This window comes from Pempheris klunzingeri, chromosome 8, assembly GCF_042242105.1.
Source record: "Pempheris klunzingeri isolate RE-2024b chromosome 8, fPemKlu1.hap1, whole genome shotgun sequence".
NCBI classification, from domain to species: domain Eukaryota; kingdom Metazoa; phylum Chordata; class Actinopteri; order Acropomatiformes; family Pempheridae; genus Pempheris; species Pempheris klunzingeri.
Window position 1 is genome coordinate 16998883 of NC_092019.1, and position 133567 is coordinate 17132449.

General features: G+C 42.3%; 11 protein-coding genes across 13 annotated transcripts; 8 read left to right on the forward strand and 3 right to left on the reverse strand.

The window, feature by feature from the left end:
• The first annotated feature begins 450 nt into the window (after positions 1 to 450).
• Positions 451 to 28880, forward strand: myh14 (myosin, heavy chain 14, non-muscle). Of its 2 annotated transcripts, XM_070835261.1 has the most exons (45): positions 451 to 569; positions 4113 to 4290; positions 5650 to 5856; positions 7022 to 7178; positions 8326 to 8353; positions 9432 to 9546; positions 11115 to 11126; positions 12331 to 12423; positions 12535 to 12598; positions 12946 to 13044; positions 13212 to 13355; positions 13459 to 13673; positions 13769 to 13921; positions 14266 to 14439; positions 14686 to 14859; positions 14964 to 15078; positions 15462 to 15530; positions 16539 to 16744; positions 16909 to 17030; positions 17258 to 17327; positions 17431 to 17591; positions 18246 to 18354; positions 18701 to 18832; positions 19347 to 19553; positions 19743 to 19880; positions 20019 to 20142; positions 21808 to 21979; positions 22063 to 22275; positions 22439 to 22583; positions 22663 to 22869; positions 23052 to 23156; positions 23401 to 23553; positions 23839 to 24087; positions 24195 to 24308; positions 24395 to 24493; positions 24581 to 24793; positions 24889 to 25050; positions 25142 to 25270; positions 25375 to 25463; positions 25558 to 25681; positions 25778 to 25986; positions 26347 to 26455; positions 26991 to 27163; positions 27375 to 27398; positions 28549 to 28880. In XM_070835261.1, the coding sequence occupies exons 2-45, from the start codon at positions 4126 to 4128 to the stop codon at positions 28736 to 28738; spliced, it is 6132 nt and encodes a 2043-aa protein (XP_070691362.1). In that variant the 5' UTR covers positions 451 to 569; positions 4113 to 4125; the 3' UTR covers positions 28739 to 28880. The 2 variants fall into 2 exon arrangements, with proteins under 2 accessions (XP_070691362.1, XP_070691363.1); XM_070835262.1 differs by lacking the exon at positions 15462 to 15530.
• A 9525-nt stretch (positions 28881 to 38405) lies between these two features.
• On the forward strand, positions 38406 to 40054 carry LOC139205765 (mpv17-like protein). 2 transcript variants are annotated; one of them, XM_070836074.1, is made up of 6 exons: positions 38406 to 38508; positions 38786 to 39129; positions 39278 to 39348; positions 39448 to 39477; positions 39698 to 39842; positions 39980 to 40054. In XM_070836074.1, exons 2-5 carry the CDS (start codon positions 38796 to 38798, stop codon positions 39815 to 39817), a joined length of 555 nt encoding a protein of 184 aa, XP_070692175.1. In that variant the 5' UTR covers positions 38406 to 38508; positions 38786 to 38795; the 3' UTR covers positions 39818 to 39842; positions 39980 to 40054. The 2 variants fall into 2 exon arrangements, with proteins under 2 accessions (XP_070692175.1, XP_070692173.1); XM_070836072.1 differs by lacking the exon at positions 39980 to 40054 and having other exon boundaries at positions 39698 to 39912.
• A 687-nt stretch (positions 40055 to 40741) lies between these two features.
• rpl18 (ribosomal protein L18) lies at positions 40742 to 45668 on the forward strand. Its single transcript, XM_070835980.1, has 7 exons — positions 40742 to 40788; positions 41435 to 41521; positions 42038 to 42145; positions 42779 to 42877; positions 42995 to 43118; positions 44456 to 44525; positions 45537 to 45668. The coding sequence occupies exons 1-7, from the start codon at positions 40786 to 40788 to the stop codon at positions 45610 to 45612; spliced, it is 567 nt and encodes a 188-aa protein (XP_070692081.1). The 5' UTR covers positions 40742 to 40785; the 3' UTR covers positions 45613 to 45668.
• A 403-nt stretch (positions 45669 to 46071) lies between these two features.
• sphk2 (sphingosine kinase 2) lies at positions 46072 to 57436 on the forward strand. The gene is made up of 8 exons (XM_070835418.1): positions 46072 to 46158; positions 48008 to 49581; positions 51862 to 52011; positions 52097 to 52191; positions 52358 to 52473; positions 53329 to 53532; positions 53669 to 55280; positions 55933 to 57436. Exons 2-8 carry the CDS (start codon positions 49119 to 49121, stop codon positions 55993 to 55995), a joined length of 2703 nt encoding a protein of 900 aa, XP_070691519.1. The 5' UTR covers positions 46072 to 46158; positions 48008 to 49118; the 3' UTR covers positions 55996 to 57436.
• Positions 57437 to 59465: 2029 nt separating this feature from the next.
• Positions 59466 to 68522, forward strand: cyth2 (cytohesin 2). Its single transcript, XM_070835067.1, has 12 exons — positions 59466 to 59620; positions 61714 to 61864; positions 62275 to 62341; positions 62421 to 62539; positions 62633 to 62713; positions 62913 to 63025; positions 63510 to 63658; positions 63771 to 63882; positions 64600 to 64676; positions 65248 to 65319; positions 65441 to 65595; positions 65748 to 68522. Exons 1-12 carry the CDS (start codon positions 59554 to 59556, stop codon positions 65833 to 65835), a joined length of 1251 nt encoding a protein of 416 aa, XP_070691168.1. The 5' UTR covers positions 59466 to 59553; the 3' UTR covers positions 65836 to 68522.
• A 2433-nt stretch (positions 68523 to 70955) lies between these two features.
• On the reverse strand, positions 70956 to 81791 carry LOC139204853 (neuronal pentraxin-1). The gene is made up of 7 exons (XM_070834872.1): positions 81687 to 81791; positions 81453 to 81561; positions 74580 to 75313; positions 73136 to 73631; positions 72280 to 72533; positions 71433 to 71612; positions 70956 to 71165 (listed from the first exon to the last, which is right to left on the reverse strand). Exons 1-7 carry the CDS (start codon positions 81789 to 81791, stop codon positions 70956 to 70958), a joined length of 2088 nt encoding a protein of 695 aa, XP_070690973.1.
• A 2569-nt stretch (positions 81792 to 84360) lies between these two features.
• Positions 84361 to 90750, forward strand: LOC139205364 (BAR/IMD domain-containing adapter protein 2). Its single transcript, XM_070835553.1, has 14 exons — positions 84361 to 84423; positions 84531 to 84606; positions 84726 to 84812; positions 85387 to 85448; positions 85667 to 85738; positions 86071 to 86208; positions 86724 to 86876; positions 87159 to 87335; positions 87872 to 88502; positions 88759 to 88960; positions 89344 to 89406; positions 89708 to 89876; positions 89997 to 90037; positions 90678 to 90750. The coding sequence occupies exons 1-14, from the start codon at positions 84376 to 84378 to the stop codon at positions 90748 to 90750; spliced, it is 1992 nt and encodes a 663-aa protein (XP_070691654.1). The 5' UTR covers positions 84361 to 84375.
• Positions 90751 to 93816: 3066 nt separating this feature from the next.
• Positions 93817 to 95123, reverse strand: ndufa3 (NADH:ubiquinone oxidoreductase subunit A3). Its single transcript, XM_070835189.1, has 4 exons — positions 95077 to 95123; positions 94740 to 94814; positions 94113 to 94190; positions 93817 to 93992 (listed from the first exon to the last, which is right to left on the reverse strand). The coding sequence occupies exons 1-4, from the start codon at positions 95081 to 95083 to the stop codon at positions 93901 to 93903; spliced, it is 252 nt and encodes an 83-aa protein (XP_070691290.1). The 5' UTR covers positions 95084 to 95123; the 3' UTR covers positions 93817 to 93900.
• Positions 95124 to 95197: 74 nt separating this feature from the next.
• tfpt (TCF3 (E2A) fusion partner) lies at positions 95198 to 98228 on the forward strand. The gene is made up of 7 exons (XM_070835188.1): positions 95198 to 95422; positions 95653 to 95754; positions 96344 to 96466; positions 96732 to 96802; positions 96903 to 96972; positions 97147 to 97305; positions 97480 to 98228. The coding sequence occupies exons 2-7, from the start codon at positions 95653 to 95655 to the stop codon at positions 97552 to 97554; spliced, it is 600 nt and encodes a 199-aa protein (XP_070691289.1). The 5' UTR covers positions 95198 to 95422; the 3' UTR covers positions 97555 to 98228.
• Positions 98229 to 98588: 360 nt separating this feature from the next.
• Positions 98589 to 106809, forward strand: cnot3a (CCR4-NOT transcription complex, subunit 3a). The gene is made up of 18 exons (XM_070835441.1): positions 98589 to 98704; positions 99344 to 99414; positions 99595 to 99662; positions 99753 to 99827; positions 99951 to 100040; positions 100161 to 100289; positions 100537 to 100632; positions 100749 to 100968; positions 101104 to 101237; positions 101449 to 101505; positions 101768 to 102701; positions 102819 to 102924; positions 103019 to 103160; positions 104079 to 104187; positions 104759 to 104957; positions 105478 to 105610; positions 105721 to 105846; positions 105952 to 106809. Exons 2-18 carry the CDS (start codon positions 99390 to 99392, stop codon positions 106048 to 106050), a joined length of 2742 nt encoding a protein of 913 aa, XP_070691542.1. The 5' UTR covers positions 98589 to 98704; positions 99344 to 99389; the 3' UTR covers positions 106051 to 106809.
• A 1145-nt stretch (positions 106810 to 107954) lies between these two features.
• On the reverse strand, positions 107955 to 112265 carry prpf31 (PRP31 pre-mRNA processing factor 31 homolog (yeast)). Its single transcript, XM_070835353.1, has 14 exons — positions 112137 to 112265; positions 111288 to 111503; positions 111140 to 111200; positions 110952 to 111035; positions 110766 to 110863; positions 110271 to 110377; positions 110000 to 110169; positions 109748 to 109905; positions 109553 to 109642; positions 109246 to 109373; positions 109069 to 109141; positions 108493 to 108621; positions 108297 to 108395; positions 107955 to 108209 (listed from the first exon to the last, which is right to left on the reverse strand). The coding sequence occupies exons 2-14, from the start codon at positions 111501 to 111503 to the stop codon at positions 108096 to 108098; spliced, it is 1527 nt and encodes a 508-aa protein (XP_070691454.1). The 5' UTR covers positions 112137 to 112265; the 3' UTR covers positions 107955 to 108095.
• Between the last annotated feature and the right edge of the window lie 21302 nt (positions 112266 to 133567).

Genomic DNA, 133567 nt, shown 5'->3' on the forward strand with positions numbered 1-133567 from the left:
CGCCGCCGCCGCCGAGTGGTAAACAAAGGGCGCGCAAATCTCCCTACTTTAGCGCGAGACTGCCGCACGGACACCTGCTGCAGCGCTCCCATTGGCCGTTGGAGCCGTCACTCACTGCCTGCCCCGCCCCTCCTCTGTTACCATTGGCTACCGGCGGACGTTCCTCTTCCGCCGTTGACGCCATTCGTCGCCGCAGCCGCTTGCTGCCAGCTCTGGGGCGGAAAGCTCCCGTCGTGTTCATGAGGCGGGCCGACCGCTCGGTTGTAGGTTGTGATTGGAGTCGCCTCTCTCCGAGGCTTGGCCGAAAACTGTCTCCTCGGACCTGGTTGGTCTCCCGGCCGGAAGCGTGTCTGCCGGGCTGAAGCCGCCGCCTTGCCCTCACTGCTCCCTGGCTGTTTTATTCTCGCCGAGGACTGTGAGTGCGGCTCCACTGAGAGAGCGCTGCAATGATAAAAGCCGCATATGCGGTAGGCTACACACCTATCAGGCAGGAAAATACACGAGAAACAGCCTCACCCCGGTCCTCCTCGCACCACAGCCTTACCCACGACTCGGAGCGGAACCTGAAGGTGAGAGATTTAATTGCCTTTACTCTAATCCAACTCGTAAATAGCCAGTGTTATTCCCTGAACGTCTCATATTTCAGTGGAGCTGGCTAACCTCGCTAGGTTGGTCTAAATGCGGTGGCATAACGCCTTAAAACGAATCGTTGTGGGCAGTAGAGGCGTTCATATTGGTTTGGTCTTTTTTACGCCTTCGAAGAGAGGCTTACATCGAGATGACCTGAGGTTTAGCCAAGGAAAACTGTGTCCCTCTAATGGCCATATAATAAGGGATTTCGGCCCATATAATCATGAGGTGTGGGCCTACTGTGATACTATAATAATTATAATAGTGATAATAATAATAATCTCTAGCTATTATTCTCAGTGAAAGTGGCTTGGTTTTGTGGCTGCCACATGCATGCGGCTCAGAGTCAATTAAAGGCTGGGGCCCATGTGATTGTTCATGTCTTTATGTTCAAGGTGTGGTTGCCTTCGACAGTTTCTGTGCTGGAGCCTCGGTCCTGAAATGCAGGTAATTTGTAAGGGTCGCGCCGCAGATGCGCTGTCCTGCAGCCGCACTGTAATTATCATAGCCAGTGGCTTAATAATGTCACCTCTCCTCACTGTCCGCTAAAGTGCGCAGATGCCACAGTATCATCACCGATGCAATGCCACCTCGCATGAAAGCTGGAGAAAAAGGCGTCTCCAGCTCCCCCCTCCCGCTTAAAGCACGCACAATCACGCGCAGGCACCCACACATTCATCACACACACACACAGAAAGAGCACACTACCCCCCGCAGTGAATGACCTCAGTTGAAACTCAGGAGGTATTGTCTGTGGGCTGCTGCCTGGTGATCAGGGTGTTGCTACGGAGGAGAGCAGTCAGGTTTTGGCAACTCCAGCTGCTGCAGGACGAGTGTGCTGGTCAGGCCAGGCTGTACTGCGACAACCTGTGAGGTCTATGTGTGTGTGTGTGTGTGTGTGTGTGTGTGTGTGTGTGTGTAAAGACTTTGCTGTAGGAGAGTCATTAGCATCAATGGGACACAGCAGCATCCCACACTGCAGCTGATGTTATAGTGTTGGCATGCAAAGTCTTCCTCACTGATCTCAAGCTGGTTCAGGAACGGCTGTAAGGATCATAGATGCTCATGGGACTGAGAGTTGTAGCGACTCTGGTCATTTTATTATAACAGATAATGTACATATCCACATGTTGCAGCTTTAATTTCCACCTCAATAGCTTTGATTTCTCTTAGTTTGTAGGTAAATTCATATTTTAAGAACAGGGCTGGTGTTATTTTGTATTTATCTTATCGTTAAGAAAACCTTTTTAAAAAAAAAAAAAAAAGACTAAAACCAACAATGAATTGATGATGATGATGATGATGATGATGATGAATGCTTGACTGACATGACCTATGAAAACCACATCACTCAGCCAGACTGACGTTTCTTCGTAACCATGAACATGCAAACTGTAATTATTCACACATCCCACATATCCTGTGGGTGAAGACAAAGGCCACAAAAATAGAGTTTTAAAAGATTTCTGTCTTCTTTGGGAACAAATGGGCTTGGAGCAACATACAAGGCAGAGAAGTCAGAGAGTGGTGCTTGGTTGGTTTTGGTCTTTTCATTTGCTGACAATGAGAAATGTATAGACCAATACCAGCGTTTGAGAACACGTGCACAGCTGTTTTGTGCCACAGAGGGATCACATATTTTCTGTACTGAGTGGCTGGGTGGTGGCGGAGACTCTTTTGTTAACGTTTTTACTCCACACCCAAAGTAGTAGTAACAGGTATGGTCAAGGCAGGGTTGGGGACCGGGCCCCTGTCAAGAACAGACAGCGCAGAAAAGACTGAGTGACTGAGACTCGCATGCATGGCAGGAATCAGGCCTGATGACATACCTGTTGAGGCATGGAGACGCCTAATAGTTAACACACACACTAATACAGGCCGGCACAACAGACCGGCTGTCTAATCAAAGTTGACATGTGCTCAAAGTCAACCATTTCTCATCCACTGTGGTTACTTAAGAGGACCTTGTGTCAGCTTATTCTTCCATAAAGCCCAATACTAATATCATCATAATGATGTGTTACACGTCATTTTATCAACACTTAGCCAGGTAGCTCATCATTCAGTCAAACAGAAAATTCATCTGTCGACAAATGTTAAGCATCGTTCAGAGTTTCAGTGGGACTGCTTCAAGGGTTTCATTCCTATAGTGTACATCTAGCTTGGCTGTCACATCAAATTCAGGTCAAAAAAATCCATAGATTCAGATGAAACAAGCGTAAGAACCCTCTTTCCAGTCTACTAGGTATATAGATAAGTATATCAAGATGTAGTAGCTTATAAATAATTTGCTTAGATATAACTAATGATAATCTAAGACTGGCTTCTCTGTTTTCAAAAGGAAAATTTGACTTTGGTGATCAATAATCAATTTTTTAGTGTAGTTATTATATAAATTGTCCATTAATTAGATTGTGAGCCTTGTGCTAACGTTCAGCAGGTCATTATGTGCATGGCTGCGATTAATAACATTTTGATTATCAATCAATCTACTGATTATTTTCTCGGTTCAAATAGCAACAAATACCGATCTAAGACACCTCAGCAACATCTGAAAATGTCTTCTCTGAGTTCAAAATCCCAAATTATTGTGTTTACTGTCATAGAAGACTGCTTTCTTCGATAACAACAACTGATGAGGTGCTAATGAGCTGGTATTTTGCACACTGGTACCTTTGAATGGCCAGTAATAACATAATTCCTACTAGATGTAGTGGAAAGTTTTAGAGTCACGAGATTTCCACCACCAAGAGGACTTTTTTTCTCTCAGAATTCATTATGTCTTAGTTGTCAGAGCAAATCTAGAAACATCCTGTTATAGTACTACAGCCACTCTGACTGGTGATTGCCCTCAGAGTTGTAACCACCTCTAACTGCTGTCACCTCATCTTTCAGAGGAAAGTGGGTCCTAAGATGAGTCAACATTTTGGCTCCACTCTGTCCACTAGCTCTCAGTGAGCGTCTCAGTGGCCTGTAGTAGAAGGATGCTTCATTTTCTTTCCGTTAACAATAAATTCAGTCCATGTCAATCCTCTCCTCTTCCTCACCCACCCTCCCCCTCTCACTGTCATGTCAGTTTACTCAGTCGATTGATGTCTCTCGCTGTTACTCTGTCCTCCATCCTTCCACCCCTCCACCCACCCATCTCTCTGTCTTTTTTCCTCCCTTCTTCTCCTTGATATGCTGTGTCTTTCAATTAGGCCATCCCTGACCCAATCTCCGCTGGATATGGCCTGCATGCCACTTGCGTGCTACTACTGCTCTTTATGTGTGGGTGGGTGGGTGCACATGGAGTTTGAATGTGTGTGAATCTTGACACAGAATCACGTCAGTGTCACTGTCCGATGATCCTTTACATCATCCACTGTGCTCCAGTTTTAAGCCTCCCACAAGACACGAGGCCTGTGACACAAAAAATGGCTCAACACAGACTCACTTTTCATTGTCCCCCTTTTTTTGTCTCCGGTTCCTTCCTCGCCCAGTGCCAGTAGAACCATGTCCAGGCCAACGGGGGGCGGTGCCAACGATGTCACCCGCTTCCTGACATCGGGGGCGGGGCCAGGGTCTCCCACCTCCAACGCTGTGTTCACCGCCGCCAGCCAAGCCGACTGGGCAGCCAAAAGGCTGGTGTGGGTGCCGTCAGAGAAGCATGGCTTTGAGGTATGCAGCTGTTGTCCACTCATAAGAGAAATGTATGACTTTTTGTTTGTTAATTCCAACAAGCACTAACATCTAATGGAAATCATACTGGATGTGAAGAGCTTAAACAAGTTGAACACAAGCTTGTTGTCACATTTCTGTTTCCCATTATCGAAGTATTAATCCTCTGGTAAATTATTAGCCCCAAGTGTGTGCCTTCGAGTGAAGGTGTGTCAAACAGGTGAGGCAAAGCAGCGCAGGGTGTGTGTACATCGTTGTATGTGCATGTTATCATATTTTACGAGGTGCCTATTCCCGTGACAATGCCCTGTTTTCTATGCTATCCTTTGCCCTATTAGACTCTATGACATATTTAGGCCTAATGACTGTCATAAGGCCCTTGCCATAATATTAATTTGTTCCACTTGTCCTTGGTGCTTGGACAATGCACATTGCAAGTTTTCATTGGTGCTAATTGCAGGATGTAACATATGAATCTGATGTCCTATCTCTGAGTCTCACTCTCTCTGCTGGACTGGTTTCATAGAGAGCTCTATGAATAGAACAATACTCTCCTTCAGTCCTCCTAATGTTAAAGAGGCCGTTGTAGAGACACTGACTTCATTTTACACTCATGATCTGAGAATACCACTGTTGGACAAACACACACACACCCATACCAATTATACAAATTCGTACAGTATAACACTCAGAGACACACACTTTCATCCAGTTTCATATTCAGAGCATGTAGTTCAATCTGTGACTAATGTACACCCACACAGACAAAGACACAGACACAGACGGATATTTTGTGTGTTGTGCATGTCAAGTAGCACAGAGAATAAAGTGAAGCAGAGCGAGCATCCTGTAACCTGGTCAAAACCAGAGTTGACTACTTCCTGTCCAGCCATCAGCAGGACAAGAGCGCTCCTCTCTTCCATTTTCTGTCACCAGCTATTCTTGTCTGCCGTCAAATACAATGACCACTCTTAGTCTGAAGCTCACTGGCAGAGATTCTGCCAAACATTTTCACAAATACATTTTCAATATTTGCTTCATTTTAAATTCTGGCCAACTGGTTTATTACAGAGTTAAAGGACTACACCAGAACTTTTTTTGGTGTCTTATAGCCCATCATCTACAAATCTACAATACAGTTTTATTCATTTTGACAAAACTGATGTTCTACTCTCTAGGTATCCATTAACCTCTATTCTTTTCAGCGTAGAATATTTGGCACCTGATAAATGGAGTTCACCCTGGCGTTTTACCTATCTCAAGCAATGTGAAGCAATGCTGATTAATTTCTACTGTCTCTTCCTTCATATCGCATACTGCCTTTGTTAAACTTCTCTCTCTCTCTGCTTCTTTCCCCAGTCGGCCAGTATCCGGGAGGAGCGCGGTGATGAGGTGGAGGTTGAGCTGACAGACAGCCAGCGGCGGATAACTCTGTCCAGGGAGGAGGTGCAGCGGATGAATCCCCCTCGCTTCAGTAAAGTGGAGGACATGGCTGACCTCACCTGCCTCAACGAAGCCTCGGTGCTGCACAACCTGAGAGAGAGATACTACTCCGGCTTGATCTATGTGAGCATACAGCTAATAAACCATCTGTGAGAGACAGATCGCATGTCAGTGCACATGTCCGCTCACATGCGTGAACAAGAGGAAGCAGTTTGTGATGCTGTGTACAGTAAATGCATGTGTTAGCGGATTGGTCCTGTGGCATCTCCTGTGTAACTGATACAGTAGGTGGTAGGAGAGGTGAGGAGTCAGTTTACAGAGTTGTTTATCTGTCAGTGGTGGCAGTGGGAGGCATCTCCAGTTTCTCCTGCAGAGTAGATATGAGTAAGATAGATAGTTATGGAAGTCACAGCGATTGAAGCCAGTGTTAAGTGCCAGGAACTGTTTACTAAAGTAGAATAATGTAGGCAATTAAAATCAAGTTGAGTGGCCCATAAATGAGATGAGTGATGGCAAATGAAACTGAGAGGAAAGATTATGTGATGAACAGAAAGGAGCATGATTAGATTGTTGGAATAGCTTTGAAAGGCATATGACAATATGAGATAAGATAAAGTGGTTTGTGTGTCATTCATGACTTTTACTACAGTGGGAATGCATTACAAAAACACTAATGTCCAGGTACAAACACTGTAGAAATCACTGGCTGCATATACATGTACACATATACACAGCTATGTTGTGTTTTTTGGAATGACCTGATACATTTATACCCTAAACCCTAAAAAAAAATCTGCTCACATGTATGTATGTTTTGATGTGATAAGTGTTACTTAAGCGTGCAGTCGTTTTTAATTGCATCATTTTTCCACATGGGCCATTGGATTAATGATTGTTTGCTTGATGGAAATCAGTTAAGGATCAGATAAGGTGTCCTGTTTACCTATGTCACACTAAGTAATCAATGAGTGCTTGACACCACTTTGGTTTAATGCTGTATTTTCTGCTGAAGCAATAGTTTGATAGGAATACAAAAGTCCTGCAGTCACAGGAGGAGTTAAGCCACCCACAAGTATTGACAAATTCCTTGAAAACTACATAACTTAAGGCACTGAGTATGTGCAAAGAGAGCGCTGATATTCAGGTTATCAAGCAAAAGAATAATAAAATTATACTGTTAATCTGACTGGATTGATGTCCTAATTGCTTGAGCTAGTAAAATGTTTCATGGGCTCCATTATTGTGGATAAGGTCCATGTAAATCTCTCTGTTCTTTGTGTTTTTCCAGACATATTCAGGGCTGTTCTGTGTGGTGGTGAACCCTTACAAGAACCTGCCCATCTACACAGAGTCCATCGTGGAGATGTACCGGGGCAAAAAACGCCACGAGATGCCCCCACACATCTACGCCATATCAGAGGCCGCCTATCGCAGCATGCTACAAGGTACTCAACACTATCTTCGACCTCTTACCCCTGAATACCTCTGACACTGTGGCTAACCCAGACATTTGCTATCAACTGGCTTGGAACGTGGTACTGAGTCTTGTCTGTGATCCTTGCTCGCTAAACCACACTGGGAACGTTATTTTAAGGTGTGGTATATTCTTGACTCGTGGCTGTTAACAGACGTCGTAAAAGTGAAAACAAATGGGCAAGACGGTATTTTTCACAACAGAGATTTCTTAATGTGACACTCCTTGTAGGGAAGTAGATTCAGTGATATTGTATATTTGTTTGGGTGATGATTGTAACTACATGACAGCTGTTCTTTCAGGCCCGACCTGTCATGTTGAGTTCATGAAACAAAACAGAGAGAATTCCCAGCAACTTTAAAAGCAGTTAAAGGCCAATTGAGCAATGTCTCTGCCCCAGGGTGTCTTCTTGAGATAACAGGACAGGACAGATGAATGTCTGTGTCTGTGTATTTGCCACCTCTCACCCCCCTCAGGGAAGGTTGCAGGTGTGTTACCACAGTGACTGAACCTGTGGGACCAGTATGAATTCTTCTAGACAGAATGTGTGGGAATCTTAACAGGCTACAGTGCTAGTGATGTTGCAAACAATGTCCACCCCTTGACTACCACTGTCGTGCGTTTTTTGCTGCCTGGAGAGACCAGTTCAGCTGTTGACCTGCTTGTCTTCTGCAGTGCTATTTATGCCAAGAGTCAGAGCTCTGTGAGAGATTTATACACAAGAGCGGTGTGCTGGTGTGAGTTCATCTGTACACGTATAATATGTATCACCAATCAACATTGGAGGTGTGAGTCCCTATGGAGGCTTCCAGAGCACTTCATGCCTGGTTAGTTGGGGGTGGAGGCTCGGTGTAACACGAGCCAACCAATGACACAGATAACCTCCTCACTCCCATACAGCACCTTACAGTGTGTTATTTCCAAGAGTCATGTGTCAGCATGGACCTTTAGAAAGATTTGTGATCCTTGTAGCTGTTTGATGCCGACAACGCTTCCTCGTCCTGTCAGTCATGTATTAAACCACTGTGCCAAAAATGTAGAAAACTATCAATCTATTTTAATGTCACAATGCCATGTCACTAATTTGTTCTCGCATTGTATTATTATTTTTTTCGCAGACAGAGAAGATCAGTCAATCCTCTGCACGTGAGTAGTCTATTGTAGGACGCCAGTGTGTCTGTGTCTGACTGCTTTGTAATTTGCCGTGAGGAAAAATCTCTGCATGGGTCATATTGAGAGTGTCTGCCTCTGTTGTCTGCCTCTGTTGGAGTGTGTGTGCGTGTACCTGGTGTGCTTTCATGTGTCTTCTTTTGTGTGTATTTGCGCCTCCTTACAGATTGTTTTAATTCTCATGTCGCACACATTTGATTTTTTTTTCAGTGATGTGAACAGAAAAGTAAAAAAAAACACACATATACATATATATATATAATACAATTGCAAAAAAACATTGTATGAATATATAATATTGTAAAAAAATATGAATAATACATCTACAGTTTTGCCTTTTAGTTCTCTTTGCCTCCCTTAACTGTATTTAGTTGATTTCTGTGTTTTGCCTGTGTATCAGTTGTTGCTTATATTCATACCCCAAGTGCGATATGTTTTTTTTTTTTTTAATGCAAATGCACACACGCAGGCCCAGAACATATCAATGTTCGCACTCACGTCTGTTACGACACCATTTTCAAACATGTATTTAAAGAATCAGGACAGAAAAATCACATCTTAGCAAAAAGTGAGGTCTGTAATGTGAATGCATCCTCCTGTCTGTTTATACCTATGGTTTATCTACCTACCTGCATGCCTGAGGAATCTGCCATCCGCCTCTCAGTCATCATGTCTTCCTGTCAGACTCTTCCTGTCATTGTCAAGGATCATCTTGAATCAGTGTATTTGGGACGAGGCGTCTGCTCCTTTTAGATCTTTTACAGCTGCTATTTTTACCCCATTCTCCTTCGTTCTTCTCCAAAAGCAACAATACTGATGCAGTCTGTATCCTCCACACCTGCTTTCTGTTTAGACCTGTGGCTTTGAATGCACTGCATGGGCTCTATATTTATTGGTGTGATGAATGTGTGTTTGGCCACTTGTTCCTGTGTGTTCTCTCTCTTTAAAGTGCTTATATGTACCATTCATAATTGAAACCATATGTGTTTAAGATGGACTGTTTTGTAAAGAGAATGGTATTTATTGTGTACGTGTGTGTGTGTGTGTTTTCCAGAGGCGAGTCTGGAGCTGGGAAAACAGAGAACACCAAGAAAGTCATCCAGTATTTGGCTCATGTTGCCTCCTCCCATAAGAGTGGCACTCTGGGTAGGAATAAGGAATCTGTACAGGTATGTTTCAGTAGAGATACCACAGAATAAAAGAAGAGCAGCTAGAAGACAACATACAAAGTGAAGAAGGAACACCTAGGAACTTTAAGAATGAAAGAGGAGGGGAATAACAGGAAAGGTGGAGAAGGGGAAGAAGTGATGGAGTGCTAAGCAAAATGGATAGAAGATAAGAGAAAGAAATATGAAGCTGTAGGAAGTGAAGTAGAGGCTAAGCAGGACTGTGTTCACATTACAGTAATGTACAGGAGGTAGACAATTTAACAAAAAGAACACTGAATGATCTTTAATCAACAATTCATTTAACAATGCTTCAGAAGCATATATGTGTGTTTTTTAATGTTGCCACGACATGCACTCTCGACATACTAAGTCACTTTTTTGACCAATGACTGGAGTTTGGGCAGAATGATTATTTAATATTTATTCATGTAGGAACAAGTATGTAGCATAAACCAATGCCTCACACCACAGCGTTTATAGCCTAAGCTACTTTGCAATGCCTGTTCCCTAGATGGACCTTTTTAGAATACAAATAACTCGACAACAAATACACCAGAGGCAATACAAAACAGGAGCTCAACAATAAATACACAGCCTGCTTTAAAAACACAGAGCTCAACAGAGAAATACAGACAGAGCAATAAAGAAAACAACTGAAATACAATAAAACACCAGAAAACAACAAGAAGCACCTGGTTGTTTGTAATTACTTGACTGCTTCCTCTTCAAAAAGTATTTCAGTTTAAGTTTAAATTGATCCCAGTAAGGATTCAGTTTGAGTTCTGCAGGTTAGGTATTCATCACATGTTGATCCCCCGAACAGCGCACAGACATCAGAGCGGAATCAATCCTCTCATCTAAAGAGGATAAGCTTATGCCCCAAAAAGCTGAACTATTCCTTTAATTTAGTATGAGTTCATAAGTTGCTGTGTTTTCAGTTATTCACTGTCTCTTTCTTAATATAATCACAATTTGCTGAACTTCAATCACATTACTTCCCTTTTTTTTTCTTTTCCCACACTGACTGATTTTTTATGATTATAAGATGGGTTTCCTTTGTGGGATCAATTCATTTTTATCTTACCTAACCTTGGAGTCTGTCTCACTATTAATCAATCAGCATTTTCTCAGCAATTTTCCTTAACATCCTTCCTTCCTTCTGCTTCTCCTTCTGTTTCCCCTCATTCCTTTCTTTCTGCATTGTCCCTCTCTCTTTCCTGCATGTTCAGATGGATGGCTCTAGGTCCTTAACAAGAGGCAGTACTTTGGGGAACAGGGTGAGTTAACTCTATTCCGCTCTCCTGTCCTGTGCTTTTTCCCCCATCCTATTTCCTGCTTAATGATACTGACTAACCAACAGAGTAACCTCAAACCTTTGACTGTCTGTACTGATGTGGTTCCTCATAACAGTCAGGCCTTGTACAGTATGTTTAATTTTGCTTGTTTGCATTCCTTTGTTGTTATTGTTGTCTTATTTGTCTTTTTTTGTTTGTTTATCCCATCCATATGTTCACCGTCCAAACCTTCTCCTCCCCCCTAAAACTTCATTTTCCCCCACAATTCTTCAGAGTATGCACTATGTGAGTATGACAGTATTTAGACAACTTGGGATTTTATTCATTGGGGATGGAATGGAAACTTTTCATGTGGAATATTTACCAGATTATCTTAATACATAGCGGGAATCATGTCTTGCTTGGATAGGGATGTTCTTTTTTACTTTAATCTGAAGAAATTTCTAGGTCTCCGGGTTTCTGAGTCTTTGCACATGTTATTCTATGCTTCTGGTAATACCCAGTGGGCCAAGGGTTGGCTTCCCAATCCCAGTGACTTGTAAATGCCACAGGTTTTTACATAACTGTAGAACTGTGATGCATTTCTGCTGTTTTAATTGTACTGTATAAACTGTACAGTATTTGTGCGTGTGAGAGTGGGTGTGGCTGTGTTGTTGCAGCTGCCAGTGTGTGGGTATGTAGCAAGTGAACAAGTGTACACACATTAATAGGTGGTTTTGTTAACATGTGCAGCGTACACAGTATTTGCCAGATGTTTTGTCACCATAAAGAAATGCTGGCCTCTTCCTCTGTGGGTGTTTGTGTATCTGCCTTTGGTGTTGGCTGGCATTCCTTGACCGTTGCTGCAGTATGGCCCCCTCTTGTAGCTCCAGTAACAGTAACTCCCCATCACTGGCTGCTGCTGCTGCTGCTGCTGCTGCTGCTGCTGCTGCTGCTGATGATGATGATGCTGCTGCTGCTGCTGCTGCACTGGCAATGCGACCACAGTAATGCGTTGCAGCTAGTTAGGACCAGCCAATGTGTAGCTTGTGTATGATGTTAGCATCTAAAGCTGCAGCTTCCCTGTGCCCTCATTACTCTACAACAATGGTTCTCAACTGACTCCTGTTAGTTGGTTTCTAGAGAGTGCCTTTTAATAATGTAGGAGATTGAATTTTAGTAAATTAAATGGTGAAACATGTTTGATGGCCTTATTATAGATTGCTTAATTAATGAGGGACGATTACTCTTACTGACGTTGAGAATCAGTTGTTCCTGGACCTGGGAAATGTGTGTGTTGTGGCTGCTATTTTGGGCCCTAAAACGCACCATTTTGTGTCACTGCTCTTCAAAGATGAGTCATGCATTTTTTTTTTTTACATAACAGATCAGTGTTTACAAGGAGAGCGGGATTAAATGGTGCATTTTAGTAGACAGGGCCTATGGAAGTCTTTTGTTGAGGATCTCTGTACTGCTGTGACGCTGATCTGACCTCTCTTGTGTGTCTCAGGGCGAACTGGAGAGACAGCTGCTGCAGGCCAACCCCATACTGGAGGCCTTCGGCAACGCAAAGACGGTCAAGAATGACAACTCCTCTAGATTTGTAAGAGCAGATGAGATTCTTTATACAAACATTATGTTTATTACCTCCTAAAAGTTTGATAATTCATCGTAGACATGATCCGAAACATAAAACCTCTTTCTTCTTCTTCAGGGTAAATTCATCCGCATCAATTTTGACGTGGCAGGGTACATTGTTGGTGCCAACATTGAGACCTGTATCCTTTTTACACACCTTATAAGTTTTTGACAGATCATTACACTCTTTCTCGTGAAGTAAGCTGCATCATTTACAGCATAGTCGGGCGGAAACATTTATTGTGACCTTCTGTTAATTTGTGATGGTGTCGTGGCCTAACGTGTTTTCTGAAACTTCATGTTTAAAGGAGTGCTCACTTTAGCTTGTTCATTTGTAAGAAGGTGCAAAATTATTTGCATCATTAAAACTTTACATATATATTTATATTGCATGACTTGAAAAGAATAAATCGCTAAAGGTAGACAAGACAAATTATAATATGAATGAGATTTTTGGCTGAACATATCCATGACCATGTAAATCCAGACCTCCTCGAAAAGTCTCGGGCCACCCGTCAGGCCAAAGATGAGAGGACGTTCCACATCTTTTACCAATTGTTGTCTGGAACTTCAGAGGAGACACGAGGTGAGCCAAAGTGTGATAATGAAATACTGCCATACTACAGAAGATTATGCTAGCTGTTTTGGTGATTTGCACTTGTAAGATGTATCTGTGTTCTGTAGTAATTTGTGCCTTTTCTTATTAGAATCTGTCTCTCTGTTTCTTTTTTTTCTTTTTATTCCCGACCTTAGCGGATCTGCTCTTAGGAACTGCTGATCAGTATCGCTTTCTCAGTGGAGGCTCTATCCCTGTTCCTGGTCAGAGCGATTCAGAGAACTTCACCCAGACCATGGACTCCATGGGTATAATGGGCTTCACCCCAGAGGAGTCGCTATGTAAGACAAAGGATGATAGAGGAGAGAGAAAGTAGTTTACTCTTTGCAGATTTGATCCTTGCTATAAATCACCTTCCTCTCTCCTTGTCTTACCTCTCCACAGCCATGCTTAAGGTGATCTCTGCTGTGCTCCAGTTTGGGAACATTTCCTTCATGAAGGAGAAGAACCAGGACCAGGCCTCAATGCCCGATAACACGGCTGCTCAGAAACTGTGCCATCTGCTGGGCATCAACGTGCTGGAGTTCACCCGGGCCATCCTCACTCCCAGGATCAAAGTGGGTCGAGAGTATGTGCAGAAGGCCCAGACGAAAGAGCAGGTCAGATTTTATGTGCATAGATATTTGTACTCATACAGACAAATAGATATTTTCCCCTGTGGAGTGTGTCTAACAGTGCATCCTTCCTCCTGTAGGCGGACTTCGCTGTGGAGGCCTTGGCGAAGGCCACATATGAGCGTCTGTTCAGGTGGCTGGTCCACAGGATCAACAGAGCTCTGGACCGCAGACAGAGACAGGGAGCCTCCTTCATAGGAATCCTTGACATCGCTGGATTTGAGATCTTCCAGGTTTGTTCATGTGATATTGGTTTGTTTGTTTCCAGTAGCAACAGCAGGGATGATGGTGGACTTTTGCCTTACCCCAGAATTTTGCTCTAATATGATTGTGAAAAGGTGATAAAAGTTAGTGATAAGAGCTATTTAATTTTTTTACTTTATTCTTTATTTCTACTATTGTGAGGACAGGTTTGGGTTCCAGCAGGTCTTATATATTATAGGAATGAAGTGATGGTGGTTGCATTCAGTGCAGTGTCCTCACACACAAGGGTGCACATGTTCTTCCATAGTTTACATTTAATTCATTACTGATTTTAATGAATATTTGTTTGCTTTTCTAAATCCCTCCTCTGCAGCTGAACTCCTTTGAGCAGCTGTGTATCAACTACACAAACGAGAAGCTGCAGCAGCTCTTCAACCACACCATGTTCATCTTGGAGCAGGAGGAGTACCAGAGGGAGGGCATTGAGTGGAACTTCATCGACTTTGGCCTGGACTTACAGCCCTGCATTGACCTCATCGAGAGACCAGTACGTAAAAGCAAAAACTCACATGTTATTACTTGCTACATGATGAGAATATAGATGCTGATGCCCAGATTTACTTTCCATAGAAATAGTTGAAAACAACATGAGGTTCAGAGTCAACCCGTGGCCTAGAGACCCTGTTGAGTTCAGTCAGTGAAAGAGAATCAAGGCCTATAAACAGAAACAACAAACATGCAAGCTCACACTCTGCTTTGATTCACAATAAATATTGTTGTCTTCCTCTGCCAGACCCATCCGCCTGGTGTTCTGGCCCTGCTCGATGAGGAGTGCTGGTTTCCCCGGGCAACAGACCGCTCATTTGTGGAGAAGCTGTCTGCAGAGCAAGGCACCCATCCAAAATACTTCCGATCAAAGCAGCCACGCGGGGAAGCTGACTTCTCCATCATTCATTATGCTGGCAAGGTATCCATCCATCCATCTTTTTAACATTGCCCATGTTTGATATCTTTCCCGTTCAAAGGAACCAAGTCAAAAATGTCCCCTGCTTACTCTGTAATGTCTCTCAGGTGGACTACAAGGCAAATGACTGGTTAGTGAAGAACATGGATCCTCTGAATGACAACGTGGCGTCTCTTCTCCATCAGTCGTCTGATCATTTTGTCTCAGAGCTATGGAAGGAGGGTGAGACTGAAACTTACTCTCTTTCATTCACTACCGTGCACATTCAACCTTTTATTTAGTATACTACATATGTGTACAGTATGTGAACATTTTATTAATGTACTTCTAACTGGAAGAATTTTTCTTTTCAGCCCGCTGCTCTAAAATGTACTAACTTTACTGTATTTCTCTCTCTTTTCTTTCTCTATCATGCAACATCTTCTCTATCCATCTGCTGTCTCTCACTTTCCCCTCACCTCATTGTTCTTCATCCTTCTTGTTCTCTCCTTTGTTATCTTGCTCTTGTCCCATTTTCCTCTGTTCTTTTCTCTTCCCTCTCTGCTGCTCACCCTCTTTCCTTCCCTCTTATTTTTCTCCCTGTGCCTTCCTTCTTCCTGCATCAGATATTCAAACTCTTCCTCGTGTGTACTTCTTTGACTCCTATGCCACCCTACAGGCTAATGGCTCCGACAGTAGGTTTTTCTCCTCCTCTGCGTGGCACGCTTGCGTTCCTCACTCCCACCTGTGCTTACACCACTCCTTTGTTCGCCCAGTTTTTGATTGTAGTGTGCCTTTTTATGACCTTTCATTTGTGCTGTAGTGTCATAAGCTGTTTTTAATTATTTTATCATGTTGTCACTGTGCTCTTAGCTCAGTTCTCTCTTTGCTCTTTCACCAAGTTTTTCCTCTTAGTGACAGTGCTTGTATGATGTGGCTTTTTCCACTTATAAAGAAGTATTTTACCTTGGTTTTGTAGAAATTGGACAGTTTCAATGTAGCAGCATGCTCTCAATTATTCACAAAAACCACATTCAGGATCACTCAAGAGTTGTGCTGCACAAAACTGCCACAAACAACTGGAGCAAATTTATGAAAACCAACCATCTGCAGGCAGAAATGTGATCCTGAATGAGCTTTAGAGATGCAACATATTGGCAACAGTACCAACATTTCAATAGCTTTTAATTGAAAACTCAGTATTTGTCTAATAGTATTACTAATATAGATGTTTGGCTGATTATGGAATTGTCAATTGCACGACATTTTATTAAGAGAACAGTACATCACTCAGATAATCAGTAAAAATCAATAAAAATCCTCATGATTGTTTATTTATAGATAGACAAACCTGTAGTCATGTCTGTCTAAATGTGTTCAAAGTCAAGCTAGAAAACGTGTCATGCACCTGCACTGTACTAAGACTGTGTATGTGTATCTTACTGGCCGACATGGGTGTGCAAATGTGAGCTGTTGGTACTGGTTTTGACACGATATGAATGTATCTCTAATCCATTGTTTCTCGTCTGTTCAGAGGCTTGATAGCAGATGTGAAACCAGGTGTGAACTCATAATGTCATGGCATTAATATGGCATTCACTCAGAGATGACCATGCCAAATCAAATCTGGCAAACCCTCTTTTCACTCCACCAAATTGATTCTTGCTGCTGAAAGTGAGTCCCTGCTGTGTGTTTTCATCCAGTGGACAGGATCGTGGGGCTGGACCAGGTGTCGTCAGGAGAGAACAGCGGTCCGGTCAGCTTCGGAGCAGCAGGACTGAAGACCAAGAAGGGAATGTTCAGGACCGTCGGTCAGCTTTACAAGGAGTCTCTCACAAAGCTGATGGCCACGCTGAGGAACACCAACCCCAACTTCCTCCGCTGCATCATCCCCAACCACGAGAAGAGGGTAAGACGGTGGGACTAGATGAGGGAGAAAGGGACAGACGTGTAGAGACAAGAAAACAATGGCAGGAAAAAGGAAGAAATTTTCCATTCTTTTCACTCTGTGCTTTCTCTTGTCTGCTTGTCTGTCACCCTCCCTTCCTTTGTCTCCCCTCCGGTCTCTCTCAGGCCGGTAAGCTGGCCCCTCACCTGGTTTTGGACCAGCTGAGGTGTAATGGGGTTCTTGAGGGGATCCGTATCTGCAGACAAGGCTTCCCAAACCGCATCCCATTCCAGGAGTTCAGACAGAGGTGCGTGTGTGTGTGTGTGTGTGTGTATTTTTGTATCACAAAAGAAACTGGACAACAGACTCGAGTCAACTACCTTTCATAACCATCTGTCCTTGCCTTTTCTCACACACACTAAATGCTTCATCAAGCACTTTCTCTGGCACCTGCTAATGACCCTTACTACACCTTCTCAGTCATGTGTCTCTTACCTGAACACACACACTTACAAAATCACACTTGTCTTCCAGATATGAGATCCTGACTCCTAATGCTATTCCTCGCACCTTCATGGACGGCAAACAGGCATCAGAGCTCATGGTGAGTCGTTTTTCAGCAGCTATAAGCATGCAACGCAGCATACAGTTATTCAAATGAGGTCAACCTCCAAGCGCTGTTAACTGGACTCTGTTTCCTCGTTCAGATCAGAGCTTTGGAACTGGATCACAACCTGTTCAGGGTGGGTCAGAGTAAAGTCTTCTTCAGAGCTGGAGTCCTGGCTCACCTGGAAGAAGAAAGAGACCTAAAGATCACTGACACCATCATACGCTTCCAGAGCTCAGCCAGAGGCTACCTCGCACGCAAGTAAGAGTTTTACCCCAGAGTAAACATTAGCAGAGAGAGAGACATATAATAGATACAAATTTATTTCGTTTTTAGTTTGCTACACAAGACTATTTTACATGTTTTGACAGTACTGAGTTTGTTTTCCTGTTCCTGTCATGTTTAGTATTTGTAATACATGAACTGGCTGGATTTAACTTGAATCATCGCATGGTCAACCATCACTTCTTTATTAAATGAAACTAAAGGCGCATGAGAAGACAAGCGCATGACACTGGTAGGGTTTCTCTGTAAGGAGTGTTTGCTTGCTGCTGTTTAGGAGGCAGTTTTGTATTTCGCTCTTAAAGGAGCATCAATATTTAATCTTTTGTTAGCCCCTATCAGTGACTCAGGAATTGCAGTAGCATTGACAGGTATTTGGCACAGCTTAGCAACATGAATAATAAAGGTAGAGTTTAACAATGGAGGCTAACTAATTAGTGGTAATAATAAAAAGATAATATTCATTGATTCATCATCTGTAATAAGACTAAGGCCAGGATAGTTTATTTGTGGAGTGTATTTCGTACAGGAAGACAATTCAGAGTGATTTACATCATGCATTAAAAATGAAAAGTAGCGTAAAAACATTAAAATATGCCTTATCAATTGTGGTATTTTTTCATTACGTCTCAGAGCTTTTCTGAAGAAGCAACAGCAGCTGAGCGCTCTGAGGGTGATGCAGAGAAACTGTGCTGCTTACCTCAAACTCAGGAACTGGCAGTGGTGGCGGCTGTTCACCAAGGTACTCAACTGCATAACATCATAGACATGAAACACATCTGCAAGGACTCACTGATTTCACCAGAAAACTTGTGTTGTTTAAATAAACCTGTGCTGAGATATGACAGTGGTGTGTGCGCACGCATCTGTCTGGCTAATCTCAAAAACTACCGGACCAATCAGCCTTTTTTTTTTGTGTACGTTTATGCTAAATGACCTCTCACTGACTGTTACCGTCATTGACTGCTGACTCCTCACTCCTCTTAACTGGCTGAAAGGGGCCGCAAGTCACCAACAACTGCTTCAGTTTGACAGAAATGGGGACGTCCTTCCCATTGACCTATTGACCCGTGTTCGTTGCCAACCAGGTGAAGCCCCTGCTGCAGGTAACCCGACAAGACGAGGAGATCCAGGTTAGGGAAGCGCAGCTGCAGAAGGCCAAGGATAATCTCACCCGAGTGGAACAGGATTACACAGAGCTGGACAGGAAACATGCTCAGGTAAACAAACCTCCACCTCTTTCTGCTGCCTGTCCCCACCTGCCCCCCACACCCCCCTCTGCTATCAATCAGTGGGTGATTTCATTATGTTGACTTATGCTTGGTCGTGCCCTCCCTCCTGCTCATTCCCTCCATCATCATGGATGCACCTCAAGGAGAGAGGAGGCTTTTGGAGGAGCGTAGACTGAGGGAACACAGATGCTGTCTTTTATGAAGTCTTTTATCAAGTGTTGTGACGTATAAATGCCACATGTGGCACGCAGTTTTAAAGGTAATACAACTGTGCAGCATGTCATATGTCACTGACGTTGCTTAAGGCTGACACATTAGAACCAAGGATTTTTCATTTGGCAGCTTCCTCCTTCCCCGCGTCTCTTCATCGCATCTCTCACATCCATGCAGGGAGGTGCTAGGACACAGCGAAGAGGCGCGAGTGAGGGAGGCGAGGAGAGACCTTAGCATAATGAAAAGCACACCGTGCCTCATTACTCCTGCTTTTTTTGTCACATTCTAGCTCCTGGAGGAGAAGGCAGTGCTGGCTGACCAGCTGCAGGCAGAAGCAGAGCTGTTTGCAGAGGCAGAGGAGATGAGGGCCAGGTTGGCCAGTCGGAAACAAGAACTGGAAGAAGTGTTGGGCGAGCTTGAGAGTCGATTGGAGGAAGAGGAGGAGAGAGGTGTGCAGCTGACCAACGAGAAGAAGAGGATGCAGCAGAATATACAGGTTAGGAGATCAGTGAACCAGAAATATGTAAACAGAAACTAATGCTGACTGACTGATCTTTTTTTTTCTGGCAGATTTGCTTATTCATAAAACCAGAAAGAAAAATCTCCAACTTTACGTGAACACTGAAGTTACATTAAGGCTGCCTTTACCTTCAATGCTTGTTACAAAATTTTCTCTCCTCAAAAGGACTTGGAGGAGCAGTTAGAGGAGGAGGAAAGTGCCCGACAGCGCCTCCTGCTGGAGAAGGTCTCCTTGGAGACCAAAGTGAAGAGTCTAGAAACAGACCTGCTGAATGCAGTGGAGCAGAGGGACAGACTCAGCAAGGTGGGCGTCACATTAAAAGATAAGATAAGATGCTCCAACTTAAATGTCAAATGGCAAATTTGTTTTGAGCAGCATTGTGTACATGTTTTAATACACGTTTCATTATCCGACGGTGTATTGTTATTTTTCTCTGAGCAGGAAAAGAAACTGTTTGAGGAGCGTCTGAGTGAGGTGACTGATCAGCTCACTGAAGAAGAGGAGAAGACAAAAAGTCTGAACAAACTCAAGAACAAACAGGAGGCTGTCATCGCTGACCTAGAGGGTAACTGTCTTAATGTCCTTCCACTGGCAACCTACAAGTGTAATAGTGTGTAAAAGTGTAACTGCTTTTGTCAAAGTGGTGATCAGTCCTTCTGCTTCGATTGTGTGCTGTGATGGCATTGAAATTATTTTTGGGGGTATTCTGTTCGTTTAAAAAATATTTTTATCAACTTTTCTGTTGAAAATGAGTGAATAATTGTGAAACACAATCACTCAGTATTAAAGGTTCAATAGAAGATATTCAGAGGCAATAGTAGGCGCACTAGAACACCAAGATTTCAGATCAAAACAAATGTGCGCAAGACAAATAACTACTAATGTGGTGAATAACTGAATTTAGTTACTCTTTGTGAGCAATGTCAAGTGATGAGGTAACTAGATGAGGCAAGCAAGAGGATGTACATTTTAGCTCTTATTTAATATTGATTTTTACAGTTCAAGTGGAGTCGATGGAGAACTGTTTTTTTTTGTAACTTTATTTTTATTAAACATAGAAAGATACACTACAGAACAGAACACTCCTTGACAACATCACAGACTATATATTACATATAAAACCCTTTTGGGGCCCAGAAAACTTAATATCAATAAGTGAAATTAATGGACAGTTAAGACATTACAACATAGTGTGGGGTTCCCCTCAGTTATAGAGGTATCTTGCTATAGGTAGCCACCTCCTCACAAAGACATCAGCCTTCAATTGTAATTGAGCAGTTAAGGCCTCCATTTCATACACCTCCCTCAACTTCTGTTTCCACTGTGCCACTGTAGGTGGCTGTGGGTTCATCCAATTTATTGTCACCATTTTCCTAGCCGTCATCAAGAGTATATGTAATAGGTTCTCTGGTGTACATGTCTTCAGGAGTTAGATCTAAAAGAAATTGGCTTGGGGTGAATAGTAAATCAGTTCCCATAACTTTATCTATCTCTCTCTTTACCCCCTTCCAAAAAGGAGGCATCATTGGGCAATCCCAAAATATGTGCGAGTGATCGCCAACCATTCCACATTTTCTCCAGCAGTTTATTGCATCTGGGTTGTCTATCTTCCAATCAAACTCCTTCCACATGTTACTATTAATACCCTTATGACATCCAATGCACATTGTTTCCCATTCTCCATCTTTGATTATAATATTTAACTCCAGCTCCCATTTATTTTTGATATAAAAAGTATTGTCTGGTATATCCAGTAACAGATTTATATATATATATATATATATATATATATATATGGGAACCATGTTTTTTGTTGGGAAGCTGATTTTTAATTATATTAATAAAATATGTCTCTACATTTGTTGGAGCATTTTTAATTATATTCCAATCTTTATGGCTTGTGATGTAGTGTCTTATGGAGAACTGTTTTAACCAAAGTTTTCGAAAGGCTGCTTTCAGCTGAACGTTTCACACTCTCACATGCACTAACACGCACGCGTGGCCGTCCCGGCTACCAAAACAAAGACCAGAGAAGCTCGGATTACAGCACACACAGAGGCTCAGGACACCATTAATCCACTGCATCTTTGCATAGCAAATTATTGTTTGCTCATATATTGATGCTCTGAATGTCGTATGTAGGACCTTTAAACAAAATACTTATCACTATCATCTTAGCCATAGCAACAGGAATGTGTATATAATGTGTCGCTTTTACAACTGTGTGCAGAGCGTCTGAAGCGCGAGGAGCAGGGTCGTCTGGAGCAGGAGAAGTGGAGGAGGAGGATGGAGAGCGAGTCGGTGGAGGCCCAGGAGCAACTGTCTGACCTGGGCATGCTGGCCGCCGAGCTGAGGGGTAGTCTGGCTCAGAAGGAGAAGGAAATCACCATCCTGCAGGGCCGGTGAGACACAGCAACACGAAGAAAAGCTTGATTGTTCACACAACACCACCCTTTATTCATCTGTCTTTCTCTGTTTCCGTCAGGTTGGAGGAGGAAGGAGCACGTCGTGCAGAAGCTCAAAGGGCGCTGAGGGAGGCCATGTCCCAGGTTTCTGAGCTGAAGGAGGAAGTGGAGAATGAACGAGGAATGAGGGAAAGGGCTGAGAAACAGAAGCGAGACCTGGGCGAGGAGCTGGAGGCTTTGAGAACTGAGCTGGAGGACACACTGGACACCACAGCTGCCCAGCAGGAGCTGAGGTAAGTGATGCAAATGTAAATTGTGATTAAAAAATAGGTTTTCACCTTTTAAGAAAGTATAATGAAAGGGTAAGATTTTAATTAAATTAATTAAATTAAAGATTATTTAATTAAAATTAATATTGAATATTTTTAACGCCACTTTGGCCTCCTCCGTCTTCAGGTCTCGTCGGGAGGCGGAGTTAAATGAGCTCCAGCGATGTGTTGAAGAGGAGACTCGCCGCCACGAGGCTCAGCTATCAGAGCTCAGAGTGAAACACAGTGCTGCCATCGACAACCTCCAGGAGCAGCTGGACAATAGCAAGAGAGTAAGTGGAACACACACACATTGAAAAACACACACATGTAAGAAGTCGCTCATCGTGTGTCTCCCACATTTTCTCTCAGGCACGTCAGTCCCTTGAGAAGGCCAAGGCAGTGCTGGAGGAAGAGCGGCAGAATTTGACCTCCGAGCTCAAGAGCCTCCAAGCAGGCCGCACGGAGAGCGAGAGAGGCCGCAAGAGGGCCGAGGGTCAGCTGCAGGAGCTCAGCGCACGACTGGCTCAGGCTGACAGAGAGAGGGAGGAGAGGGAAGACCGAGTGCACAAGCTACAGGTGCAAATGCATACAAACCCACTGATAATAAACCTTAAGTTCATCGGTTTAGTTGTTAATTTTGTCTGTTCAAATAGGTCTTGCTTTGTATCTTTTGAACAAAAGCAAATTCTGGTTTTGCAATAAAGAGATCATCTCGGGTTTTGTGTGTTAAATTCACTTCCCCTCTCTGTCTTTTCCAGTGTGAGATTGAGACTCTCTCCAGCAATTTGTCCTCCTCTGACACTAAATCCCTTCGGCTCTCGAAAGAGGTCAGCAGCCTGGAGAGTCAGCTGCATGATGCAAAGGTAAAGTGAAACACACACAAACAGCAGGGTGGGGTCAGGTTTGATTTTAGCTTTAGCTAGCAAGCTGATGCTTGTAGCACTTTCTCCTTTAATTAAGAGAACTGCAATAGTTTTTAAAGCATCTTGAAGAAAAGCCTCCTCTTGAATTATGGAAAATAAAAGAATTGGCTCCAGTCCTGACTCAGAAACACCCACACATGCAGACTGTCACCAGACCTCGGTTGACATTCTTGTCGTCTCTCAGGAATTGCTGCAGGATGAAACTCGTCAAAAGATGGCCCTGGGCTCGAGGGTGAGAGCACTGGAGGAGGAGAAAAACGGACTGATGGAAAGACTCGAAGAGGAGGAAGAGAGAGCCAAAGAGTTGACCCGGCAGATTCAGACTCATACCCAGCAGGTAAATCAACCCACGCAGGCTTTGTTTCACTCTGGAACTTCTCTTTTGAAATGAATGTCAGTCATTGAATTTATGTAGGTTCACAGCAGCAAAAAAAAAAAAAATCAAAATTAAGCATGAAATACAATACGAATCACAAAAAGACTTCACAATGCATGATAAAAAAGAATTTACAATATCCAAAGTAGACCAGCAATGTCAAACTGATGGTCGGATGGTTATTGTTTTTAAGTTTCAATAAAACACATCCATAACATTAAACGCCTCTCTGCTCCGCCTCTGCAGCTGGCAGAGCTCCGCAAGCAGACAGAGGAGGTAAATACTGCAGTGGAAGCTGGAGAGGAGGCACGCAGGAAACTCCAGAGAGAGCTGGACAGCGCCATTCAGAGGGAGCGACAGAAGGAGGAGGAGAAGGAGAGAGTGGAGAGGCAGAGGGAGCGACTGAGGGAGGAGATAGAGGACGTGATGCTTGCCCTGCAGAGAGAGAGACAGAATTGCACGGCCCTGGAGAAGAGGCAGAAGAAGTTCGATCAGGTCAGAACATCATTCTTCTTCTACAGGCGAAAAAATATCTGAGCAGATATTCCTGAAATGTCTCAGCTTGACCTCTAACTTTGTCTCCTCCACCCCCCCCCCCTCAGTGTCTAGCAGAGGAGAAGGCAGTGAGCGCTCGGCTGGAGGAGGAAAGGGACAGAGCGGAAGCAGACAGTCGAGAGAAGGAGTCAAGATGTCTGGTACTTTCCCGAGCCCTGCAGGTAAACTATTTGAGAGCAGACAGGGCAAGAATGTTTATGTATCTGTGATCGTGGTGATTAAACTTCCTCTGTGTTTCCATCTGTAGGACATCGAGGAAGAGAAGGAAGAGCTAGAGAGGACCAACAAGCAGCTCCGTCTGGAAATGGAACAGCTTGTAAACCAGCAGGACGATGTCGGCAAAAACGTAAGAGTCATCCTCATGTGGGCCCTTAGCTGTTTATCTGTCTCAGTCTTCAGTGAGTCACCACATCCTTATCTGCTCATGTGTCAGGTACACGAGCTGGAGCGGACCCGGAGGACTTTAGAAACAGAAGCCCAGAATCTGCGAGTCCAGACGCAGGAGCTGGAGGAGGAGCTGTCAGAGGCAGAGAACTCGAGGCTGAGGCTGGAGGTCACCCTGCAGGCACTCAAGGCTCAGTTTGAGAGGGAGATAAGCACCAGCGAGGAGAAGGGAGAGGAGAAGAGGAGGGCGCTCAGCAAACAGGTAGAGAGATGGTGGAGAGGAACTTTAGAATATGTTGCTGTTGTTCCTCTCTCCAGATCACTCACAATGTTCTCATGTCTTCCTTCCTACTCTAGGTGAGGGAGTTGGAGATCCAGCTGGAGGAGGAGAAGAGTCAGCGCTCTCAGGCCGTGTCGTCCAAAAAGCAGCTGGAGGCAGAGCTGCAGGAAGCCGAGGCTCAGGTGGAGACGTCCACCCGTGGAAAAGAGGAGGCTGTGAAGCAGTTAAGAAGGCTGCAGGTAAAACGGAACCCCCCCACACACATAAACATTGATTTTCTGTACTTGTCATTGGCCTACATTAAAAAAAAAAAACAAATCTGTTTGTCAGGGTCAAATGAAGGAAATTCTGCGCGAACTAGATGAGACCAAGTTGGCTCGGGATGAAGTGATCACACAGTCGAAAGACAGCGAAAAGAAGATCCAGACACTAGAAGCAGAAGTCCTGCAGCTCACTGAGGTGTGTGCATTTAACAGAAACCCAGCAGAAATATTGAGATAAAATGTTATTATATTAGTTTTGTAAGTCATTTTTAACCCATCTGCAATCATTTGCCTGAGCAGGAGCTTTCTGTGTCAGAGAGGCAGAGGAGACAGGCTCAGCAGGAGAGAGACGAGGTGGCTGATGAGATGGTCAACAGCAGTTCTGGAAAGTCAGTATCACTTTATTACAAATATACGATGTTAAAATGTGTGTTGTTGGTTGGACTTTAGTGTTGGTGTGACTAAAACTGTATGTTTGTCCAGGACGGCGCTGTTGGAGGAGAAGCGGAGGTTAGATGCACGAGTCAGTCAGCTGGAAGAGGAGCTGGAGGAGGAGCAGAGTAACTCTGAACTGATAGCTGAGAGACAACGGAAGATGACTCTACAGGTACGTTAGATGTACTTTCACACACACACACACACACACACCTCGCTCTCGTGCATGTGGGCACATATCATCATTTCCTCTCCGCCCTCGGTCCAGGTGGAGACTCTAACCGTGCAGCTGCAGGGAGAAAGGACCCTGGCCCAGAAGGCAGAGGCGGCTCGGGAGCAGCTGGAGAGGCAGAACAAGGAGCTGAAGACCCGACTGGGGGAGATGGAAGGAGCAGTGAGGGGCAAACACAGGCTCAGCGTCGCCGCCCTGGAGGCCAAGATAGAGTCGATGGAGGAGCAGCTGGAGCAGGAGAGACAGTGAGAGAAGCACTCATGCCAGATGATATTACACTTGAAAGAAATTCCCTTTAAAATATAGCCTATTCCCCACATGCCCCCTTTTTGCACCACACAAATGTCACTATGAACATAATTTTGACTCACCTTAAAGGTGGCACACTTTTAAGCAACATTTTCCAATAATGAGTCATAAATGTGAAATATGGCGTGTACATTGGTTTAGAATAAGACCAATCCTAGTGTTACTAATTGAGCAGTGTTTTCCAAAATATGAAGTGCAGAATGCCCCTAAAACACAATTAGTAAGTAATGTTTTACCTTGATAGAGGAATTGTTTTACGAAACAGGTAGCTTATATTGAGCTTTGTTATTTCTCAGGGAACGAGCCATGGCCAACAAACTGGTGCGTAAGACAGAGAAGAAACTGAAGGAAGTAATGATGCAGGCCGAAGATGAGAGACGACATGCAGACCAGTACAGAGAACAGGTAAGAAAATGAATGTTACCCTGATTTTATCAGCTACGGAGGGCCTCAAGAGGATACACATGATAGTATAGCCAGGGACAGGGCATGAAATAATCATTTAATGGGGGTCAGGCTAAGCTGCCTGTTCTAATTGTGCCCCAAGGCACAAAGAGAGTGTTGAAAAATCATCCTAAAATGAGTGATTTATCCGGCTCAGTCCAACCTAATCCTAATTCCACCCCGGCATCTGTGTCTTCATTGGGAAGATAGAGCATATTCCACTCCGAAAAATAAATCCCTCAGCCACTGCAGAGACACTGACTCTCCTCCCAAAAACATCATTGGTGATAATCCGCCAGGTTTAATCTGATTCCTGATCCCTATCAGTCCTCCCGCTCCCAGACTAATCTCTCTCTTCATATATCCGTCCCCCTCTCTCTTCTTGTTCCCCTCTTTCCTCTTCCCCCTGACCCCTGCAATACGCTCTGTCCTTTTCCTCCTCTTCCCCTCCATCGCCCTCCTCCTCTGTCGTCTTCTCGCCCACCCATTCCTCCAGCTGGATAAATCAATGGTCCGCCTGAAGCAGCTGAAGAGGCAGCTGGAGGAGGTGGAGGAGGAGAACTCTCGCTCCAACGCCCAGAAGAGGAAGCTGCAACGGGAGCTGGAGGAGATCACCGACAGCAGTCAGAGCATGACGCGAGAGATCACCTCTCTTCGCAGCCAGCTCAGGTAACCACATGTGTGTGGGTGTGTGTGTGTGTGTGTGTGTGTGTGTACATGTATTTTCTGTTTGAGTGATCATCATTTATTGTTGTTTTGTTTGTTTTTAACCCCCCATTAACCTAACATGATTTGTTTTGCTTTGCTCTTTTGTTGCATTCATTTGTGTCCATCTAACACTGACAAACTGTCCATCTGTCTCCATCACACCAAAACTCAGCGTCCCTGAATGGAGAGCAGATAAGTAGGTCACTGTCTGTGTCTTATTTTTATGATTTCTTTGTGTGTGGAAGGGTGGAGGCTCACAGATACACTTCATATACTATGTAAATTGGATATTTTTCATTGTTTCTTAAGACTTTGTGCAGTTCATCTGTAGTTACAGAACATTATTGTGCTATTTAGGTGATTTGATAATATTAATTATTGCTAGACTTCCCAAAAGTGTTCCTTCTTACTGTATTATTCCACTGTTATTCTGCTGTTCTCCTTAAAACAAATAGCACTGGAACAATGAGTTTGTTTCAAGGATTTGTCATTTGGGCAGAAAACGAGTTGGCAAACTACTAATCGATTAAGCATTTAAGTAGTTCAAGCAGAAATGCAAGCAAACATTTGCTGTTTCCTGCAAATGTGAAGCTTTGCTGCTTTCTTTGCTTTGAATCTTTGTAAATTGAGAAGCTTTGGGTATTTGACTGTCGGTTGGACAAAACAAGCCATTTGAAGAGATCCCTTTGGACTCTCAGAACTATTTTATTAGTTTGAACTCAGAACTCTCAGAACTATTTTCTGACCCTTCTCAGACTGAGCAATTAGTTGATTTATTTATTATTAGTGGGACTTGTATTATGTTCAAGCACTATATAGTTACCTGTAGCAGATACGTAACGGTGAGGGTTGCATTATGGGCTCTCTGTAGCCTGAGTTTCTTAAAGTCCTTTTCCAGTGTGTCGTTTAGAGTTGAGTAGAGCTTTGCTGACTTTTTGATGAGTAAAAAGTAAGGTCAAAACTGGCTCCCGACATCTTTCCTGTAGAGAGACAAACCAAATCACCAAGAATCACCATGTCATGATAAGGAGTGATCTGAAACGAGACAACAGCCGTAGAAAATCATTCTGACATTCTGAAATTCAATAAATTTAAGGATTTCATGTTTCACTTGTACGATGTGGCCGCTTCACCTTGGACTAATAATATTGTGGCGACTTATTAATCTAAAAAGTGCTTCAGAAAGTCTTCTTCCAAAATCAGGTGTTTAGAAAGAGGACTTATAATCAGGGTCTTCTTATATTCAGACCAGTGTGATGGTAGTTTTCCACAGAAATCGTTGTCTCACTCTGCACTCAGCTGCTTCACATCTGGACACACTGTGACTCTACTCTCCTCTTATCCAGACGTGCTCCGTTGCCCCTGGCGATGCGTGGACGCAGAGCTCTGGTGGACGACCTCTCGCTGGAGAACTCTGACTCAGAGGAGCCCCCCGCCTCGCCGACCCCCTCCTCTGGGCTCCCAGGGACCCCGACTCCTTCCTCTGAACACAGCCTGGACCCTCCACCGCCCTACAGCGTCAACAACGCAGAGTGACGCGCACATAGACACACACAAACACGCACGCATCTGCCTCTCACAGCCTCGACTACTCAGGGGTGAAGAGTGACACACACACACGGTACATCACAACACTATAGTTTATAAAGGTAGACCAACAAAGTCATTTAGGATGCACACATTAACACATTCACATTACATTACATTTTATAACTTTAAAACAACCTCACTGAAAAACAAAAGATGTAAAAATTAGATTTTACATAGGGGCAAGTGGAATTGATTTTTATTTTGTACCAAACTGTGACATACAAAAATGAATTTCTACATTACAGCTGTGTAATACACTTCTGAGAAACTAAACTACATCTCCCAGAGTTCCAAGGGGAAGGTGAATTAATATCAACTAATTTTGTGATGCTGTACATTAATTAGAGGGCCGAAACGTTATGGTGATCATGTCTTTTACATTGGGAGGTATTTAAAAACTAAGCCATGTTAAACCCTTTGATGAGGACTGAATGTAAATACAGTCTGATTTCACAAAGGGCAGCTGGAGGGTGACAATACTTCTGAAAGGTGTTAAGACAATCTATAAACATGTTGCATAAAGTAGTTTGCAGGAGGCACCAAATACACACGTGGCACTGAGCGTGTGTTAAGTGCAAACGTGATTTTCATGTCGGTTTAAAAAAAAAAAGAATAAGAAATAACCTGGCAAACAGAAAGTAAAAGCAGCGGAGGGCAGACAGCATGTGAGTTAGTAAATAAAAAAATATCAATTCAACTTTTACTGGAAGTTGATCAGAACGCGGAAAGCGTCACACTGAGTTCCATAACATATCGATCTCATTTTCATATAATTTGTCAAAATTATAGAGACGCAAACGACCATAAAAATAAAAGCTGCATTAAAGTTGTATTAAGTGATAAAACCTTTTTCTGTAGATTAGAAACCGTATGTTGTTAGACAACACAGTAGCTAGTATTAGATAGTTTCTTTAACTAAAGTCTTAACATATTGCTTCAGAAATCTGAATTTGTATAATTTATATCCAATGTGAACTTAAGTTATTGATCGCTGGTTATTTTCCGTATGACTCCGTCTTAAGGGGAAGCATGTCAGTCTGATTATTTCTGCTCCTGCTGGCCCTGATGTCGGCCCAAACTGGGTCACGCTGATGGTTCGGACTTGTTTCAGTCAGCGTCACAGCATCAGGTGTCATGGAAGACCTCTCTGGCGGATAACTGGTTAGGGTTTGAGTGTCTACCACAGAGACATAACCAGAAAGGACCTGTGGAGAACATTTCTTTGTTTTAGACTGATAAACACATCACATTTTATTTTGACAAGCATCTTGTACATTGTAACTTTGATTTTTACTGAGTAACTGTGTAAATTATTGATCAAACAAAGCTTTTGTGTTTAACCAAATGGTGGGCGTATGGATGAGAAAAAGGGACTTAAATTTGTAGTAAACGTAGAGTAGCAGTAGAATAGAGTAGATGACAGGAGTAGAGGCTGGACAGGTGTTCATCTAGTGACTCACAGCTCCTGTGTAGAAGATTGTAGAGTAACTGAGCACGAGACTCAAAGCATTTTCAGATACTAGTAGTATTAGATGAAAAAACGACAACAGAGGCACTGAGGAATGACTTTTTATGATGCAAACGGCAAGTAGAACAAAAAGTAGATTTTTTTTTTTTTACCCTAGTTATCAACTCAGCTTGATGACCCTGCTGTGAAACCTGGTTTTAAAAATGTTGTTCCTCAAGTGAAACATCATCATCTTCCTCAGCGTGTTTTATTTATTGCGTAACAGATTGTTTCATTTTATTTTTGTTTACGACCTTCTTTAGCACCTGTTTGCCTGTCATACATTTAAGGCTGTCCAGAAAATTAATGTGATGTCTAGTTTCTGACATGGACACAAATAGCAATATTTTAGAGGAATAATTTGACATGTTGGGAAATATGCTTATTCACATTCTTGCAGAGCGTTAGATGAGAAGATTGATACCACTCTCATGTCTGTACGGAAAGTTTGAAGCCAGAGCCAGCAACAGGTTAGCTTAGCTTAGCTTAGTTTAGTGTAAAGACAGGAGAGAGGGAGAAATGGCGAGCCTGGCCCAGTCGAAAGGTAATAAAATACTCCCACCAGCACTTCTAAAGCTCACTAATCTTTTATCTATGTTTGAAAACAAAAACCAAATTGCATTTTTAGAGGCAGTTTTAAGGGGAGTTATGTGCTGGACTATTTCTCAGTAAGAAGAGAAGAAGTTTTTACACTTTGTTTTTTTTTTTAACATATTAAAGAAACTTGATAAAACGTGTCAGCTGGTGAGTTTTAGAGGTTCTTGTAGGGGGGGTTTGTTAAGCTTAAGGTCTTCAGCCTCGTGTTTATTGTACACTGAACGCACCTATTTCCCAAAATGTAGAACTATTCCTTTAAATTAGTAAGAATGTCACTGGCGCTTTAACTTTAAATTGGAACTAAAGAAAGATAAAGATTGTGTAGCTGAAATCACAAATGTCGTTTCAGCTGCTTGCTCTGAATGTTTTCTTTTTATTCTGGTTACATATACGTAGTCATGGTTGTCATTTCTGCTCCCTCTTCTTCTGTTTTAACAAAACGACAATGCAAAGTGAACATCTGCACTGACAAAGCAAGTACAGTAATCATGTACAGCACTAATGTCCCATGTGTATCCATATTTTCAAACATGTTCAGCTTTTTTTTTTTTTTTTGCCATACCAGGTTCATTGTGATTGACAAACCAGTGGGTCTAGAAAGTTTGACTACTGACGACATATATTTAACACCCTATTAAAGGGTTTTATTTTTTAATTTCTGTATGTACATCTATTTTATTTTAGCAATATGCAAAGGATTTTGTTTGAAACTTTGTTTTTTAAGATATTGTGTAAATGCTGCACTTTACACATTACCAGTGGAGATAAACGCGGCCACAGAACATTATGTCTGCTGTAATTTATCTTAAACAGGCCGACATAGCACGAAGCCAAATGAGCTGACATCTCGTGTCATCGCGATACAATCTGTCACTCCGAACTGTTCACGTTAATGTCGTAATCTGACAATGTCGCGACTTTTGTTCACGCCTTGACAAACCAAAATGTGAAGACGTGGACTGAAGTGCTGGAGCTGGAACAGATGAGTTCTGTTCATCTGTAGCAAAGAGATGAGGCCGGTGCTTCTCCAAGGTGTTATTTCTCTCTGTGTCTGTTTATGGCTACTGTGGAACTTGAAACATTTTGGGAAAATATGTTCTATTGTTTTAGCCTTTTTTTGTTAATGATGCTGTAATTATAAAACATCTGACTGGGGTTAACTTTAATATATGTCATTGGTTTTGATCTTTCTGTCTCTGTGTGTTTCTTTGAGAGCACAAGCTGAGTAATCACACACACACTTATACTTAATTATACACTTGTACAAATACACTACAAAAAACTCATAACAGCATTTATCGTTGTTTATTGACATTATAGTTATTTGGCACCACATTAACTTTTCATACTTGGGCAATAACACCACTTAAAACACAGATTGAGGCTCACACACAGCTCAAGTCACAGTTAAACACTCAAAAATACATACATATAAAAGGTTTTGTGCAAAGTACATAAAATGCAAGTAGATTACACACTGTAAATGAGTAAATATATATTTTATTTACTGCCAGTCAAATGTGTTTCAACTGAAAAAAGAAATTTGACTTTGTGGTTAAATGTGAATAATTTGATTGTTCAGTTCAGATCTTTATTTTCCACACAAGTGAAACAGCATAATAAGAAACACTAAGTGTAGACATTAAAAGTGCTGATACTATACTCAAAGAATGCAAAAGTCATTAATAAAACTAATAAGTAACTACATTATATATTGTACTGGAAGTTGACTAGATACTCGTTACAACGTTTTTTCTCATCTTCTAGCTGGTGCTGTCACTGATGTTTTTAGTAATAATTATATGTGCAAATCTTACCAGTGCACCTCCATTTAAGCAAGCTGGCCATCTGAAAATATGCTAAAGAAAAGATTTCTGTGTAAAGTGAAACAGAGAAAAACATGGGGACAAAAAAGAAATACAAAATTCAGAGAAATTACCAAATGATTTAAGGAATCTGTGAGCTTTGTGGTATATATGATAAACGTATACAAATATACAGTGTGTTTTCCCAGTTGCATGATTCCTTTTCCAAGTTTCTCAGGAACAAAAAATACGTTGTTTGAGATTTAACCAGAAATCTTTGAGTAGCAGCGCACATCCTGAAAAGCTCTAACTGAGCTTGGATTGTCAAAATAACAGATTTGTCACTGCATTCAAATCAAGACAAACAAACATTCAAATCAAGAGCAAAATCCATAAGACTCCAGGTTAAATTTGCTGCTAAAGAATGTTTTTTGGTTTTTGCAAAAGTTTGTTTCAGTTCTTTAAAACGAGAAAGGGATGTTGCTAACCCCTCCCTCTGTCCCCTCACCCTCAACATGTACAGCAGAACAGCCACAGGTTATGACATTTTTCACATCCTTTCACTAAGTAACTAATCCAAATGAAAAACTAGACATATTTCCCTAGCAGTCAGGGGACTTCCTGTCCTTTAAGATGGTGAATAGCCAGTCGTCCTCTTGCGGCAGTGTTGGAATGGGTCGCTGCACTGGATTATGAGGCGGGACAGAAAATGACTGAGCAACACCCTCAAATGGTGTGAAGTTTTGGTTGTTTTCACAATATACCAGCATACAGGGACTCACCCCCTGAGGATGCTGGTACGTCTGCAGCTCTGAGGCGTTGTAGGGGTAGCTGACCGGTGTGTGGAGCTGGTTATGGGTGATATCTGTACCTCGGGACGGCTTAAAATTGTTTAATTGTGTCTCTGCAGCGTCCTTAACTTGACTCTGGAAGTGGTTTATGGTCAGTCCCTGATCTCCATCACAACTGTATCCATATTCATATCTGTACTCACCCGTCTCAGAGTGCAGATCCTCCACCTGAGATCTGCTGCCACGCGTCCTTTCTGTGAAACCATCTGACTGATCTGCAAATCCGACATCAGCATCACCGATCTCCTGCCCAGCATCACCTTGGCATAAACAGATGCTTTCAAAACAGCTCTCTACATCCATGCAGCCTCCGGAGTCCTTACTACCAACACTGAAAAGATCCATAATATCTGTCCACTGACTCTCTGAAATGCCTGTGACGTTCCTCTGGGCCTGTGCACAAGCTGGCACGTCCGTGAACATCTGGATCGAGAAGTCGCAAGAGTCGAGAGACAAGAGGGAAAGCTCTGGAGAGAAGAAAGGAGAGATGTCCACATCTTGGCCGAGCTGGACAAAACCGGAGTCCAGTAGAGTTGTTTGAGAGTCTTCTGAGAGGTTGTTGCTCGACTTCAGCGGACTTTCATCGTCGTAATACTCAGTATGAAAGAGCTCTGCCCCGTGGCAATAGTCTAAAACTTTTGGGGAGGTCATAGATTTGAATTCAGCCAGTTTGTGATTTCTGTTATCTTTTTTCTCCCTCCCTTTGGTCTGGTTGTGCTTTCTAGTGGTGCAGGTGGCAGGCTGTGATTTGGGCTGTCGTTTCCACAGATGCTCCGAGTCTGGCTGTTTCTTTCCACTGATTTCAGCTTCATGTGAGCCACTAGAGACGTCCTGGACACTCCTGGACTCAGAGGCGTCATCTGCACCTGTGTGAGCACATTTATCTGGATCTTGTAGACAACCACCTTGAGTAGGACGGCCTGACTGATCAGCTGTCTCTGGCTTCTGTGACGGCTGAGAGGGGATGTTTTTTTCCTCCTCCTTAAAATAAAGAGCAGATGCCAGTCGGTGGTTTGCTGCTTCTATGTCTGCAAACTTTCTGTTGAGAGAAATGATGAAGACATATTGAACAACAGCGGTTACAAAATCCTCCTATAGTCAGCATGTTTTAGCTTGTTTGTTCAATCTGTGTAAAATGTCCCATTGGGATGGAAAGACTGCCTGACCGTCCGCACGGATTTGCAAGCACATCAGTGCATGGCAAAGCCAGGCAACATCGAATGTATGGAGAACCCTGCTTAGGGCTTGAGAAACATCATGCTCACCAGGAGCCAGTTGCATAAATGGGGGGTTTGCCCAGGGGTTCAGTAACCTCTTACCCTGCGATGGGCACCGTCGTAGGACCTTCAGGGCAAGGAGGCCGTGTCGGTGTCAGTACCAAGCAGATGGTACCAAGAACTCAGGGAGAATGCAGGAGAAAGGTCCAATGGTCCCTTTTGTTGGACTATTGGGGTTTTCAGAGTAATGGACCGTCAGAACAATGGGCAGTCTCTGTGGTTTTGCCGTGTTATATAGGATTACTACTTAACTGAGTGCAATGACTTGTTGGGGCCTCTGCTGGTTGCCTGGCAGCCTCATGATGACGACTAGGAAGGCGGCTTTTGTTACCTCCTTACAGTGCCCGACTAGTTGTTTCCTCCTGTTTCAAGTCTTTGTCCTAAAATAAGCTGACCATCTGCGGATTGTGTGTATTATGTTGAAATGTTTTTTTCCGTCTTATTCCTCCAATCACCTGTGACACCCTCAGACTGTCGAGGTTTCTGAACCACTGTGTTAAGACACCACAGGAATAAACTGTTTTACATCAGCATTATGCTCAAGCACACCTCTGAATCATGTTGTGCAGGAAGCGACGGTGGTTGACCTGCCGTTTGGACGGCCGGTTCTTCCGCGGTTTCTGTAGAGTCCTCATCATGTGACTGGCTGCTGACGTTACAAAGGTGTAGAGGTCACGACCCCACGGGACCCCTCGCTCCAACCCGGGCTCAAGAGTCACAGAGATGGATGGTTGCATGGCTGAAAGACAGTAGGGGGGGAGTGAAGACATGATGAAAAAGATGAGAAAGGACTATTTCTACTGTTGGTAGATGTCATGTCACTGAATAATACTGAGTTAAAATCAGTGAACGCACTTTGATTGATTTAACATGTCAATGAATAATTTATTTCAAAGCCTCACTAACATTTATCATGCATTTAAATCTTGAAAATAAACCAGTTTAAGATTGTTATTTAAATTAGACTTGTTGAAATTAAACTAAATACATTAGCTCAAGTATTGTTTGAGCATACTTTACACTTCACATTTCAGAGAGAAAATTTGTACTTTTTACTCTATTACATTTAGGTAGTTGTTAGTTACTCTGCAGATGAAGTTATAATATATAAAACCTGTGCTGAGCTTATAAAATACTGCTTACACATTAATGTCAATACTAATCTAACAATATAAACAGAGATGAGAACCACCGTCTGCATTACAGTTTTAATTTTGTCACATTTTACTGCCAAAATAAATGTACCTTTACTAAACATTTTGATCGGAGTACTTCTTACCTCACTGTCTATCGTTACTGAGACAGCAGAGGACTGATAAATTAGAAACATACAGTAACTGTTTGTTATATCTAGACATTCTTTTCAGTTCAATAGAAAAATAAATAAATGTTTAACATTTACCTTATTCCCTCCAGACTGGTGTGTGTCTTCTTGTGTCTTCCTGCAAACTGCAGTGAGGGCTCAGCTTGGCAGAGGCAAAAAAAGAGGGAGAGAGAGCCTTAAAGAGAGAGAGGTGTGGTAGTTTAATTGCTGATGTATGTCTGTGCTTGTATTGTGGGTCTGTGTGCAGCAAATCAAGTCAAGTGACATAAGAACTCAATGCAAATGCACAAATTCCTTTTTTTTCCAGCAGTATGAATGGAATCCAACTTGACAAATTGATAGCGGGAGAGGAAGTGAGACACGATGAGAGGCTCTGAAAAGAAAGAGGCAATTATCTGAGAAGTCAACCGCTCGTGGAGGTGCAGGCACACGTCTCCATTGTGTACCACACTAAAGGCAGCTTGTTAAATACTGGGAGACACAAACACACCAGTTGAGGCAGTTAACAAGCCCTTAATTGATCAGCTTAATCTCTGGCCCTAATTACCACATTCTCAGCAGGAAGAGCTAAGATGGTTGCTAGTGGCTTTAATTGACCTTTACAGTTCAATAGCACACCTTCCAAGTACGGAGTTTTACATATCTATGGCAGCAGGTGGGTGAATAGAAGCTGTCCTTTTCACAAAGATGTGACACACAGAGATGCACAGGAATACGATCAAATCTAACCAGTTTTATGTGCATCTTTTAATTTTTGGCTCCACTGTTTTACTTTTTTTTTTTGCTGTAGATGTTTTAAATGACCTCATCCTGACTTTTATTCGAGTCCCAGTCGAGTTTGTTTCCTCACATCCAGTACCCCGCTGACACATGAAGCCTTCTTCCTCTTTTCTCACGTGGCTTTTTGTCACTGGATAATGTTCTTAATTGTAATGCCATCATTTTGCTATTAAATCTGCAAACATCAGCATGTGGCATTATGTACCTAGAACAAAAAATGTACTCAGACTCATGGTACTCAGACATGCATATAGTTTTCATTTCCACTGCTTCCATGTTAAACAGTTACATTACTTGTTCCTATAAATGACCCACTTTTCCCAATTGGTGTCCAAAGTATTTCCTTTAACTCTTAAAAGATGGATCAGTTTTCCCTTTGATCAGATATCCTGAACAATAACAAGCCAGTTTTCCTGGAGGATGAGCTTTACACTGTTTGCTCTCTTTTTCTTTTCTTTTTTTGTAAAGATCAGTTTGTTTATTTATTTATTTGGATGAGAAATTACAAGTCCAGTGTAGTCAGCACGACCGGCCAAAACAAAAAAGGAACAGTTTTACCCCTGTGCTTTATAGATTTGATGGCTACAAGCAAAATGTTTTGTCATAAGATCTCTTCTTTGTATAGCCTCCTCCGTGTTCCTGTTGGCACATCACAGCACAGTTGTTTGTAACAGCACAACTTTTATAGCTGCATTTACAGTGTCACAGAGAGGCTGCAGAGAACAATGTAAGTCCAACCCTAAAAGACATTATAGGAGGGCTGTACTGATAACACTGGATATGCAATTTCTCGTCCCAATAGAATAGACAGATCTTTACAGAAAAAAAAGAAATGGAAAACAAAGAAATACTCTGGTGCAAATCCAGAAAACATGAGTATGAATTGCCTCCAGGTCACCAGGAGGGTTTGAAGACCTGAACTCCAGCTGACTCCTACATTTAATCTCTTAATGTCAAAAACCTCTCTGACCTCTTTAATGCAACTTGTCTTTACTTTAAAGAAAAAGATCAACATTTTGTTTGTGCATCATCTGGCAGTTCACTCCAAGCAAGGAAGGAGTGCTGCAGGAGTTGCATCTATTTATAGTGACACGACATGTGCTCCTGACCAGAGAGTCTCCACAGCTAACGTTCCCGGTGTGGCTTCATTTTCAGCACTTTCAGAATAATCTGTGGTAAGAGACGTTTACTGTTCTACACAGATATTAGAATTACTCAAGTGACTTTCATCTACATGACAAGGTATAAGAGGTAAATTAAATCACACAGCGTCATAGAGACAATGTGTGCTCTGGGCTCATCCACACTGCAGATTGCTGCTTTATCTGTCACTTTTTTTTATCGTTCCTCACATGGTGTTTTCTCAGATTCTTCTCCAGCGGGCTGATAAAGGTCTTATCACACATTCTCCAGGCAGAGGCAGAACTTTGACCTGGTGAGAAGGAGGCCTCCCTCGCTTGTGGATTCATCTCGGCTCCTCCTCCTCCTCGTCCAACACAACCTATCGGAGAAGAGCTTGTGCCTCTTTGGCTTTGTAGAATTTAAGGCCAGGGCGAGAAGAGTTACAGCTGACAGGTAGGTTTAACTACTTCTTGGATAAAAGCCATAACTTGCAGTGGTTCAACACACAGCAATCATTATTTTCAGTATGTTATTTACAACACCACAAGTGAACGATGTGTATTATGTCATGTGATCTTGGCCACCATTAATCATAACTTTACTTTGCCTAATTTCCTGTAACATCTGTTTAATTTTAACTTTTATTTTAAGTCCCATCTCACTTATTAAAGCTCTCATACCCAATGGCTTTATCATGAATGGATTCAGCTGTATTCTTCCCTCTGATTAGATTTGACACCATGAACCGGGCTTGGGCTGTGTTCAAGGCTCATCCCTACATCAGCAACGTCCTGGGATACACAATACTGTTTGGCTCTGCTGACGTCATACAACAGAACGTGCTGGGGGGGAAACGCACCGCAGGGTCCACATCAGAGGATCCAGCCGGGCTGGACTGGCGTCAGACGGCTCGGGTGGCGACTGTCGGCTTCTGTTTCCATGCCAACTTCAACTACCACTGGCTCAGAGGGCTGGAGAGGATGATGCCGGGAGGCGGAGTAAAGGCACTGACAGGGAAAGTGGTGCTGGATCAGCTGATCGCAGCTCCTCTCACCATCAGCGCCTTTTATATTGGTAAGTGTGTCACAAAGCCTGTTTTAATCATTTGTTATTCTGCATTTCTAAGATTTTAAATGAAGTGTGTTCGAACAGTCCCTGTCCACACAGCATTTGTCACTGATGTGTTTCAGTAAAACATTTAAGAGCCACTTTTACCTTTTAGGTTTAAGTTTGCTAGAAAACAAGGATGACCCACTGGAAGACTGGAGACAGAAATTCTGGACATCTTACAAGGTACATATCCAGTCAAAGGTCGCCCTTATTATTCACTCCTAAAATGCCATAAATCTCTGTCTTTTTCTCTATAAACCTACCTTCTGCTCCTCTCTTTAGACTGGAGTGGTATTTTGGACAACAATGCAGGTGAGATATTCTTATATTCACCCTGTCATCAGTCATTTTATAAACATGTAGAGATAATAATAATAATAATAATAATAATACTAATACATTTTATTTAGAGGCGCCTTTCTGGCACTCAAGGTCGCCGTACAAGAAGACAGTAAAACAATAAAACATAGAAAATTCACACAATATTTTAAGATGAAGCGTGACATCTTTTTCATCTCTCCCACCACCTCAGACGGTGAACTTTGCCCTGGTTCCCCCTGTGGCACGGACAACATTTCTCGGAGGCATCGCACTGCTTTTCACAATCTACCTGTGTCACGTCAGACAGCAGCAGGTCCAAAAGCTGGAATAAACATGAGGTCCTCAGCTTCATTTTTGTACTGAATTAGTGTGATTTCAGCAACAATTCATCAACAGATAAACAAATAGTGACATTGGATAAGGCTCATTTAAGGATAGAATTTATTTGTAGAGTGACTGGAGTGTAATCCTGCTGATACTCATGTCGGCACAGCGAACAACAGAGCTGTTAAATCATTATTAAACTCACACAGTGTTTCAGTGCAACATATAGTGGAATGACCTCTTTGATGTTACACTACACTTTTTAAATAATAAAGGTGAAAAAGAAAATTATTATGATTTGATGTTTTCATTTCAGACATTTTAGAAGATTTTAGAAGATAAAATGACTATTGTATTGGATTCAAACTGTTACAAGTACAATTTGCATTTATCATCAATATTTATTAATTGTTTGTGTTTATTTATTTCTATGGGGGGGACTGAATATTGTATTTCATTTCATTTCACATATCATTTTATGTAAGGGCAAGATCCTCAACTGCAAAATTCATATTTATGTTAAATCCTTTGCTTGTTATTAAAAGTACGAGTGTGAGAATCAGATTTCAGTCGTAATTTAACAGCGTAAAATCATCCATCCATCCATCCATCGTCTATACTGCTTATTCTTCAGGGTCACGGGGGGCTGAATGCCAGCTGCGAGGAGGGATGCACCCAGAGAAAACCCAGGGTACAGTAGGGAGTACATGCAAAGTACAGGGAGAACATGCAAACTCCAAAGACCATTGCATGAATAAATAAACAAATGAATATATGAATGAATAAATAACCATAGACTAAGTTAAAATGAAGCAGTATTAGACCAGGATGCCCTCCCGACCACTGGAGGCAGCCTCTCAAACTGTGCTCATGCAGGAAGCTCCCGCTCTGTGACCAATCACAGCCCCGAGATTTCAGCGCACTGCTTATCGCGAGACCTCCGCTCTTCCTTTTCCCTTTTCGCTCGAGTCCAAGATGGTAGGTGCTGCTAACAGAAAGATTAAAGCAAGATAGATCGACCATCCACGGTCATCCTGTGGACTAAACACTCTCATCTTCTTAATGGCGGCTTTTACTGTTTCTACACATCATTAACGGCACCGTCATGTTATCATTTCGTGTTTTTCGACCATGTAAATCATATTAGCTTCGCCCTCCGATGCTGAACTAGTGCCGTCCGGGCAGCCGCTTCATGTACAGCCGTACATGTGATTACAAACTAGCTTTTAATGCGGAATAATGTCGTTAAATTTAACTTCTATTTCCACAAAGCTAACGCGTGTTTTTAAATGTTAAACACAGCCACACTGAGCTACTGGTGGCTTGTCTGCTGTGTCGCTATGTTAGCAGCTAGCTGTGTAGTGTCAACGTGTGAACCGGCCTCCAGTCAGTGTTACTACATGAAGATCTGAGTGAACCAAAGGGACCCAAACTGTCTTATTTCTGATATATATACACTAAAACACCCATTGTACAACTTTGTCCTAAATATGGCAAACCACAATGGCCTCTACAAGATGAGCAGTGGATGTCCTGGATGTCATCAGTGTTGTACTGAAACATACATGTGCTGCTTGTTGATTTATATTGACTTATTATTGTGTTTCTGTTTACTTGATTCAAGGGAGTCGACATTAGACACAACAAGGACCGTAAGGTGCACAGGAAAGAACCAAAGAGCCAGGATATCTATCTGAGGCTCCTGGTCAAGGTAATTTATATTCACTCATTGTGCTTTTTACTCATTAGAATAAACACTCCCACTAGTAATTGTTCATAACTTTCATATCTTAATGACTAAGAGACATCTTACACATGCGTTACCAGTTAAAATCTCCCCATATATGTTACTGTTTTTAAATCTGCACAATATTCATAATGTAGTTCACAAGCTATTAAAATACAAGTGTAAATGTGTATTTATAAGTGTACTTCCCCTGTGTACATGCTGCTCTTACTTTCCTGTACCGGTTCTCAATATGCATATTCGATAGTCTATTTTATAGTTGATTCATTTTGTCATTGCTGTACACCTGCTACCATAGAATTGTATTCAGTTGTATTTTATTGTCTGCGCTATTTTGTCTTATGTCTGAAATCGTTTGAGTTTTCTTAGAAGGTGCATGAGATTTAAGGTTTTCATTCTCAATGGCCGTTTCACTGTACTTGATGTGCATGTGATGAATGAAGAGCCTAATATTCCTGTCATCCTGCTGGTTTATAACAGTTGTACAGGTTCCTGGCCCGTCGCTCTAATGCTCCCTTCAACAAGGTCGTCCTGAGGAGGCTCTTCATGAGCAGAACCAACAGGCCTCCCATCTCCATCACCCGTCTGGTCAGTCTCATTTTATCTCGTCTACCACCAGTGAATACTCTTATTAGATGTGTGAAGTGTTGAGGCCAGTTGTAGAGTAGAGCGCATCATTTTGACACCTACAGGTCAGATCAGCATCATTTGATGATATTTGAGATATGGTTTGACTTGTTTCTGGATGCATTGATCCACTCCATATACAGTTTCTTTGTCAGTGTATAAAATTCAGTTTTTGCTATCAGTGTCACTCTTGCACCGTACATTAAAATAATCCTGTGAGTTCTGTGCAGTGAGACAGATATACTCTGAAACTGGGGGGAAAAGAGCACCATTGTCATATTGGTACTTGATTTCAATAAATGCTCTGATCTGATGTTTCAGTAGAGACAAAGTTAGGTTTTGTGCATCCACAGTTGTATTCATGGGCCTCTGATTTGTGTGATGTAGTTTGGATTGGATTAAAAAATGTGTATAGAAGTTGTCTATGTTGTTCCCATTTGGCTCTATTTAATTTTTATTGCCTCACAACACTATTGTGGGAAATGTATGAAATTTAGTAAGCTGAATCTGTGGATCAAATGTTGTTTTTAAAACTATAATGCCAGGGAAGATGAGTGTGCTGAATTTCTATATTTGCATCCACTGTGCGACCAGATCCGTAAGATGAAGTTGGCTGGACGTGAGAACAGAATCGCTGTTGTTGTGGGAACAGTCACCGATGATGTCAGGATTCAGGAGATCCCCAAACTCAAGGTAACCTCTCCTTTTTAGGATGATCATCTGCTAGTGTGCTGTTGTTGTTTCTCCCATTTGAAATTTGTTTGCAGTCTCTGAAATTGTCCGTGTGTCTTTTTTGTCGTTGTCCCACAGATCTGCGCTCTGAAGGTAACCGATGGTGCCCGCCGCAGGATCCTGAAGGCAGGTGGTCAGGTGATGACCTTTGACCAGCTGGCTTTGGCTTCTCCCAAAGGACAGGGCACAGTGCTGCTGTCAGGTAAATATACATGTAGATTCATACTAAAATTGTAATACAAAGCAGTTGGTGTGGATAATGTTAGCAGTCGTTGTTGTACTGGTGCCAGGGCACACTGACCACCAAGCACATGGTGAATCAAGCTGTGTGACGTGTGGTCCTGCTGCATTGTCAGTTATGTTCATAACTGTTAAGATGGCCACCAGGGCTGCTCATGTTTAATGACACTTCTGGTACCTAAAAGCACTTCACATATGTGTCTGCAGTGATGAGACTAAATGTGTGTTTGCCCTTTACAGGAAAAGTTGTTCAGAGCTGTCTTTAGTCCGCATTCTTGTTGTAATTTCACACTAGTGTGCTTTTGGTTGCTCTAAGGAGGCTCATAACACTGCAGCCCAGACTCTTTGGTGTGTCTGAGTGGAGGAGATTTGTGCACTTGAGTAGGAACGGAAGTCTTTTGTAATGCCATAGATAATACTGTTTGAATTAGGAAAGCTGGTTTTTATCTGTATATTGGCGATTGACCAGAGAGTCACATTTCCCTTCAATCATGTGTAATCTTTGTGCACCTTGCTTTCTTTCTATTTTTGAAGCCTAAGAGGCCTGAGTGTGTCTTAGATGAATTAAATACATCTCTAAAGTGAAAATTTTACCAAATGCAAATCTACTGGTATCAAGTGCTGGTGTAAAGGTTTGTGGAAGTTATCGTTTACTGCTGGTTTTTTGTAAGTGAATTAATTACCTATATCAATTACTGCAAGAGAAGAAGGGTTGTCTGGTATGTGCTGTGAAACCAATATTTTTAAAACATTGAACTGGCATCTGTCAATATGTTTTTCTTCCTCTCTTTTATCAAACCTAAACTATCCCCCTGTAAACACAAACAAGTGCACTCATGCAGTTTTTCTGTCTTGTATACTGCACAAGTGTCACAAGGCCAAATACAAAGTGATGCTAGATTAGTAAGATAGCAATTTATAGTGTCTCGTTTAAAAAGACTATTAAATAAAGAATTGTACAGGGGTTCATCTTAAGAACGAAGTTAATATGACAAATGGAAGTGCAGATTTTGTCTATCACTTTTAATTCACCTTTGTTTCAGAGTTTGAACTGTAATAATTGAAGCAGTCAGTCTGCACAGTAATTTGGGCAGAGAAATGCAAGTCGCCTCTCAGAAATGTATTTAAGTCAGGAAAAACCCCATTGAAATGTAGCATCTCATTCTGAAGAGGGTCCCACTTCTCCAAGATTTTTAACTTGGTATGTTAGAATTTAATTTGTGAATATGTTCTGTCAGTGAGGCACTGTTATGTTTGTATGCAACTGTTCGTTTTTTTTAATGTGCGTTTGTTCCTCAGGACCCCGTAAAGGCAGAGAGGTGTACAGGCACTTTGGAAAAGCCCCTGGAACTCCTCACAGCCACACCAAGTATGTGCACAGTTGATGTGTTGGTACTGTTGTCAAACACTGAACAAAATGCTAAATTAACTAAATGTATTGTAGCAATATTTTGATCAAACTCTGATTAGAGGTTATCAAATATAAGACAATTGTTTTCTTGATACAAAAATCAATCAAAGCGTTAAGTTATTGCCTCCATATTTTAATCTCCCTTAATTCCATCAACAAACTTAAAAGGTGTTAATTGTGGTATGTTACTTTCTTGTTTTAATGGTTATTTTTTATCTTCAAAAATATTTTATGTTAACACAAGTTGGGGTAGAGCATTAGTTACCAGGTTTGCCTCATATTCTGGTCAAGATGGTAATAGAAAGCATTTTCTATGGTGGATCATCTATAACAGATAACATCATTCTTATGCAGCACAACAAATATACACTTTTAAATCAGAGTTGATTTAAGTTTCACATCATGTGATTAGATTGAAGCTTGAATTTCCTGGGCAAAGATTTCAGTAATCAAACTAACGACACCAATTTTCACTTTGTTCTTTTAGTGTGCCAGTAAGCACAGTATTGGGACTGTGACGCTGGCACACTCCAATGTTGTGCTACTGTTGTTGCACCTGTTCACAACTAGTAAAAACCCTGTGAGACAAAAGGAATGTGCTGTTTGTACATGTTCAGGATGTTAGTTTAATTATGACAGTTCACCAAAGGTATTTTGCTCTTAGTCCGCATGCTGTCATACGTAGTTGGTAGTGTGGTATGTGGAGGTTGGTAGACTTTCGTCACAATAGGTGTTTCCACAGCAAACATTTTGGCTCGTCTTACAAGGAAAACCACAGGTGTCGCCTATAACATTAATAATGACTGTTGTTGGCAATAAGCCAGCGTGCACAATACCAGCACCTTGAGACTGAAGCAGCTAAAGGCTAATTTAAGCCTGTACTGGTCACACTGTTGGATGTCATCTTCTGTAACTGTTGGGTTTGTGGTGCCATCAGCTCTCTACTAAACACTTCTTTTTCTTCTCCAGGCCCTACATCCGCTCCAAGGGCAGGAAGTTCGAGAGAGCTCGTGGTCGCAGAGCCAGCCGTGGCTACAAGAACTAGTCTGTCTGTTTTCCATGCAAATCTGATACAAATAAAAGATCGACTGTACAAAATGAGTTGTCTTTTGGGTTTCATTGGACATCTTACAACACCCTTGCAAATACATCCTTCAATGGCATTTTCTTGGTCTGACACGGGGTAGCTTATTGTAAGCAGAAGATGACATTGCAGGGTATCACAGGAGATGACTGGGGTATGACTTAAACATCCTTATTTGTAAATAAGGCTGTTTTTCCCCCACCTACAAAACCCAGTATGACCATCTACAGTCCTCAGTGAGGTTTTAACAGAAAATGTGACGTCCGAGTCGTTTGATCTGTGTCGGTATGAGTTGGCCAGGAAAAAAGTGACCTGGCCAGGAAGTGGTGGTCTGTCAATGATTGGAGAATGTCGGTGGGTGTTGCACTGTTTTCCTTATCGCCATTGGATTTCCTCTCCGCCGCTCAAAGCTGCTGCTGCTGCTGCGTCTCCGGCCACTTCCTGCACAGAGCCACAGTTTTCAGGACAAGCCACTATCTGCTGCCGTGAGAGGGGAGGCAAGATGAGGTAATTCAGGGTCTTTATATGCTAGATTTAACTTGCTGCTTTTTAAACGGATGCTAAGGGAAATATCACTCTTAAAAGTTAGCAGTTTACGGCTTGATAGTCGGATCATGACGGCTGTTAGCTAACGTTATCCGCGCTAGTTTGGATATCTCATTAAACCAAACAGTAAATGTGACATAAAATGCTAAACTGGGGGGTTTTGAGTGTCCCTCCCTGGTGATGACTAATGATTTTCAGAAGAATAAAGTTTTAATAGTGTAAAAAGTTAGCTTGAACTTGGGGCTACACGTTAAGTAGCAGACTGCTAGCCGTTGCTAACTGGCACCGCTTGTCTGGTTGCAGTTTACAGTAGCTAACATTACTGTATTCATAACATTAGCTAGCGTTAGCTGTCTGCCTGACTTAATGTGCGCATTCATACAACTTTAAAGGCTTTCTGTCAGTTTATTATTATTATCAAGATGATAGAAAGCGTCTATGAGATTGACTGTTTAGCTTATGGGCAGTAAACTACAGCTGGAGTTGGGTAAGTCAGTCGGCTAACTGCCTGTCAACCTGCTAAGTTAGCTAACATTAGATGGATGACATCTGTGAAGTTTGTCCGGCAAACATAGCTTTTAATTTAGCGTTACATCCTCGGGGTTACTAGACGAGCTGTAAACGCTGCTGTAGCCGTGCCCACAGCATGCTAACGCTCTTGAGTTCAAAGTATAAGCCAGACGAAACTTGCCCCAAAATACCCTGAAGTCAGTCAACAGCAGCCTCATTGTGTGGGAGACTAAATTAGCCCGCAGATATTATTTCTGGGTGTCTCCACCCTGCATTTCAAGGACGTAAGGTGCAACAATGGGCATCAGTGAGGTCCTGTTTTGTGTGTGTTTTATCAAGACAGGACATCAGCCAAGTATTGATTTTGTCTGCACCGCAGCTTGCATAATGTTTCCTGGCTATTATTACACTTGAAAGAGAGCTGTGACCAGTTTATTAATTTAGGGTATACCGAAGTCCCACGGCGATAGTTCAATGATTGTACTTTGACACACTAAACTGGACCCCTCTGACGTATCTGTATGTACATAATAGTGATATGATAATATTTATCAGCACTTCATTCAGATTAGTATTATGTCCTGGTACTTCTATTGTATAATTTGTCAAAATCATTTTTCAAGTTAGTGACAGCAGATAGTGTTTCTGTAGTTAATATACTGTATCCTAATGTCATGAATTTATTACATTGTTATCACACTCATTATAAACCGTCCTGCATTGGGAAACATTTTAAGATTGTTAAATAAGATTGTTACATGCTAATTCTTATTGCAAAATCTCCATAATCCAGTACCATTTAGGTCAGCAATTTGCAAATCTCAGTCCTAGATTCAAATTGTGAAAGAGACACCGCTTCCCCAAATCCTGTTTGACAAAAGCCGTAACTTTTAAAACACCAACCAGACGTGGTCATTTTCACGCAACTTCTCATTCAAAATAATGTGGTGTCTCAGCAAGGCCATTGAGGATGTGTGAGCCTGAGTCATCGTGTGCAAAGACGCACCTAAGGTCAAGGGGCACGATGGATCTTGTATTGCTTCACCCTGTAACCGTAATCTTATCATGACAGTTCTTCTCTGGACTTGTTCTACTCTAATTGTGAAACTGTGTTACTGTCGCACTGTGAAACCTTAGGTGAATTAGAACCACAATTGATTTAGTTTAGTGTCCTTCCTTGTGTAATGTCGATTTTCTTACCCATCTGCTCTAAAAATACTTTTAGGTGTCTTATCCATACATTAAAGTCCACTTGTACAGTTCACTGTTTTCCTCCTCTCCTCCTATTGTCGTTTTTCAGGAAGAGAGATCTTTGGGAGGGAACATGAGGCTCGACTAAAGGACATTACCATGACATAAACTAAGGACCCACCTGGAGCTGTCTCCTTGTTTGTCTTTTGTTTTGTTTCTGTTTTAATTTTTTTTCTGTTGTCTAGTCTCCACCTGGTGTTCACCCTCTTCTTGTGGAGAACGTATAATGAAGTAATGCAGACGTATTTGTTTGGATGAATCTTTAATGTGTCACACTACTGTCTCGAGGACTTGCCCCATCACTCCTCTTGTTGGCCTCCTTTATATCAGTGAGATTAAAGACAGCAATAGAGGTATCAAAGGTCTTGAAAAAGTCTGCACTTATCTTTTTGGCACTTACCATGCAACATACTCTACAGAATTCTTTACTTGTGCATTAATTTAATTCAATTCTTGTAGCCTCCTTGTTTAAACAAGATGTGTTTGTCTGTTTTATTCATTTTAATTGATCAGTTTTTTCAATGCAACTAAGTTTCAGTTTTGTCTTGTGTAATTATTTAAAGATTTATTGTTAACGTCGTAGCTGCTCAGCTGCCTTATGTTGATCTCACACGAGGCAGCTTTAAGTTGTAATGTAAACTATTTTTTTACTTATGCAATCTTTGTGAAGTACACTTGACTGATCTTTTAGAAAAAGAAAATTTACATTTTTAAGTCCTGTTGTCTTTGAATATGTTAAGTTTTGCAGTAAATTGTAGAAGCTGACCTCTCTTCGGATCGAACTATGATGGGAGCTTTCTAACTGTGACACAAAGACTTGGTGTTTAGCAGTTCCCATCCTCACTGGATAAATACTCTCAAAGAAGAACCTTTAAAAACTAGAAGAAGTTGCTTTTTCCTAAATGGACAGATGGGAACGCAAACTCAGAAGTGATTTTTTTTTTGTGTGACTTTGTCTCTCAAATTCACACACTGAAGAGGGAGAATGATTTTGAAGAGATTTGAGGGATAAAGTTCTCAGACTTGCATTCAGATACAATTTTGATTTTCCCTGGAAATTTTGAAGAGCTGCCGAACTCTACTCTTCGAGTCTCTAACTGTAGAAGATACTTGTTAGACCGACTTTTTCCTGATAAATCGTGTCCTCTTCAGCAGCAAGGATGCGATCTCCAGAACCGTCTTTACCGTCCACAGCAGAAGCCCTCCTTCATGGCCAGTTTGCCAGCTGGGGATCAGGCAGCAACAGCAACAATAACAGCTGCCCCAACAGCCCTGGTGGTCCGGGAGGACTCTCCCCCGCTGCCTCCCCTACCCCGGCTGTGGCCTCCAACTATGCGTTGACCCTCACCCACACCCACATACATATCCAGCGTTTGTCACCACGGCCAGGGAAGGAAGCCCGTCTCCTGCTGCCTTTATCAGAGCTAGTGGGCTGTAGCTGCCCTCGCTCCCCTGCTCCCCCTCTCCTGGTGCTGTACTGGTACCCGCCTGGCAAACGGCGGAAAGGGGTGTCTCGGCGCAGGCAGGTGAGGGCCTACCTGGCAGAAAGCAGGCCTGAGGCTGAAAGGTGGTCGGCTGCTATACAGTGTCTACTCAGAGATGTGACCGTCACTGCTGACACAGGTGAGTTCTTCTCCAGGTCGGGTCATGGTTGTTACATGTTACAGGACCATACTGGTGATTGTAGTAGCCAATTAAATACAAATTGTGCACACTCCCTCACTGCAGACTGTTTTTCAGCAATTTAATATTTTATCAAATCTGTTTTTCTACCATTCTAGCTGCCACCTGTTTATGTCAGTACGTTATGAAACTCAACTTGAAACTTGTAGAGACTTTTTCGATAGGTAAACCATGAATGTAAGCACCAAGTTTTCCAGACCCTAGAGCCCCAAGTATGTTCTCTTTTTTTATTAAGTAATCCAGGTCACTAGCTGCGGTTACATGGATAGTATTTCTTCAGTCGCATTAAAATGACTCAGATCAGTGATTCCAACTTAACTGTTTACATGGACACAAAATAAAGTGATCCAATAAGATGTGTGTTTACATTCCCCAAAGCATTTAATCAGAATATAACTTTTTTTTTTTTAACATGCACATAGTTGTTCCCCCTGCTGTGAAGTGTCCAATCTGCCTGAAATGTAACAGAGGAAGTTGTTACGTTACCCCCACATGGGGCAAATGTGTAGAAAGAATACATTTGTTCCAACCAGAGACAAACGATCAGAATAAGTGTTCACATTGTTATCAGGCGTTAATATTTCCCCATTGAACAGATTACCAAAGGCTTACACCAACCTCTCAACACAGTTGAAAATTACTTCCAATTATGCCAGTCTCCTCAGATTGAGGTGGTTACATGAGGCATTTTTATTCTGATTATTAATGGGATATTAGGGTCCATGTAGACACAGCCATTGCTATAGTGTTGAGTTTGAATGAGTGGCTTTATCAAATGGCAACATGGTTAGTTTATAGCAGATAACAGTGTGATTTACTTGGATTGACCTTAAAGTTTGTCCATATGAATAACACTTGAATTCCTGTTGTTTACTACATGAAACCGCACAATGTTGCCTTGTGCCGCTCTGATTTATGCCTCCTTTGTACAGGCTTGCTAAGTTTAGCTTAATGTCACAGTGACCCAAGACCTTTCTGTATGTACTGTACACTCATTTTGTCACAGAGGACGTAAATGGTGCCAAGACTAGTTAAGCATTTAGATGTTATGTAGCAAAAAACAAAGATGGATTAACACTAATACACCCTAAGAGGCGGTGAGATTTATTATTCAGGGTCATTCGGTTTGGATTTATTTTGTTTGTCTCACATAATTACATATTTTTCTTGAGTTTATTTATCTAATACTTTTTTGTTTTTGCTCTTATCTGTGCAGCACACACGGTCTGTATCATTCTCTGTGAAATGTAGAGACAAAGAGGGTGGGGCTGCTGCAACTTGCCACCCTTCCCATGTGCTATACCCCCCCCCCAGCCTCAATTATCAAACAGATAGCAAGGCCCTGCTTAGTGTTTACTTTCACTGTGTTTCTCACCATAACCTATGCGTCACACACTTTTCCAGCATCTCCCATCTTTTCCTGTCTCCTTCCTCCTCTTTAGACTTAATCTTTAACTCTAAATTCTTGTTAATCCCTCCATCGTTCGTTTTTCCTCAGTCTTTACCTATCACACCACTGTCTCCTCCCCACAACCGTGATAAAGCTGTCACTCATTTTTAATTTGTCCCAATCCTTTGTGTCTCCATTGTGTGTTCTTTGTCTGCTCCTGCCTCATTCATGCTCTGTTGCAGTTCACCCTATTTTTCTCCTTTATGCCAGCCTTTAGTTTGACCCACAGTTTCTGTTCCTCGTGCTCGCGTAGGTTTCAGTCTTTCTTAGCTCTCTGTTACTGCTCTGTTACCTAGTTGCTCAGTTTCTGAATCACTCGCTGTCTTAATTCTGTGAACATATCTGCTCATAGGAATTCTAGCTGTGGTTAGTTGTTAGTTTTATTTATTTTAAGCGTCATATCTGAGCCAATGAAAGAGTGTCGTAGTTACCTCTGCACCCCAGCTGGAAAGATAATAAATGATTTACCTTTGTATACAGCTATTTGTTTTTATAAACTTGTTTTGTTTAATCCTCCTATTCAGAATTCTACATGTGAATTTTATTAACAGACACACTCTCGGGCGACAGTGCTGTACAGTGTGAAGTAGATCCTGTGAAGTGAAATAAAAGACGCTGAAATGGTTGAACGCACTCAAAGTCCAGTGTTGGACAACACTGTAAAAACAGCTTGCTTTGAAAATGCAGTAAACCTTTAGTTCCTTTTGTTGTTCTGGGCAAAATCTGCATGAGTTTTAAGTTACTGATGCTCTCCTTTCTTGTCCACATAGAATTCTCAAGAAGTCTGCTACCTCGTCCAAGGCGACTACTGTTATTGGTCAACCCCTTCAGTGGGAGAGGCCAGGCAATGCAGTGGTGTCAGACCCACATCCTGCCAATGATCAGAGAGGCCAATATCAGCTACAACCTTATACAAACAGGTAACACACCAGGGGCATGAGGAGGGCAACATGTTCACATGAAACATCGTATTTCACAGATGTTAACTTAATTAATCCGTCTCAGAGCGTCAGAACCACGCCAGAGAGCTTATCAGAGAGATACTGCTCCCAGAGTGGGATGGCATCATCATTGTTTCTGGAGATGGCCTGCTGCATGAGGTATGTAATGCTTTTGTTGTAGCACTGAGCCTGGTGGAATTTAGGAGTGCATTCAAGGGGGAAATTGCAGAGGATACTTATTGTGAATATTAATTGTGTGTTTTTGTACCACATGGCTTAAATTGTGTCCACCCATATGAGTTTTCTGAATTTTCTGTTCCCATAGGTAATTAATGGGCTGATGGAGCGTCCTGACTGGGAACAAGCAATAAAAACACCTGTCGGCATTCTGCCCTGCGGCTCTGGGAATGCACTGGCTGGCTCCATCAACCACAACGCAGGGTAAGCATGGATCTTATTCACATCTGTAATGGTGATAAATGTGTGTCCTTTTCAGTTCAGTCTCAACAAGTGTGGGACTAAACAAACACTCAACTCTGTGAACACAAGAAGTGGGTAAAGGTATAAAGAATATACACATTGTATTAATTTGTACTTGTATTTTGAGGTCCTACTAGATCAACTTTTCAAGTTTATGGTTTAAGCTTCAAAAGACACATCAGGCTGTTTTCAGCCTCTGACTCAACGCATCATATTATACATTTGACATGACACCAAGCAAGAGGTTTTAACACTTTGTACTTTTTGTACTTTGTGTTTCCCGCGCCTTAAGGTTACTTTTGTCAGCTAAAACAGACAAATGTAAATAGAGATTCAAATGGTGTTGATATGTGGATTTTTTAAAATTGTAAACCAGATTAACCCTTTATCGGGCAAGGGACCATATATGGTAACTTAAGTGGGAGTTCAAAATGCAGCCCCTTGCCTCACCATGAGGCAGCAGAACTAAGAGATTTCTCCAAGCCAATCAGCGACAATCAGGCTACATGACAGACCGGCCATATATGGTAACTTCATTGACCTTGATTCTCCCCATAACATTAAAAAATTTTTTGAAAAACACAAAAGAAAAGAAGTCTTGTAATGACCACCAGTAATGGTCTAGGGTTAAGCTAGTTGCAAACTCCCAAGTCGTTCCATCTTAATCAAAAGAGCACAGTGTTGCTGTTTTTGTCGTCACCTGGTTATCCAGACCTAGATATCTCTGAATAGTAGAAGGACTGTATTGCCCTGTTCGTACTGCTCTCTTCTTATCTGTACTGACAGGAAGTGCTGTTGTCTTTTTTTCTCCCTCAGGTATGACATGTGCCTTCGGGAGCCCCTCCTCTTGAACTGCTGCTTTTTGCTCTGTCGAGGCGGTGTCCGACCCATGGACTTAGTCTCTGTGACAACAAGCCCTCCTCCCTCCAACAACAGTCGTACCGCAGCACCCAGGAGACTGTTTTCTTTTCTTTCTGTTGCCTGGGGCTTTGTGTCCGATGTGGACATCGAGAGCGAGAGGTGGGTGTGTAATTGCTTGTACTGTAGGAACATCCTCTGTTGGATTTGTTCATCCAAGCATAACTCTTAACTCTTCTGCGATTATCACTTTAGTGTCAGTATAAATTATAGCTTTATTTGAAATCTTGCTTTTCAGGTATCGTGGCCTGGGCTCAGCTCGCTTCACCCTGGGCACCCTGGTGCGCATAGCTTCTCTTCGATCCTACAAAGGTCGCCTGTCCTACCTGCCTCCATCTATTTGCACCACATCACCAGATGCCACACCTCCTCCGCCAAGGAGACCTCTCTCCCGCAGTATCACAGAGGGCCTGGAGGGCTTCTGCCGAACTCCCATCCATCGCACCTGCTCTGACATGGGCATCAGCGAACAGAGGAGCCTGCGTAGGGGTGAGGGAGAGAGGGAGAAGGAGGAGAGGCAGAAAGAAAGGGAGAGGAGGAGGGAGAGGGCTAGGGGAGGAGGAAGTGGTGTGGTGAGGGCAAGCAGCCTGGCAGAGGACAGAGAGAGGGAACGGGAGGGGGAGGTGGAGATGGAAGCAGAAGAAGAGAGGTCAGGGACATGCTCGGAGAGATCGGGCACAAGTTCAGAATCAAATGAAAGGGATGATGGCAGTATAGGAAGGGTAGAAAGGTTGGCGGGGATCAAGGATGAAAGGGAAGATGAGGGAAGAGTACAGCAATCCAGTGAGATGGAGGAGGAGGATAGGGGGAAGGATGGGGAAGGCAGCAGCGGTTCTGTAGAGGGGGAGAGAGTGTTGCATGAAGGAGAAGGCTGTGGGGTGGACATGGGGCGAGAGCCAGATGAAGAGCCAGCAGTTTGTTTCACATACCAGGAAGGCCTGCAGGAAACCAGACAGGCACTAAGGAAGAATTCAGCTCCTTCAAGCCAGATTGCCAATGCTCTCTTCAGCCAGCCCCTCAGTCAGGAGGCTGACGCAGATTCTGGCACTTCATACGGGGTAGAGGACATGGATCTGAATGGAACCTACTATCAGAAAGAACCCTACCAGCTGGACGTTGCTCGTGAGCGAGCTCTCACCATCTCCTCTCCCTTTCGTCACTCTCCCTTCTCATACAAGCCCAAGACCATGGACCAAAACCAGAACGCCTCACGGCCAAGGCCCCTCTCCCTCCTCCAGCACTCGCACTCAAACTCCCTCCCCCCTAAACTCCCCTCCCTCTCCCTGTCTCTTTCTCCCACACCTCCATCTTCTCCCTCATGTGCCTCCCCACACTCCTCATCCTACCTCGTCCCCCGTCCCAACACCCCAAATTCCACCTCACCATCCCCCTCTCTACGCACACCGTCCTCGTCTTTTAACTTTGACATTGCAGAGCCAGCAGGACCCCAAAAGAACCGTCCTTTCGTCTCACTGCCTTTAAATATCCCCAAGGATGACTTGTTACCCCCCCTCGATCAGCCTCTTCCCACCAGAGATTGGGTCACCATTGAAGGGGATTTTGTCCTGGTCCTGGCCCTTTATCAGTCCCATCTCGGGGCTGATCTTCATGCTGCACCCCAGGCCAGGTTTGACGATGGACTGATCCACCTGACCTTTGTGCGGGCGGGGATCTCCAGAGCCACTCTACTGAGACTATTTTTTGCCATGGAAAGAGGAACCCATCACTCCGTCAGCTCGCCGTATGTGAGCCATGTTACCTGCAGGGCCTTCAGGCTGCAGCCTCTGTCCACACGGGGGACACTCACTGTGGATGGAGAACTGGTGCCCTATGGGCCCCTTCAAGCGCAGGTCAGAAATTAGGAAAATGGTGCTTGATATTGAATCTACTTGTCTGGACGTAATCTAACAGGAGTACCTGTAGGTGATTGGATCTGGTGTGACACTTGATTTACTTTAGTTAGAGATTTTGATTCCACCCATATATGAAGCACATATGTGCTGATGTAACTGTAATACGATTTGTAGAGCCGTGCCAGCGATAGTATTTTGATTGTGGTCAATCAAAGTCGTTTCCTAGGTCATATAGCCTTATAGACCATATACTCTGTTAAATACTCATCTGGTAATATAGAAGCCTGAATTTTAAATCCCCCACATGTAACGTCTCATCTAATTTATGTCCTACAGGAAAAACAATTGTGCAGAATTATGTTAGATGTTTTGCATTTTTTCCAGCCCATACAATTACTGAGAAGTGATAAACAAGTGTTTTGTATTATATAAGCTTTTAATAATTCATTGATTGTTACACATTCAAATGGTTGACAATGACGCATGATTATATATTTTTTTCCTGACTATTAGGGAACTGTGTTGTATCTGTAGCAGACGTACCGTAAGCCCCTGCCCTACAAAGTATTAATGCTGTAGAGTTATGTTGATGAGTCACTGCCAGGCTTATCAGTAATAAGAATAATAATGATTTCTCCATATTTCACAGGTTCATCCTTCCATGGCTCGTCTCATCGTTGGGGACTCTGGAGTGAAGATTACCAGATTCTAATCAGGGATTGGTTGAGCTGATTGACAGATACAGCACTCTACTGAAATTACGTAATCTCTGTTGCCATGTATACTCTGAAAGAGTGGGGGAAGTATCTGAGAGACTTAAAATAGCCTGGATTGCAGAAACTGCTGTCCCGGGGTTAAATGAAAGGGATAACCCACCGAGCCACGCATCATTGGAGCATGACTGCAGGGATTAATAGCAAATTTGAAAATGGATGAAAAATGCGCCTCATTGCACAGCTGTTGGATTACGCACCGCGTACCCCGAGAAGCATGAAAACTGCACAGCCTGGGATAATAAGAGGGAAGAACAATCGAATGTTTATGGATTTTTTTGTGCAGATAGTGCATGTGTTGGATGTATACATAGTAGTATGCATGCAGAGAAGCACTACCTGATTGTTGCCTTTCAATGAGATAGAAAGAAATCAGATCAAATTCAGAGAAAGTTGTTCTTAAATATGAAAAACTTTAAAAATACATTGAGATTCACTTTGGGCCAACACCACATTAAAATTGGTCCAAACCCTCTATCTTCAACCCCACCCCAAATGTTTGAGTATTTATACTTCCGTCCCTGAAAGGAATGCCTTATCTGACACCTGACAGTACAGTTGTACCTTTGCCCTTTCTTACTTATATAAGAAACACAAATCTTATCAGAGTGTCCGTCCACTACATAAAAGCAAAGATATGCTTATTTACCTAGAGTAGACATACTGGTAGACCCACCTACCTATTGTTATCTTTAGCACGCTACTCTCCACTGTTTTAAGCATAAGTAGAGGAAAATGTGGATAAATGTACACTTGAATGACCATTTTCTTCATGCAAGTGACTCAATGTAGAGCAGCGAGATCAAGCTTTTCAGGGTCATTACATTAGAAAGAGCAATGGGACCGTTGAACGGTGACCGTGACTGACATTTTTGCATAATCTGTCTGTTTTTTTAGCCAGTGGATGCACGATGATGATGTCAATAATATCAGACTTTGCAACATATTGGACATAAAAACGTCTGAACAAAGCAACCTTCTTTGTCAGTGGTTATAGACTGTTCATTTTCAAGAGGTGTTTCAGAATCACACACATTAACACTCAGCACTATTTTATGTCTAGATTATGTCACTATATGAGGAATCAGCTTTGGAAGCGTAGAGGACATTACATGCCTCGGTTAAATAGTAAGTCGTGCATTTATTTTGCACAGTAACTGGAATCAGCACAGAAAATCACAACAGTAGAGTACGTTGTAACTTTAAGATACATCGACATAGTAATCAGATGTTCTAGAAATGGATGCACTAGTATTAATAGCCTAGCTCAGATACTATAATACATGGATCACATTACATTCCTAGCCTGAAATGAATTAGATGTCTCCATTTGAACACTCAAAGCTTTTGAAAGGTAGGACTGCCTGTCTACAAAATCATTTAGACACTTTAAAATTCTGCTGTAGATGAAAAAAAGGAGAGAGAACATCTTTCATTATGAGAAATTATCCAGCAGCAGAGCCAATCTGTTGAAGTAACTCGTAAATTGGGTTTTAAATGTAAAATAAACTGAAAACTTCAATTTCTCAAAATGATAACGTGGTCCTTAGTGAAATTTAACAGCAGACCTTGAAGCCCTACAGGGAATGGTGTATAAATTAATTTTGAAATGGTATAATAGAACCTGCTGATATACTTGGTCTGGACATAGGATCAATCATTAGCATGTGCAGTGTTTCAATCAGTAAGATCATGTGCCGACTGCTTGAGTCATCATCACTATACTGTACGTCTTGGTCCTGCCAAGACAAAATAATGCCTTTGTATAATAAGCCTGTAAATTCTGGCTGTAAATCATGAACTGTTCAAACCTGACTGCAGAAAATAGAGTAAAACTCTTTGCTCACAAGGCTGTTATTCTTCTTTTCCGGTGAGCGCACAATGCAGCTAGTTTACCACAACTACACTGTGCTTACACAGCTACAGAATGTGAACACAACATTATGAGTCTAGGCTTGTAACTTTACCAAATAGAAGAGTCTATATACACTTTGAATGGAGTATTTGCCAAAATGTTTACTCTCAATGTTTAAGAGACTAGTTATAGTAGTTTATCTTCCTTAACGTTTCCTCGTCTATGGCCATAGCTCGCACCATGACGTTATAGACCGATTTGATCTGACAATGCCGGGGTATAACCCATCAATTGATAATGCCATTAAGATGTATGTGGTGGACTGCCTGAAATGACACTTGCAATTATTACTAAAATCATGAAATTATATACATATACAATGTACAGTTAATAGTTATATATGGTTTTGAATAAATGTAACTTTATAAGTTTGTCTGGCGCAAATCTACTGTTCTTTTGCCACACCAATGTGTCTTCTCATTTCTATAATAAAGTCAGAGGTGTTCATGTGATATCAAGAGAGGAAAGTCACTTTTATCTGCAACATACTTTTTATATCCACTGCGCACAGATTAAAGCGTAGTTTGTCTCCACTTGCCTCAATCACAGTAAGATAATAAGCAAAAGATAAAAATAACTGTAAAATAGTTTTATTGTTCCAGTGAATTGTTCCATCTGGCTTTTGCTTCTACTTCCCTTATTTAGCATCAGCACCTTCTCATTCTTTAGATTACTGACTTCTACCAATCTATAAGAAGGTACATCATAAATATAGTTGTGTGTAGATATGCTCTCATCTACTGTATCACCATTTTGGGAACTTTATAAGTTTTACTTGGTCAGTATGACCCAGTCTGCCCTGTTGGAATCAAAAGCTTCAGGACGGCTACAAAATAAACCTTCACAATGGGTTTTGTCAATTGCAGCTTCCGAGGGAAAGGATGAACTGAATTAATTTTGGATGAGAAGTCTTTGAAGTGTTTAGAGAAATGAAAATCTACCTATCTACTATTCCATGGGAACTCAGCAAAACTCATCTACTGATGAAGACAATCTGCTACAATCAAAAGCTCCAGAAAAGCCACTAAATGGACATTCTGGTGGGGTTAGTTAATCAAATAAATAATGAACAAATAAATAAAGAAACTTTGTATTTCACGTCTTTACAACGTCTTACCTTACTCTGAAAAAGATAAATGAAATATTTACATCTCCATTAAAATATCCTGTTATTGCCCCTTACTAGAGGTGTGTGCAGCCACATGGAGATATTCAGACACCTGAGCGAACTTCTCATAAAATATAAAAGTTTACTGTTAGCATGTATTAATGTTTCTTTTCTACCCCAAACAGAGTGACTTAGGTTTGAGAACAGCATAGGGCCCAGTAAATACTATCACTGTTTAACTATATACTTGTAGACTGGCTTTCATTTATGCCTTTATGTCAAACTTCTTCCTGTAAGTGATTATATTTTGAAAAACAGCTGACCGGAAGTGGACTACCCGAAACTCTGACACCACTTCCGGTGTCGCCACCTTCTTTGTCTCCGGCCCAACATTTCGACACCAGGGGTTGTCTATTTTTTTCTTTTTGTTTTGAGGATATATTTACACATATATCCCAAGTTTTCCTTTATTGAATGACAGTCGACTCTGAAATATTTATGCCTAAAAGTAAAGCGCCAAAAATGGATGACCTGGACTACAGTAAGTGGGTTTACTAATTACCCATTTGCATATGCTATCGCTAGCTAGCTGTGGCTAGTTGTAGCTAGTGGCTACGTTTATTTGCTCAGGTGTGACACACTGATCACTCAGTGGGACATCTAAATGACAGTAACTGACCAGATACCTTTACCGTCTTTCCCGAAATGTATGTGTGTACATTTAAAGAGCATACTGGTTGAGATTAGCCACAATGATACATTAGCTTAGCCTGACGCCAACTAAATATTGATTATTTCACGGTGTGCTCGGAGATAACGTTTCAGACAGCCTCGGTGGACATTTAACACCCTGATCTGCCCCTTTGTTACACGGGGCCTTGTTAAAATGCGGCTTTGCTTGTACTATTTAAGGTTTCCACCTCCAGGTATCAGCTCCCAGGCTGCTGAAGTATGAATCAACCCGCACAGTTGATCCAGACTGTGGGCGTGGTTGGTGGTGTTTTAGAGCAGCTGTTTGTCTTGCAGAGCAAACACACAGGTCTGGGAGCCTTTGGGTGCTGCCGATCACAAGCTGCTATTCATGATCTGGGTGGTTTGGTCTCAATAAATCATCACGATATTTTGTGCAAAATACATCAGTATGTGTCTGATACCATGTAGCTTTCATAGACTGCCAGTTTATTAGGCACACCTAGCTGAAATTCAGCCAGTGTGATTCAGCAGCCCAAGTTTGTATGTTTTTGCTGAAACTGTTATTAGTTCAAAAACACGGCTGTGGTTTATGGTTAGGATACTCTGGTGGTTCTGTTGGATTGTATTGCTTGTGTCGTTGACTTGTTCATAATATTTAGTTAAACCTCACAGATAAATATTGACAAAATATTAAAATGTCCTCTGTGACAATAAAAGTGAATCACTAACCAAACCCAAAAACCTTACCTTAGTGTTAGCTTTAAGTTTATTTGTGCTAGCTGAACCACACAGGCAATCAGGTAAAGTCAAGTTATGGCAAATAACTGAGATAACTGTGTAATTCAGCTGGAATGCCTTCAAAACTGTGTATTTTCTTTTACCAATAGCTGAAATTTGCAAGAAGGTGCATAGTTATTATGATGTCAAGATATCAGCCAGACCTTCATTTTAATGCCATCTTTTGTTGCATTCCTTTAAACTGTGTTCTTTTCTTTAGTCGAGGATTTCATCATATTCTTATGTAGCATTTGAGACCTCTGTTTCTGCCCACAGCTTCTATTTTATCAAGCGATGAATGAGCAGTAACAAAATGGCCATTCTGTCTAGCAACACAACTGAAAACCCATTCACCATTATTATGTTGTGGTGGTAGCGGCTGAAATCTCATCATCCAGAAAATGAAAATAAAACTAATTGTCTGGTTTGATACCACTAGCAATAAGCAAGAACCGCGTTTGGCATGATGCACTTGAGGCCTTGAAGAAAGAGAAAGAGTGTGATATGTTGTGTATGCTGCTGTACACGGTTCTGTGTGTGTCTTTGCCTGACTGACTCTGAGCTTTACAGTAGCCTCATTCCTCTGTCTGTGTTGGTTTCTGTTGAAACCACGAAGAGTTTGTTTGCTGTATCACAACTCAGTCAGTGTGCAGTGTTGATGCTCTCGTACATTATATTACAGTGACAGATCATGAGCTAGCTGATTTTCAGTATTTCTTCACAAACAGGGAGCAATGATGAGATGTTAGTGAGTCAGGTAAGGGTAGGAGGGACAAGAAAGGAAGAATTTTAGGCTAAATGTTTGTGGAACAGCTTTTATTTCAAATTTGGTGTTTTCTATTTTTACAAAAGAGAAAAAAAACACTGAAGCATCCCCATCCAGTGCCCTTCGCAAGTTTTCTATTCACTTTAGTTTATTTTAGTTAGTTCTGGTATAGTACTATCCTACTTCCCCCGCTCCTTTCCATTGTATGATATTGTTAGAAGAAATTAGTCATAACCAATGTAAGTAACAATGTGGTTCTCAAAATAGTTTGGTCGAATGGTTTTTATGCTGCTAATAAAGACAACGGCTGCCTTAGGCCATTTGGGCACAGTTACCATTTGTTGTATCTACAGCAGCAGCAGCATTAATGGAGTCATTCTTCTTCTCTTCCCTTACAGTCCCAGTAGACCTGAGCCCAGAGGAGCGCTCCGAGCTGGAGGACATCCGCAGGAGGAAGGGCGTCCTGCTTCAGGAGATCCAAAGGCTCAGAGAGGAATTAAGAGAGGCAATTTTGGAGGTGGAGGGACTGGAGACAAGCACAGAGGGCAGGTGAGATGAATATGCACAGTAACATCGCAGAGGCAAGATGGCAGGAGTTGGCTTCGATATCCGCAGTGTGCACAGATTAAGGTCTCTTAGTTTAGTAAGTAATTAGGTTACTGCTTATAGTTTTAATATGTATTCCATTTAAAGGTTTGTTGCCAAAAGTGCTGTTTTGTCAGCTTCTGACTGTCAAATAGATCTAATGATTACATATAATTTGTAACTGCTTGAAGCACAGCAATTTGTTAATGTTAAATGTATGAACTTAAATAAAATGGCTCAAATATTGTGGTAATACGTTCTTGTGAGCTTTGGTGATTTTGAATTTGTTAGTCTGAGCTGTATTGCTGAGGAGATGGGATTTGAGTGCTGCAAGAGCTATTCTTTCTTACATTTTACATTTTTGCTGTCTGCAGTAAAACCCTACAGAAAAGCAGACATGTGGCAATGGGAAGGAAGAAATTCAACATGGACCCTAAAAAGGTAAAAATCTACTTGAACATATCTCCTCTGTCTTCACTCTTTGTTTTTTGTGTGGTAACGGACTCCCCCCTCTCTGCAGGGCATTGTGTTTCTGGTGGAGAACGAGCTGCTCAGACACACTTCAGAGGACATCGCTCAGTTCCTCTACAAAGGCGAGGGCCTCAACAAGACTGCTATAGGAGATTACCTCGGAGAGAGGTGCTTGGCCTTGAAATATCCTCTGCCCTTTTTCTCCTTTACTATGAGCTACGTGTAACTGTTCTCTCCCAACTCTCTGTTGCTCTTCTGCAGGGACGACTTCAACATCAAAGTTCTTCAGGCTTTCGTCGACCTCCATGAGTTCACTGATCTCAACCTCGTCCAGGCCCTCAGGTAAACCGTGTTTGTTTAGCGTGTTTTGCTTTGAGCAAAGGACAAAATCTCTTATCCTGGCATTCTCTGGTAAACAAACCTTTTCAACAATGGAAAGTCCCACTCTCATCATCACAGCAGGTTAGGGAGGGAAAAGATTATGCAAGAGAGAGTATTAGTGAAAGTGTAACTTGACCTAAACCTCGACCTTTTTTTGCAGGCAGTTCCTGTGGAGCTTCCGTTTGCCTGGTGAAGCCCAGAAAATTGACAGAATGATGGAGGCCTTTGCTCAGAGATACTGCCACTGCAACCCTGGCGTCTTCCAGAGCACTGGTAAGCACAAACACATGTTTGTAGGGTAGGCGGGGTAGCCTACCTATTGTACCTAATGTAGGATGTTCTGACTTCTGTGTCCCTTTAAATCAACCTTTCTTTTCCTTCGATGGAGCTCAGGAAGGGGCATTTCCCAGAAGGTGTGCACTCACACAAACAATGAGCCCCTTCTCAGAAATGACCTGCTATGTGAGCCCATAAAGTTCACCAGTTTGTGAACCTTGCATTTCACTAAAAAAAAAAACATTGTTTGTGTTTGATTATTGATTATTTCCTTAAATTATTTGAGATAAGACTTGTTCAGAATTCCCAGACTTTCTGTTTTCAGATAGTACTAGGTACCTGTATTTTTTGAATCATCAAATTGATTTGTGTTCTTTTATTTCCAATATTAAGGCAAATGTGTTAAATTGTTTATTTTATTCTCTGTGCAGTACTGAACTCAGAGCTCTTGTGTTTTCTTGCGTGTCTTTCCTGTTCGCAGACACATGTTACGTGCTATCATTTGCCATCATTATGCTGAACACAAGCCTCCATAACCCAAACGTGAGGGACAAACCTGGAGTGGACCGTTTCATCTCAATGAACCGAGGCATCAACGAGGGGGGAGACCTGCCTGAGGACCTGCTCAGAGTACGAGGATCTTTGCGTTGTTTTTCTTTGGAGATGGCTCAGTGATAACTAAGATAAACCTAGTAAGGAGATTTTGAGTTGGCTTATTTTACAATCTTATCTGTCATTCCAGAATCTCTACGAAAGCATTAAAAATGAGCCCTTCAAGATCCCAGAGGACGACGGCAATGACCTGACACACACCTTCTTCAACCCAGACAGAGAGGGATGGCTTCTTAAACTCGGTGAGATGATGCAAGCTAGGCCTTTCTGCCTCGTTGTGGAGTCCTTCTACCCTACATGTTGCCTTTGACACTGATCTTGTACAATTAAACAAATCCAGTACGTCACTGTTTCAGATGTCCAGGGTGTACATTTCCATTGAGAAAAGAATGTGATATGTCCTGTATGCTGCTGTATTCAGTCCTCTTTTAAGGCTTTGTGTTATGATGTCTGTCTCGAGGTTTGCTGGCTTTTTGCCTCCACTTGAATCGTCACCTCCATGTTGTGGCATTTGAACACTGCCACAGCATGCTGGTGAACAATAAGCTCACTTTCTTCCGTCACAGCAGTCTAAAAATCTGATTGTTTTCTTTTGCATGGCGGGGCCTCTGATGTCTGTGTCACTAATATAATCTCCCTGTGTTTCTCTTCCTCCTCCCCATCTGTCCCTCTCTCTCTCTCTCTCTGTCTCTATTTGTCCTCTGTCTTCTTCTAAATCCTCCGGTCCCTCTTGTCTGTTTCTACCCTGCGATTTCCACCCTCTACTGCCGCTGCTTGTTTTCTCAGGAGGTATGTACTGCCAGAGTTGTTGTCGTTAAAAAGTTATAGAAAACAGTAGCCAAGTAGTCAGCTGTAAAAATGTAGAGACTGTAGAGTAGCATCCCTTCAACTTTGACCCCCAAAGGAAACCCTTTTCCTCTCCTCTCGCTCATCGCCATGACGGTGTTCTTGTGTTTCAGGGGGACGAGTGAAAACCTGGAAACGGCGATGGTTCATTCTCACTGACAACTGCCTTTATTACTTTGAATACACCACAGTAAGTCTTTGTGTCCAAGTACGCCATTTAAGTGAATTTGACAGTGGAAACAATGCACTGTGCCTGCAAGGAAGTATGCTCACTGATCCTGAGGATTAGATGCATAACTTTATTAATCCCTGCAGGAAAAACTGGATTGGCTGCTTATGTACAATCAAAACAAAAGAAACTGAAGTCAGACTGGTCACAAGAGACAACATATCCAAGACACACAGTACTACTGTTAAAATACTAACACACAAAACGAACACATATTCCAAGAGGGCGTTAGTACTGCTCAGGATCACACAGCCAGGAAGTTAAAAGTCAAACAAGAAATGTACAATTAATCATAAACTGACAGGCTAGCCCTAAGTGATGCACCCAAGAACAAGACGATTTCAACTATGACCTGGTTTGATATTTTGGTTACACACTAATTACAATATTTAATGCTGAGATAGCAATGCAAGAGATAATGCAGAGTATGGTTGAATTTCTGCGCCCTGATTAAACACATAAAATGCAAAATAAAGGACTTGTACTGTTGCAGCAACTCATAATCAGCTGTGATTGTGTGTTTCACTAACAGGATAAGGAGCCTCGAGGTATTATTCCCTTGGAAAACCTTAGTATCCGCGAGGTGGAGGACCCAAGAAAACCCGTAAGTTCTCACTTTGGCTGAACAGTATAGGAAAATGTAATTATCATAGGAATAATTTTCACAGGTTAGTGAATGTTGTGATTGTTTACCCAGTTTTTTTTCATCACTTCTCTACCAATAGAACTGCTTTGAGCTGTACATCCCCAACAACCGCGGTCAGCTCATTAAGGCGTGTAAGACAGAGGCTGATGGCAGAGTAGTGGAAGGAAACCACAACGTGTACCGCATCTCCGCCCCCACACCTGAGGAGAAGGATGAATGGATCCACAGCATCAAGTATGGAAATGAAAAATGGGGGTAGTGGTGACAGAAAAGCACTGGGTAGCCTCTAGTTTACTGCTGTGTGTGTGGATGTCACATTTACCTTTTTTGGTTGTATATTTTCATAATCCACCCCACTCAATTGTGTTTCATTCTCACCTGTACAGATCTGCTGTCAGTGTTGATCCCTTCTACGAAATGCTTGCTGCCAGGAAGAAACGTATATCACTGAAGAAGAAGGAGGAACAACCGTAGATTATTCCCTCCATTCTCTCCCTGTCTTCCTTCATCCTTCTCATCTCTCCCTCCAACACTGGACACGTTTTCATTGCTGCTCCTCACCACCAGCTTATACGTTTTGTTACCTCTCTCTCACTCACTCTCACCCCGTCCCCAAACACATCCTCTCCCTGACATGACGACTCCTTGCTATCGTTTCTACCAGACTCTTTGAGAGCCACATTCAGAGTGAAGTGGCTGCATCTTGGTACTTACACTACTGCTGTTATACACACAACCTGCCGCACTCCAGCCAGAGCACACCGTCTGTCCCCGTCTTCTCGCCACATCTCTCTCTCTCTCTCTCTCTCAGCATTTAAGTGAACTGTGAAACACATCTTACACCATATTCACACTAATGTCTGTGTTTTTCCTGTTTTGGGCCTTCCATATGCACTCAGCCAACTAAGAATGCTATGATTGTTGTGATCCCGGGCGTTTGTGCATCTTAATCGGCCTTTTAGGCTGCCATCTGAAAATGCTCCCTGCATTAGTGTGCATATGGTCTCATTCAGGGTAGCAAGCAGCTTTGGTTCTCGTGAAGTCCTTTTTCACATTTATTGTTGCCGCCTAAATGAGAAACCGTCTTTCTTGATTGTGCTTAGCCCAGACAAAATGTGAATTCACTACTCAAACAACAGCAAGATTTATTTTCAGTTAGTGTCGTAGGTCGGAGAGGATGGAAGAATCAGCCGAAGATACAAGTGCTTTTAGGTTACTGAAACATGCCCGTTGCTTCCTGTAGTACTTTTAATGGCTTAGATTTACATTACTACTTCCACACTTAGACACTGTAACCGTTATGTGAGGAAAATGTCACTCTTCCTTTCTGACACGAGATTTATTTGGCCAAGTTAATCTTCAAATATGGTTGAATATGGCTTTATGGCTTTTAAGGCTAAAAGGTTGCTTCACTTGCAACAGACTGCTGCTCGTTTCTGCTCACTGACACAACATATGAGTATTCTTTAGCACGTTTCTTGACATGTTAGCAATAGCAGAGCAAACCATAGTCCCAGTCTGAAGGCTTGTTAACAAATCCTTTATAACACTATACTGAGCAACACCATCTCCTCTCAGATTTAATGTACCAGCATGCTACAAATCGTTTCCGCCTTGCTCGACACTACAAGACCAACATCGACATCTCTTTCACAAGTAATAACTCTGTCGGCCATCTAACTGTTAGAGCCTGCTCTGTCCGCTACAGCGAGTTTCAACAAATCACAAAGGCAGCTCATTACAATGTATACTTTTTGTAAATAGATGTTAGCATATTTGTTTACGATACACATAGAAATAATTTAATTTATTCTTTATCTTTTGTTAAGATCTGATTTTTGTACGAGCTACTGTAGGACTGCATGTTGATAAACTGAGGCGTCAGTCGTACGTACTGATGCGCCGCTGATCATGCTAGTGCACTGATTTGAGAAGTGTTAGTGTTCCCTGTTGACTTGGAAAAATTGCATTTAATATGGAAGTTGATTTATACATAAAGTAAATTTGTCGTAATAATAGATTATTTGGAAAATAAGATATTTAGTACTCTGATTTATCTCTTGTCTACCGTGTTGGTTTTTTGAGTAAATCAGACTCAGTAAAGCACAAGCAGTAGTCACTCTCGCATCATGTTTAACTAACGTCCAGTTTTTGGCTGCTCAGTGTCCACTTGAAGTGCGAGGAAGACGTTCACAAGCTGAAAATGAAAATATCCATCGTACCACAGTGGTGAAAATGAAGAGACAACAAAACAAGGAACACTAACAAAGCTTTGATTCATTATATAATAGTCAAAATGTTCAGATGTAATGAATCAGTAACCAGTTTAGATTTGTGTCCAGTGATAGATTTGCTTGACATCCAGTTCATAAACTTATTTCTAGTAGTTTATTGGATTGGCAGTTTTAGATGGTAGTGAAAATAATCGTCTCCTGCACTTTATATCTATTTTAGCATTTTGGAGAAAATGCTGTTACTTTGACTGACACAACACTTCACCACTCTGTAACACCCTCTACTGGTGACCCCACACACTGCAATATGCTGAAGGATGAACCATGGACTGTGTAGAAAAACTGTGTAACGCCACCACCTGGTCAGTGCCAGCTATGGCAGCAACAGTTTCTGACCAGCATACACTGAATCTGTGAGCTTCACCCGATAAAGATGTTGTCTGAACCTGATGGGGTCTTTGTTCTGTCATCACACTGTGCAGACCTTGTTTTTCAAAGACAAGCGATCGGTCATTCAAATACAGATCCAGGATTGCCTTTTACTCTCCCACTTCATCAAACTGACAAAGGCCTAACTTTATATCTCCATGTTAGTGCTTCTGCACATTACATGGACTGTCTGTAGGCCTTCACTTTCTGGGTATTCTTGAAGTGCAAAGTTGCCAAAAGAAAAAACTAGTTGGGACAACAAATGTTTCCATTCGAAGAGAAGAATGAACACTGAAATGGTCAGACTGAAACTTGGCCTATGTTTCTGATTCCTGTAACCCCAGAACCACCTCTTTCAGAAAATGTTTTTATTTTGTATTTATTTATTTTTATTTACCATGAGGTGAAGATGGATAGATCATCTGTAAATGTAGCAAAAGGAAACCACGATACATCGGTGCCAGTAAACTACTGTGTAACAATAAAAGGTAAACAGATGATGGATTGTTGTATTTGTTTTTATTTACTCTGTTTTTTTTGTATTTTAACTGTCAAATCAACTTTATTTATATTGTGCAATATCACAAATTTGCTTCCCTGGAGCTTAACAGTCTGTACAACGTGACACAGGAGGAGAGACTGAACTCGAACTAGACATGTGGGATGAGGCACCAATGACCAGGGGACAACCAGAGGTCCCCGGACAGCTGATGGTTCAGAGGTGCCTGAGTAGAGAAAAGGACAAGGAGACGAGGAGGTGAACTTGCAAACAGACATTTATGGTGTCCAGAGGATGTTTCTTCATGACCAGCAGGTCCACATAATCACATTTATGTTCACGTTAAACTAGTGGGCTGACTTGGATTTCAGCACATATTAGTGTTCCCTTCATGATAACTGTAATAACTTTTTTGTTTTTTATGTTATTTCACTTTATCTTATTTTATTTTTTCTAACAAATATTCAAGTAAACAATATAAGTATATAGAAATCAAATATGATTGGCATGAAAAGGAAAAAAAAGAAAGAATTACATAAAGAATAATAACATAAACTTGAGCATTCGTATACAAACGAATGCTCAAGTTGAATGTATTTAGTCAGGTATTGGGGGGGGGAAAGGTACTAAAATGATCCATAAGTTTATTGTTTTGTTGTTTATTAAAGGGAGTGATAAAAAATAGAGAATTTAGTTCTAGGAGAAAAAGTAAGAACTGATATGGAAGATTTCTATTTCTAACAAGAACACCATCATCTGGATTATTATAGATAATATTTTTAAGATTAAATGTAAAAACCTGATGATCCTTTGACTTTCTGTATCCCATTATCAAGTCAAAATATAGTTTTGTCACACATTTCCCATCAGCCTCAGCTGCCCTTTGTTTAGTGCTAACCAATTAGCAAATGTTAGCATGCTAAAATGCTAAACCAGGATGATAAACATAACATTACACATTACCTGCTGCACATCTGCATGTGAGTATTAATAATATGTTAGCATGCTGATTTAAACTTTAGCTTAAAGGCCTGATGGGTCTGAGTGAGTTAGTGATTTAAAACAGGCATCAAGGCCACTTTTCAGCTCTTTGTGTTTATTTGGCCCAAAAGCCAACCATCTGTCTTTGTAATGGAGGTCTTGCTGAAGTAGCTCACTTAGTTGTCTTGTGAAGAGCGTCAGTGTTGTAAAACTGCTATAATGGTTTGTTGGGTTGAGAGTTATGAAGGCCTTTCAGGACCTACTGGCTGCATCGTGAATGTGTGTCTGAATGAGGTTAAAGATATTAATAATAATAATAGTAATAATTACCATTATCATCAGTAAACAGACTAACAGAGAGGTTGTCGGTTTACCTGTTGACCTTCGGCATGTTTGGATTTGATGAAAAACAAAGTCACTTTTTCACTTTTTCATTTTTATTTACACAGTCAGAACATTTGAAAAAAAACCCCACAACTTACATACAATACATAAAGTCAAAGCTCTAACCTGGCCTAAGTTCAGTGTTTTATATACAGTACAGTAACAAATATACAATCAAGGCCAGATCATTTGAGGAATTAAAAAGCCACGGTGAGATGACTTGATTACACAAAATACATCAGTCACATTTCAAAAACAATCTAATTTATTACAGAAAAAATGTGATAAATATCAGTGATTTGAGTATTGTTGAGTAAAACATAAAAAAACAAGACGTGTAGAATTAGGATACTAGTTTAAAGCAGCACTGCTGGATTACAGCAGGAGTCTCTTTAATGGCTGTAAAACCATCAGATGCTGTAAAACACCTGATTCTGTCTGACAGGCCTTTTCATATTTCTCCCAAAATAAAACATCAACCTATCTATGACACATAGATTATTCAAATTACAGTATAACACAAATCAATTCTACATTTTTCTTTGGTAAATTAGCTGTATCTTCTGTGGAAACCTTTTTTTAAAAAAAGAGCATCCAGATTACAAATTGATTTCTCAGCACATTTCTATGAGTATCATTCAAACTAGCAACATTTAGTTTGTCACTTCACCACAACAGAATCCAGGTAAAGTCTGCGAGCTTTATCACAGACCCTACAGTATTAAGTCTTATTAACAGTATGACAATATGTCACATACAGCACTTGTCTGTTTAAGATAAAACACTAGCTCATGAGTATAGTAGAGGCCAAAACCTAAGGCCCAAGACCACTATGTCCCTACACAGTATCTGTAAACACAGATTATTTTTCTTATTTTTCTTTTTTAAGAAAAAGTCACTGATTACGTTTAAAGGCATTGATTCTGAGTTTTGCCACTGAGTGGCATTGTGATAAATGACTGAAAGTCAAACGGATTCTTGTTTTATTCTTGCATCTTTGATACGTGATAAAATGTTTTCACTACGTTCCAGGAAATCTCCACGTTCTTCATCGGTGTTACGGCCTTTTAGTGACAGGGGTCAAAGGGGTATCTGGAAACGCCGCCATGAAGCTCCACCTCTGCCTCGGACCAGGCGATGACATCTCCTCTGAGGTGGCTGCCGCAGGATGCCAGGCTGTAGATGTCACTGCCGGTCAGGACGTGTGACCACATGTGCAAGTCCGACATCTCGCCCACGAATGACTGAGTGGCGTCAAAACGGCCTCCTAGAGTGTCCTGACGAAGAGTGAACAAACAGCTGGTTCACCAAAAGGTCAACGTTTCAGACAAAATTCATGAAAGAGAATTAAATGATATATAGAGTAAAATATAAAGCAAGAGTTTTGATAAAAGAAACCTTTTGTAGAAACAATGGATAAAGGCTTCCCAAATAAGAATTTAACACACTCCTTTTCTATATTCAGTGGCTCCCATCTGAACTCACTCAGAGGTTTTCTACATCTGCATTGTGCATTCACAGAGATTAAATCTCGTTGTGTTTACCTGTTCCTGTCCCAGGATGAAGACCCCTCCAGGTTTGATAGGGTGCCAGGGGGAGAGATTTATCCCGGACCCCCTCTGCACTCCGTCCTGGTAGGCCTCCCACTGTCCGTCCCGCGTTGTCCACGTCACACACACGTGGTGCCACTTCCCGTCACCCAGAGACAGGGGGAGCGTCACAGCCTGAAGGATGGGATGGTGAAGATGGTGAGACACTAATATAAACACATCCTGGGATGATACAGTTAAGTAGACAAGCAATAATATAGTTTGTTATTAAACAGTATAAATATGTCTGTGAGATCTCCTGCCTGTTTGACTCATTATCTAAAAGTTTTTAAGCCAGAATGAACACATTTAAATTCTGGATCTCACTCATAACGACCACCAGTGCATCCTCTTGTAAAGTTATACCTTTCTTTTAAACTCAGTTTTTATTTAATCTTGACAGCAGGTGCGGAGAGGGTTGAGTTTGTCTTTTTTAAAGCCCCAGACAGCTTGGCTTTGAATCAGAAGTATTTCTCTATACCAGTAAATATTTGTGATTTAAATGTGTAAAAATCCAAAATCTAATTTTCATCATTTTAATGAATAATACTAAACTCAGCTAATCTGAGGTCGATGTCGGTATAATTTGATCGGTTTTGATTGACACAAACAGCCAACTGCCATCAAATTCAAAGATTCAAATGTAGTTGAATCCTAATTGGTGCACAGACAAGCCAGCGAGAAGCACACAGAGAAAAAAATGCAGAAATATCTAATGTCAAACAGTCAATAAATCATGTGAGATCCCATCACTCTGAGCTGAACTCACTGTGCTGCAGGGTTTCTATTTCATCTATCTCACCTTGTCATCGATCAGCAGCTCCATGGGGTTGTTCCCCCACTCGATGAGCACCAGTTCGTTGGCCTGTCCAGGTGCCGAGTAAGAGAAGGGCGTCCCCAGGCCGGGCCCTGTGCCGGCCTTGATCCAAAGACACAAAGTCAGAGCGAAGATCTCCTGCAGCAGAGTCCTCTTCATCCGCCCGTACATGTAGTTGTTTCTCATGGGGAAGCTGATCTGGAAGTGGTCAGGACTCTGTAATTTCTTCCTGCTGGAACCTGTTTTTTTTTTTGTAGAGAGATAACATCACACCATGACAAAACAATCTCACCTTCAGTGATATAAGTATATAAGGATCATTTAGTAACTTTAGTAATGAAATTATATTATAGATGTCCACATTTTAATTTTTCTGAGCAGTTGAAGCACACCACACCCATGTGAAAGCCTGAAAGTTGGAAAAAGCAGGTGACAAAACAAGTTAAGGTCTCAACTGTCCATTCAGTAGCTGTTCTGGAGCTTTTGGTCTTTACATTGTTTTGTCAGCGGCTGCTTCTGACGTCAAGAATGAACTTTGAAACTCTACCAGACTCCTGTTTTGAGAAATAAGATAATGACAGAAATAAATTGAAAGTCCAAAGTAGAGAATTTCTTATGAAATAAGCTGTTTTTTTTGCAGGAAATTTGCTAAAATAACATCCCACACACTGCAAGTTTTTTGGGAGAGAACATAAGCAGCTGCAGAATATACAACTTACATAACCTACACTTATACTGAAGGCTGCTTTGTTAATGGGAAGTTGGCTGTTGGGAGCGTGTGTGTGTGTTTGTGTGTGTGCATGTGATTGCATGTCCTGGACTTGCTGCAGTGGTCATGTACCTGCCAGGTGCAGCTGGTTGAGCATCGTTTCCAGTTTATTTGAGTGGAGTCCAGTCCGTGGGCCTGGTGCTCTGTATCCTGTGTGTGGAAAGTGACTGTGACTGTCTGCTTCATTACTGTGGTGGTGGTCATCATCATCATCATCATCATGGTGGCTGTCGTCGTGGTCACCGTGGTCGTCGTGGTCACCGTTGTCGTCATGGTCATCATGATGACCATCTGCATCGTGATGGTCATCAATGTGGCTGTCGTCATGATGGTCGGCGTGGTTCCCACTGTCACTGTGTCCGCCATCGTTGTGGTCGTCCCTGTGGTCTGTTGGGTGTCCGTCATCATGGTGATCACCATCGTCATCGTGATGGTCTGTGTCGTCGTCGTGATGGTCCGGGCTGCTGAGGGCGGAGGTGCGATGGTGCAGCTGCTGCTCCAGAGTGCTGATCTTCCTCTGAAGCAGGTCTTTCAGAGAGCTGGAGTAGGTGATAGACGTGTTCCTCTTCTGCTGAGGGAGGTGAAAAATACACAGATGAAGTTTTGATACCAACAAGTATTGAGTGTCACCTTTTTACAACAGAGAGGACAAAGTCTTCAATAGTGCTTTGGCAAAGATGCAAACTGGCCTTGAGGAATCATAATCTGTCACCCACACGCCTCAGAGAGAACTTGTCTGTCTTTTGCACTTCTTACATTCAGCATTAATCTTGTATGTCCAATTTAATTCAGTCAGGTATGCTGTCTGCCTGTCTTCCTGCATCTGCCTCTGCTTCTCTTACTCTCAGGTAATCCAGGCTTTGTCCTGGCGCGTGCCCTGATTACCAGTCTGTCAAGGGAGATCACGATAATTACTGCTGATGTTAGACTCATGCCACCCCCCCAATGCACCCCACACCCACTCCACTGCTCCTGACATCTGTCTGTGATCGTGATCCAAGGCGGAGAGAGCACAGAACAGGGCGGGTAAATGTACCAAGAGAGTAAAAACTGTGATTATCTGAAGAAAAAACATCAAAATTTTCACCAAAGCCTAAATGTGGACTGTAACCTCATGCAAGAGTATCTGACATCGGTGACGTCCACCTCTGAGCCCTTTTGCTGCACTGAGGGACATCAAAGTGACTCTCTTGCTAATGTAGTGAGTGGGTTTATGCGATTAAGTAATCCATTGAACCTTTGTCTAAAGTACTTAGCAGACATGCTGCTTTGGGACTTGATTATTCGACAAACAATCAAGTGACGGCAGCGTTAATGTGTCCAAACAAGGAAAAGCCATATATGGGCACAGCGTACGTCACAACTCTTTTTGAGTCCTCTGCTGTACCATATTTACTGTTAAGTCACTTTTTCATGCGTACACTCATGTTCTCTCCATCATCTCTATAGTTTTGTTCTTCAGTTATCTCTATATCTGAGTACAGAGTTGTAAAAGTTTCCCCCTCTTGCTGCTCACCTGCAGGTTGTCCAGCCGCTCCTTCAGCGCCTGCAGCATCCTCTCCATCTGCTCTGGTGATGATGTGATGTCCCCTGGTGTCACATGTTTATCCTTTCCCTGGTTGCTGCTGCTGCGCCCTCCATCAGATCGTTGCCCCCCTACAGAGGGGTAGTGAGGTGAGTCCGGTATGAGGTTGCTGTTTCCATGGTGACCCTGCTGGTTGCTATAGTGCCCATTGTCAGTGTATGTGTGATGACTGGCCACCCCTGTGTGATGGGAGTGCGAGTCTCTGCCGTGGTGCTCGTCATGAGGCGTGGTGCCCCGTCCGAGGCCCTCGCACAGGGTTAGCTTGGCCGTCAGCTCTCGAATGGTCTCCCTCTGGTCCAGGATGGTCTCTTTCTGCTGGACAAGGCTCTCCCTGAGGTGGAGGATGGTGGCTTTGGCTTCTTCGCTTGCCCCCCACCAGCCAGCGGGAGGTGCGCTTTGATGGCCTGGTCCGCTGGGCCCTGCTGCCCCTACGCCTGGACCCGCTGAAGGGAAGCAGGCAGGGTCCGCATCCAGCGGGATAGGGGTGCAAACGAAGCGTGGCTGGGCTCTGTAGTCATAGTCAGGCCCTGAACTGGCAGACGCAGGGTGGAGGAGGGGTGACAGTAAAGGAAACAAAATGAGAAAAAGGAACAGGTGTAGAGACTGAGAGTTCCTCATGTTCTTTATCCAAAGTTTAGCCAGTAAGACTAAGGAGCTTGGCTTCACTTCAAAATGTGTGATGCCAGGTGAAGTTAAGGTTATGTTGATGTTGTAAGTGAGACATCAGGGGGCACGATATCAAAGATCTCCATCCACAAAGTGTCCACTCATCTGTGTTAAACAGAGAGACATCACAGTTTTGTCTTCACTATCTGATTGTTGTCTTCTTTGGCTTCTCCGTCACTGAAGAGTGGAATAAACCTGTAAAACAAAGCATCAGATTTTAGTTAAAGGTCATAGAATCTCCAGAGGGTGGAAGCAATATCATAATCATCTGTACAGTATTCAGCAGAGACTGTTCATTCTGCTCTATTCCTGTTCATAAGGCTGTAGTTTCAGGTGGTTGTGTTGTTTTGCACTGAGTTACATTTTCAGGTTTATTATCTTGTCCCAGTTGCCCAGGACAGTGAGAAGAGACACTTCTAGACCAGGCTTACAAACATAAAGATCCAGGATGCGATGGTGGATGATGACCTTAGTGTGACGTCTCCAGTTAGCTGCAGTCTGTCTGACCACTAACCTTAAATGGCGTATGCATGTGCCACAACAATCAGAGCCTGTCCAAACAAGGATTAATCCAAATCAGAGGTGTGACATCCTGACCAGACCAGCCAATGAGGTCTTTAGTGTGAGTTACTTTGATGGCTTTGACTACCTGGAAGCCACAGTTGGTCACCGTGTGAAATAAACATCCAATATTTTTTTAAAGATGTAAATTCATAAGTTGGATTTGGTGGTTATTTAACCCAGAGGATAACAAAAAGCAGTGTCAGGAATAGAAGCATTTCTCATTTGCAATCGGTATCCCAAAATGATCCCTAAACACTGAGTCCATATCATATTCCCTGTGTCTTCATCATAAAGGCCTGCTGACCTCTCTGAGTACTGTGGCATATCCTTCATTATACAGGGTCGGCATTTAGAAATGGCACACACGTGATGTGGCAGCTAAACCTCACTGACCACCTGTTGCTCACACAGACTAGCCTCTGCAATGTGTGTGTGTGTCAATAGTTCATACATGATTCACTGTATTTGATCAATAATGTAAGAAAGAAAACATACATACAAATCTAGTCCATCATATGACAAAGATCACATCTTCCTGTATAGAAATCTCCAACGCCGACACATATATGATTTATTGACCTGCGGAAGTTGCAAAGTACTGAAAAGTAATTTTATTTTGTTTTAATCTTTGTTACAATGTTCTTATCTTTATCAAACTTTGAACTAAATCATGTTCTGTCTCTGCAGTTGTTGTTGTGATTTACGAAGCTTAGAGGAGAGACAGATGGTCGAGGTACAGAACCGTGTCACGCCCAATCTCCACAGTTTAGCCTTAAGTTTATTATCACCCACAGGTCAATCAATTAACCTAATTGCAAGCCGTTGATGTGCTACCTTAGCCAGAGATAAGTGGGCTTCCTCAGCCCACTCTGTGTGTGTGTGTGTGTGTGTGCGTGCGCTGGTGCGTGTGTGTGTAATAATCCATGGTGAACACTGGGGTGTCGTGCACCATCTCCGCACCATATGGTGAAGGTGGATATTTAAGTAGTGCGATTAGTCCCAAATTAAAACCTGACAACTGCGGTTAGTTAGTGATTAAAAAACAGTTGACTCTGACAAAATAAAGAAATGTCTATTTGTAAACAATCTGAATCTTTCTAGACTGGAAGGCATTAAAACTGTAATCATCCTAGTGCCTCAGTGCAGATCAATGTCAACATCATTTTCTCTGGTGAGTGCCTCTCCCAGATTAGATATAGTTATATTATACATATAAAATAGTTATAGAATTCAAAATAAGTTTTCTTGTGTCGAGTGTTTAATGATTCACTGCGTGCCATTTAAATGCATTTTTTCTAAAACCTGTGTGATAAACAACACACTTGTTAATTTACAATCCTGAGAAAATTCTCTTTACATTGCTGCTACATGATATTATAGTATATTATATTGGGCAAGTTCTATTGAATGATATATAATCTAGTAGATAACATGTACAATATGCCCAAACACTAAAGATTATTTGCTGTCACATCGTTCCATTTTGGGTAAAGCAGGGGCCTTTTTTCATTTTCTCTTCTCTTAAGACACACGGTGAGACTTTTCTCCTCTTCTTTCACATGATTCATTGTCATGGCTAGCTACACTGAGTGAAAATATGTATTCCTCATTTACTTTTTATTACTCCATAATTGGAATCTAACAAACTCTGCAGCTTCAGAATTATTATTTCGTCAACATCCACATAACAAAATACTCTCTGTTGAAATTCTTTCATCCATTTATGCTTCAGTTAAATTGCTTAATTTTCCACATTTTGAGGAAATCAAAAATATATAACTCTACCTTTAATTTCAATTTCAAATAGGCTCAAATTAATTCCCATGGAAGGATCCATCGTCTCTCAACATGTGTCTTTTAGTGTTTTGTTGAATTCATTTCAGTCAGATGTGACAGACATCTGACTGGGGATCTCTCCGCTGCCTTAACTTAGTACAAAGTTACGTTCAGATAAAAAGGTAAAATAAATTTAAAATGCTAACTGATAAAAGACAGCATCAACAACAACATTAGTACACTGTTCCAGTTAAATTAACATTAACAAAAGTGTCCTCACCTTGTAGTCCGAGTGAGCACCGCCTGTGGATCCACACTGTGAACCTCTGGTGAGTTAGTCCGCCTCACACACTGATCAGATTGAGAGAGACTTACTCCACAGGAGGAGAGCTCAAAGCTTTCTATCCCTCCTTCATTGTCTCTACCCCTCTTTTCTCTCCTCCTCACCTCCTCCCCTCCTTCAGCTTTGTTGTGTTTGTATTGGAAAACCACACCTCTTTTCCTGTCAGACTCTTACTCACTGCTCCACCATCTTTATTTTTATTCTGAAACCTCTGTTACTGACTTGACAGATTGTTTGTTGATAAATCCCATTTTCTGAGTACATAAACACTTTTTTTGTTTTTAATTTGACCTCTCCAGCTATCCTCTCTAACACAGTCATTGGCTCTACGCCAGCGCAACGTCACACAGCTCACCTAGATCTCAGAAAGCACGAGAGCAATTGGCCTGAATAATTCCTCATCTATTCCTGTCAGACTGACAGACTGAGACGTGGTGGCGGGACGGCAGATGGCTCCTTTAAGGTCAAAGAAAATCACACAACAAACACATGATTGTGCCAGCATGTTGTCACAGGCTCAGACACTTACGCTTACATTAACATTAGATTACAGGGTCAGACACACAGCATCATGCACCACCGCCGTACCTGTCAGGCCTCTGGACATTTACATCCTGGGCTGATAAGACAGTGCAGACTGTGTTTTATTAGACCTTAAGCTGCTGCCAGCAAAGGAAAGAAAAGCTAGTGAGGAGACGTTTAGATGTCTGTTGACTTTTTCCTGACAAAACTGACAGTTTGTAATTAGATCAGAACAATTGGATAAAAGTACACTTGAAATAAACCAGCTTGATTACAACAGATGTCCTCTCAGTTCATTTGACATGTGACCTCTTCGTGTATAATTACACCTTAACTTGATGTCAGTGTTGTGGGCAACCAGTTTTACTTAAATTTCCTGTCATCTCATTATTTCCAGTCATCAAATAAAAGCATAAAAAGTGTTCAGAAAGCTCAATACTCACGTGTATTCTTGGGTTAATACACACAGAAATAAGCCAACATTCAGCTACATCACTTAATGTCAAAGGAGGGTTAGTTGGTAGCTTTTATATGCCAGATAATTAACTAACACTGTTACAAATGTACTATTACACATGATATTACACTCTATGTACAAAGTATTACCAAGTCTTTTTGTACAATCCTCATCTCAGGCCCTTAATATTAAAATCCCTCCCTACCTACATTGAAAATTATGTGTATTTTCAGAACTTTTCATACCTTTCAGGTATGTTTTGTACTGATGTTTCCTCTCAGAGAGTTTTTATTTCCTGCATGTGGTTACAGTGATGTGTTAGAGCAAACTTTGACACCTGCCTTTGTCTCCGGGACAGGACATTCACCTGAGACACTGCTTGTATGTGACACATTTGGACACAGCAGAGGGAAAAATGTGAAGTATGCAGGCAAACTCACACACATACACACACGTGAGCTGTTTCATTGCGTTCAGTGACACACTGTGTGATAACATGAAGGTGGATGTACATGTCATCTTTATTGTTTAATAGGTCAGTGTGAGCCCAGTTCTCCTGTCCGTCAATCCCCTTAGTGCGTGTGAATTAGGCCCTGAGGAAGCGAGCCGGCACAAATAGCTTTACAGCTCAGGTCCAAGGACGTGAGACCACAGACGCTACAATGTTCCCCTCAACACTGAACCAAGTGACCCAGAACCCCACAGAGCACCCTCGTCTGCTGTGGCTGGCAGAGCAGAGGCCACTCTGATGAAGGGAGGAGATGACGTCCCATCCCGTCAGCCTGCTGCTGAGTGAAGATACTCTGATCTGTTTTTTTTAATGTGGGTTCTGACTGTCTCCAGTAATACAAAATACTCTGTTGGTGCCACCAGAGGTTTTGGTTGTGTGGAGTGGTGATGAGCTGCAGAGATGAGGTAAGGTCTGGACAGTAAAGAAGAAGTAGAAGAAGCTTTACATGGTAGCTGTGCTGCAACGTTTCATGTTTGTGATTATGAGTCCTGCCTGTTTTTGGATTTACTGTCGTACTACAGTGTGACTCTGCAGTCTGCGTGCTCACAAAGTGATGCCACACTATCGCCACCCAATGGGAAAAAACCTGCTACTGCAACACAAGATGGCATCAGTCAGACACCTGCAGTTCCCAACAGGTGATGTGATGTCAACTCACAAGTTAATTTCAGTTGAAAATAAGAGTTTTATGGCGCTCCAGAGCAAATCAGAGTTTAGCTGTGAAAACAGACACACACAAACACACAGTTCATGGCCCTATATAACGTATACATATACAGCTACAGTTGTTAAGAACTTTAACATCTTAAGACCACTCCACTGCATTTTAGATGGAAAAACTTTAACTAAATTATGTGCCTGTTATACTGATTGGATTGAAAAGTATTTGTGTGCTCTTTTGCAATTAATGCTTTTACTCTAAAAAATTAATTATTTGTATTTTATATTCAAGTAAATGACTAATTAACCCTACATTTTCTGCATTATGGAGTCTCATTGCTCTCCTCTTCCTCGTCTCCTCGTCCTCAGCAGAAGCTCTGGCAAACCCACTACCTGCTTTTAGTGCCATACATACGTTTACTGTACATTGAAAGTAAATATTTGAAAAAATTCAGAAAGTTCTGCATTTAAAATCAGAAGTAAAAATACATAAGAGTTAACAGCTTTTTTGTGTCAAAAGTAAAAGTTATGAAGGACAACTCTTGTCACAGCTACATTATTATGTATTATTGGATTATTATTAAAGCTGTCAGCAGGAATTTGCTGCTGTAGCTGATTGAGGTGGGACTTCTTTTAAGTATCATTTATACTGATGGGCAATTTAATTTACTGAGTAACAATTCAATTCAATTCAATTCAAAAAACTTTATTTGTCCCCAGGGGACAATTAAAAGGCACATAGAGCAGGCAGTGCAACAATGACAAAAAACTATAGCAGCAGACGAGACAACAGGCAGTACGAGAATATAAATGGAAAATAAAGGTAATGATTCATCACATGTTCTTTGCTCCGTATTTTATCAACTGGTAATCTACAAAGCAGTTGCTGAATGAAAATAGCAACTATTGAGACATTTTAATGTGTATTATTTATCATTTTGGTAAATAATCAGGTTTTTCGTGTGTTTTTTTAAATGTTAGGCCAACAAAATAATAAATGAATAAAGGTTTCAGCACCTCCCTCTTAGTAGTTTATTTCTGCTGGTGTGGAGACAGCTTTGAAACACCATTTGACCCTCATGTTGGGAAAGACAGCTTACATAAGGTATAATTGAAGAACCATAATTGAAGTGATTCCCCCTCCAGTCCTGATAAAGTGCATCCAAACAGAGTCCAGTACTTGAGTAAATGTACTTAATTACCTCCCACCACCTAAACTCTCAGAGGAGCTTTTCTCTCCAGCACCGTTATTTCTCACACCAGCCTTTTTATCTTCTCAGCAGTAAGTTGCAGTAAATGAAGGACCGTGCAGGGCCTCCTCCTCTTCCTCCTCCTCTTCCTCTGAGAACAGGGACCAGGACTCTGTGATGGTCCGGGTGTATGTAGGCCAGTGATGGGCCTGCCTGTGCTGTGGCTGAAAAAAAAAAAAAAAAAAAAAGTTCAGGTCATTATTCTCCTCCTGCTCCCATTCAGAGGAGGTCCCGTCGGCTCATTGTTATTCTGCCCGAGTGACAGGGAGAGAGACAGAGAGAGGCAGACCCAGACTGGGAGGCTGACTGCGGGCTCCAACAACAGGGAGCTGGTCGGACTGGGCGGGGGTCTGTCCGCGGGTTTTCTGGCCGGTTTCTGCGGGCGTGAAGGCATGTTGGTAATCGGCTCAGTAATGAGGAGAGGTACTGAACGGCACCAAATATCTGACCCCGATTCCTGGCAGTGAGGAGAGGAAGAGAGGAGAGGGAGAAAGTGTGTGTGTGTGTGTGTGTGTGTGTGTGTGTGTGTGAGGGAGAGAGAGAGAGGGAGAAGAGAAAAGAGGGGGAAAAAGAGAGGGCCATGTGAAAAAGGGGTGGAGGGGAGTCGAGATTTAGTGCTCTGCTGGATGAAACAACCCCCCACTAACTAACGGAGAGGGAAAGCAGCCTAATGTGAAGAAAAGAGGGGGTGTTGTACTCTTCATTTAACACTCAAAGACGCGCAGGAAGCCATTATCGTTTCCCACAATGAGATCTGAAAAGGTATGTAACTTTTTTTTTCTCTTTTTAGCAGCTGAATTATTTGCCACTGTGTTACAAATGGAGCTGAGAGTTGGAGATCAACAGGTAGCTGTTATTGAACTGCACTGTGAGGGGAAATGGCAGGGTGCGTTTTATAAGTGCAAAGGCCTCCACTGTGCAAATACCCAACCTTTTCCATTCATGTCTGTACTTACAGGCAGGCTTGGCATATTTAACTTGTCTTCTTTTGGTTAGTTAGCATGAGGGTTTCACAAGATGTGAGGTGTGTGGGGATGGAAGGAGATGATGTGGATGAAAAGGCTGTGAAATACAGTTAGCTGCAATTTTACATCAGTAATTGATCTTTAGAGAAATGTCGGAATATCTGGCAGCATTTCGCCATACAGCAGGACAAGATACCTTCAGGAGCACCAAAATGTGTAATTATTTATGTCTTGCATGAATCATTGAACCACAATTTTCTGTAATTTCTTGGGAATGAACTTTTTAATTTTGTAATGATCTCTTGGCTGCAACTATAAAATGTCAGAAAATAGTGAAAACCGTTCAAACTACAAACTGCTTGTTTTGTGTGGCCATCCATCTAAAGAAACTTAGTTTATGGTCGTATAAAAACAGCAAATCCTCACAGTTGAGAAGTTTGAAGCGGAGAATTAAAGGCATTTATGCTTGAAAAATGACTCATATGTTTATCCATGTAGTTGGAGATTATTCTTCTGCTCATGGTGACATTAGTTGGTGTTTAAATGCAAAGTTTGCCTCCAAACCACTTGAAGAAATTTAAAGAGGCCAAACAGCATGAATGCACCTTCTGTATCAGTTTCCCAACCACCTGCAGACTGTTCCTGTTGCATCCAGAAACAAACAACACTTTATTTCTCATGATTTAACCAAACTAAGCGGAGGACATACACACATACATGCTTTATGATGCTTACATATTTCCCATGATCAGTTTAAAGAGTGTGCACAGTTATATAAAGCCACTCAAAGTGAATAAAAAAGACAAAGTTAGTGCAAAGAAGCAGACTGCCCTTCTGACAAATCACAGACTACACCAGGGTGGCCCTAATGAGCAAGAGTCTGGAAATGTTTTCTTTGTGTCATATACCATTAGTTGATCTGGGTCAACGTTTTCTCTGTAATCTCGCTGTGATAACAAAGGAGGGCTGCACAAGGAAAACCAAGTTAGCATTTCGCCATCAAATCCAGACTGGAAATCCCCTGACCCCGGAGCAGTCCCCCCTTGATCGTCCTCTCTGCTGAGGAAACGTTGTTGTCGCCTGTTTATTCAGTGCTCTGACACCTGTGACTCAGGCTGGAGAAGCCCATTGTTCTTATCTGGAATAGTATAACTCGTCTGGCACTCGAATCTAGGAGAAATATTTGGGTTGCCGCAATGTTGCGAAGCGATAATGCAGAAACTGGCAGCAGAGACACAGAGGAGATCCATGAGAAAATAACACGGCTGCCCTCAGACGAAACCCAAGGCGGTGTGACATCCTCATCACTTGTTGTGATGGTTCAGTGGCCTTAAATGTCCTCCAGCTTGATTTAAATCTCACGCGTTCAGAGGATGATGGCATTGAACAGACATGGTCCTTAAACACAAGGGAGACGCGTCCAGTCAGTTTTGACGATAATAGATTTTATAGTAAAGCTGTTTTAGGAGGTTCTCTACACATGTACCAATACAAATATCTGATACTTATGGTTGTGTAGCTTCAGCATGAATTGATTAATTGTTTTGTCTGTAAAACACCAGAAAATATACACCAGAGCCTCAGCTGGGGTCTTTGAATTCCTTATTTTATCCAGCAATCTTTCTAAAACTCAAATATGTTGAATTGAGCATCAGCACATTCTGACACACGAAAAACTAGAAACAGTGAATGTTTGGCATTATTAAAATACTTGTCGATTAATTTCCTGTCGATCAACTGATCGAATAATCGCTTCGAATGCAGATAAATAGAAATAAGTGCTGTGACCTCTCCCTTCCTCTGTGGAGCTGAGGGTAAAAACATCTGGATTTGTGCCTTCTCCTTGAGTAGCAATCAGTAATCGTGATAGATTATCACTCACTGCAACTCCTTTTTGTCTTCTATATTCTTCTTTCAGGGGATTGCCATCTGCTGTACAGCCTAGTGCCCTGAGCAACAGGACGAAAAGACGACACAAACGCACATAGTGGCAGAGAGACATAACTGAGAAAGATGTCTCGAACAGAAGAGGTCAACAAGATGACAGAGAATGTCTATAAGGTTTTTGACTCTTCTATTTGTCTGTCCCAACAGTGAACAGTGAACCCCATAAAGACATGACATGTGGCATTTCGGCATTACTAATGTCCTGCTATTTGTGCTAACAGGGGATTCTGGACCAGTTCAACCCCAGTCTGAAGAACTTTGTGACCATGGGGAAACACTATGAGAAAGCTCTAACAGGTCAGCCAAATACAGACCTTTGATTTCTCCTCTTAACTGGATTCAGTGAAGTTAGAAGTTACTGAACCACTGATGTCAGTTTTCTCTCAGTTTTCCCTAAAATGCACTCTCTTCTTCAGGCGTAACGGTGGCTGCCAAGGGGTACTTTGATGCTCTGGTGAAACTTGGAGAACTGGCGAGCGACAGCCAGGGCTCCAAAGAGCTGGGTGAGTGGGCGGCTGGTGGCGAAGGGCCGGGCAGAGCAGAGAGTAAAAACAAATTGGCGAAGGACCTAATAAAGGGAAGAGAGTCGACTTGACAGCTGGGGAGACATTGAAAATAGTCTGCTGCATGTGTTGGTGAGGGAGGAGATGAAGACAAGAGGGAATGAGGAAATGTGGAGAGGGAAGGCCGAGAGAACAGAGGGAACGGGAGAGAGTAGGGTCATTGTTGGGAGATTAACAACACCACATGATCTCATTGTAATGCTGAAAACAGCGGGGGAGGCAGGCAGGAGAGTCGGAGGGCGAGATGCCAGCCACCACATACTACAGCGCTGTGTGACCGAGAGAGGGACTCACAGCTGACGGCCACTTTGTACATGAGAAACTGTGTTAAAACAGCAAGTTTCACTGATGTGTTGCCATGCACGTATGCCGATGCCGATACTGTTGTGAAGGGCCATTATTATAGCACAGATACAGAAGTTAAAGAATGTATGTATGTAATGTAACTTTAATAAAAGCAGCTAATTATGTTATAATACTGATTGCCTTCACTGTCGTCCTGTACTTCTCACAGGAGACACACTATTTCAGATGGCCGAGGTCCACAGACAGATTCAGGTGCAGCTGGAAGATGTGGTAAGACTCAGTCAGCAAATAATGACTTTGAGGTTATTTTAGCAACCATTACAAGACATCGTATGACATCTGAATTATGTAAAATCTTATTAGGTGGCCAAGTTATTAAGAGTTTTTATTTTTCTGTGACAAATCGTGTCATGGTCTCTCATGTGGACGTCACAGTGTCTTTATACTTAGTTTAAAATGCTGCTTATGGATCTTTTGCTCAACAACAGTTGAAGCTGTTTCACTCGGAGCTGCTCGCACAGTTGGAGCAGAAGCTGGAGCTGGACATTAAATACCTCACAGTAAGTTAACATGGCGACTGAACGTCCCACACTCCCACAGCATGTTGACAACAAAACTTCCATTCACTTTTGCTAAACTGAGAGAAGAGCAGAATTTCTGCTTGCTTTAAAATGCTTTGTTTCATTTATTTGACTGGAAAGAGATGCTGTGTGAGGCGAGGTTATTTTGCTAAATTCACTAATGGAAATTATGTAATGAATTTTGGAAATATACGTAAGAATAAGTGTGCAAAATATGACCGATTGATGATAAAACATATTCACCTCGATAAATAAAAGTGGATAAAAGTGGGTTTTGGACAACCACACCTATTGAATAAATATCCTCTCAGGCCACCCTGAAGAAGTATCAGAGCGAGCGGAGGTCTAAGTCCGAGTCCATCGAGCGCTGCCAGTCCCAACTGAAGAAACTCCGCAGGAAGAGCCAGGGCAGCCGTCACCCCAACAAGTATGGAGACAGAGAGATGCAGGTGAGTGAAGGCCAGAAGCAAAACGCACAAACATGCAAGGTAAAGTGAGTGCGGCATGGTGACCTCTTTCATTTGAGAAACAAAAATCCTTCAAACACGCAGAGCCTAAACATCTCATTCATTATTACAGCAGATTAAAAAGCAGAGTTATGTGAGTGCTTGTGGGAGAAATAGGCCAGTGTGAATAAGATTAAAGGACAATCTGCCTCAGCTGATTTTTCAGAAAACAAGCAACTTAGTGCTCAAGCCTTTACTGGACAAAATATGAATGATATAAGAGGGTGAAAGTATTTAGGGTTATGTTGGAAGAAAAGGCCACCAGGGCAAAGGACGGGGCTTTATGATTTGGGTTTTGTTATCACTGTGCAGCAGGCAGGATATGATGTCACTTGTTCCTCCAGGTCCCTCTGTTATTCTTCTCTCTTTATAATGTGCATTAAAGGTCACACAACACTGTGCGTGCATGTTGAAGGCCGTTCAGGTTTGCAATGAAATCTCTCCGACTTTTTCTTCAGTTTGTGGAGTTGATGAGTCGTCGCCAAGGCGAGCTGGACGCGCTGGTTGCCACGGGTTACAAGTCTGCGCTCACTGAGGAGAGGAGACGATATTGCTTCCTGGTGGACAGACAGTGTTGTGTCACCAAACTGCTTATCAACTACCACTCCAAGGTGATCTGCTCACATTTTTAATTTTTTAATTTATTTAGCCAGGTAACATTTCACCACATTTCTTTCACTGAGATACTGAAATCCAAAAGTATTGAGTGGTTGTTGTAGATAAGTGTGGAAATATTTAATATTTCTTAATGAGATATTTGGGACCAATTATTACAGATTTACATCTTCAGTAGGACTGAATAGGCTCTTAGGTTGAGAAGGGTGGGGAAGTTCGAAAATACTTGAGCCTTTAATATTGTTGTGGTTTTTTTTCTTTTTGTGTAAATAACTCAGGTGAGAGAGCTTTTGTCGCAGAAACTGTCATCTTGGCAGCAGTCGTGTTCTCAGCCTACAAAACTGCCGGAGCGCGCTCTCAATCTGCTGCGTCACACTGCGCCCCAAAGCTCAGGGGCTGCTGGGATAGCCGAGGTCCTCCGCCACACCAAGCTGGGCTCCGCTCATCCAGAACAGGTTTGATCATTTTTACGTACACTGTGCCAGATGTTCGATGTGTACTTTACGTTTTAAAATGTTTGTAATTGCAGCTGCACAGTGGATGGTTTTCACAGAAGGAATACATGGTGGGTTGGTTTTTTTGAAATCCTTTCAAAACCTCAGTGGTTAAATTCAAACATGCATGTAGTGGAGTTGTTCCTGGTAAAGGTGGGACAAAGTCATTGTTTTGCAAGTCACATGTAGCTCTCTAGTCTTTGCTTTGAAGTTCCAAGTCCTCTTTGGACTTGATTTGAGTCTTAAATTAGTGATTGTAGAACTAAAAACAGCAACATAATGGGAAGTAAGTCTTTATGTGGTCTGAGAGATCAAGTCATTGGCGTTAAAGTCAAACTTTTTGATTTTGTCAATTTGAGACTTAAGCCACCAAATTCCACACTTCTTGTACTTAGATGATGAACAATTTAGAAATTTTAGACATTGGCAGTAGTTTTTAGTTTTAACAGTAACTGCTCATTTCTCTTAGTTAACAATATCTCTTCTTGTTTTTTCAGAGGCTCTCTGTTCAAGAAGTCCCTCCCCTGCTGAATGGAGACTCCAGTCGCTCCCAGCAGCAACGCTCACTTCCCTCCTCCTCCCTGACGGAAACCTGCCCCCCCCAGACATTCTGCTCTCTCTCCACCGGAGGAGCTGCTGGAGGTGCGTCCCAAGGAACGTCTCCTCAGCACACCAGCACGCCCGTCAGTGCATCAGCCAGCCCCCTCCCTGACAGCAGTGTCAGCGGCAGTGCCAGCCCCGCTGCATCCACCCCCACCACATCCAGCAGCTCGGCCCAGCAAAGCTCTGTTCTGCTGGCCACCAACACACAGAACCTCTCCCCGTGCCTCATCCCCTCCACGGTGATGTCGATCAGCCAAATCTCCCCGGTCAGCAGCTCTTTGCAGGGCATGACCCTCCCCATCCCACACAGTGCTCCTCACAGTCCTCCACTGCCCCACAGTGCTCCCCTCTCCAGGGCCATGACTCCTGTGCAGTCACTGCACCAACAGGTGGGACCAGGAGGAAGCAACACTTCCTCACCATCACATAATCCTTGGCTGCTGAAGACTGCAGAGATGTGTGCTACATCAACACTTCCACTGCCAAGGAGACCTGCCAGTGAAATGAGGCTGGGCGGCTTTCAGGGTACGATGTGATAAGTCACCTCTGTGTGTTTGAGTGTCTCCATCTACATTCTTTAAGTTTTAATCCTTGTTGATTTTAGTCCTTTTTGATTTGGTGACAGGCATTTTTACTGTGGAAAACACTCACAGAGCAGCTAATATGTCAAAAACACAGCAGAGGAGCAACTAGTGTACCTGTTCACAGGGGAGCCAAACAAACTCATTGTTTGATTTCATGAAAATATTAAGATTATAACTCGTGTCTCACCTGCATCCAGGCTCCAGTCTCCCCAGGATGCTGCCTTTGTCTGGACCTACGTGTGTGGAGGCCATGTTTGCCCACACTCCTGGAGCACCGGAGGGTGGCGGCGTAGGGGGCGGAGCTTGCTTACTGCACTTCCTGCCTGGTGACAAGATCACCCTTCTCATCTCTGAGGCCAGAGACGGGTGGCACTACGGTCAGAATGAACGAACTGGACGGTATGCACAAACAGCACAAGAGAACACTTAGTGATCTGCCGTATAACTTGGAACGGCCTTTTAATGTTTAGCATCATTCTGATGCACAACATTAGACCACACGCCATAAGACGAGGCTGCATGACTTTGGTTCTGGCTAGAATGTCAAGATTATGTTCAGGCAGCATAATTGCCAAAACAAGTCAGGGACACATTTCCCCTTAAGCTCCTGTTCTCTTATCTAGCTTTCCAACCTCAGAAGACGTCACATATCACATGTTGTGTGCAAGCACCAAAATAACATATCTTCATATTAGCTGATATAAGAAAGTTTTCTTCACACACACCCCTGTCTTGCTGCCATTTTAATATTTAGTTACATATGGTAAAACTTTCCTTCACAGGAAAGGCTGGTTCCCTTTCTCCTACACTCAGCCACACCACAGTAGGACAGATCATCTCGAGAGGTAAGTCCAACAATCAGGTCAAAGAAGAAATTCTGAACCCTGCTGATTTTCAGGCCGTTGATAAACTTTGACACTTTCACTTCCCTTTAGCAGTTTTAAAACTCATTATATCAGCAATACTTTGAGAAGAAGGAAGTTATGATATTGGTTTCTTCACAGAAAACGTAATGGTTTCCCAATACGTTCAATTTGCTCCAACACCAACAGCACTGCAGTTGAATTAACACAAAACCAACATCTCATCGTGTTTCCTTTGTCTTTCCCCCTCTGTATACTCTTTCCTCTCCGTCCTTCCCTTTAGCTCTCTCTTCTTATCTAAGGCCAACAGCACCAGCACGGGCCAGCTGGACAAGCTGGTGTCTCCAGGTTTCCAAGCCCTCACCCCTGAATCGGAGGAGGAGCGTTCCCTTCCTCCCCAGAGGGTCAGCACCTTCCGCCCACGCCCCTACAGCATGGCCGACAGCAACAAGGTCAGGAACAAGAAACCCAGCTGATCCCGCTGTTGATGGACGACACGCAGACGCTTCGTGACGATGGCAATTTAGTCAAAATATTCTTGATGATGATATTATCTCTTCTTTATATTACAGATCACCTCAGAATTGGCCTCTCCACCACCCTCCCCAACCAGGTAACAATGAGCAATTCAAAGGTGCTCTGTGGGTGTCATTAAAGGCGCATTCCACCAATTTCATAAGTCAAAGTCAGTTTACTAGTCACATTACTCTGATCACTAGAGTAATTTTGGGTTTGGCTTGGGGTCTACAAACTTTTAACACAAAGCCTGTTTACAAACTAAAAGCGTCAAGTTTGTTGGATGTTGGTGGAGGGTCTAACGAAAGAAGCAATGATAGGACCCATGTGTTTTTGGTACTTTGACCATCACTTTTTAGCCAACTTAGCAGTGCGGCTCAATGATCGGAACTGCCTTTCTGTCTGTCTGTCTGTCTGTCCACCACTTTGCTCTCAACAACTATTATTATTAGACGGGTTTCCAAGACATTTTCTCCAAGCATTCACTTTGCCCAGAGGATGTATCCGAATGACTTTGGTGATCCCCTGACTTTTTATCTAGCGCCACCACATCTTTTAGTAAGTTAGCAGTAGTATAGTGTGGCTTTAGTCTATTGATCTTGTTTTTTTTTTATCTGTTTCTTTCCATTCACATCACATGTATTTACAATAATGATTTATTAGAGTACCACTTTAACTACCAGTTTATATGATGTGTTACTGTCATACCTTTCATTGTTATTGTGTCCTCCTTTCAGGCTCAATCCTTTTGCTCACGTCCGACTCAGAAAAACTGTCACCAATGATCGCTCGGCTCCCATCATCGAGTAAGCGTTTTATTCCCACAGCAGCAGCAGCAGCCCTGTTCTCTGTGGTTTGTCAGTCCATCACAACTCAGGTTCATATCCTGGAAACTGCTTCATGTTGTACTTTACTTTGGATGTTCATTTTTGCAAATTAATCAAATACAGATTGTGTTTTGTGTGCAGGAAAAGACAAAATGTAATTCAAATATGTAAAGGCTGATCTGTTACAATATGATTACACTTAATAGGAAAAAAAAAAGTAGACCACAATAATAACTGAAATTCCAGTTTGAGTGAAACATGAGCATTAAAATAAAATATAGGCTAGTTTTTATGAAAGAGAAGTAAGGAGTTTGGCTGTACTTAGCTTAGTGTTTGAGATCAACATACTGTATCCTGCTCGTCCAGAATAACTAACATTTTTAGCTTTTCCTGGTGTATGAAAGGTGCCTATCACTTCTCTTACTGTTTTACAGTGCAATTCTTTTGACATAAAATTTAATATAGTTTTTTGTTGGGTTTTTGTGCCATATTCAGAAAATCCTTCTTTGTTTGGCTGATCTAGGGACTGGCTCCTAATAGCAGATTGTGAACTTTCACTGTAATGAGGTGTTACGGGAAGAGGACAGGCTCCTTCTCTAAAAGTGCTATTACGATATTATATTTTTTAGACAAGCTGCCAGATTGTTGCATTTTCTTGGTTTCAATGAAGGTGAACTTTAAATTTTTTTCAAACTGTCTTTTTCTATTTTAAAACGTGGGTGTTTGGTTGAAAGAGACTTGGCATATTTTAATGAATTGGCGCAGTGGTAATTTTTTTTTTTTGTCTCATTTTCATTTTATCTGACTGAACATGGACGATGCAGTTTGAGTCCCTGCCAGTTATATCTTATGTTTATGCCAGTTAACTGCTGCTGTACAGTTACATATAGGTATTTTATGAATGTAGATTTTTGGATTAGTAATATCTTTGCCTAGACTCAAAATACATTGTAAACAAAAAATTACCTTAAGTTTGATTATTCAAATAAATGATCAATGAGATTCTGATACAGAGCAAGTCCTACAAAACAAAGAACAGAAAAGAAAAGTTTCACAGACACAAACTGTGACAGTTGAACGTTTGGACGGTGTTATTATTAAAGAAGTGATTTTATAGAAAGTAGCAGGTGGTGGAGGTTTAAGAATGAGAGAATTGCGTGCTGATCTTTGGATTTGATGTCTTCTTGATTCCTTTTCAGTCCCAAAACTAAAGCGAGACAACATCCAGGCTAGTTGATTGTAGTTGTATGTTTACCAATTAGACTGAGCAGAATCTTCAAGAGAGATGTGAAAGCCAAGACAGACAGAAGGATAAAGTTTTAATGAGGAAATGTATTATCTATGAAAGTGAAGAAGAAAGCATACAGGAAGTTGACCAGCGTCTGAGCAAGTGTTTATGGTAAACTAGAGATATCCAAAGTAATATTCAGTAGCTCTGTAGTCGCCTCTAGGAAACTGTGGTTTAAAGGTGAAACTTTGTATCGGTGCGGCCTGAAATGGTCTCTCCTGTAACTGTCTCGATTTTCTGTGATCTTTTAGCACCTTGAAGATCCAAGAGGTCGCCCAAAAGTGTTGTAGTAAATTATGTCTAACAGCAAACACTGTATATTACTTTGAGTAGCATTAATAAAGGTGACAGCAAAATGATACAGCTAATGTTTATTCATGCTTGTGAATAGTGCTTCAAACACCTTTATTTGACTTCTTTTTATACTGATATTTCACTTTGGTGGAACACTTTCACTTTGTAGAAGCTGCAGAAGCAGCAAATGTCCAATATTGGAAAGCTTGTACATCTGTCAGGCAAACTTTTCTGTCCAACTCTGAACAGGAAACAAGACGTCTTCAGCAGTGACAGTGAAGATATAGAGTGACATATTATTCACCTGCATATTGTAGAATGTATTTTAAACTGAGAATACTGCTACATCTAGACTTGAATTTATGCGGAACTGGTGTAGTGAACAGTATTAGAGATCCATAACATTAAAATAGAATGAAATATGAGCTGAGTTTGGGGCAGGTGATATAGTGAAAAATCTTGTAAAAGTACTAATTTTGCTCTTAGAGTGCATAAATGAAAGGTGTGCAGAAATTAGGGAGAGAAATAATGCAGTGTATGTACAATGCAGAAACATGTGAGGTGTGAGATATGTTTTAAGAAACACATGGGAAGTTTATTGAAGTTACAAATATTATAAATATGTAACAGTGTGTGTGAAAAAAATGAATAGAATAGATTTACAGAAAGTCAACAGGATATTGTAAGTGTGTACGGAGAGTTAATGTGTAGAATCTGTGCATTATCGGCTGTCTTCTCTCTTATCACGACTTGAGATGGAGGCATGTTTGCGCTTGGCTGCAGTAACACTGACACTAAAACCAGGAACTTTTGCAAAGTTCAGAACTCTTCTCCCAAAGTGAAATGGCATTGCACACCCATTTCACACAGCAACTTGGCTCTGTAAAAATACGAAGCAATGTAAACAGACCGCCAGTCTGTCTTTGAGACTGCAGAAGATATTATATCATGATGAAGAGTACTGCTGAGGAAAACCTGAAAAACTGAATACTGACATGTTGTGAATTAAAGATTGTCTGAAGGAAAACTTTGTTACTTATTATGCGTTAAAATGCATGTGATGTTGCACATCTTATTGAATAAAGCTGGTATGAAACAAAGAATTCATTTTTAAATAGCGTTAATCTGATTCCAGCATTAAGTTAAGCCTCTTCTGAAGTATCAAGTTTGAGTTGAAGCTTAAGTTTCAAAACTCTTGTGTTCTGCTGTGGAAAATCAAACAGACCTCTTAACACTGAGTTATGTTTTCTGTCAAGACTTCACCTCTTTAGCTTCAAACTATTAGCCTCGAAACATTTTGATTTACTGTCATATTTTTTTGAAAAATGTAAGCAAACCATTGGCATTCATCCAAATCACAAAACATTGTTACCCTAGAGGTTCTAATGCAACGTTATAATGTAGTAAAATATGCATTCAGTCCAAATGTGTTGAATGTATCCAAACCAAACAATGTTGCACAAATGCTGAATTAAATAGACAATCTTTATTTTGGGACAAGTAGATGTGAACAAGAGGAAGAGCACAAGTGTTGATTGTGAGAATGTGAAGTTATAGTTTTTTAAGCCATTCCATGGTGTTTCCTTTTGGGTCGGACGGATGTGAGGGGACTTCAGGCATGTTTCCATCATCTCTCACAGGGACTGCATTGGGAAAGTAGTAAAAAAGAGGCTTTCATGTTTGACTAATTGTGTTGAAGTAAAGCTGTTTCACATGCAGCATCTTTCAGTGATACTCTAAACACAACCAGCAGCAGAGTTTACCTGGGTAGTTGTATGGCACAGCTGCATTGAGCATTCCTGTGTACTTTGTGAGGGGGCTGACGACTGGAAGAATCACACCTGATGAAACACAAAGTTATATTGACTTGACAGATATTACAGACACTTGTGTCTATATTGGTTAACTGACAGTAATCCACTGGTTAAGATCCCCACAGCAGCCAGCATAGAAATAAAGACGACAGAGAGAGTGAGGCACACTTTACTACAATACTGAAGTACACTGCTTTAAGTTTAAGAATCAATTTACTGGTTCTTGTTCAATAGTATGAGTTTCCAGCAGACCTCTGACATACCTTGGTGACGACCACTTTAATAAAAGGTACTGAGGGGAACAGCCAACCAGAGGACTGGACTCTAAATAAATCTTTTATCTTTCCTTATCACAGCCACGCTCACATGCACTGTTTTGTTTTAATAGCATATGAGCAGTGACATAATGTGACTATGTTGTTGAGATGACAGTTAATCTTAAAGGTGCACATTTTGGATATCAGAAATTGTTGCTTTATTGGCATGGCCATAATTCAGTGCAGTGCTGTATACTGTGCCCTCTTTCTATCCACACACACACATTTATAAGCTGAATGAAGGAGGCTGGTTACTGACCCACTAACCCGATGGCACAAGAGACCGTAATAACGGGCTCCTTGTTCCACGCATTCTTCAGAAACGCTCCGATACCTGCAGGAAGAAAAAACAGGGCAACTTTAAACCCTGCACAGCTGACAGTCAACCCACAGTTAGCTAACATTAGCCACCGTTAGCAACACATCCAAGGTCACGTTTTTCTTTATATTTCAAATCGATATCGCTTTATAAAATCAACTCTGAGATATAGTTAGCGTCATTTTGAATGTTTCCAGAATCTATTCATGCTAAATGAATGTATTCTTGTTGCTGCTTTCATCGGGTACTTGTACAAAACATGAAAATAGTCACATACCCGCCATGTTGTCTTGTGTCGTTTCGAAGCGAGCGGGTGCTCATGGGAAATGTAGTAACTATAAACTACGTAGAATGTCTGCGCCCGTCGCATGTAAACATGACTTTACAGACAAGGAGGTGAAGGAGGAGCGGGCTGTTCTCTGCATTACTGCATTGTTTTTAGTTAAGTTTACGTATATTTGGTATAAATACAATGCTACTAAACGCTCTTAGGTAATATGGCTGTATAACATTTATAGTAATTCACAGTTTATGGAGTAAATTAAACGGTTTGAAGTGGAGCTGTAAAACACACAACTACTGCTGCGCAGACACCAGCGTATTTGGACTTTTCATTCAAAAATGTAAGTACTTTGTAGACTGATAGCATGTTGGCTGGTATGATAGTCCGTCACTGATGATACCAGGTCTTTATCTAACGATTTCAGTTTTGCTCAAATTTATTCAATACAACCGGATGTTTGAAAATCCTCAATATGATCATGAATTTTTTTTAATTTTTTGCTGAAAAGCAGGTGTACGTACATATATTTTATGTGCGTACATTATCTTATTATATACGGTTCCTTCCCAGATGATGGAGGACTTCTCCGGTTTGGCTCTGCCTCCTCTGTTTGGAGGACACATCCTGGAGGCAGAGCTGGAGCCTGGAGGCGTGGAGCTGGGACCAGGAGAGGTAAGGTTCATGTTAATGATCATAGTCATGGAAATGTTGATGTGAGTGAGAGGGAACACAGTCTGTGCGTTGTACGGAGATGTCTTTGTACTCATTGTAGCAAGTCACTAATATTAGTAGTTTTAGCACCACCTCTTGGCTTGCAAGACCCAAATGGCATAATTAAATTGGTTTGATAAGTCCTGTTTAAGAAGGAAGAAGCTGTAGTCAGGCAGGTTATCCAACATCTCCGTTAAATATGAAAGAAATGTGATCCAAGTATGACAGAATTTGGTGTTGCTGTTGTGACAGAAGTTTGTTGTATGAGAGTGGTTGAATGTATTTTCTGACTGGGACTGTGTGCTCTAATGACACAGGTGCACAATCACAGCATTATCATATAATATAGACACCTGAAATGTTTTTTACGAGCGCTAATAATATTAATATTATTATGTTAATTATATTATATTATTATATTAAGAAACACAACCTTATTGTAATAGATTTAGAAACTAGAATTTTTGTCAAATATTCCATCTGAAAGTCAATGGAAACATTGCCACAGGCAGCCAAACACAAAACAGAAATGAGGTTGTTTTTTCTGCAGGTGGAGCTGGGCCCGGGAGGCAATGAGCTGCTAGAGAGTACAGCACATGAGGATGAAGAGAGAAGGGCTCTTGATAAGAGGAAATACCTCGCTCTGAGCAGGAGATGTAAAGAAATCGAACAGGTGTGTGCAAAGTCTCATTTTCAGGCACTTGTGTTATTTTGCACACACTTTCTGCCCGTGTGTCTTGTGAAATGTGAATATGTGTTATAGTTGGGTTTATTGTCTCTGAGCTCCTGATCTGTCATGTCTTTTCTAGGTATGCACTTTCTGGTGTATTTTCATCCAGATCAGCTGATATAATTGTAGGACTGCAGCTTTGACGTTGTATCTGTAACCACTTCTTCCCTCCTCACCCTGTAATCACTTCCAAATCTGTATTTTTCAGGTGAATCAAAAGATTCTTGGTCGCCTTCACCAAGTACAAAGAATTACACGGCACCTGAAGAAAGAGAGAAGGTGCAAACCCCATTACAGTAACAGTAATTCCATTTTCATACATTTTCTGAGACATTGCCCACTTGACAGCCCATTTGAACAGATTATATTGATTTTACAGGTTTCTCATGAAGACTTTGGATGCCCATGGGGATGACTATAGAAACGCCCAGCTCACCTTACTTCTAGAGGTGGGAATGGCTGTACGTCACACCAAAATCAAACAAATGTTACATATTTGATTTTTGTATTTTCTTTACAGCTGATGGTCTTTAACTTGACCCACCTGATTGCACAAGAAACGTAAAGGACCCATGAAGCATGGGTTAATTTCACTAAATCACTAAATCTTGTTCTTGTTTCAGGATGAGCCTGGACCCCACGTCGATCCTGCTGCTGGAGTGGAGGACGACCGGCTCAACGGCGTGTCTGGTCCCACCTCATCTGCGGCGGTGCATCATGCTGCTGGACCAAAGAAGAGGAGGCACCGAATTCCAAGGCAAGAAAAGGATAAAGACCAACAGGTGGGTGAAGAGCTCTGCTGGACCGCTGTTGTCCCCTGTGGTTGAGTGTGAATTTGTGGATGCGTGAGTGAGGGGTTAAAAATGCAGACGGGTCTCATTAATGTGAGCATTCAGACATCTGACAGTGCAGAATAATTGATTTTCTGTTGACTGAGTTTCTGCTTCTTTTCCCAGACTGAACCAGACATGTCAGCGTTGGCAGAGACACAGTTTGGAGACATGCCCAGCCCGACCTCTCTGTCTCACTGATCAGTGCGCTGCCCTGAATATGACGATGATGATGAAGGAGCAGCCAGTTTCTTTAACTGTTCCGTTCATTCGCTGCCTGTTCAGTCTGGTTCTGCACCATTAGTAGTTTTACTATCTTACAGATTGAATTCATGTAAGATAAAATGAGGTGTTTTCCAGCTGGTACACATATATACATTTGTTTTATATATTGCATATTATGTTCTGTTGTAATATTTTGTAAGAGTTGATGATGACACATAATTATGACCAGGGGCAAACTGTGCACACTGTCATGGACAACTTTGTTTAGTAAATATCTGGCAGCCCAGATACAATTATTGTATGGTGGGAAACTTGTGTTATTAATGGCTTTCACAATACATTCCTGGACACTGTAAATTATTTCATGGTTCGTGATTTCATCTCAATCAGTGGAGAACCGTGGTCAGTATTTAAAGATTTATAGATTATTTGATTCTTAGGCTGTATTGTGATTTTTTTTTTTTTTTTCAATTCATGTAATAGAAAGGGCTAGTGCATGTATTTTATGTTTGCTGATGCAGACCAAAGGCAGACAAAGATTTCATTACTTTTATTCATGTTCACATCTGCATCAACAACTTCAACGTGTGTATTTTATCATGCTTCTAGACAATAGTTAAAAATGTTTCAATTCCAGGCAGGAATAAAGAGCTGAGTGTCTGTAAATGGTTTCTTTAAATTTTATGTTGGAAACATTAAGGTCATGACTCAGGGTGGAGTTGTTATGGAGATCAGTGAATGAGAATCGATGTATATCCACTGTATGGGCCAATAGAGATCAACTTTATATATATGTTTGAGAAGAGGATCAGTGGGAATGTGTGATCTCAGATGCATTTTTGTATTTGCGTCCATCCTAAGTCATCAGACGGCTGAGCCAATGGTTGGACCCCGTTCAAGCGGATGTGTGTCAGTGACAGGCGTGGGCTCTGGCCAATCAGATCTCGTAGATTAGATTTAGGGCGGGGCCCAAACGCGGAGGTGGGATTTTAGCTACCGTCCATCTTCAGCTACATTACAGTGAGCGAGCTTGTCGAAAAGAAAACACAATTTGGAAGTAAAGAAGACTTTCTGGAATTAGTTTTGGCTGTATTTGAAAAAAGACAAACGAAAGCCCATATCCTAGGTAAATGTCGTAAACAAGTATAAATCTAGATGATCGGGTTGACCCAGTTTCCCTTTTTCCTAAATTTGGCTAGCTAAGCTGCTAGCTAGCATTTTATGCATTAGCTAGCCAGACAGTTAGCCACATTAGCTTGCAGGTTAACGGTTAGAACGGGTTCTGATATATATATTGTGTCTTTCACAACGCAAAACCACCATATAAAAGCTATGCTGGACCCCAAAATAATGATGCATGAATATGATTTATATCCATCTACATGCTCCGTGGTACTTGTTTTGAAATGGGCCAGTTAGTAACCGAGCGAGGTGGACGAGTTAAACTGGCTAGTGTTAACGTTAGCTCAGTAATGTTAGCAGGCTAGGTGGCTAATTTTAGCTGACAACCATGTCAGTCATAATGGTAACAGCAAGATCGGCTACGCTCACGGAAATATAACGATAGATACACGGCCATACAAAAGTTCTGGTTTTAAGCGTCTTCAAATTGTGAAGAATTAACATTATTTGTGCAGCTAACATGAACTGGTCAACTAGCTGGAGTTAACGTCAGTCCCACTCTCAGGAAACCGATGTGCTGCTTTCTCTGTTGAAGGGATTTGTGTGTTTGAACTATGCATTAATTCATGTTTCCTTAACATAGATAACTTTGTGACAGACGGAATGTGGACATTGTCGTAGTCAGAGCCATGGCTGACAAGAGAAAACTTCAAGGTAAGACTTGATGAAAGTACTGTTGCACAGGATCCATCACTTTGTCCAGCCTGGCATCTTGCACAGAAAACTTGGACTGCTCTCATTTGGCAGTGTGGTTTTTTGTCTCAATTAAGTTGTGAAGAACTTTTGCTTGTATTTCCATGCAGTGATGTTGGATGACATCTTTTGTCTCCGCAGGTGAGATCGATAGATGTTTGAAAAAAGTAGCTGAAGGTGTTGAACAGTTCGAAGACATCTGGCAAAAGGTAAAGTGCATCCTGCACTTGTTTAATTCTCTCTTTCAAAAATGGATGTGGTTAAATTAAAAATATCTAATTTGTTTGTCTTCATTTTAGCTCCACAATGCAGCCAATGCAAACCAGAAGGAAAAATATGAGGCTGACCTCAAGAAAGAGATTAAAAAACTACAGGTAAAACAAGTTAACACAAATTTCCTCTCTTGTTGTCCCTTTATCTGTGCTGGTGATCAACAGAGGGTCTGTCTGAAAATTGGGAACGTGTTTAAACATTTTCATCATCTGTCCTCTTTCCAGCGATTGAGAGATCAGATAAAAACATGGGTGGCCTCAAATGAGATCAAAGACAAAAGGCAGCTAGTCGAGAACCGCAAACTCATTGAAACGGTAAGGTTCTCCATCATTTCCTATTTTCTGTTATTATTTTCACAGTAAAATACAGCGTTTCAACATCAGCACATCAAAACAGTTAACTAAATAGGGCTTATGTTATTTTTCTCTCTTAAGCAAATGGAGCGGTTCAAGGTGGTGGAACGTGAAACAAAAACAAAAGCCTACTCGAAAGAAGGCTTGGGGCTCGCTCAGAAAGTGGATCCAGCTCAGAGGGAAAAGGAGGAAACGGGGCAGTGGCTAACAGTAATACACATTTTACAACATTCACATCTGTTGTACATTTTAGTTGCTGGAATTTATCTTGATACCTTTTTCTACCTTGTGCCAAAGGTGAAGAAGAAAAAGGAAAACTTAAGAATGAACACAGCATGTGAAATTTGAAAGAACTGGTCAAAACTCTATCAGATAGGGCTTATTAAGTAAAGCAGTTTTGGCAAATTCCACTAACACTCTTTTTTTTTTTTCCTTCTTGCCTCCTCTTCACCTGCAGAACACGATAGACACTCTAAATATGCAGGTGGATCAGTTTGAAAGTGAGGTGGAATCTCTTTCTGTTCAGACGCGAAAGAAGAAGGGCGATAAAGAGGCAAGTCCTCCCACCTCACTCTCCTCAAGGATGTTTATTCTTACCCATTAGAAATACTGTAAGTTTGGCTAAAATCTTTGTCATAATCTACACACTCATCATCGTCTATCTCGTAGAAGCAGGATCGTATTGAGGAGCTCAAGCGGTTGATTGAGAGGCATCGATTCCACATCCGCATGTTGGAAACCATTTTACGAATGCTGGACAATGACTCAATAGCAGTGGATTCGATCCAGAAGATCAAAGATGATGTTGAATACTACATTGATTCCTCCCAAGACCCAGACTTTGAGGAGAACGAGTTCCTGTATGATGACTTAGACCTGGAAGACATCCGTGAGTAGAACACGGTTGCGTGTTGGGATGATGTTTTTAAATTTTATTACAATAGCAGACATTGAGGGAGGAGGGGGCGGGGATTGTAATGAAAAAACATCTGACTCTTGTCTCTGTTCTGTCTTTCTCTCATAGCTGCAGCATTAGTTGCAACTTCTCCGTCAGGTCAGGGCAATGTGGAAGATGAGATGTATCTCCACTCCAGCAGCACTCCCACTTCCACCACCTCCTCTTCACCCATCCCTCCATCCCCGGCCACTTGCACTGCAGTAAGTTCTTGTCTTTGTATCATTGACAGTTGTGTCGGGGTGTTAAAGGGATGCTGGGTAGCAAAAGTACATTCTGGCATAATTTTTGACATATTTTTCTCTAACGTTTGCATTGATTTAACCTTTCTACAACACCCATTGTCTTATAATCCACTTTGCTGAATCAACATTTCAAAAGTCGATTGTCATATCAAGGTATCTCCTCCTATAGGAGAACTCAGAGGACGATAAGAAAAGGGGACGGTCGACAGACAGTGAAGTTAGTCAGGTGAGAGGCTCTCATCTGTGCTGTGCCAGTAGATGAACAGTTTAGAGCAGCGCTCTTCATCCTTGGTCCTGGAGAGTCACGGTGACTGAGGGGTTTTGGCCTCTGGGACCATGGTTGGAGACTTTTGATGTAGTTTGTACCATCTCCTACATAAGTGGGCCTCCATAGTTCACAGTAAACTTACTCATGCACTGTACAGCTGTGCTTGCCCTCTGGACAGTTTTGTCTGAAATGCCTTTTTCTGGTGCTTTGTCATTTGCAGTCACCTGTGAAGAACGGCACCCCATCCTTGCTATCTTCCTTCTCTTCCTCCACCACCTCTGGGTCCTCCTCATCCTCCTCCCTTGTATCCATGGCAAGTGTAGTCGGAGGCATTTCTGTGGTTCCCACAAGCAGCAGTCTTATAGGGAGCTTCAGCAGTGCGGTGCAGCAACATCAGCATCAACCTGCACAACAACAGCAGCAACAACCTCAGCCACCAAACCAACCGCAGCAGCAGCAGCAGCAGCCATCTCAGACAAAACCTTCTGTCCCCTCAAACAACACCCCCAGCCCGCCCAGCAACCCTCTTCTCCCAGCCTCAACTGCCCCCTCTCTCCCCACACCCAGCACACCCATTTCATCAGCTCCCAACTCTCAGTCTCAGTCCTCATCCGGGCCCACCCCGTCATCCAGTTTGGGACTCGGGCTGGGGCTGGGACTGAGCAAAATTGGCTTGACGGGGACCAGCAGTGCCAACCAAATGCCTGGTTTAGGCCTGGGTGGCCTCCCCACTTCTTTAAACACAATGGCAGGGCTCATTTCGGGCTCCACACCTGCCCCTTACGCTCAGGCAGCAGCATCAGGAGGCTTGGGTTTGAGCAGCACCACCCAGTCCAGCATTTCAGTGGAGAGCAGCACTTCCATCCCCACCTCTGGCTCCAGTGGAGTCACCACCAACGGGGCGGGGACAGGGCTCGGTTTGCTGGGCTCCAGCCCAGCCCACAGCTCCTTAAGTGGGAGTATTCTGGGTCTGGTTCCTGGGCAAAATGTAGCCCCTGGTCCCTCTCAGGTGCCGCCAAGTTCTGTCAGTACTACTCCCGGAGTAGTTGGCATGATGGGAGGCAATGGAGGGAATGTTGGCGTGGTAGGAGGAGTAGGCGTGAACACTGCTCCTGCTAGACCACCCAGTGGACTCAAGCAAAATGGAAGCACAAGTACGTTAACTTGTTATGTTTTGCTGTGTGTGACTCTTAACTTATTTGTTTAAGTCAACATTGTCTTCCCTTTATAAAGGATTATTTTTTTCTAACTGTCCTCTCACCTGCTCTCAGGTTACAGTGCTGTAGTCGCAGAGAGCTCCACAGAATCAGCTCTAAGCACACCAAGCCAGTCACAAAGCAGCCAGCCCTCATCGCTCAGTTCTTCAACCAGTCAGCCGTGAGTTATTTACCTTAATTTGAGTCTACAAACTCTGCACACTCTTATTCTTCACGGTAGTTAACTTCTGTTGCCTCCACTCTTCTTGGCGCAGGATGGACAATGGTCCCAGTTTAATCAGCTCCATCACCCTGCCTCCCAGCTCTCCGTCCCCCTCGTTCTCAGACAGCACACCTGGAGGAGGGAGTCTTCTCAACGGGCCCCATTCCTACACACAGGCCTCTGAGGCCCTCAAGGTGAGCTAGAATAGCAGTGTTTGGAAAGGAGCATGTTGACTGAGACGGAGCTTTAGTCTTTTGTCAGAGCCACATGAAAGTCTAATTGAGTGCCTAGAATTTGCTGTGTAAACCAGCAGGATTACAGTCAGGTGTAGCTGCAGTCTCCTCAGCTCACTGCAGGCTCATTACAAAAAGGGAGACCAGGCACCTGTTTCCTGATCAGATCAGCCCGTGTTTGAAGAGTATGAATATTACAACAGCGCTCATCGCTTAAGGCCATTTTCGTACTGGAATGAGTCACACGGACGCTTAAGGTCTAATAATGATCCAAGCAACTGGATTATTTTCAAATTTCCAAATAGCTTTGCTGGCATCTGGTCAGTTTTTTATAACGTACTTTTGTTCAGTGCATTCCTGGAGAGCGTTGATATGCATATGCTCAGCTGCAAATAGCATTATTAAAATATCTGCTGCCCACAAACTTCAGCTCTAGACCACATTTATACCAAACACAGAAGCCTACACTTGCAATGGTACATCCAGATAGAAATCATGTCAAGCCAAGATACATAAATCACTAAAGCATATGCACAGTTCTTATTTTCTTCACTGCCAACACCACGATGAGGGCAGTGTTGGACAATGTATCAGAATACAATGTAGCACAGCTGTTAGCTGTGTAAGTTGTACCAGAGAATATCTGTATTTAGATGAGTGGCATAATCTAATGCAGTGTATCTAGTGCAGGTCATTGTTAACGACTGTGGCAGGTATCTCCGACAGCTGTGTTGTCTGTTCTAGGTCAATGTAGCAGCTGGTTTTCATAAACCTATTCTTAAATTCTCATAACTGTAGGTTTTCCTCTCTCTTCCCAACTTAATTGTACTCAATCAACACTGCTGTTCTCATGTTGTGTCCATCTCGTTCCCGCCTCAGGCCCCTGAGCCTCTCAGCTCTCTGAAGGCGATGGCTGAGAGAGCAGCGCTGGGATCAGGCCTGGATGGAGAGATTCCCAACCTGCACCTAACAGACAGAGGTCGGAACGGTCAGACATTTCTTTTACACTGACTCACTGAAGAATAATCAGCTCACAGTTTTACACTGTAATCCTGTTGATACCTGTACACTGACTAACCTCTGAAGGTGACTTACATTAATGACATCGCATTTGGAAAAAATGGGCAAGATGATAGATGATGAAAACACCCATAAAGTATTTACCATATTCATCAATATGCTGACTGACAGGATATTGATTGCAAGTTTCCAATTATCAATTAAGTGTTTGTCAGTTAAGTAATCTGATCTGATCTCACATATACAGTTGCTGTTTCTCTCAATTTCATATCATTGGGGTTTAAGGGTTTGATCAAAGATCATTGTTATTTTTTACTTTTAGAAGAAAAAATGTGATATCTAAAAGTAAAGATAAAGTATGTAACAAATAAGTGTTTTGTTAGAGTGATTTAAATAGAAAAGTGCTCCGAAAGAAGACAAAATTCATGGACATTTTTCCTTCTGCAATAAAAAGTAGAGGCAGGGAGAGTTCTTGATCTTAAGAAAAGCGTCTATACAGCATCTGTGACCCAACCCTCCATGTTTTCTCTGTCCTGTAGATATTTTCTCTGGTTCATCTGCAGCGCCCGGCACACCTGCCGCCCCTCAGCCGTCCGTGTCGGAAGTCAGCATTCCCCCCTCGCTCGGGGTCTGTCCACTTGGCCCCACCCCTCTTCCCAAAGACCAGCTCTACCAGCAGGCCATGCAGGAGTCCGCCTGGACACACATGCCGCACCCCTCCGACTCTGAGAGGATCAGGTGAGTTTGTCACAACCAGTGATGACGCCTCTAGCTTGCTTTTTATGGCTTGAGAAATGGGATTTAAATATATTTTAGTCATTTCCCCAATTTACTTTCATTATTGCATAATGATAATTTGCTTATGATTGTATTACTTAACAACACATTAATTACATGAAGTTTTTTTTTTTTTCAATATATTATTGCTCTTAGTCAGCCTGTTTTTACATGATCTGAATGTCTGTTATAAACATAAAAAATATCATTTTTAAATTTATGACATCAGTGAGAACGAACACATTTATGTGGTTGCTTTTAGTCTTTTTGTGGGATTTTGGCAGCTCAGTTTCTTTTAAGAAGTAATTCATAAAACACCCAAACAATCACCTGTCAGCATTTTAACTATGACGTGGATTCCTGCATGGATCTGGTTGGTGGGGTGCTGGTTTTCTTCTTTCTAGATTTTATGCACACATGGAAAGGCTTGATCAAAAGTTTTTGCTATGGATCTATAACCGTCTATGCTCCTGTCCCAAAGGCAATACCTGATGAGGAATCCGTGTCCCACCTTGCCCTTCCATCATCAGATACCGCCGCACCACTCTGACTCCATAGAGTTCTACCAGAGACTGTCCACAGAAACTCTCTTTTTCATCTTCTACTACCTGGAGGTAAACGCCACACACACTCTGTGTTCACTCCCTCTGTTTGTGTCTCAATAAGAAGTCCTGCTTGTAAGCTTAATGCTGTACATGCCCGTCCCCTCTACGTCCCCTCTCAGGGCACCAAGGCTCAGTATCTGTCTGCCAAGGCTCTGAAGAAACAGTCGTGGAGGTTTCACACCAAGTACATGATGTGGTTCCAGAGGCACGAGGAGCCGAAGACGATCACTGACGAGTTTGAACAGGTGCAGACTTCAGTCCACATTCTCTCTTTTTAAGTTAGAACCCAGCGCAGGGATTCATTTGTGGTTTGAGTTTTGGACTGATTGATGTTTCCGCTGTTCCTGCAGGGCACTTACATTTACTTTGACTATGAGAAATGGGGCCAGAGGAAGAAGGAGGGGTTCACCTTCGAGTACAGGTACCTCGAAGACAGAGACCTGCAGTGACGGACAGAAGGACAAGCAAGGACAGAGAGAGACAAAACGTGCTGCTGTTGACATTCCGAGACTGAACTTCAAACTGTGGATAGAGATTGTGATGTGTAGTAGAAACCCTCTCCAAACATGGAGACTGGTGTCTGTATAGGCTGCATCTCAACGTGAAGCCCTCGCTCCTCGTGTAGCGCTTTGCTTTTGACGAAAAATGCCCTGTGGGCCTGATTAAATGCATCACGCTGCACAAGCCGGGAGGGTTCTCATTAGAGATCTGCGTTTGTGCCTGTCTGTGTGCACACTCAGTATGTGGCATTAGGAAAGCCTACCCCATGCATGTTTCTCATGTTTTGTTTTCTTTTTCCGTTTCAACAAGATTCTCTGTACCACCTACCCAACATGAGCCTGGAAGCCTTTGACTTGACACAAAACAAACCTTGGATTTGATTGTTGAGTAAACTGCCCTTCTTGTATTTACTGTAATTTGGTGGTTTAGAACGGGGAGGTACAGTGGACATTTAGTCATGGTGTGTAGGACTGGCTTCTTTTAAGACCCTACGATGCCTGTTGAATATGGTCACTATTAGAGATAGTGAGCGTTTATCAATAGTTTTATTGATATTGTCTTGGTCGATTTAAAACGCTGATTGAGAGTGACCACAGGGCCTCTCCCTGTGACAGGGAAAGAGTCCTTATTGGACATGGATTAAATTGCTATGCAATTGAACTGGTCTCTGACTCCCTCTCTTTACAAATAAAATGTTTTTAAGTTAACCTGTTAATGAAAATGCATTATTATGGCGCATTCATGTTTGTGACAAATTAATAAACTTGTAAAATAAATCTTAAAAATAGGGTTTGAGACATTAATCTACTCGGTGTTTTGATTCCTTTCGTTGAGGAATACTCATCATCCTCAATGCAAAAGGTCACGCTAAGTATAGTGAATGTACCTGTACCCAAATCACCTCAAAATACACAAATAGCATTAGGTGACGAATCTGAGTTTGGTTTGAGTCAACTTCCCTCCTTTAGTTACAAAGTTTTATTCTATTCTGTTGATGTTACATCATAAAATCCACTGTGTTCAATTTACCACCTGATATTTTAAGCGGAAACCCTATACAGTGAATGTGCACTGAAACTGTTTACATGTAGAGTGAAAACAAATCCTAAAATTCTCGTGGTAGATTTAACTCTGGTGGGTTGAGTAAAGTATAACTTATCTGCCGTGGTTGTTCAAGCACTACCCTGAAGAATAAGATTTAATCTGGTTCTGAATCCACCTTTTCTTGGCAGTTTGAATGGGGAGTGTTAAGCTGAATCAGATTTTTCCATTTAAGCAACCATGAAAACTTGAGATCTGTACTGCAGTTTAAATTTTCTGTTGTGTGTGATGAGTTTTCAGGCTTTTTTTTGGTAAAGTGGAAGAGGGGAGGGGGTTGAGGATACGGAGAAAAAACACAACAGCAAAATACAGCAAAGTTATGAGAGATTTGCCTTTTATAGATTCTATTTTTCAGGCTTTAAAGGTTTTCAGAAAGGGAAGGTCAGTTAAGAAATTGCTAAAATGTGAATTTCAAGACGTATTTACAATTTTTTCTCATCACAGTTCTGCATGGGAGATGTCATAAAACGGGGTTATAACAGGATTGTAAAATTTCAATAAATACTTTTAAGAAATTACATGTCAGTGTGTGGTGTAAAGTCCTGTCATTCCTACATGAAGTTTCACTTATTTTCCACTAGTTTTAGATGATTTAGAGATGTGGATGTGACCCATTAGCTGTATCAAGAACAGCCAATGGGTTACGACTTGAGGTATGCATTACATTTAACTGTAGACATTATCAGCATCAGTTAAAATGGCTAAAACACTCGTTTCACATACGCTTCTCTAAGGAAGACAGGACGCTCTGTTCAGTCTTCACATTTTATTAAAATGGGAAAAAATAAGTAAAAACAAAATACAGGATAAAATGTCAGACGGATTTCAAAATATACTATCACTTAGCAGTGTTGAATGCAACTGTCCATGTGGGGGGGGTGTGTGTGTGTGTTCACATCTTAGCTTCCTTCTTGACTTTGAGGAACTCGGCCATGTTCGAGAAATATTTCTGGTTGGCTTCAGCCACCTTCTTCTCTGCAGCTTGCGGGTTCACGATCTCCAGCCCCTGCAAACAAGAGCAGTTGTTGACCAAGATAAACCCTCAGAGTGCTCGGGGGTTGATCTGTTTAAGTGGATGTTCACTTCTTTTTACCTGTAGGGGAGTGAAGGCTACGCTGGAGCTGGTTCCTGAGGAGCGGTCTCTGACTGTGGACTTTCCTCCGTACGTCATGCTTTGCTTCTGCAATGTCCTCTGTTGTGTACAAGGCAAAAAATAGAGAATTAAGAGACTGGGGGGAAAAAAAAAAAATTACATCAATTGACTGAAAATGCACCATGAATGAGTTTACCTGTAGGGATTTGGAGATTCTGGCCTTTGTGGCCTCGTTGACCTGCGCCTGCCTGACGCGCCCGCTTCCGCTTTTCCCCAGCTGACCCAGACTGAAGCCCAGATCCTCCTGATACGCATCATCTTCAATCTGCAACACATCATTGGGCATCAAGTCTCACTACTTATGCTTCTCTTACTGATTGTAGAAGTGCAGCGAACATGTCAGATGCTTTAGTGCGAGTATGAATGCTGGTCTTAACGTCATCACTGGGGGAGCTTTCCACTCAGCTGTGGACGCTTATTCCAAAGTTAAAACAAAGATTGTTGAGGACGAACAACATTAAACTTCTCGATACACTGGTGTTACCATAAACATTTAAGTTAATTCTGCTTCTTGGCTGAAATAAGAAAGCTAAGCTATATCTCTCAGCTGTTGTACATTGATCAGGGGTTGGTGAATAGTTTGCGATTTTAGTATTCAGTAACAATTCATTCACTATACTGAAAATCTTGTTTCTTAAAAATGAACAACTCAGAGTTAAATAAAAGTAAAGCTGGAAGAGTAGCTCAACAGGAGATGATAAAATCTACTGACCTCCGCGAAGGTCATCCTGTTGGCATGTTTCCTGATCTCAGTCAGCCCGAGACGCTCCTTCATCTTTCGATACCTTCAGGAAAAGAGATAAAGTTAGTACTTCAAGCTGCTCCATCTGTCTCTAAATCTGTGGCCTGTTCAGCAGAGCCCTGCATGTGTTGAGCGGCTGTTCTCTACCTCCTTCCCCCTCTCTTCTTCCTCTGTCCATCCAGCGGGGCTGGCAGTGGTTTGACCTGCTTCACTGGCGGAGGCTCCTGCCATTTATCAAACTTCCTCTCTATCTCTTCTTTTAGATCGTAGCCAACCTGCAAATAGACATAAAAGGTTTCAGTCACAGATGAATAAAATGTCTTTAAATTTGTCTGCATCCAAAAATAAAATATCTAAATGTTTGTAAAACTGACAATAGGTGTAACTTCAACAATATGGAAATGGCTGAGGCTGCCATTGATAAATTCATAATGCGTTCCGTTTGGACAGTCACCTTGCCGTCTGCGCTCTCATGAAAACTGTCCACACGGGCAGCCAGAGTGCACTTCGCAGCCACTAGACGAGCCGCCTTCCTCCTGAGGTCCTGAAAAAACAAGGGAAGGCGAGTATCAGCGACAAGGTCCCTGTGCGGAGTTAAATGCACAAAAAAAAAAATGCAAGACACATTTGTGTTAATATATTTACTGACAGGTGGAAGTGACTGCACAACATCACAATGGTAGATAAAGCCGGTGTGGGGCAGCAGGGAGGTGCTGCTGAAGCCGGACAGGGTTCTCCTCTGAGCTCCGAGCAGCATCAGGTTACAGGCGGGCATCTTGGAAAGGTTAGTGAGGCCACCAGCGATACCTGCAGCCAGAGAGAGAGAGAAAAGGTGATTCATATACTCTACTCATTTCAACTAATTTCATTTCATGATCTGCCAAGATCATGCTCCTCTCACCCATGATCTTGGCAGCTGTGGACGCTCCAACAATGATGGACAGATTTGGGGCGATGAATGACATTCTGGACTCTACATATTCATATATCCTGTGTTTGGACTGGTTCAGCTCCAGAGCCATGTCACATGCCTCCTCCAGCTGCTTCAGCTCATCATCACTTAGCAGTGACCTGAAATGATGTAAACACACGGAGTCAGATTGCTGATTGAAGCAACTGTCGTCCACAGAGGTGACATTCACTCTGGATAAACCAAATGTCCATCGACTCACCCCTGTGTGGTCGAGGCTGTGACACTGACAACCATAATGGTGGCGTTGGTGAGGATTTGCTGGAGAGTTTCATTGTTCTTGCACTTCTCCAGATTGTTTCCCAACTCCTGCACAGGACACACAAATGGAGGAAATAACAGTTAAGTGTAAAATAAAAAGGAAGCGCGATTACCCATAAATCATTCCTGAGGGTCTAGAAATTATTAGCATTCATATCTGGTAATAATAATTTATTGTAACATTAACCCATTGGGACAATCAATGAAATTTCTTTAACATGATGATAACTTAAACCTTAAACTTTCCCATGACATGCCTGGTTATAAACTGTTAATTATTAGTCTTCTGCAGATGTGTTGCCAAACGTTTATGAATAAACTGTGTCCTCTGTCCAACTCAAGATAAAAATAAATAGCGAAGCAGATAAAACAACTTTAGGTTCCTTACTCTCATTGTGAAAAAGGTTTTCCAATTAAAACTTTCAGCTCATCTCACCTTGACTGTGCGGATGTAATCTAGAGAATCTGGCACCAAAGACTCGAGCTCTGGGAACCTCTTGGAGTACTTGTCCCGGGTAAACTTATGAATGATATCTGAAACCCAGGCAGAAAAATAACATTACATAGAGCAGAACAACAATCAAACTCTTTTCATTTTTAGTTTATTACCAAGTCGACTCACTCAGCTCATTGTCGATCTCTACTGTGAGGTTATTGGCTGCTACGATCAGTCTGTATTCTGGGTCCGCCTCAACTGGACCAGAGACTGAAAGAATAAAAAACAGAATGATACCAAAGTCAATCAACTTCCTAAACATAAAACCTACAGTCACACATACAATGGAAAACACACAAATGGGTCACACTCACCCTCTGAGTTCTTGCGCTGTTTTCCAACATACGTTGAAATTTTGTCCATAATCTCTGAAAACTGTAGCCAAACGTTAAGATTTTGCAGGAAAGACAACAACAGATGGATTACTGTAAATATCAGCTGCTCACATATGATACAACTCACCTGTTTGCTATTGCGGAGCTTTGCGATGGACGAAACACTCTCAGATTTACTGTAGTCCACTTCCATCTCTTCTGGGATGTCCTCCAGCCCTCCCCCTGTCCTTCCCTGCATCCCCTCTCCATCACTCTCCCCTTCCTCTTCCTCTGGATACAGTCCATCCTCCCCCTCGTCTCCGGCCTCCTCCAGGTCTGCCAGGAGCTCGTCCGCCAGGGACATCTACAGATCATTTGAGGAAATTAGAGGCAAACGGTTTGATGAGCAAAGGAGACTCAGATCAGTTTCCAAACTGAGTAGAAATGACTTTGTTGAAATAATTTATACTAAATTATAATTTATATTAGTAATCTGTGGCCTCAGCCAAGTCTAACTGCGCTGAGATCTAAACACGCCAAACATTTAAAACACCGGTTTGTGCACTTGAAATTTACCAGTTTTTACATTTACTAACAAAGACCTGACTCAATAAACAGAAAAAACAATTAAAGCGAGTAATCGTTATTTACAGATTTGGACAAATCTTCCAACGAAGTTTATTGGCACCAAATTACATGCACACAAACAGGGGGTGTTCTTAAGAATAGCTGGAGTTAGCATTGATGATTACAAGGTATCACGGCCCTGCTCAGACTCTCAAACAACATATATAAATGTAACACAATTATGGGGCAGACGAAATCTAAGTAGGTAGATATCTGAGGAGGATGTTTGTACTCGAGTCAAACACGGTGGCTGTAACGTTACTGCGGCGTTTGGATAGCTAGCTAGCTAGCTAGCGTTAGCAAACGTTGACTGTACGCAGCCGGTCATATCACTAAAAGCTTTAAGCTTTCTTGAGTAACGTAAACTTACCTTTAAGTTTAAACTCCAGACGCCTAAAGAAACAAAAACGAAGCTTATGGAAGCTTGAAGTTATTTTGTGTTAAGCTAAAACGACTCTTAAATGATGTTTTCCTCGTCAGTCTGATGGTCTACTGTTGTGTCGTTTGGCGCAGACTAAATACGTAACAATATTCGCAAGGCTTTCTGGGAAATGGAGTCAGTGAACTGCATGAACGGAACGTTATTTTCTGCAGGATTTACAGGGGCCTTCTTGGTTAAAAATACAGATCTTAACGCTTAAAAAACAATACGATTTATTGTGATGAAAGAGTTCAATAAGAGATTCACCTTTTGTACTTTTTATTTCCCCTTGTTTTTACATTATCCCTCGAAAACCATTCTTTAAACAATACAGGTTTTAAACCAACATTTAAACAGACTAAACAAATGGACTAGTTGGATCTCGACTGCATGGTGGACTGTTATTAGTAGAAAATGGGGTAAATTAACAGATACACAAACAAATGGAGTTATTTACTGATGAAAGGCTTCGATTTTTCATGCTAAGCTACATTAACGGTCATTAAACAAGGTAAAAGAATGACAAGACTGCTAAAAATTCATAGACATTGGAAAATAATGACACATTACAGGACATAGTTACATACAGATTGGCATATATTAACAAGTAAAATTATACAAAATACTTTTTTAGCAATTAAGACGTTTGGGAAAATATTTTGATTTATTTGTTATGAAGATCTTAGAGAAGGTATAACCTAGATGCATTCTGTCCCAAACAAATTATAGCTAGGATAATATGTTAATTGCAGAGAAGCAAATAAATAAATTGATTAATAAATAAGTAAATAAATAATCAAATAAATAAAATCTTGCATGGAAACTGGCTTTCAATAAATAAATAAAACAATATAATAAATATATAAATTAATAATAATAACATAAGAGAAATCTTTTTAGAACTTAAGGATAAAGAAGCATAGCTTGTTTCATTTTTCGTGCAGTCTAAGAATACATCTAAAAGTAAACAGCTCTAAAATGATATTGTATACACTTGTATTATGATATTTGTACAAATGCAATTGAGTATTCTCAAATACAGGAGTCAAGCGATTTCTGTTCCAAACTGCTGCCTACAAGAACAACTGACTGACTGCAATGAAAAACTTCTTTAATAAAGAGAGGACTGGAATCCAAGCGTTTACATAGACAGATGAATGACTAAAGAAAGTGCATTCCCCGCACATCTGGGGAAAAATACAACAAAATGAAGCAGAAAAAGAGAAGGTAAGCTGGTACACAGCAAGACTCCCACTGCATAGCTGTCAAATCTGTTTCAGATTTTACAAAGCTCCAGGCTCCTCTTTCCCTAGCATATGCTGCCTTTTCCAAACACTTCTGTAGCCGAGGGCTGTGAATAAACTCTGTAAATAGTGGCAGGCAGGAGCACAACAACCCCTGTTATACGAAATCCTGTCGCTGGTAAAGCCTGGAATGTGTCCAGCTTTGAGACGGGAGTCTCATTCTTTCAGTTGCCTATTCAATATAAAAATAGCCTCTGGGTGAATGGCTGGTTGTTGGGGTTAATTCGCTGGCCAGTCCAAGAGGGTTCAGCTCTAAAGGTTCCCACGATGACATGTAACATCACACCAAGTGGGGGTCATTGGCAGGGCTGACAGTGAAGCGTGATGATGTCACTGGATTGGCCCCCACAGCCGACCGTTTCATTGATAAATCCTCTTTCCTTTTTGACTCTTTGCTCTTGATGTTCGGCCCTGATGGAAAGACAAACAAAATCAAGCATGTCTTTAGTTGCATGTCTCTTAGGTACGCAGGTTGAGTTTTGCCTCCCCAAACTCATTTCATTTTACCTCCATCACCTGTTGTGCATAGTAATGATAATTTACAAGCCACATGTTACAATGCCAAGGATTAAACAGAGGAACTATTTACAGTCACTGTTAAGGTTATCCCTTTAGTTTAAATGAGTTTTCTTGTGCCTTGTTGCTCAGTTTCTGATATGGACCGCAGTTGATGGACAGTTAGAAAGAGCTGCATTATTTTTGCCTTTTTAAACGTGTTCACGTTGGAGTTAAAGCGGTCTGTTTGTCATGGACATTTGGCTAAATAAAGCCCTTAAATTGTTCTGTGTCTCTCTGTCATAACTGTCCTAATGTCTGGGATCCATGCGCCTTCAATACTGCTGACACATACTGTAAGATATTAGCAGCAAACCAAATCCAAGTCAGAAAATACACTAATAATCTATATCTATTAATATAATCACGCTGAAGCAACAAGACAGTTTTTAGTTAAAAATAACTCAAAGGAAGCACAGCATCGTCTTTCAGTGCTTTGAAGTTTCAACTCCAAAGGCTACGAAAGATCATTTAAGCATCTAATTTTAGAGTTTTTTCGCATTTCTGTGTATGTACACAGCCCAAAGGAAATTCTGAGCCCAAACTTTCATTATATTGTGAAATGAGGTGATCAGTGTACGAGACGGAGAGAGGAAGTCAAGAGAGCAAATGAAAATGTGTCGGGAAACACAGCTTACGCTCGCATTGTTGAGCGCTGGATTTATGTCCCCGCTCAGTTCCACATGTCACAGCGTCGAGGGGAATAATTATAGAAGATTAATTCTGGCTGCATATTCGCAGAGGAGACGGTTGAAGTGAGGGTTTTCCATTTTGGTGGGTGGGGATGAGTCAGAAGCTGTCAGATTTGATTACGTCATTCTCCGACTCAAGGTGGGGACAGAGTGATAATATGAGTATGGAAAGAAACACATTTCTGACTTATGCGCATTATTTTTGTAGTCTGATGAGGCTGAGAGTCTACAGCAGGCCAGCAGCTCTGTGATGCTGCACTTTGACACAGCAGTGCTTTGAGCTAAATGTGGTGGACTGAGCAGACTGACCAGCCTCGCCATTCCTACAACCATGATCCTAACATGGCTAAAAATGTCACCTCCTCATTTTGTGTCTCATCATGACTGTGAGTTTGTTTTATCTTACCACGCAAATCCAACTTGGTGCTTTTGACAGACACTGGGGCTGGACTAGTGGGCGTTGAGGTGCTCAACTCATTGGTTGGAGTTTCCTGTTGTAATGAAACATAACAGTGAGGCCTCTTGTTATCGTATCTGACATGATCTCCTGAAAATTAGTTATTAAAAATACCTGATCAAAAAGATAGATTGTGACATCATCAAAAAAGGACACGTTTCTTCCTCTGTCCTTCTCTCTGTCCGTCGGCTCTTTGGGTGATTTCAGCAGACTCCTCAGACCGACGCGTTTGTCCACGTCTGTTTCTGTGACAACAATCACCCTGCGGGAGCTTTCATCCTCTGGCTCGTCCTCCTCCTCCTCGTCAGGGTCGCTTCCCGAGGACAGACCTCTCCGTCTTCCGATCCTATTTCCTATCGCGCCGTCGCCAAATCCTCCTTTACCGGTGGGGGTGAGGGGTAGGGTCAGAGCAAGAGGAGGGAGGGCGAGGGACAGGCGAGCTAGTTTTGCTGTGAAAATGAGAGTAGGGAAGAGATGTTGGATATGGAGAATACCTGACACGGGTGTTAGCTCTCACCTTACTCAAACCAGGAACTAAAGTATTATCATCATCTTTATTTATTTGTTTACCTCTTCAATCAGTAAATTCTTTAAAAGGTTTGAATGAAAGTTTGTCGACCCTCTACAGACAGACCAGTTTGCTTCGGGTTTATTGACATTCACTATGTTTTTCCCTCTATTTCTTCTTTTTTTTCTCTTTAAGTGAAAAATATCAAATTAATTACACGCTTCATTACTTTTTCATTTGAATTTTTTTCCTCTTCTTTGTTAAAAATGGTCCCAGCTCTTTCATCTCTTTCTTCTCACTCCTCTCTGTATATTATCAAAACCCTTTTGCTGAACTCTGTTTCCCCTTTGAATACTGTTCCCCACAATGCTGCCACCCATGACTGAGGTAATTAAGCTTAACATTAGGTTGCTGTTAGGCATCGCAGAGATAACTGATTGTGGTTAGGGCTGAGCTGACGTACTATGTTACTCTATCGGACATATCTCCATAAGTATTAACCATAAGCAGAACATGAAGGCACCTTTCATTGCCTGGTTTCCAGTGGGCTGAGGAGTTGCAACCTCAGGTTGTTCAATCACAGTGAGTGGCTCAGCTTTAGTTTCATCAGACTCAGTGTGGGACCGAGTGCTGGAGGAACTTTCGTGCTCCTCGTGGCTACAACAACAACAAAACACACACACACACACAAACAAAATTCATTAAAACACAAATCACGAAATAACGTGTTCTTAATATTTTGGGTATTTCTGCTGCAACCCCAAACATGATGGAAAGTAATGGAATGTAATTTACTGAGCTCACGGCTTTGGAAAATCACATTTAACAAATAAACAGCAACATCTCGTTTCCCTGGTACTCCTGATAATCCACAGATATTGCTGTCAACAAATTTCACTGGAACTACTTTCTACAGCAGTGTGCTGATTTTGAATTTTTTTTTAGGTATATGTTTTTATTGGTCAGCGCACTGCAAATGAAAATCCATTCATTTCCACTATGTGAGGGTGAAGACCAACAATAACTCAAAAGCAGGGCTACTATAACCAATATGATCTGTGTAGCTATATACAGTGGAGCAAAAAAGTATTTAGTCAGCCACCAATTGTGCAAGTTCTCCCACTTAAAAAGATGAGAGAGGCCTGTAATTTTCATCATAGGTACACTTCAACTATGAGAGACAGAATGGGGGGAAAGAATCCAGGAAATCACATTGTAGGATTTTTAATGAATTAATTGGTAAATTCCTCGGTAAAATAAGTATTTGGTTACCTACAAACAAGCAAGATTTCTGGCTCTCACAGACCTGTAACTTCTTCTTTAAGAGGCTCCTCTGTCCTCCACTCGTTACCTGTATTAATGGCACCTGTTGTTCCAGTATAGTTATCAGTATAAAAAACGCCTGTCCACAACCTCAAACAGTCACACTCCAAACTCCACTATGGCCAAGACCAAAGAGCTGTCAAAGGACACCAGAAACAAAATTTTAGACCTGCACCAGGCTGGGAAGACTGAATCTGCAATAGGTAAGCAGCTGGGTGTGAAGAAATCAACTGTGGGAGCAATTATTAGAAAATGGAAGACATACAAGACCACTGATAATCTCCCTCGATCTGGGGCTCCATGCAAGATCTCACCCCGTGGGGTCAAAATGATCACAAGAACGGTGAGCAAAAATCACAGAACCACACGGGGGGACCTAGTGAATGACCTGCAGAGAGCTGGGACCAAAGTAACAAAGGCTACCATCAGTAACACACTACACCGCCAAGGATTCAAATCCTGCAGTGCCAGACGTGTCCCCCTGCTTAAGCCAGTACATGTCCAGGCCCGTCTGAAGTTTGCTAGAGAGCATTTGGATGATCCAGAAGAGGATTGGGAGAATGTCATATGGTCAGATAAAACCAAAATAGAACTTTTTGGTAAAAACTCAACTTGTCGTGTTTGGAGGAGAAAGAATGTTGAGTTGCATCCAAAGAACACCATACCTACTGTGAAGCATGGGGGTGGAAACATCATGCTTTGGGGCTGTTTTTCTGTAAAGGGACCAGGACGACTGATCCGTGTAAAGGAAAGAATGAATGGGGCCATGTATCGTGAGATTTTGAGTGAAAACCTCCTTCCATCAGCAAGGGCATTGAAGATGAAACATGGCTGGGTCTTTCAGCATGACAATGATCCCAAACACACCGCCCGGGCAACGAAGGAGTGGCTTCGTAAGAAGCATTTCAAGGTCCTGGAGTGGCCTAGCCAGTCTCCAGATCTCAACCCCATAGAAAATCTTTGGAGGGAGTTGAAAGTCCGTGTTGCCCAGCGACAGCCCCAAAACATCACTGCTCTAGAGGAGATCTGCATGGAGGAATGGGCCAAAATACCAGCAACAGTGTGTGAAAACCTTGTGGAGACTTACAGAAAACGTTTGACCTCTGTCATTGCCAACAAAGGGTATATAACAAAGTATTGAGATGAACTTTTGTTATTGACTAAATACTTATTTTCCACCATAATTTGCAAATAAATTCTTTAAAAATCAGACAATGTGATTTTCTGGATTTTTTTTTTCTCATTTTGTCTCTCATAGTTGAAGTGTACCTATGATGAAAATTACTGGCCTCTCTCATCTTTTTAAGTGGGAGAACTTGCACAATTGGTGGATGACTAAATACTTTTTTGCCCCACTGTACTACTGAAGGATGCACATATCCAAAAAACACTTTAACGGCTGCTGCTGCTTGAATAAAATAAAGGAAAAAATTAAACAAAGGATCCACTCACTGCACTAATGGCTCAACGAAATTGAGCAAGATTACAATCTCAGCAGAGATCTTTGTTTGATAAATACTAATGAGCCCCTGATGTCACTAATGAGGATACCTTTTTGTGAATAAAAAAAAACATTATAGGGCTCTTTAAGATGCCACTAGCAGTAAATAAAAACATGGACACATTATTTTTTTTTGTAATCTGGGTGGATGGAGTGTCACAAACTGTGAAATGTTACTGAGGATCAGATTTCATCATACCTTTCATCTTCTTTTTGTTCCGTCACAGTGACTAGCTCGCTGCTGTTCTCTGTGACTTCCTCCCCCCAGGGCCGGAGCATGACTGTGTCTTTAACAGTCGCCCCCCAGAGCACATTTGTTTTCACATTTTCACTGAGGGAGAACTGCAGCCTCTCCTCACACACCTGAGGCAACGAAAGAAGACAATAAAGAGAGGTGAATAAACTCAGAACTGTAATATGAGGAGACGCAAACAAACAAGAAAGCGAGCTCACCTGCATCATGAGGCCATTCTTTGTTGTCATCTTAGAGAGAGATCCCTGGTCTTTGACATCAGATGTTTGGCCTGGTGATTTCAGCCCTTCGTTGCTCTCCTCCTGAGGTGATGGTTTATCCTGAGAATCCAGGAACACATGTGGTGCAGACTCTGCTGGCTCATCAGAGTTATCAGAGATCCCGTCTTCTTTCAAATCCGACCGGCTCCCCTCAGGAGTAGCGGAGCGACACGTCTCCTCACCTGCATCACTGTCACCAACACCGCTCCCTCTCTGATCAGGCGTTTTCTTCAAAGACTCCAAGAGTTCAAGGTTCCCCAGGAAAAGGTCACCCAGAGAGTCCTCCTCATCATCCCCAGATATGCAACACAGTTGTTCCAGTTTTTCAAAATCCTCCAGTGGCTCCTCATCCAAATCTTTCCACTCAGAAATCAGTAATTCTGGAAGATTGTTGAGGGGAACTTGGGGTGAAGATGGGGTGGGAGATGATGTTTTCTGGAACGAATTATTAGGTTCATCCTGCTTTTCTATGTTGGGTGTAAGATCGCCTTCATCGTCCAGCGTTATGTGCACAGAGGGGAGGTTCAGATTGGCTGAGATCCCTTTACTCTGAGTTGTAGCAGGTGGCTCAGAGACATCTGTGTTGTAAGTTGGGGAAATATACGGCTCTGTCTCAGTCTCAGCAATAAAGTCCTCTAGATTAATGTGACTAATAAACTCCTCTGCCTCTATAACAGATGGCGGCGGACTAGGAAAAGAGTCATCTAAACTCTCCAATTTATCATCTTGCACATCAAGGTCTATGCTTGGTGGAGGACTAGGAAAATCTACAGAGCTGAAATTGTCTACCTGTGGATATGACTGATCTATCTCCTCCTGCACATCAAGGTCACTGGGACAAGAGACGGGATTGGGCGGAAGGGACATGTCTCTGTAATCCTCCTCTATGTCCATAATTCTCATTTTCTCCTCTATGTATTGTTCAGCAGGCCATGGGCTCATTTCAGCCTCTGAATCTAAGCCTGATTCCACATTTTCCAAGTCTGAAAAGTTCACATGAGGAGCTTCGGTAATGCAAATGGTTATATTTGAGCTTTTATTCTCTAGAGTGTGACTGTAGTCATCCTCTAAATTACAGCCTGTTTCGTTGTCAACGTGCTCAGCCCCTGTCTGCCCCTCTTTCTGGATTTCGCAGAGGTGATTCTGAGGCCATCTATTAAAATTTTGATTCTCTTCTGTCCCTGTGGAGTCTAACAGACCTTCCCCATCCCTGACTGTCTCTGTGCGTGACAAAATCTGCCTCTCTCCTTGCTCCAAGGTCTCCTGCTCTGGGGTTTCTATATTCTCTAATTCACTGGCTTTGATTTTTCTTTTCAGGTCTTTATTAAAACTGTCGATTCCTCCGAGGTCCTCAATGTTTTCCTCCTGCTGTATGTCCACCCCTTGTACAGTCTGTTGATCATCATTGTCTTCAGAGTCCAGCTTTTCCTTATTGGCACCATTACCTGCTAGTCCTTGTGTTTCATCGTTCCAGGCTTCCTCACAACCCTCCAATACAGCAGGGTGAGGTTCGCTACCTGCAAGTTCGTCGTTTTCTTCAGTCTCCCAAAACTCCTGACTCACAACAAGCCTCTCCCCTACCTCCCAGGCCTTATTACTGAACCCGGAGAAAAATTCAGATCTCAGTTCTATGTCATGGCCCCTCTTCTCCGGAGAGGCCCACTGGTCATTTTCATCAGGCCACAAGTGTAAGTCCCTCGACTGTGAAAAACGGTGGCAGTCGAATTCTCCCCTAACCACACCAGATCCTGTACGTTCTTCATCCATCTCCAGGGCGCTCCATAACTCCATAGCTTTCACATCCGGGCCCTCGCAGGAGTCCTTATCCACATTGTTGGAAGAGTCCATCCTATTTGCTGTTCCTCTAAAGGGCGACTTTTCCTTCATGGCATTACTCAGCTCTGCGGCAGCCAGCTGCTTCTCTGTCTCTGTTGAGACCTTCTTGTCCTCACTGCCGTCTGAGCACTGCAGGTTCCTCAGGCCCAGCTCGTTGTGGTCCAGATCAGGTCTGTCTTTGTGTCCCTCAGGCTCTTCAACACCCTGCTCGGCCCAAGAGGGACGCATCAGACCACTCATTTTATCATAGACAGACTTCCCATCATCACTTGGCTCAACCACTGGTGAGGATTCATCGCTAAATGTGGCATCACTGGTTTGAACACCGTACAGTTTGGATAATCTTGACTCCCTGTTGTCAAATTGGGATGTTGTCATAGACGCAACTGTGTCATTTCCACATTTGAGGGAGTTCAGTGCAGAGAGATCAATATCCATCTCTGTAACACCTGTGCAATCTTTGCTGCTGGGCCTTAACACACAATCCTTTGACTGGCTGCCAGATACAGACTCGATCAAAATATTTGTCTCACCGAGGCTCTTGGAACGAAGATTGACATCATTCTCTGCAGAGTCATGGTATTTGCAGTCTGCTATCTGAGAGATGATGCCATCTGTGAAGTGGTTGTCTATCGGATACCCACTGCTGTGTGGGAGCCCTTTCAGTGGCTCATTGTCTAATTCTGAAAACAACTTATCAATTAAGTCAACACAGTCCTTGGCCTGCGGGTCGTCACAGAGCAATGTTGACTTTTTGTTCTCGTTTTGGAAAATGCCAGAATCATCTCTCTGTGTAGACTCCAACTGTTTGTTTAAAATATCTTTGTCATCACCTACATGAGATAGAGCATCTTCTGGAGCAATTTGATACAGAGCACTCTGCTTTTCTCCATTTTCACCTTTGTTGTCTGAGATATATTTTCTGTTTCTTAAGGGGCTATTTTCTCCCATCTCTCCCTCCTCCTCAGTTTTTTCCTCTATCCCTGTCAGTGTTCCCCGTTCCCCTGCCCGACCACTGCTCGGCCTGGAGGTGATAAGTCCATCACTGCTCCTCCTGTTCATCCCGTCCCCCTCCCAGTCACTGTCTGAGAAATAGGCAGAGTCTCGATGCGGTGTTTCATTTCCAAGAGCTCGCCACGCGCCGTTTCCCACTCCTCCTCCCCCACTCGTCCATGAGTCACTGGGTGTGAGACAGTCGGTTGAGTTGGAAGTCATTGGTGAGAGGGCCGAGTCAGTGGGGGTGATGAGTGAGACATCAGAGGACTGGTCCCAGTCTGGAGTGGTTGGAGTGGCAGCAGGAGTGGGTGTCTTTTGGGCAACGTGACAGTGTTTTTCTTGACCGGTGTCATTGTGTTGAAGTAAATTTTCTCTTTTCTTCTCTGCAAAGTATTCATTGTTACTTTGAGAACCCAATTTTGTAGAGTTTTCCAACTCATCAACTGCTGTGATGTGTTCAGAGTTCAAAGCAGAAACTCCATCGGTGTGGTACTTTTCTTTATCAGGGTCATGTGACGTTGTATCGGTCTTTCCACATGTTTGATCTCCTCTCTCAGGACTGCTGATATCTTCTTTCATGATGTCACCATTTCCTATTACAGCTGCCTTTTGAGTGTCTGTTTCATTTGTAATTAGTGATTTGTTTTCACAAAATAGCACAGTGTTGGATTCTTTAACACTCTCAGAGGACTCAGAGTGCTCTAAGAGATCTGTTTCCTGTCCTCTGGCAGGTAAAGCAGGGCCATCTGAACACTCCTCCTCTTCTTTCTGACATGTATAGGATTGGTTGTGCAGGAGACCATTTTTGGGCATAATTTCCGAAAACACAAAATCCCCAGACTGGCAGTGGTCGGTGTTGCTTTCTTGGCTGTCCAGTTTGAGTGGCTGCTTATTTGATCCTATATGAAGGATTGGGATCTCAGGTCTCACAGAAACCTTTATCTCGCTCTTTTTAGCACGCTTGGTCACTTGGGCATAGATGGCCTCAGTTTGTATATCATCTTTGCCTTTGCTGGAGGTTCGTATGTAGCTCTCTGACTGAAATCTAATGGTCTGAGCGGAGTTTGGGTCAATGCATATGGACTCATATTCAGGAGACAGTGGAGTAGGGGAGCAAGATGAGTCTGCTTCCTTTTTGGTCACTGCAGCATTTTGTCTAGATATGATTTCAGTCAGGAAGGTCTCTGCTGATTGGATCTCCTTCAGGAACTCCTCCCTGGTCATTTCTGTTCTGCGAGGCTCCTTCTCAGTCTGCTGCACTTCAGACTCCTGCTTCCCGATGGTGATCTCGGAGAGGAGAGAGCGGGATCTCCGTATCCCCTTCGAGTAGGCTTCCTCAGCTTCCGTGTACGAGGGAAGGCCTGGAGCGCAGACGTAGGGCCGCAATCTGGATCCCGCAGGGTAGAGGTATTTCACTGGATCGCTCTCTGATCCTCCCTCCACATCTGTGTCTGTTCCTCCTGTGTCGATCTCTGTGAGGAAAAGATCCCGCTGGAATGATTCTTTATTGACTGTTTTATCATCTTCAGCTCCTGTCCTGCGTTTCTCTGACACCCACGACTGTCCCGCCGACCCCAGCTCTGTGATCAGCGACTGGGAGCGGCGCATCCCTCTATTGGGCAGCACAAAGTTACCCCATCTCTCACCATCTCTGTTCTCCCCCTTGTCTCTCTCCCATGAGGCCTCTGACTTGGACTCACTAGACTCTGTCACACTAGATATCTCTGTCAAAAACAGATGCATGGGGGATTTCTTGGCAGCTGCCACACGTTCTGCCTGAAGTTCAGCATCTTCCTTCCAAATGGTAGGGAGGATGGTGTCAAGGCGTGACTGAGTCCTTTTCATTCCCCTGGAGAAGAGCTCTGCACAAGCTGGGTCTGCATCTTCAGATAGGCTGGAGTGAGTGACAGTAGTTCCACCGCTGGATCTCTCAGGGGACATGAAGGGAGAGTCATCCTCATCTGAGTAGGTGGGACTGGATGAAGACTGTCTGTCAATCTGAGGGGTTGTGGGCTGAGGGCGGGGTAAATTGCGATAAATGGGGCGCAACGGGTTTTCTCGACGCACAGGGGAGTCAAAGTCTTTTACACGCGAATGAGAAGTCTCCTTAGAGTTGTGCAATGATGACGCATACCTGGTACCCCCATCTCTGTCACAGGATAGTGGGTCTCTGTTGGATCTCTGCATCTGTGGTTTACTGTATCTTGAACTAATATCTGCTGTGTTGTAGCCGGGGCAGCTTCTTTGTGGTTTGGAGTGGGGAGGGAGAGGTGGAGGACACATTTGAGGAGGTTGGGGGTAAATTGGATGGCTCGATGGGGGGAGGGAAGGGGAGAGGGACGGGGATGGGGGCAGAGTCTGTCGGGACCGATGGAGCCCCAGGTGATCAAAGGTAGAAGGTGGGCAGCTGCTCATGTGATGGGGGTCTGTTTCGATTTTTCCGCTGAGGGTGTAGTGAGGCAGGCCTCTGTATCCGAGTGGAGGGGCAGGAAGGGGGCGCGAGTGCAGGTGGTTGGCTGATGATATGGACATGGAGCGAGGCTTAGGAGGAAGGACTGGGGCCTGAGAACTTGTGAACGATTTACTATCTGTCTCACCGCGCTTTTTCTTCTCCTCTTCATCATCATCATCCCCTAAATCAACCACTGAGAAGTCTGTCACTCTGCTCGATGTGTCTTTAAATTCGGCCAAACCTGTGTTGGGAACCTGGAGTTGAACCTCACTTGATCTGACTGTCTGGAGACCTTTTCCACACTTATCAGACAAACAATAAGGGACTCGCTCTTTTCCCAGCATTCCACTGCGAATCTCCACAAGCTCCATGTCTCCAGGGTAAATTGAGTCAGACCGGAAAGAGGACTGGGTCTTCCCTTTAAGAGTTGGCGACTTGTCCTGGGGAGTGTGCTCCTCTAATCTGATGTAGTACTCACTGGCGAGGGAGGGGCTGCGGGCGCTTATAACTGGGACCACAGTGGGAGTGTCCAAGGACTGTCTGTGGTTATTGTTCACAGTCGGGATTGGCTGAGGAGGAGGAAGAGGTTTGTAGCCTCGTCTGGCATGAGCCTTTTCCCAGAAATACTCAAAGTTCAAGCCTTTGCTAGTTTCAGTGACTGTCAGGATGTCATCGAGTTCAGACGAGGACGGGGTGATACAGTTCCCTACGGGGTCCAGTAGGGGGTAGGAGTTGTCTTCCCTGATGTACTCTCTCTCCCTTTGCCGCTCATTTGCTGCAGTCTGGAAGGCAGGCGGACGGAGTAAGTCCCAGCGTCTTTCAAATGACTCTTCGCTCTCCCCTCTCCTTCCTCTGCCCTCCTCATATTCCTCATCCTCTTCGTCTTCTTCCCCAACACTCCCCCTCACCATTCCTCGCTCAGCCGCCAGGAGGGAGGAGAGGAGGAGAAATATCTCCGCTACAGAGGGGCGTTGAGATGGAGGTAGCCAGCAAGACTGCATGATCTCATACCTGTAGACAGGAGAGAAAAACACAGGAGGTAAATTTAGAGAGACACAATTAGGGCATTATTACCTTCCATAAACATAATCATCATTCCTGCACGATGCACTTAGTGGATGAGAACTGACCAGTAGTCTGCATGGGAGAGTTTGAGTCTGGGCTGGGCCAGGGTGATCTGTCTCTCCCTAATGACGAAGGTCAGCACCTCTTCGTCGCTCAGGTGTCTGTGGGGCTGAGAGCCAAACTCAAACAGCTCCCATATAACCACCCCCAAGGACCTGGAGGAAAAAGAAGAGTAGAGATGGTGAGGGATTAAATCTCACGGACCTCTTTTTTTACAGCAACACCTTGTTTTATACAGAGCTCTGACCTCCAAGCAGACAAGACTAAGAGGCATAATAAGAGAAAACTGGTGAAAAGATATCCTATTGGTTATGTTAATTAGAGTTGCAATATTTCCTCATGCCCTCCATGAGAGTAAACAACTCCTCTTCTTGTGTGATTTTCTTGTTGGTACATTCAACAAAACTCATTAAAGTGGAGTTTACAAGTTAAGAGCCAGACGGTTCAGTCCCGCCTGGGCTCTTGTTCTTTCATCAATCCCTCTGATATTACCTGGCCAGGCAATGGCGCTGCAGACTGCTGACAAAATGATTGAATAGAGGTCACAGTGATCTTATGGCTTATGTGTGTAGTATTTGTAATATAGTTTGTTGGAGAAACACTTCAAAACAGCTGCGTTTGAGTCTTTAGTTTCACTCTGCTTTAACTGAAGATTTATAAGAGTTCAAGAGCCTACAAACATGTTTTTGAGAGGTGTTATATGTGTTTATTACTAAGGTCGTATACTGAATTGTATTTCTACACCCTCCCTATGGCCCTGTGGTTGGCTGGCGATCAGTCCAGGGTGTACCCTGCCTCTCGCCCGAAGTCAGCTGGGATTGGCTCCAGCTCCCCTGCAACCCTGACGGATAAGCGGTATAGATAATGGATGATGGACCCCTCCTATGTAAATGTGGGGTGCAAAACATTAGAAACTCCTCTCCACACAGTGTAGTACAGTGTAAATTTGTAAAGGTAATTTATGGTTGAGCCATTGTAGTGGATTACATTGATTTTACAGGTGTACCTGTGATGAATAAAATGGCCACTGAGTGTTTACTAACTAAGACACCAACTAAAAAAGTATGATTATAGCATTACCCACATGAACTGGCCATATTCAGCTTGGCTTGCAGGACTGTATATAAACAGCTGTGATAGCTTTAAAACATACCACACATTGCTGGTCTTGGTTTGGTCAGTAACAATGAGAGATCCTCTGTACTCCTCCAGCAGCTCGGGAGCAATCCAGCGTAGTGGGATCCAAAGCTTGTCTGGAGTTAGGTAGTAGTCCTCCTTCACAAAGACACACAACAACAATTATTTTGATTATTTGCATTATTTTGATCCAAAATTTAATGACATTATTTTGTCATTGTAGGCTCTATCGTTTAAAAAATTAAAGATATAGGGTTAAAATCTGCATGGATAGATCTTGGTTTTATGTTAATATTTGTTTGTTCAGAGAAATACAAGAACAGACCCACGTACCTTATAATGGTTGTGTGAAAGGCCATAGTCGCCTATCCTGACAGTGAGGTCTGAGGTCAGCAGGCAGTTTCTTAAAGCCAGATCACTAGAGAGAGCAGAACACACCCTCTGAAAAATCAGCCACATTGAACAGAAAGACTTGAATCCTGAATATGGACAGAGGTGAAGTCATGACTGACCTGTGGATGTAGTTGTTTTCATGGAGATGCAGCAGACCGGATGTGATCTCAAAAGCCATCCTCTGAAGGGTCAAGAGGTCCCGAGTGGGCAGGTCAGGGGTCATTCCATCTGACTTGCGCTGGGCTCTCAGATACCTCTTCAGGTCACCCTATTTGTACATCACAAGAATAATGCAAGCAGTGAATTGCATGATGACTAGGGAACAAGATGAGTTAATGCCAGTGTGGCCGTAAGTGTGAGTGCGCCAGGAGTTTCTGCCCCTCTCCTAAAACAGAGATAAAACTTGCAGACAACACCATATAGATATTTGTGACTTCTGCAGTAAATATGTCCCCTTTTACGTGTTTTCCATCACAGAGCCTCAGAAATAGCAGGGGAATTGGTAATGAGCTGGCAGCTTCTGCATTAGTCATTTGTGCTTCAGGAAGGGCAAGGAAATAAAATCAGGACAATATAACAGGATGAAAAATATCCGCAAGCAATTGAGAATAAAGGGCTTAATCAAACAGGATAATAGCAGTCAGCAAGAAATGCAGTGTTGTTGCTGTGTTGTTGTAATTGTTCTCCTTTGGCCTAAGAGTCCACTCATATGGTTTTCTTAATCATTCAGCAAATAGTGTGCAGGATGCCCAAATATGCTACTTCCATTAAACTCAAAGTGAGACAACCAGCACAGCTCCAAATATGGCAAATAATTTGTGAACACGTTGTCAAAAGAATAAATTGAACCTACAAATTATGTTTACCTTACAAAGGCACGCTGCAGTATTTATAATAATGATGTAGTTAGTTTAAAGTCAAAGGCTCTATTAAGAAGCGTTTATGTTATTTTGTCTACCCCCCTGTATGCTTGATTTTAATTTTGTCCAATATTTAAGTGACCGATTTGTACTCACCAGCTGGCAGAACTCCATAACAAGGAGGAAGGGGATGCTCTCACTGCACTGCCCCAAACACTGAAGGATGTTGGGATGTTTAAGGCTCCTTAAGGGACACAGAGATTACAGGACAGTTAAAGACAAACAGTGAGAGAAAACAATTATAGATAGATAGATAGATAGATAGATAGATAGATAGATAGATAGATAGATAGATAGATAGATAGATAGATAGATAGATAGATAGATAGATAGATAGATAGATAGATAGATAGGTAGATAGACAGACAGACAGACAGACAGACAGGTGGATATGAGCTAGCAGCCTTTGTACCATTAAGATGAAAATAGAGAGAGATACAGAAAAAGAGGAGGCACTTGAGTGAGGCACTGCAGGAAAGCCAAATAAAGTGTGAGTGAAAAAATGGAAATTACATATGTTGGTGGTTTGCTTGTTGTTGGGTAGGAGAGTTTGCATCAAACACAAACTGGGACGCAAGAGGTGGGACGATAACAGGACAAGGGGAGGGGTGGTGTCTCAGCAAGAGCAGAAGAAATAGGAGATGTAAACAGCATACGAATGTGTGTGGAAATGACTCCTTGAGGGTGTATATTTGTGTCTGTGTGTGTGTGTGTGTGTGTGTGTGTGTGAGTGAGTGTGTGTGTGTGTGTGTGTGTGTGTGTGTGTGTGTGTGGTGTGTGTGTGTGTGTGTGTGTGTGTGTGTGTGTGTGTGTGTGCAAGGATGGTGCTGGTTGTTGTGGGTTTTGCCGAGAGATGGGATGGAGAAAAAGAACAGACAGCCCTGTCCTTGGATGCTTCTTGCATGTGTGTGTGTGTGAGAGAGAGAGAGAGAGAGAGAGAGAGTGTGTGTGTGTTAAAGAGAGGACAGCCAAAATCATACTCAGATCCTGAGTCCTGAACATACTAAATAGGTCGGTACAATTCTCATCGTCAAGAGCAAGTTTTATGACCATGTACCTGCAGCAACGTTACCAAATGTAAGTGTGCAACAAAACATGACATCATCTTTCAGTTCACATGGTAAGTTGTCAAGTCTGCCCTCATAGTAAACAGGTACAATTCAAGCTAGACATTAAAGTGAGACTATATCATTTATCAAAAATGAAACGTCACATCCTTCATCTTGTGAATGAAAAGGCAAATTAATTAGCAATAAAATGCACCCTTTCTCAATGAAATCCTCCCAGGTGTTGCCAAAGTAGCATCACTTGGTCTGGTATGACCGGTGACTTGTGGTGGCTAGTGAGAGCTAATGATAGCAAACACAGAACAGATTTCATACAGTCACTTCAATTACTTAAATACTTTTCTCTTCTCAAGCTATTGTTGTGCTAAATGTACTATAATCCCATATTTGTCACATGCGAGCTGTTGTGCAAAAGTTACACGTCTTGCGTTAAATCCACAAGTGTCAGTAGTTTCACCCACCTGTACGGCTCAGACTCGGCCAAGAACTTCCTCTGCTCCAGAGGGCTGGCGCTGACACGCAGCTCCTTCACCACGGCCTGAGAGGAGCTGCAGTCACACAGCACTTCAGCCAGGATCACCTAGGAGAGATCAATGGACAATAATATGGAAGAGTGCTCGGGAGAAGGGGACTGGCAGTACAAGAACTATTTTGAGTTAGGAGTCCTGGTCTGGTTTGTATCCAGTATTAAACATAACAGAGGAGAGCCTACTGTAAAAAAGATAATCTATGATGCAGCTCATATTTTGCATGAAAACACAGTGATGCCTGAATGTGAGAGGCGATCATCTTACCTTTCCGAACCAGCCATTTCCTATCTCCTGAAGGTAGTTTAAAGCGTGTCTTTTGAAGCACTGAGACTTGGAGTCTGCAAAAAAGAGCAGAATAAAAAAAGATCAGGGTCATACAGACATCAGAATTTGATGTTCTTTTATGACATTATATCTCACAATAGGAGCAAAAATCACACTTAAAAACTGATCCACAGAACATCATTTACAGTGCTCAAAGGCATACTCAAATACAAACTACCACTGCCATCACCAAATTGTCAAAGATCCCCTCCAGACATGTTTTAAGATAGAAATACTCTGCTTAGTTTAGAATTATATCTACCCCTCACTCTTAATTAGAAAAACCAGAAAAGTTCATTTCAGAGTACGTGCACGGGAGGTTTCCACATCACACTGTACGTTGCACATTGGACCATGATTTTTGAGTAGAAGGGGACTTAAATGAATGACACAATACCGTTCCTGAGACAAAAGGTCATGCACTCCACCCTAAGGTGTGCTGACACCATCCCTGTCTGCAGCCTCAGTGCTCACACGGAGCAGCGATGCAGAATTTTTTCAGATCATCGTTTCCACTCCATTGAAGTCCAGTAGGAAGTCCAATGCTACTGGTTGTACGCTCAGTTTGAGGCCTTTAATGGACCCACATCAGTGACTCAGGCAACAGACCATGAGGGCGTTCAGAGCAGGACGGCACTCCAGCTTCGTTTTGAGGGGTGTTTAAGCTCATGAGGGTTGTTTCGGGCTGTTACCTGCTCCATCCTGCAGGGCGGGGCAGTTGGGCCTGTCTCTGACTGGCAAGGTGTAGACCTCAGGGAGGGAGGGACAGGAGGACAGGCTGTCCTCCTGGATGGGACTGGAGCCTCCAGAGCACTCCTCCCCATCTGCATTGTCAAACTCCTGGTTGAGCCACAACAGCAGAGAAAATTCACAGCACTGGTAAAATTAAAAACATATAATAAACTGCTCTCATTTACTAAATGCATTGGATTTAGAACTATTATAGGCAGACACTGAGTAGGCAGCCACTCTGAACTCACGACCCTGTCTGCCAGCACAATAACAACACTGTCAAATCAAGATTAGACTGAGAGGTGATTATTTACCATTTCTACTTCATTATGTTGGAATTATTGACCCCTGTTTCCATTTCCACACAGTTTAACAAGTCGAGCTTATACGCAAACGTTACCGCCATGCATAAAAGATGTGAAAAAACAAAGCAAGCAGAGAGGTGAATAAATCTCTTACATGTTGAAGACTTACATTGAATCCCACTCCTCCTCTCTTACAGCACAGGCAGGTCAGGAGCAGCAGAACAAAAGAGACGAGCCCTGAGCAAGAGATGAGGATGACGACGTAGGGTGGAGGAGAGAGGGACGCAGTCCTGGACTGAGAAACTGGGAGGAAGACATGGAGAAAGTACAGGGGAGGAAGGGATTTAGTACAGAAGATCAGGGTAGGTGTGTTTCTAGGAGGGGGTCATACTGTTAGGTTACAGTCAGTGAGAAGGAAAAGAGAAACTTCACTGAATCAGAAAAGTATAAAATCTTGTTACATAGGTGTTTTGTTTAGAGGGAAACCATTGGAGCGTTTTCTTAGCGGCAGGTTTGGGACACAGTGGAGAACCCCAATGGACGGGTTGCATCAGGGATTTGGGGGGAAAAAGCAGGAAAAGAAACTAAGTTCAAGATTAAAAAGAAAAAAAAAAACGATTGTCTGAATCAGTAAAAGAAAATAGAGACTAGAATTAAAGTTTGAAAGTGGGATAATATACCATTCCAGTAAGGACAAAAAGCATGGGGAAAAGGGGGAAGTATCAGAAATGGCATTCCACTCAGGAAACACAGTTAAGAAGCAGGGGAGGGGCGGCTGGAGTTGTCATTTGGTAAAAAAAGGAGCGCTAATTGGGAAGGGTTGGAAACTGGAAAAGAATTACTCAAATCAGGAAGGTATACTACTCAGGTGAGAGAGGGAGGGATCGGGACATTTGATATTTGTACCTCAACGTAGTCGATTGTGGGAAGTGAACCATCTGTAGAAAAGAAAAGGGGCAGGGCAGGGTGGTTAAATACCCTTCAGGTCTTATCTATAGGTTTCATTTAAATACTGTAGCCAAAACACGTCAAACATTATATCACTTGACAAGAGAGAGGAACAATGACACCTTGAAACAGTCAGAAGGTGTCCAACTCACACTTTAAACAGTGAAGGAGTTATATATTAAATATGAACATTAATATTTAAGACCAAACCTGGAAATAGATTACTCAGTCTATAAACAAAGCAGCATCTTAGGCTGCAAGAATAACATTAGCAAGGTAGTTAGTAGGACTTTTTTAAACACATGTACTCTCCGAACAAACCTTAAAGGCTGCAGTCACCTTGATTACAACACATTACACACATGTGAAATAGATGTTAAAACTGACAGAAAATGCTACTTCACAATTTTCAATAACTAAATAAGGTAATGGACGTGCATTAGGGAAAATAATGAGACTAACCCAGAGGTTTACATAAATGATGCTGAAAACATACCCTGACGTTTATGACTTGGCTTGTGTTTTCTGTGCTGTCCTAAAATATCCCTATTTCTGTCAGCGTCCCTCATACAAACCTAAAAATACACTCATTCATAGGGTCATGATATTGCAAACACTGCATACATAAATTTCAAAGTATATTTAATAATTTACCAACTTAATAAATATTGTAAAAAGACGACCAGCATCAGCCAAAAATCTAAGAAATGAAGCGATATTTTAATTTGCAGTGTAAAGGTGTAGGCCTGGTTTCATTGAACACTGTCAGCACCTTTTGTTTTGTTTGTTTTGTTTTTGTCTTTTTCTTGTTTTCTCGCTTGGAAAAAGTTGCGACACACAGCGAGCTGGATTCACACACCCTGAGCAAAGGTAAGTAAGGATGTGTTCAGAATATAAAACAACCCTCCTATCAAAGTGGAGGCTGGTGAATCTTAAATAAAAGACATTTAGCACTCTGGATACCAATAAATGACCAGTCCCACATGAGTGTTAGACCACGGAACAGAGAGAAATAGGCCTACAGCTAATTGTTGATCATAAATGTTGATCATGCATCTGCAAAACATGAGCTGATTATGAAAAATAAACGGCCCTTTTGGCAGTATGGTCCCCTAAACACCACAAACACATAAGTGGTGGCTCCAGTGCTGATGCACAATTCCTGTGCAGTGCTATTCTTTCATCTTTCCCTAGACAGATGTCCAGACAGACACTGCATATAAATAGGAACCTAACACAGGGCCTTTTCCACCAGCCCCGGTGCCAGCAGCTCTTATCAAAACAATACTCCACAATACAATGACTGCACACATTACACAAACACAACACTGTGCCAGATCTTGGGGGAAGAAGGCATATGCAGATTGAGAAAAATAAAGATGCCAGCAGTGGTTAATAGGCTAAATAATCTCCAGTGCCCAGCGGAGGCTATTTATAGACCAAATATCTCGCACTGACTGACGATTTTAGCCTGCTGTTTTTACAGTATATGCTGTTTTAAAATGCCATCGATGTGAGGCCCGTGATCGAGGCAACCCCCCCCCCCCCCCCCCCCTTATATTTTCATCACTGCATGCAAACATGGTACCCTACCCATCACCAAATCAGCCCCGCTCCTCTTTTGATAAGTCAGCCACGTACTGCAATAACAATTCGCATTATGTCTCAGTCACACGGGCTGATAACACAGTATGTAGAGAGGCCTTTTCATAACACACTACACCCCCCTTTCTCTTCTCCTCTCTTCTCCTTTCTCCAGCAT

Coding starts and splice junctions, on each gene's coding strand:
- myh14 (XM_070835261.1), top strand. CDS start 4,126: ATGTCCAGGCCAACGGGGGGCGGTGCCAACGATGTCACCCGCTTCCTG. Junction 5,857..7,021: donor ACTACTCCGGCTTGATCTAT/GTGAGCATACAG, acceptor GTGTTTTTCCAG/ACATATTCAGGGCTGTTCTG. Junction 15,531..16,538: donor ACAGGCTAATGGCTCCGACA/GTAGGTTTTTCT, acceptor GTTTTCATCCAG/TGGACAGGATCGTGGGGCTG.
- LOC139205765 (XM_070836074.1), top strand. CDS start 38,796: ATGAACCGGGCTTGGGCTGTGTTCAAGGCTCATCCCTACATCAGCAAC. Junction 39,130..39,277: donor CATCAGCGCCTTTTATATTG/GTAAGTGTGTCA, acceptor TTTACCTTTTAG/GTTTAAGTTTGCTAGAAAAC. Junction 39,478..39,697: donor TATTTTGGACAACAATGCAG/GTGAGATATTCT, acceptor CCACCACCTCAG/ACGGTGAACTTTGCCCTGGT.
- rpl18 (XM_070835980.1), top strand. Junction 42,878..42,994: donor AGGAGATCCCCAAACTCAAG/GTAACCTCTCCT, acceptor GTTGTCCCACAG/ATCTGCGCTCTGAAGGTAAC. Junction 43,119..44,455: donor GGGCACAGTGCTGCTGTCAG/GTAAATATACAT, acceptor TTTGTTCCTCAG/GACCCCGTAAAGGCAGAGAG.
- sphk2 (XM_070835418.1), top strand. CDS start 49,119: ATGCGATCTCCAGAACCGTCTTTACCGTCCACAGCAGAAGCCCTCCTT. Junction 52,474..53,328: donor TCCATCAACCACAACGCAGG/GTAAGCATGGAT, acceptor TTTCTCCCTCAG/GTATGACATGTGCCTTCGGG. Junction 55,281..55,932: donor ATGGGCCCCTTCAAGCGCAG/GTCAGAAATTAG, acceptor CATATTTCACAG/GTTCATCCTTCCATGGCTCG.
- cyth2 (XM_070835067.1), top strand. CDS start 59,554: ATGACAGTCGACTCTGAAATATTTATGCCTAAAAGTAAAGCGCCAAAA. Junction 63,026..63,509: donor TGGCGTCTTCCAGAGCACTG/GTAAGCACAAAC, acceptor TCCTGTTCGCAG/ACACATGTTACGTGCTATCA. Junction 63,659..63,770: donor TGCCTGAGGACCTGCTCAGA/GTACGAGGATCT, acceptor CTGTCATTCCAG/AATCTCTACGAAAGCATTAA.
- LOC139204853 (XM_070834872.1), bottom strand. CDS start 81,791: ATGCCTTCACGCCCGCAGAAACCGGCCAGAAAACCCGCGGACAGACCC. Junction 72,534..73,135: donor CAACCAGCTGCACCTGGCAG/GTACATGACCAC, acceptor AAAAAAAAACAG/GTTCCAGCAGGAAGAAATTA. Junction 71,166..71,432: donor TCATCCTGGGACAGGAACAG/GTAAACACAACG, acceptor ACTCTTCGTCAG/GACACTCTAGGAGGCCGTTT.
- LOC139205364 (XM_070835553.1), top strand. CDS start 84,376: ATGTCTCGAACAGAAGAGGTCAACAAGATGACAGAGAATGTCTATAAG. Junction 85,449..85,666: donor AGGTGCAGCTGGAAGATGTG/GTAAGACTCAGT, acceptor GCTCAACAACAG/TTGAAGCTGTTTCACTCGGA. Junction 90,038..90,677: donor CCACCACCCTCCCCAACCAG/GTAACAATGAGC, acceptor TCCTCCTTTCAG/GCTCAATCCTTTTGCTCACG.
- ndufa3 (XM_070835189.1), bottom strand. Junction 94,191..94,739: donor TTGTGCCATCGGGTTAGTGG/GTCAGTAACCAG, acceptor GTGTTTCATCAG/GTGTGATTCTTCCAGTCGTC. Junction 93,993..94,112: donor TGTGCCATACAACTACCCAG/GTAAACTCTGCT, acceptor TTCCCAATGCAG/TCCCTGTGAGAGATGATGGA.
- tfpt (XM_070835188.1), top strand. CDS start 95,653: ATGATGGAGGACTTCTCCGGTTTGGCTCTGCCTCCTCTGTTTGGAGGA. Junction 96,803..96,902: donor CACCTGAAGAAAGAGAGAAG/GTGCAAACCCCA, acceptor TTGATTTTACAG/GTTTCTCATGAAGACTTTGG. Junction 97,306..97,479: donor AAAAGGATAAAGACCAACAG/GTGGGTGAAGAG, acceptor TTCTTTTCCCAG/ACTGAACCAGACATGTCAGC.
- cnot3a (XM_070835441.1), top strand. CDS start 99,390: ATGGCTGACAAGAGAAAACTTCAAG. Junction 102,702..102,818: donor CAAGCAAAATGGAAGCACAA/GTACGTTAACTT, acceptor ACCTGCTCTCAG/GTTACAGTGCTGTAGTCGCA. Junction 105,611..105,720: donor TCATCTTCTACTACCTGGAG/GTAAACGCCACA, acceptor GTCCCCTCTCAG/GGCACCAAGGCTCAGTATCT.
- prpf31 (XM_070835353.1), bottom strand. CDS start 111,503: ATGTCCCTGGCGGACGAGCTCCTGGCAGACCTGGAGGAGGCCGGAGAC. Junction 110,170..110,270: donor ACAGCCTCGACCACACAGGG/GTGAGTCGATGG, acceptor ACATCATTTCAG/GTCACTGCTAAGTGATGATG. Junction 109,142..109,245: donor AAGAAGAGAGGGGGAAGGAG/GTAGAGAACAGC, acceptor CTTTTCCTGAAG/GTATCGAAAGATGAAGGAGC.